Raw genomic sequence first — 124,694 nt, 5'->3', positions numbered from 1 at the left:
ACATATGTCAGAGTCAAGGCCCGCGGGCCACATCCGCCCGCAAGAAGGTTTTTTACGGCCCCTGGGATGATCTTGATTTATTATTAGAACCGGCCCGCAGCAAGCCGGCAGCCCGCAGATCTTTTACACGCACCAATACTACATTTCCCACAATGCAAAGGTGACGCACCGAGCAGTAGGCTGCTTCATTTCAATATTTATTGGCACAGCAGTCGTCAGCATCACAGTAAAATTAACTTTCAGATACCCATCAAAAATGGCAAAACGGAAGGTGGATACTGAGAACCGGGGTTTCAAACAAGGTGGGAGTCGGAGTATATGTTCACGAAGGTAGCTGGAAAACCTGTGTGTCTTCTGTGTGGAGAAAGTGTGGCGGTACTGAAAGAGTATAATCTGAGACGACATTATGAAACGAAACACGCGGACAAAAACAAGAATATGGACATGGAACAAAGGCTACAAAAGGCAGAGGAATTAAAACGAGGCCTCAAATCTCGACAGGCTCTGTTCAAAAAAGCCAAATCACAAGGCCAGGCTGCTGTCAAGGCCAGTTTTATTTTGGCAGAAGAGATCGCTAAATCAGCCCGGCCATTTACGGAGGGGGATTTCATCAAAAACTGCATGATTAAAGTTTGTGACGAAGTTTGCCCAGAAAAAGGCAACTCTTTTTAAATGTGAGTCTGAGCAGAAACACCATTGCCGAGAGAGTAGACCAGTTGTCCATCAATCTAAAAGAGCAGCTTGTGAAAAAGGGAAAAGATTTTATTGCATATTCCTTGGCTGTGGATGAGAGCACCGACATTTCTGACATTGCCCAGTTGTCAATTTTCATCCGCGGAGTGGACTCCAACCTAAGCGTGACAGAGGAGTTTTTGGCTTTACGTCCTATGCATGGCACAACTACGGGCATGATTTGTATGAAGAGGTGTCAAGATGTGTAAATGAGATGGAGCTGCCTTGGGAAAAACTCGTGGGTTTGACAACCGACGGAGCACCTGCGATGTGTGGACACAGGAGCGGACTGGTGGCGAAGATACGGGAAAAGATGCAAGAGGAAAACGCGACAGGTGAGCTGACAGCTTATCATTGTATCATACACCAGGAAGCGTTGTGCGGTAAAGCCTTGAAAATGGAGCATGTAATGAGCATCATCACGCGCACAGTTAACTTTATCAGAGCCAAAGGTTTGAATCACCGCCAGTTCAAGGCATTTCTGGCGGAGTTAGAAACGGAGCATGGTGATTTGCCTTATCACACAGAGGTGCGATGGCTAAGCCAGGGAAAGGTGCTTCAAAGATGTTTCGAGCTTCGTGAGGAGATTTGTCTGTTCTTGGACAGCAAAGGGAAAGACACAACACAACTCCGAGACGAAATGTTTCTGTGTGAAATGGCTTTTCTGTGTGACATTACGAGTCATCTGAATGCAATAAACTTGCAGCTGCAGGGTCGGGATCGTGTCATCTCTGATATGTACAGTACAGTGAAGGCATTTAAAACCAAACTGACTCTGTGGGAGACGCAGATGCGGAAAGAAAATTTGAGCCACTTTCCCAGCTGCCAGACCATGAAAGAGAAGCTCTCTACCAGTGCGTTCCCGAGCACACAGTTGGCTGATAAAATAGGTATGCTTGCCGCTGACTTTCGACGCCGATTTGCTGACTTTGAAGCACAAAAAAGCAGGTTGGAACTGCTCGGTAACCCATTTGCTGTTGACGTGGAAAGCTCACCACCAAACCTCCAAATGGAGTTGATTGACCTCCAATGCAATGATGCACTGAGGGCAAAATATGCGGCAGTGGGTGCTGCGGAGTTCGCCCGTTTCCTCCCGGCACAATGCCCCAGCTGCGCATCCAGGCTGCTCAAACGTTGTCTATGTTTGGCAGCACATACCTGTGTGAACAACTGTTTTCTTTGATGAACCTGAACAAAACATCACACAGAAGTCGACTTACTGCTGAACACCTCCACTCAATTCTGAGGATTTCTTCAGCTCAGAGCCTTACCCCGAACATTGATGAACTTGTGGAAAAGATGGGACACCACCAAGTATCACCCTCAACCTCAAACAAGTGAACATTACTGTGCAATCACATATTTAGAGTTTTTACTCAGTTCAAGTTTAAAAGTTAAAATTTAATATTTGTTTTCACTGCATGTTACTTCTCCTTAAACAAAGTGTTGTTTTTGATTAATAGATTTTTGCACTTTATTTTTTGTATTTCAATCCAATTATATTTTAAAAATATTTCAGTTGAGTGGATGATAGAAAATTGCTATTATTGTTTTTTCTTTGAAGTAAATTTAGCCCACTTTTGCTAAAATAGAAAATATAGTCTACTGATGGTGCCTTGAATACCGGTTTCTTTCATTTAATGTTCATGTTATGGGGATATTTATATAAAGGAAATTTGTCTTTTGTGTCTGTTGAAAATTAAAGATTACTGACAGAGCCATAAGAAAATATTGCTTTATTTATCTGATCATATTGTAATATATTTGTTAGGTTTTCAGTAGGTTCAATTAGGTTCACTAGACTATATGCGTCATTTAAAATTTTTTCAATGAACATTCGAACAGTCCGGCCCTCGTCTTGTAGCTGATTTTTTTATTTGGCCCTCCGTCCATTTGACTTTGACACCCCTGCTCTAAGGGATCAATATACAGCGGATCCAGAGTTTCCAGCTTTGAGAGTTTTCAAAAGAGTGGGAAGAAGTTTATGGATGGGAAAAAAAAGGCACTCTCCAAACCGGTGACAGACTGATTCATTTCCCATCCGGTCATTCGGAACGCATACTCTTCATCGGGGTTCTGCTAGGTCCTCATCCTCCACTTCTTAATGGCTGGCTGCCCAGTTTGATTGTATGCAGATGAGGGGACCTGATGAAGATATTACCGTGTGCACAGTCATAGCTGCAGGGTTTCAGCTCTGCCACTTATTAATGATCTGTGGGAATACTTACCTATTTATGCACTGAGCAATACTGAGCTTAATAGACTGCCTTTCTTTCAGAGGTAAAGTAATTGATGCAGGGAAGGAACGCAGGAACTGGTGGATAGACTAGAATCTATGTTGAGTTTCAAGGATGTTATCAGTGTTTTTTAATATTTTTAATGTTTTGAGTTTTTAGCAATGTAATACGTTGTTGTTCGTTAACGAGGTTACATCTGTAGATATGTAGCTTCTAATTAAGTTCCCGTTTGCACCTAATTAGCAGACTTTTACACAATGTCAAGGAAGGCCCTTAAACAATGTATACTAGGTACTCTCCGGGGCTAAATACAAATATGAATACCTCAAGTAACCCAGTGAGCAAAACAATAAGCAAGAGATGCCAAGTACACAGCCTGCTCATTGCACTACTGATTTTATTGAAAAAGTGCATTTGAAATTTAGGCTGACTTTCAAAAAACACGTGCCAAAACGTACCAAGACCTACGGTGTTGTTTTTTAAAATTTTACTTACATGGTAACACTAAATATTAAGGTGTACTTTATGAAGAGTTTATAAAATAACCTTCATTTAAAGTGTTATCATTTACATAAGTGATAGACAGACATTACAGGGATGATCCAAAGAAGTACACAATGTCACTTAAAGGGGAAAATGTTCTACTTCATGTTCATCATCTCCAGCACCACCCCAACATCAACATACGTGGGAATGGTTCGTTTCTATGTTTTGTAGTCAAAACAATAGAGGAAGATAAGGGTTTCCAATGACATCATCGGTGTGCATCGTGTGATTTTGACCAATTGTGAGTAGGCATTGCCTACTAATTGGTTGATGATGTCATTGGAAACACTTATCTTTCCCTATCTTTTTTACTACAAAACATAGAAACACACCATATGGTGATGTTGAGGTGGTGCTAGAGATGATGTCTATGAAGGAGAACATTTTTGTCATGTCAACTGTAAGATTAGAGACAAACAACCGCCGGCAACAAACGGACTACTGTGGTTCCTACAGAGAACTTCTGGATTTGCATATTAATGAATGCTTATGTTTTATTGTGTGGTAGCACTATGTTAACCGTCTTTGAAATGGATAGTTCCGGTGCTTTGTACCTCTGCCATTTGGCTGTTAATCATAGAGAATGACTTTGCGGTGACCAGAGTGACAGAAAAATAATGAAAAACACTCTCTCTCCAATGCAGAACTTCCCATTAATTCATTTGAACATGTCTCTCCCTCTGCTCCTTTGGAGTGTCACAGCTGATGGCAGCTGTGGAACACTATGTGGGTGCAACGCTCGTTAACTGGGAGGAATAAAATCCATTCACAGTTGAAAATATCCAATACAATTTACACAGAAGTAAAACTAGAATAGGCATATATTTTCTCTCTGCTCTTCTATTGTCAAAGGAACCATTATAACAATATTAGAGTGTTGAATCAGAGAAAATGTATTTAAGTGTGTGAGAACTGAGTTTCAGATTTATCACTGCTAAAAATCCCAGTTTGTAAAGTCTCGCAATTCAGATAACTTTAGATTTCAATTTTAAATTGTGCATCTAGATAACTTAATTTGTAGTCACAGGACAAAGCTGATCAACTGTCCAGACTGCAGCCTCAGTGCCTTCTCCTGTTGCTCAATGTATTCAGGAATGACTGCGGTTTGCCCTTGACCTCAATGAAATATTCAATGAAAGGCCACACACATTCAGCCATCCCTCTTTATTGAGGAGTACAGGCAGGTCTGGCTCTACTTTCGGACGGCAACCATCGAACACGTTCATCTCCCGCTGACAGTGCTGAAGTCACAGGGTCACCGTTGTCCGACTCTGAACTCTTCCAAGCTGCACACAGACAGCCCTGAATCATATGAATGGTCTCAATCGAACATTCTGTCTCAGAAACATTAGAGAAAAGGACTGAGATTTGCTCTGTCCCTGGACAGTGATATGTGTCTGGCTAGTGAGGTCATATTGCAGTGGTGTGTCCGCTGTCCAGGATCCAGTATCCAAGCTTGTGCCACTATGAGCAAACCACCTGTAACCTACACCAAATGCTTTTCCATTATGAAAGAACACAATCAACACTGCAGTGTGTATGGTCTTACAGTTCATTTAGATGCTAAAGCCCTCTGTTATGCAGCTTTCTCGAAATGCATATATTAGCCGTAGATATGTTCAGTTGTACTAATGCACTTACCAATTACAGTAGCAGCCCTGAAGAAAACACAGCCAACATATATGTTATAGGAGCAGTATCACAGGTATACAATACATACTTTGCATATGTCTCATTTCAATTTGATTCAGTCTGCAGAACTCACAGCACTGCTTGGGTACTTGGAGATGTGATCTGAAAACTGAAACCCTTGAGTCTGCAGAATAGTGACTGGCTCGATACGATTCAACGAAATGCATAACAACAAACTCATGTATTTTTTGTTTATATTTCTTACAAAAAAGTTTGATGTGATGTCATATCAAAGAAGAATCCTTGTAAGTAGCCTAGTTCAGTTCCATATGTCTGGGACGGAAACAGAGATCTGTGTCATCTTTGCTAAAGCACCTGGTAGGCTTTTCAGTCGACTGCCTCCATACGCTGTATTTTTCACACATGAGAGCCGCGGGCCTTAGACAGGACTGGAGCTACTCTCAGCGGGATTGGCTCCATGCTGCCTCCTCTGTCTCTGGGGCTCCACCATGCACATATGTGAGGCCTAATCCATTCAGAGCACTGGAAACTATTCTGCCTCACATACAGTACCACACACAGCCAAGAAGCATATTTTTTCAAATCATCATACAACTGGCAGTACAAGGCAAAGAATAGGTTGTCGTGTGTGCGTGTGTGTGTGCGTGTGTGTGCGCGTGTGTGTGTGTGTGTGTGTGTGTGTGTGTGTGTGTGTGTGTGTGTGCACATGTGTGTGTGTGTGTGTGTGTGTGTGTGTGTACATTGTGTGTGTGTGTGTGTGTACTGGACAGGGGCCAAGCTCTGTCTATGTCTCTCTTTCTATATCAGAGCACCCTATAGTGAAGCAGTAAGAAAACACTCTCTTAAAGGGGCAGACCCTATATACCTTTTCCTTGTAAGAGCTTTGTGCTTTTACTTCAGCATTCAAGTATTCATCATTCAGAATGGTAGATTAAGTCTCTCAGGAAAATTGGCATTTGCCACAGGCCATGAAATGAACAAAGCCAGCTGTGGAGAATAAGAGAGAGAGAGCGCAAGAAAAGAGGGAGATGGTATTTGAAAGACCCTTTAAAGTGGCATTTCACAATAGCTGCAGACAATGAGTTACAAGGAGCAGGCAAGAAGTGGTAAGGATTATCATCGATGGGAGATACATTAAGTGTCAGCTGTTTGGACTCCTGACCCCCCAATCCAACCTCCTTACTAGACAGTGGGCTGGGTTGTAAACATGGCAGCTGTGGATGTGTTAAAATATAGGCTAATCTCACTATGTTGACTTGTTGCGCTATTTTTTAAATGTATTTAACCCGAACAAATTCTTATTTACAATGACGGACTACCCCAGCGACGCTAGGCCGATTGCGCGCTGCCCTATGGGACTCCCAATCACAGCCAAACCAGGTACTGCAGTGACACCTCTTGCACTGGGATGCAGTGTCTTAGACCACTGCGCCACTCTGGAGTTATGTAAATGTTGTGTTCTAAGTCTCCATGGTGAATATCCATCATCATCATCACTCATCCTCAACATCATCATGAATACAATGCACTAAGATGTTCAGTTGGTTAAGTATTCACAAACATTTCCAAATGTCTTAACCTTTTGGGTTAAATCCGGGTCACAGTGGTTCTTGGTAGTCTTAAACAACTCTACTTTGAAACAAAAGTACCCACCTCACAACATGTCAGATATAGAGTTGAAATGTAAATACATTTTGAGTTTGCATCCCAATATTACACTTTATATGCATCACAGAAGACTGAAATATAACAACACTGTTTTCAACTGCTTTTTAAAAATAATGTTGATTAATTATAATATTATATATATTTTTAAATTGCATTTCACCCATGAGGCCACTAAATAATTTGACTGCAGGAAAAGGCCGCATATCGTTTATATGAAGCCCTGTCTTCTATGAGACCATACTTCTCCATTTAAATCACTCTCTGGTCATTTGCATGAGAACCAAAGGCATAGGATCGTTTTAAAATGCAAATTGCTAGACATAGGTGTGTCCCCAGATGTCATTTCAATAATCTGAACTGCTTTAAAATATATAGTATCGTGCTCTTTTAGCCTTCACTTGCTTGCTAATGCTAATCAGTGCCATTATCTCACAATGCAAATGTTTGTAGGAGGCCAGAGTGGAATTCATCCCTTAGATACCACACAAAGCCGATTTGTGTCAAAGCACCGGGGCGCATTACTTTGCAAATGAAATTCAGGAAAAGCACAGATTATAATCCAGTTCCCAGGAGAGAGGGGAACTACATCATAGTAACACAGCAGACACATACAACTGAACTAGTTGTCTCTAGCATTGAATGTTCTCTAGCATTGAATAGTTCTCTAGCGTTGAATAGTTCTTATGAAAAGAGTGGATTTAAATATGTTTCCTCAAGGCTAGTTAACAAGTTCAGCTGATGGCTCTGAGCCCACAGATACATGCATGTAATTCATGCAAATCTCTTCAGTGTCATTAATCTATTGCCTGCCTGCCTGCCCATAGGCACTCATACTAGTGGAGCTGGTAGATTGCTAGAAGCCAATCAATGGCTATATTTGGACATGTTCAAAAGCAGGACCTTTTTAGAAACAAGGTAAAAAGTTGAAAGTGAAGCGAAGATGTGGAATGTGAAGGAAGTCATATTCCATTTTTGAGTTTGTGGAGAATGCTCGAGTGAGATATTTCAAGATAAGGTTGTTATTTGTTGCAGATGTTGGGTACATCTTGGAACTTGTGATATTGTGATTTTAGGGCAATAGTTTCCCAACTCCACAATATACGTATGAAATGCGCTATAATCTAAAGATGTGGTTGGAGGCTCCGTATGGAGGGTGTGAGGCAATTGCTAAATGCAGAGGCCAAATCGAGCACCGTACCACATCGCTGTGCGCCTCCCAAATTTGCATTGACATGATTGATTGGTTGACGGTAGGTGGAGGCGGAAGGTCCTGTAGAAACACAAACTTCCTTCCCAACAGCTCTGTGCTTCTCCACGAAGCACAAGAAGTACTTCAGCAGAGGCCATATCATGGTAAAATGCAGACGTTGGATTGGCCATGCCTTTTACAGTAATGGGTGCATATGGCAGTGTCTTTTACAGTAATGGGTGCATATGTAATGTGTCTTTTACAGTAATGGGTGCATATGGCAGTGTCTTTTACAGTAATGGGTGCTTATGGCAGTGTCTTTTACAGTAATGGGTGCATATGGCACGTGTCTTTTACAGTAATGGGTGCATATGGCACGTGTCTTTTACAGTAATGGGTGCATATGGCACGTGTCTTTTACAGTAATGGGTGCATATGGCAGTGTTTTTTACAGTAATGGGTGCATATGGCACGTGTCTTTTACAGTAATGGGTGCATATGGCAGTGTTTTTTACAGTAATGGGTGCATATGGCACGTGTCTTTTACAGTAATGGGTGCATATGGCAGTGTTTTTTACAGTAATGGGTGCATATGGCTGTGTCTTTTACAGTAATGGGTGCATATGGCAGTGTATTTTACAGTAATGGGTGCATATGCCATGTGTCTTTAGAGTAATGGGTGCATATGGCAGTGTCTTTTACAGTAATGTCACGTGTGCCTGCGGCTCTATTTAGTCATTTTTCTTTATTACATTATTTGCTTTATTTTGAAAGTATTAACCTTGAAGTGCTTTAAATATTTACCCTATCAAGTGCTGTGTTTTGGTTTATTTCGTATTTACTAATTAAGTAACTTCCTTTACTTTGAATTGGTTAACCTCCTTGAGTGTTAGTCTCCTTGTGCAAATGAGTGTCTTAATAAGGGACCTGAGCCACGACCCTCACACCTGAGGAACTTTGGGGCTAACGAGCTGTACCTGCACAAAGGCAGCTCTCTGACATTGTTCAGCAGAGTCAAGCCAGCAACGGGAGAGGACAGGTGCCACAGGCTGTATTCAGCCACGGTGGTGTCTGGGGAGAGGGGACCGGATGAGTGTGACCCTGCTCGGGATGAAGAGCCAACCGGAATGACAATGCTCGGGATGAAGGGTGGAACGATGTGTGAGTGTGTACCAGTGGTTCCCAGTATATTGACGGTACTGATGAAGAGTGGAACGACGTGTGAGTGTGTACCAGTGGTTCCCAGTATGTTGACGGTACTGATGAAGAGTGGAACGACGTGTGAGTGTGTACCAGTGGTTCCCAGTATGTTGACGGTGCTGATGAAGAGTGGAACGACGTGTGAGTGTGTACCAGTGGTTCCCAGTATGTTGACGGTACTGATGAAGAGTGGAACGACGTGTGAGTGCGTACCAGTGGTTCCCAGTATATTGACGGTACTGATGAAGAGTGGAACGACGTGTGAGTGTGTACCAGTGGTTCCCATTATGTTGACGGTACTGATGAAGAGTGGAACGACGTGTGAGTGTGTACCAGTGGTTCCCAGTATGTTGACGGTACTGATGAAGAGTGGAACGACGTGTGAGTGTGTACCAGTGGTTCCCAGTATGTTGACGGTACTGATGAAGGGTGGAACGACGTGTGAGTGTGTACCAGTGGTTCCCAGTATGTTGACGGTACTGATGAAGCGTTCTCCACTCTCTCCAGACGTAGCCAGCTAGACTACCGCATCGGAACCCCATGATGCCAACTAAGATGCGACAAACCACCATGCTAAACAACAATGGACTAGTGTGTATGTGGAGTGAGTGTGCCCAGGCCCTGTCCTTGTGTTTTGTTCTGTGTTGCTTTTATCCTGTAGCCCCCTTTTTTTAAATACTAAGGAAAGAAAGATATTAAAGAACTGTAGACACTGACTGTCTGTTATTGAAAGAACTTTCTGGTCCCCTATGGGATTTGTACCCACAACCCTGGTGTTGCAAGCACCATACTCTACCAACTGAGACACACGGGCTAGACATGTGGCAACATATTGGAAGCTTTAGGCTAAGGACTACATGAGGAAGTCATTTTAGGACACATTAGCTTCACTATTGCAGCGAGCTAAAAGTGAAAAGAGATCTCCTGGAGCCTATTAACAGTCACTGGGAGTTCAGCCATCGTTGAATTTAGAACAGCTTAGATTCAATCTTTTGGGGAATATAAATTGTCAAATTTCCCTTCAGCCATAAAAGATGGCTGTCAACATGGCAGCAACATTTTGAATGAAAAGTCTGAGTCTTCATATTGAGGGGAACCCAGTGTGTACAGTTCATATTGACAGAGGGAATGTGCAGGGAACTCTATGACCACACATATGTAAAGAAACGTATCTAGTTCTACAACAAAGATGAGCCCATTAGTTGACAGATTAAAAGTAATGGGAGTCTTAGGAAATATTGGACATGGTGAGTTAAATTGTCATTCTCTTTTAGGGATGGGAATGATTTCTCCTAAACAGGAGATCATGAAAAGCATACTGTATATAAAGGCATTGATGCAGGCTTTAGTGAGGAAACGACAGACCAAGCCTGAAACTTAACTGGAGTGCTTCGTCAGCAGAACCCCTGGAAGCGGTGTCCCAGCCTACCTTGAAATGGATGAGGCTTGATACCGCTACCTTGAAATGGATGAGGCTTGATACCGCTACCTTGAAATGGATGAGGCTTGATACCGCTACCTTGAAATGGATGAGGCTTGATACCGCTACCTTGAAATGGATGAGGCTTGATACCGCTACCTTGAAATGGATGAGGCTTGATACCGCTACCTTGAAATGGATGAGGCTTGATACCGCCACAAACTGCAGGCAGGAGTGACGGTTGGATTTTTAATCATTCTTAAAGTAATAAAATTTCTGAAACTTTGAACACAAATTGACTGTCAAAGTTGACATGCTGGACTCTTTCACTCTGTTTTGCGCACTGTATATGGTAAAGTGCACAGTATAAAGTACATCTTAAGCATGCAAATCTTTACATAATTGAGAATGTAAACATTTTACTAACATGCTATTTTAACCCCTGACCATTTAGTTTTGGTTACTACATATTCATCAATATTTTTTTTATGGCCGTGACTCAGAATGCTCTACTATGAATATATACGGTTATGTCATGACACATTCACTACAGTCCAATCACTCTGCCCTTTGAAAGCTTTGTTGTAAATATTGCATTTAACTGGGTAGTATTTTCAGTACGGTTCAGCACACTAAAATGTATTTCTGGGTCATGCCTTACTAAAACATTTTGGTTTAAAGTCCTGTCTTAATGTCGATCTTAAATCTGCTCGTCAAATTAATAATTTTGCATTGACTTTCAGCATGTTTTTATTTACGTTGCATAATATCCATTGCTAACATCCTTGTTTATTAACGTATACCAAATTAATTTCTAACATATTCTAGCGCAGATGGTGTGAAGAAACACAGAGGTCTCAGAAGTATTGTAATGGAAAGAGAAAACAGTAAGTCTCAGAAGTGTTGTAGAGAGAACAGTAAGTCTCAGAAGTGTTGTAGAGAGAACAGTAAGTCTCAGAAGTATTGTAAAGAAAATAGAGAACAGTAAGTCTCCGAAGTATTGTAATGGAAAGAGAAAACAGTAAGTCTCAGAAGTGTTGTAGAGAGAACAGTAAGTCTCAGAAGTATTGTAATGAAAAGAGAAAACAGTAAGTTGTGGTAAGAAAAGTTGATTCCAACTGTAGACACATGACCTAATGTTGTCTGCCACATTCTACACTGACACATAGCTCCCTCAGGCTTGAGCAGCTGTGAAGCTATTAATATCATATGATTTCACAGCAGGTAGCTTAAAAACATTGTTTCTATGTCAAATCATCAGTGAGTTTCCTTATCCATCAGGAACATCACCACTAGACTGTAAGATAGAGCTTTTGCACAACCGTTTTACTCTGATCCAAAAGCAAACGACCCTTGAAAGCACATCAACAGACTGCAGAAGATAGGATCAATGCAATTTAGAGATTTAATATCACGCTTCATTTTGACATGGCACATGAATACAAAACGCCAGGAGGAGCCCAGGAATTTTTTACCTGCATGAGGCATCACCTATTAAAGCTGTGTATACGGGAACACAGCGGTTTGAAGATGTGTTAAGTTGTGAAGGACTGAGGTGGGAAATAGCTCATGCATCCTTGAGAGACCTCTGCTGAGAATGCGAAAAGGAAGCATTCATGTCACTTCACATCTCTCTTAGATATCAAGCCTCAGACAGATTCTCATTGATACAACTGGAATTTCAATTTCAGATGGGAATGGAAGTGTGTGTGGTGGTTTTGAGTTGGAGTGTTAGTCAGCGTGGCTCTGGATGAAATGCAAAGACTCTCTGGCGGTGAAGGAGGGAGATGATGAGAGTTCAGTTCAGGGGAGGAGAGGCCATTGCACTGACTGCTGTCTGTCCTGAGGACCATGTACCAGGACAGGAGGATTTCACAGCTCAGATCTGATGTGAGGGACTATCTTCCTATCCTGAGAAGCTTAAAGGGACTCTTCGGGATTTTGGGAATTGGAAGTAGCATATTGTTAGCAGAGCGGAATTGCTGGAATTCTCAAGGAACTACTGGCCAGCTCCTCTCAAAAGCAGGGAAATAGACTTTCTAACTAGTAAAAAGCTGGGCGGTTGGTCATTTATAATCTTACAAAGTTATACATAGTAATCAATATTTAATATATGTGTTAATTTTACTGATAATCGTAAGAAACAAGATTCTATCCACTTCTTCATATTCGGTCAAGTTGTTACATAAAGATATAGAGATCGCACCATTATATCTGTCTCAGTGACGCTGCCCATACACATCAAACACATGGTTTCCATGTGGTTGATACCATTCCATTGACTCCATTCCGGACATTATTATGAGCCATCCTCCCCCCAGCAGCCTCCACTGGTCTCTATACCTCTTTATGCGACAATGGGACAGAATATGAGGAAGTGGTTAGAATCTTGTTCCTTATGATTATCAGTCAAATCAACACATGTATTAAATATCAATTACTATGTATAGCTTTGTTAGACTATAAGATCTATTTCCCCACTTTTGAGAGGAGCTGGCTAGTAGTTCATGGAGAGTTCCAGCAATTGGGCTAAGCTAATGATATGCTACCTTCAACTTCCTTAAAACTGCACTCAGAGACATATGACTGGTATCCATGAGTTCGTCTGACTCTGGGTAAGTAGGAAAAAGAATTCCCCAAATCCCAAAGTATCCTTTTAAGGCACATTCATAACGTCTATGTGCTAACAGTCAAGTGCAGACATTTCAATTCACTTTTCTACAGATCTAAAAATGGCTCAAGGTTATTTTTGTCTTGATTTAAAGGAAAGTGTTAAACTAGAGAGCAATCTTCTTCGAGTGTGTCAGTCTACCCTCGAGCATCTGTTACATAGAAGAAACCCAGACAGAAATTGAAACTCCATTTCAAATCCAATGGTAAGGCTTGTCAATTACAAGGAATTATAGAAAATTAAACCAACAGTTTATAAATGGGTATATTAAATATAACAATTGTGTTTTAGTACCCTCATTATGTAACAGAAAGCACAGTCCATTCATTTTAATACACTTTAGTCAGATATTTTGCTCCCAACAACTCACCCGAGCAGCAAATTGTGACAAAAAGTAATTATTACAGCTTAGACTGAACAGCTTTGAAATATTAACATTTCAAACTGGAATTTTTAAATGAAGGAAGAATGTAATTATTCTGAAAAGTTACAGCCCAACAGGACTTCATAAATGAATTCATGTCTTAATGAACAGTGATTATCAAGTCAAGCTAATGCTCATGCGGAATTTAGAGATTGTGGTTAATGGACACATCCAATCCTGATTAAACTTTCAGCACAGTTGGATCACCTTTTAGAGGATTATCAAACCACAACAAGAAGGGTTTGTGTGTGAGTGTGTGTGTGACTGTGTGCGTGCATGTGTGTGTGTGTGTGTGTGTGTGTAACTTGTGCATTAATCCACTTTGAACCTGTCTTAGCTGCAGAGAAGTAAGTGCTCCCAGGGCATAGGGTCAGAGATCTTTTCCTCCACAGGCAAGAAAGGCCTTTCAACTAAGTTGATTGAGAATCTTCCTTTACCAACAACATATAGGCATTTATTAGAAAACTACATATCACTTTTGCGATCCTAAAGTCGTGGGAGTATACGAGTGACCCTTGGATATTCAACAACATTGCTTCCAACTTCCAGAGAGACGTTGTGCAAAAACATTAAAAAGTAGTTGAGAAAATGAGTCAGGTATTTTTCAAAACCACCACCCCCTCCCTATCATCATGCGGCACGCAATCTAAATGTTTTCTTCTTCTCTCCCCTGCTTCGTGAGCTGGGAATCACTTGGCCGACAAAAGCGTAGGAGGATGTCCCTTTTGTTTGTGCGCTGAGCGTCTGCGTGGGAGGCCTGCTGGGCTGGGCTCTCTCATGGAAGGGCCACACATTCCCCGGCTGCTGCTTCTGCTGCTTCTCACAGACGGATGCATACTGGTGGACGCCCCGATGGGAACTAACCGCCTGCAGTCAGAGACAGACAGAACCACAGTCCATGCCAATGTAGAGTGATGTAAAGAAGCCCTGGAAATGGATATAAATATGCATGTGGATCTTTCTAACTCAAGCTTTGCTTGCCTTTTGTCCCCTGACCCCTAGTAGTAGCTAACGGTATACGCTTCAGGTCTGGTATTTGTCTACAACGTCTGTGGGAGTAGAAGAATTACATGAGATGAGAGAGAGTGCACATTAATGTTTCATCTTAAAAAGCCCCTTGAATGAGTAGACTGCACTGTATCGCTAGATAGATTCCTTTGCAGTGGGTGTTCGCAGTGCACAATGAGTCTAACAGTACTTGTACAGCATTTTACTGAAGAGAACATCAATGTGGACCCTGATTTATGGTAAGTAAAATCCCAATATCATAACAAGGTGCGTCATGGTGATGTAAGAGAACATGTTTGGAGATCTTTGGTAAGTGTTCACAGTATCACAGTTGAAGCATTCACTATAATGTATATCTATAATGACATTTCCTAGGCCTAAATAATGAATCCAGGTTCTTTAACTCTCTTGGGCATGAATGAGGTGCCAGTCAGTATGTGTGCAGACAGGTGAGAGGATTGTGGACTGCATTAATGACTGCACTGGCAGGGAGTCAGAAGGTCCCATGGTTTCACGGGCCTCAGCCAAGCTAGCCAATTAATGACTTGCTTCTTTCTAGGCGTATACCACGTTTAAATGCAGCCTGCTGGTTTCAGATTTCTATGATCTAAACCCCCAACATGTGAAGGCTCAGTTTTCCTTCTTGATCAGTGTATACAACATCATTAACCTCTTTCAACGACACAGTCAGGGGAATGATCTGAAACACTTCCTGATACACTGCCTCAACGTTCTTGGGTACTGTATTTCACACTTGTCTTTGGAGATTTTACACCTTTACAAGGGTGTCAATTCATGTAAAAGAACCTGCACTGGCAAGCATTTCCCCCCTCAATTGTTACCTTTCACAAAATCCTTCTGCCAGCTATACATTCCGTTTAACCCCTTCCTCCCAGAGACTTGTACGTCTCTGTCAAATAGAGTACATCGCAAGACAGGACGAGTCAAATATAGACCCTGTAAATCTCTGAACCATGCAGGATAGGAAATTCTCAGCTGAGTTATCAGGGGGATGCGTGATATTTAGCCATAGCATACGCCATATTTTCCCTCCTTTGCTCCACGGCGAATGGAGAGAGGGAACAACGGGAAGGTAAAAATGACCAAGGCAGTGCGCCCAGGCACTTAGCCAATTTTAATTATGTATGGTCTGCATCCACTGTCAAAGTAACTATTCTGCTTGTTCCTTATAAGTGTATCAATCTGAGGCTGGCACTATTTCCAGACATGAAGCACTGCCCCCACCGGGAGCCTAGCCCCAGGTCCTGCTCCCCGCTGCAGCCCAGAGGAGCTCCAGACCCAGACAGCTGAAAGCACAGACGTCAGGCCGTTTCTGACTGTTTTCCCCTCTCCATTTAAGCCACAAATAAACCTTGTTCATTCCAGAGTCATGGGGCTAGAGGCAGCATGTCACAGCTGTTTGAAAAGCCATGTGTCTTTTGCAAGGCTTCTAGTGTAGGTGGTGTGTTTATCCCAACGGCCAGGCCGAGGGAGCCACCATGGGGCCCCACTGTTCCTTACTGAGTGAAGACTGACTGAGTTAGCCCACGCTCAGCTCTCCACTTCTCTCCTCTGAGCCTGTCGACTCATGCTGTGCTGAAGCCTTCAAAAGCCTTTACTGTAAATTTAGAGGGAAAAAAATAATTTGCACTAAATAATAGAGTGAGTTTGACCCCCCCGCTGATTCACTCAGGGTTGATGAAAGATGATGAAAAAAAAATGGACACCTCCACTGTTTGATGCTTAGCATAGAGATAAGTCATTTAAATACATGTAAAGTACAATCCAGGAAGCTGCTAAGGACAATGCACTGTAGAAGGAAAGTCTCTGGAACGCTTTTGACTCTGCTGTATCTTCTATATCAATGGTGGATTGTATTGGCTACATGTTAAACAGTAGGGATAAACCCATTGTGTGATTGTATCTGATTTTGTGTTGTCTTCTTGGGTTTGCATTTTGCATGACAGGTTTTCCTTGAAACAGAACCATGTAGCATTTCTTTGTTTTGTTTTGTTTTTGTGTTTTAGTAGGTGAATGGATGCTGGATATTCTCCTCAGTGAATAAATTCCTTGACTCATTTAATTTAGAAACTTTTATAAACTTTAAGAGAGAGTGAAATGTGAGGGTGAATCTGAACAGGGATACTGTTGTTCATAGAGTCTATCGCTTCAGACAGCCTATTTAAATGAATTCAAATGGAACTCCCACGAAATAAACTGCTTTGGCTCTGTGTTTGAACCCAGCCCCACTCATTGTAATACATAGTGTTTATGTAAATAATTCCTTGCACCTCATCTAACTACCCCAGAGTTAGTTGGCTCATTTCAATTCTTTGGTAAAAGTTCCATGGTAAAAGTTCCATTAGTTGCTGCATAAATCTTTCAGTCAGAGATTCCTTCTTCTGTCTGTTTCTCGTTACTGTTTCATTGTGCACTCTGTAGATGAAGTCCAGAACGTTCAATGAAGGCACTTCAATTAACTCTGGTTGTCTCACTTTTTACTTGTAGCTTTTAGAGTACTACCTATGTTAGCATGTCTCACACATCTATGTATCTCATTAATAATTCTTTAGAGGCCTCCCGAGTGGTGCAGCGGTCTAAGGCACTGCATCGTAGTGCTAGATGCGTCACTGCAGATCTGGGTTGGATCCTGGGCTGTATCACAACCGGCCGTGATTGGTAGTCCCATAGGGCGGCGCACAATTGGCCCAGAGTCATCCAGGTTAAGGGAGGGTTTGGCCAAGGGAGGGACTTCACTTGGCTCATCGCACTCTAACGACTCCTTGTGGCGGGCCGGGCACCTGCAGGCTGACCTCAGTTGTTAGTTGACCAGCTGGGTTTTTCTTTATTTTTACTATTTTCTACATTGTAGAATAACAGGGGGACATCAAAACTATGAAATAACACATATGGAATCAAGTTGTAACCAAAAAAGTGTTACTCAAATATAAAATCTATTTTGATTTGTTTATCTTCAAATAGCCACCCTTTGCCTTGATGACAGCTTTGCATATTCTTGGCATTCTTTCAACCAGCTTCACCTGGAATGCTTTTCCAACAGTCATGAAGGATTTCCCACATATGCTGAGCACTTGTTGGCTGCTTTTCCTTCACTCTGCGGTCTGACTCATCCCAAACCATCTCAATTTTGTTGAGGTCGGGGGATTGTGGAGGCCAGGTCATCTGATGCAGCACTCCATCATTCTAGTTCTTGGTCAAATAGCCTGGACGTGTGTTGGGTCATTGTTCTTTTGAAAAACAAATGATAATCCCACTAAGCGCAAACCAGATGGGATGGCGTATCGCTGCAGAATTCTGTGGTAGCCATGCTGGTTAAGTGTGCCTTGAAATCTAAGTAAATCACAGACCCTAAATAAAGCAAAGCTTTAAAGCAAAGCTCCTCCTCCATGCTTTACGGTGGGAAATACACACGTGGAGATCATCCGTTCACCCACACCGAGTCTCACAAAGGCACAGCGGTTGGAACCAAAAATCTAAAATTTGGACTCCAGAGCAAAGGACAAATTCCCACTGGTCTATTGTCCATTGCTCGTGTTTTTTTTGGCCCAGGCAAGTCTCTTCTTCTTATTGGTGTCCTTAAGTTGTGGTTTCTTTGCAGCAATTCGACCATGAAGGCCTGATTCACACAGTCTCCTCTGAACAGTTGATGTTGAGATGTGTCTGTTACTTGGACTCTGTGAAGCATTTATTTGGGTGCAATTTCTGAGACTGGTAACTCTGTAGCAGAGGTAACTTTGGGTCTTCCATTCCTGTGGCAGTTCTCATGAGAGACAGTTTCATCATAGTGCTTGATGGCTTTTGCGACTGCACTTGAAGAAACATTCAAAGTTTTTGAAATTTTCCGTATTGACTGACCTTCATGTCTTAAAGTAAAGATGGACTGTCGTTTCTCATTGCTTATCTGAGCTGTTCTTACCATAATATGGACCTGGTCTTTTACCAAATAGGGCAATCTTCTGTATACCACCCCTATCTTGTCGCAACAAAACTGATTGGCTCAAATGCATTAAGAAGGAAATACATTCCACAAATGTACTTTTAACAAGGCACACCTGTTATTTGAAATGATTTCCAGGTAACTTCCTCATGAAGCTGGTTGAGAGAATGCCAAGACTGTGCAAAGCTGTCATCAAGGCAAAGGGTGGCTACTTTGAAGAATCTCAAATATGAAATGTATTTTGATTTAACACTTTTTTGGTTACTACATGATTCCATGTGTTATTTCAAAGTTTTTATGTATTCACTATTATTCTACAATGTAGAAAATAGTAAAAATCAAGAAAAACCCTTGAATGACTAGGTGTGTCCAAACTTTTGACTGATACCTCTAAGTGAATTTGTCCCAATACTTTTGATCTCCTAAAATGGGGGACTATGTACAAAAAGTGTTGTAATTTCTAAACGGTTCACCCGATATGGTTGAAAATACACTTAAATTAAAGCTGTCGCACTTTAACCTCAGAGTATCATATTGAGTGATAGTTGATTTCACGAAAATGGGAATGTTTGGGGAATGTTCTGTGGTGGTTTGTTACAGATGTTGTGCACAACGTTTCAGTGGATGTTAGGAGAACATTGGAATTTTTTCCTAACATCCACTGAAACGTTGTGCACAACGTCTGTAACAAACCACCACAGAACATTCCCCAAACGTTATCGTTAGGTTTCCAGGTAAAGAACAGACAAAATGTGTTCTGAAAACACATCAGACAAACGTTTTATACAAATATTCTATAATCATCAACACAACTGGACAGTTTTTGTGTAAGGAGAGAACATTTGCCGCAACCTGACGAAGGTTTTGGGAACTAACACAGACTGTTAGATATTTTTGAGACATGATTTCCATTGCACTCGTTAGATGGTCTGGAGTCTGCAATGTTATTTTCACGTTAGAGTACACATTCATGTTCTATTAAAAGCCCTGTCAGTGTCAAACAAAGATATGCTTTGGTTATATTATTTCTTTACGTATCTGGATTAATAGCTTTATCTAGCTTGATCTACACTTCCATTCGTATTTACATATTAACAAAGACAAACATTATTTTACGCTTATGAATACTGTCGTACTAGGCCAGTGCATAATTCATGTGATTTTCATAAGAAGAAGAAGGGAACGTCAGGACAGCAGAGCAATACGTTATCCTCACTGACTTTACTGAGCAATACTGATTTAGGTTTGGATCAACTGGATTACTTGGGTTGGTCCTTTAAGTGAAATACAAGTTTGAAAAATGTCAATGGTTATGCCCCTTTGTATAGAAAGACCCTCCTTTAATCTGTTCAATTTTTTTTATCCGGTGAGATTTCCATTCCTAAAAAGAGGCCTTTTGGTCACAGGGCTCAAACCCTCTAATCCTCTAAACATGGATTTAGTCAATCCAGTTTAGACAATACGCAATACCGTGGGGCAATGAAATCAAATATCACTCATTTAACATTTAGAAAAGGGCAAATACCGTTTTTGGTTGCTCCCATGCTTTTACGACGAGACAATCCCATCCACTTCAAAAACCCGAATCAATACATTCTCCACTGGGCTATATCAAAGGCGTCGTAGTACTTCATCTGTTACACCGGATTAATGCTTTAACGCGGAGACAATGACAACCATGTTACAGGGGGTGTTTAAACAAACATTTCAAACAACCTCCGAGTTGATGGGATCTCATTTACCTTGACGCAACACCATCAATAGGAGAGCTGCTGCAGTAGGCGTCTGTTCGTCTGTCCCACCGCCCAGATGTTAAGATGGATCTGGAGCATTCAGTGTCAGCAGATGCTCCATTATACCAACTGCGACTCACCATGTCCTGCCCTGAATTATAACTAGCCCTGTCGTCTCTTCTCCTCAGCCCCAAACAGGCTTAGCCAGTAAATGGAGGATTTGAATAAATAACACCCTACATTCCCACCTATTGGCCTGCTTCGTCTTTTTTCCCCAAAACTTCATTTACTGACATTAAAATATTCTCTTTTGCATTGAAAGATACTTAAAATATTTAATGTTGGCTTTACATTTATTTATTTTTTATTTATCCGTTATTTTACCAGGTAAGTTGACTGAGAACACATTCTCATTTACAGCAACCACCTGGGGAATAGTTACAGGGGAGAGGAGGGGGATGAATGAGCCAATTGTAAACTGGGGATTATTAGTAGACCGTGATGGCTTGAGGGCCAGATTGGGAATTTAGCCAGGACACCGGGGTTAACACCCCTACTCTTACGATAAGTGCCATGGGATCATTAATGACCTCAGAGAGTCAGGACACGCGTTTAATGTCCCATCCGAAAGACAGCACCCTACACAGGGCAGTGTCCCCAATCACTGCCCTGGGGCATTGGGATATTTTTTTTTAGACCAGAGGAAAGAGTGCTCCTACTGGCCCTCCAACACCACTTCCAGCAGCGTCTGGTCTCCCATCCAGGAACTAACCAGGACCAACCCTGTTTAGCTTCAGAAGCAAGCCAGCAGTGGTATGCAGGGTGGTATGCTGCTGGCAGGTATGCATAACAAGCAGTTATTCCTAGAACCTGTACTGTATTCCCCAGTGCATCTTGGTGTCAATGTCTAGGAACAGACAAACATATCAAAGAACTGTGGACGACATGCCGTGGTATTGTCATTTTCCCCTTTACTTCACTGCTTCACTGCCTTGGAAATCAATCCCATTTGTTCCGTCACAGAATAAAACAGAACCAGTATAGAAAAAAACAGGAACAGAAAGTTCCTGTTCATATGATGTATCATTTGAAACTGTTCAGATCCAGATACACTAGCATTGACATCTACTTCTTCATTCATCTGATGTTAGTGCCATGTTTACTGTTAGCTGCCCTGTAGACTTTGGTTGACAGTCCATTCACTTTGGTTATGATCAAAGGCATTTTTTTGTGGGAAATAAATTAACATTGAAAAGATAAAGCACAGCTCCTGTACTGTAGGTTTTGATGGACTGTGCAGTGATAACAAACAGAATTGGGTATGTTGTTTGTGGTTGTTTGTGATTAGTGTGTGTGTGGGGGGGGGGGGGGGGGGGCAGAAGTCATCCCAAGTTCAACCTAGGCAGGTTACAACCTAAATTAATTAGTGCTGCCTCTAGAAACAGAATAAATAGTTTTTACTGGAGGCCAAGGGAGGATGGAGGAATAACCCAAATGTCTCAGAGAGAGAGAGAGCTGTAGCCCCTGATGCCTGACTGAGGAGTGGGGCGTGTGGAGCTGCTGCACCAGGCCCAAAGACATCCAGGCAGCTAGGCAGCACTGCAACAGCCAGGGCCAGGGAAACCCAGCACAGCACAGCAGCAGGCCTCCCCCAGTATCATAAAGATATTAGTGAGAGTGACACTGTGCTCCTGCCAACCCCAGTGCTGCAGCAGCAGAACCATGCTGCCCGGCCGTCCGCCTGCCTACAGTATGTCCAGAGCCTGAGTGCTGCAATGAGACAGGGGCAATGCAGCCTCCTGCGCCAGCTCCTCACAAGCCCACTCCCTCACTCTGACAGACAAGCATCTGCAGCCTGGCCAGCCAGCCACACCGGTCATCCCCCATCCAGCCTACGTCACCATAGAGGACATCAGGCTGCACTCTCTATAAATCAAATGTAAGAGCTCTCATGGGCATCAACGGCTGCCAATATCCAGCTTCAGGAATTGAACGACCTGTGGTTGTTATGGCATGGCCCAAGTAATACTGGGTGGTCTTAATGTACAGTTCATTTCAACGTCTTTATATCAATTTCAATACATTTGTGTTTATATTTTGGAAAGCTATACCAGCTTATCTTTCTGCCAAGTTGACAAAATTAAGAAAAAATATGATGTAATTGATTTATAAAAAATATATACTAATTGCAAAACAGTGTCCCTTTAAGTATTTAGTCAAATAATGTGCCTCCGTTTGAATAAGTGGCATGTTTGCATACAAGTGAACCATGCCTATCAACATTATCTTGATGAAGTTCCACCATAGAACAAATATTTTTCTACATGAACATGTTGTGAGGACAGGTTAAATATGTAGGCCCTATGATATATATGGCTGATCTATACTATATTTAGAGGTGCAGTGGCACACTTCAACAAAAGGATTTACAATTACCCTTCAGACTGTGTTGAACTCCACCATTTATAGACTTGCGGTGACAAACAATCTTATTATGAGATTTATCTTCACCCCAACTGGGTTTGAGGATCAACATGCTTCTTCTCCTGTCTCATAGTTCTCCACTGAGCTTCCCAACTGAAATAATAACCCGCCGATTATGGTTAAAACGTGGTGTCAGCCCCGATATGATTGAAAAAATGAGCCCTGTCGCGGCATAATGGAAACTCCCGACTCCTGTTCGGAATACATAAAGGCAAGGAGTGAAAGAGATTTCGATCAGGGCTCTCTGGCTTGAATTAATCACTCACTGTTTAATGGATCTTTGAGGCTTGTGCTTGACGCAGTGAGGAGCTGCATTTCTTGTATTCCGAGACCAACAGGACCCTGGATTTTTCATCAGAAACCTGCTGCCTCCTTGAAAATGTCTTGGGGTTCATGGTGACATAGGGTTCCAGTTTTTGATCGGGAAAGGCTAGAGGGATTCTGCTCCGCTGTTGTAAGCAGGTACGCGCTTAAATGTTTCTGGTTAGTGGGGGAATGCTGTACTCTAATACGCTTCAATGCCGCAGTAGACACAATACGACTTAATTCTCTAACATATTCAACGTACACGTTGTAGTCGTGTCTTTAAATATCGGCACAGTACATTGAAAGTCAACGATGTAAAAGTGATTGCGTGTTATTAGCGAGAATAGTTTTCACACATGAGCCATATTCCAATGGCGACGTGTGTTAGCAACACATTGTAGCATATCACTTATCATTGAGTTAGCTGTAGAAAATGTAGACCTGGTTTGAAGTTGCATATGCATGCATAAAACTTAAACACATTTTGCACATGCCTTTATGATGACATGCATAGTTTAAGTGGTTTGGAATGTGTTTATTTTATCAGTGAACGAACAAATATAGGTATTTAAACTGTAGCACGTTAAAAATAATATTCACGTAGAGTGGTTTCTAAGTTATTTGATATAGCTAGGTTTATAATAATCTGTCCCATATAGAGAAATACACAACCATATTGACTAAATAGAAAATCAGGGTTGCCATCCTCCAAACATCTTTATCTGTTTATCTGTAAATGATCTCATTTAATGTTCATTGTATGTAATATGCAATTGGAATGCAAAAGTAAAAGGGACGCCAACATTGAAGTAGCCACTATTGTCTGAAATGCATTACAGCACCATGGACAGCGAACGGACCCTCTTTGCCGCTAGAGTTCGCCTTGAACCATAGAAGATATTTCTCTCATGGCTTCGCTTCATGGGGTTTCTGAGAATTATATGACAACTATGTTACTTTCCTATTTAATTAAATTATGAACAATTTGCTAAATGTACACTAGTGCGCAGATCCTTGCTGACGTCAAGGCGACACCTTATCGGATAATTTCTCAGAGGTCTTAAACGTTCAGAATTTGAGTTTGCGTGCAGGATTGTAGGTTACAGAATAAGCAACATACGGTATGACATCCAGAGTACAGCCCGGTGTGCTAGGCGCGCCAGGTCCGTGAGGACACGAGGAACTGACCCAGTCAACAGGGCTAATCTGTACTGGTGAGTCTACATGACATACCCTACAGTACACATAAATACTTAGCCTACTGTAACATATTGCTGCACCATGTGCAGTTAAACATCGCGGGTATAATTAATCGGTGACTATGTAGACTCTTAGTTGCATGCCTCTGAGCATGGTAATACATTTTGTAATTCATGTGAAATAAGGGTTTGTGACGTATATAAACACCCAGGCAGGCTAAGTTAGGGTATGGATTTATCCCTATAAAAGTGACATTAGATGATTGAATTATCTCAGAGATTCTGGATTGCAGTTGATTTTATTCAACGACTAAATATTTGTTTTTATCCTGTGATTCATATCCGTCGTCACATAATTCATACGGTTGAAGTCAGACCTATTCAAACAACAATATGACCCTCTATGGATATAGGCAGAGCTAGTGTATGGGGCAGGGGGTGCAGCCTTCATCTACTTGGTTGAATATAAGGCGTCTTTGCTATTCATCTTGTATGCAAATGTATATTGTATAGCCTAGGTAAATATTGTTTACAAATATTGTTGCAATATCTTTCTTACGCGTCTTTTTTTGTGCAAATCTTCTTTTTTTATTTTTCTTTTTTTTTCTATTTTTTTTACCAATATGCAAATATTGTATATTGCATTATTTTTGTGGATCAACTGCACCATTTGATGAATGTGTGGCATTGATAATGAAATTCTAAATTGATTCACGATATTGAGTAGGCCTTATTTGCATGAGTGCTGAGAAAGTGTGGTTCGCTTACAAAGGTTGCCATGACAAGAGCCTAATGCTCAGCTGATACTCAGCCAAACATATTACGACAACAGCTTGAGCTGTTGCGTATAGTGGCGCGTAAACCCTCGGCTTACACAGTTGACAAGTAAAATAAAAGGTATACTCATATGTTACGCGCTCACCTGGCACATGGCACATGTGCATTGTATCAATATGTTGAACGAAACATGTATACATAAAGACAGTAGGCTACGAAGACAATAATTAAAACCAATCTATGTTTTTTTCTTCCTATTGTTTTACCCCTCATTTCCATGACACCATTTACTTTCCACGTCTTTGTAAATAGTGGTGGGATGAGCAACCTAACTTGATGTTTGCAGCTAAACCGAGAGAGTTTTGACGATTTTAAAACATCCTCACAGTTTCATAGCTACTGTCGCTGGAGCTTTGCCTCACATTAGCATCCCGCATCTCCTTCTCCTGTCCCTGTCTTTCTTATCTTGATTATGCAGCTTGAAGATTGAGTCAGCTATTTTGTATGCAAGTTGCCTTAGCTTGGTTATTTGTGGAAGAGAGTGAGATCGTGCTGCGGATACTGAAAAGAATTACAGCTTCTCATGACCGCAAGGAGTGGAGGAGACGAAGCTGTCCTGATCGATATTGCCATTGGAAAAATACATACAGTACCTTCAGAAAGTATTCACACCCCTTGACGTTATTCCACATGTTGTGTTACAGCCTGAATTTAAAATGGATTACATTTTGATTTTGTGTCACAGGTCTACACACAATATCCCATCATGTCAAAGTGGAATTAGGTTTTTTGAAATGTTTACTAAGTAACGAAAATGAAAAGCTTGAGTCAATAAGTATTCAACCCCTTTGTTATGGCAAGGCTAAATACGTTCAGGAGTGAACATTTGCAATAATAGTGTTTAACATGATTTTGCACCCCACACATACAATTATCTGTAAAGTCCCTGAATCTGTGTTTGTGAATTTCAAACACCGATTCAACCACACAGACCAGGGAGGTTTTCCAATGGCTTGCAAAGAAGGGCACCTATTGGTAGAATAAAAGCAGACATTGAATATCCCTTTGATCATGATGAAATGATTAATTACACTTTGGATGGTGTATCAATACACCCAGTCACTACAAAGATACAGGCGTCCATCCTAACTCAGTTGCCGGAGAGGAAGGAAACCGCTCAGGGATTTCACCATGAGGCCAATGGTGATTTTAAAACAGTTACAGAGTTTAATGGCTGTGATAGGACAAAACTGAGGATGGATCAACAACAATGTAGTTAGTTCACAACACTAACCTAAATGACAGAGTTAAAAGAAGGAAGCCTGTACAGGATAAAATATTACAAAACATGCATTGTGTTTGCAACAAGGCACAAGTCGCAGTTGTAAATGAGAACTTGTTCTCATCTGGCCTACCTGGTTAAATAAAGGTGAAATAAATACATAAAACAAAACAAAAAACTCAAGTAAAACTGCAACAAAATGTGGCAAACAAATCAACTTTTTTTAATCCTCAATACAAAGCGTTATATTTGGGGCAAATCTAACACAAGAAATTCACTGGGTACCACTCTTCATATTTTCCAGCATGGTGGTGGCTGCATCATGTTATGGGTATGCTTGTGATCGCCAGGGTCTAAGGAGTTTTTTAGGATAAAAATAAACCGAATACAGCTATAAGCACAGGCAAAATCCTAGAGGAAAATCTGGTTCAGTCTGCTTTCCAACAGACACTGGGAGACAAATATACCTTTCAGCAGGACAATAACCTAAAATACCAGGCCAAATCTACACTGGAGTTGCTTACCAACACAACATCGAATATTCCTGAGTGGCCTAGTTACAGTTTTGACTTAAATCGGCATTAAAATCTATGGCTTGACTTGAAAATGTCTGTTCAGCCGAAATCAACACTCAACTTGACAGAGCTTGAAGAATTTAAAGAATAATAATGGGAAAACATTTTACAATCCAGGTGTGCAACGCACTTAGAGACTTACCCAGAAAGACTTACAGCTGTAATCGCCACCAATGGTGCTTCTACAAGGTATTGACTTAGGGGTGTGAATACTTATGTAAAGATAAAATATATATTTCATCCATTTTGAATTCAGGCTGAAACACAACAAAATGTGAAATAAGTCAGGGGGTATGAATACTTTCTGAAGACACTGTAAGTAGTGATGCTTATGATTATGATGATGAGGAGGAGGAGGATGATGATGAGTCTACTGGTGGTGATAGGTTGTCAATGTAGTTGTCGAACTAAAGTAAACTCGTGCATAACTTTGCGAAGACATAGTACCTTTAATCCGGCATGGTAACTGGTGATTTCCTGGACAAAGCAACAAAGCATTATTCTCTTGTTGGAAAAAAAGTGATAAAAAGTACTACACAATAAGGAATCATACTGAAGATGAACGAAAATATGAGGAGGCCTCTTGTAGGAGGCATCCATGCTTTGTTTCAGAATTGTTTGCAGTAGATGCACTGCATGTTGTAGATAAATTACCTAAGCATGACATACTGGCGTGCTCAAACCCAGATGCTCTGGGTAAATGGTTAACAATGTGTAAAGTGTAATCAAAGAGACCAGTCATGCTTTGTGGACAGAGCTAAGAAACATATGGTACAACAGCATGCCAAAATCTGCAGTTACAATACCACAATACTGTAGCAGCCCCAGCATCCATACGACATCAGTATCCTCCTCAATAGGGCCTCTTAGTGGAATGTCTTAAGCTTCTACAAACTCTACGCAGACGCAAGATTCGGTATTGCAATGTTGTTTTTCGTCACAAAAGGGGAAGCTCCTTGTAATACCTGAATATTGAGAGTGAGACATGCCTTATTTGACATGGAGAGGGGGGAAGCTAAAAAGGCTAGCTAGCCTGCTATGTTTTTATCCAGGCTAAAGTCATCTAGCCAGACCGCCAACTAAACTCGACAAAAAAAGAAACAGAACAGCATCCTCTCACTTTCAACTGTGTTTATCTTCAGCAAACTTAACATGTGTAAATATTTGTATGAACATAACAAGATTCAACAACTGAGGCATAAACTGCACAAGTTCCACAGATATGTCACCAACAGAAATTGAATACTGTGTCCCTGAACAAAGGGGGGGTCAAAATCAAAAGTAACTGTCAGTATCTGGTGTGGCCACCAGCTGCATGCAGTGCATCTCCTCCTCATGGACTGCACCAGATTTGGCCATTCTTGCTGTGAGATGTTACCCCACTGTTCCACCAAGGCACCTGCAAGTTCTCAGACATTTCTGGGGGAATGGCCCTAGCCCTCACCCTCCGATCCAACAGGTCCCAGACGGGCTCAATGGGATTGAGACCCGGGCTCTTCGCTGGCCATGGCAGAACACTGACATTCCTGTCTTGCAGGAAATCACGCACAAAATGAGCAGTCTGGCTGATGGCATTGTCATTCTGGATGGTCATGTCAGTATGAGCCTGCAGGAAGGGTACCACATGAGGGAGGAGGATGTCTTCCCTGTAATGCACAGCGTTGAGATTTCCTGCGATGATAACAATCTCAGTCCAATGATGCTGTGACACACCGCCCCAGACCATGTTCAAACCCTCCACCTCCAAATTGATCCCTCTCCAGAGTACCATCACCCCTGGTGAGACAAAACCGCGACTCGTCAGTGAAGAGCACTTTTTGCCTGTCCTGTCTGGTCCAGCGACGGTGGGTTTGTGTCCATAGGCAACGTTGTTGCCGGTGATGTCTTTTGAGGACCTGCCTTACAACAGGCCTACAATCCCTCAGTCCAGCCTCTCTCAGCCAATTGTGGACAGTCTGAGCACTGATGGTGGGATTGTGCATTCCTGGTGTAACTTGGGCCCTTGTTGTTTCCATTCTGTATCTGTCCCGCAGGTGTGATGTTCGGATGTACCAATCCTGTGCAGGTGTTGTTACACGTGGTCTGCCACTTCGAGGACGATCATCTGTCCCTCCTGTCTCCCTGTAGCGCTGTTTTATGCGTCTCACAGTACGGACATTGCAATTTATTGCGGACCTGGCCACATCTGCAGTCCTCATGCCTCCTTGCAGCTGCCTAAGGCACATTTATGCATATGAGCAGGGACCCCCATGTTCATGAATTGTTTGGTATGTATGGTGTATGGTTCATTGAACAAGCATGGGAAACAGTGTTTAAACCCTTTACAATGAAGATCTGTGAAGTTAATTGGATTTTTATGAATTATCTTTGAAAGACAGGGTCCTGAAAAAGGGACGTTTCTTTTTTTGTAGTAACCTTTTGGTGTTGGATTGGCAGCTGCGAGGACATGGAGTCCCATTTGGTCTAACCCAGAAGTGGGTTGGTGCTGCTGCGAGAGCATCAGTACGGGGCCTTGGCCTGAGGGACCATCATGCAGAGAAGCATAGGACCTGCAGCGATCACAGCCTCAATACAACACCAACGATCTTGTGAAGAGGTTAAGACCTGTTGGTATTAACCTCTTCATTTTTTTTCCATATTAATGTAGGGGGCATAATACCTTATGTGCTTTGCTTCATGTTTCATCTCATCTCATACAGATGAGGAATAGGATTAGGCCTGCTATGGAAAATAGATATCTGAGATGCTATCATGTCAAACATGTTACATGGCAGGATTATGAGAAGTTGTGTGCAATTGTGAAATGATCATCTTTCAAATTCAGACAAGATCATTAAATGGCACATGTGAGGGAAGTGTCTGTGGTGCTAATAAGATATCAGCTTGAAGTAGCACATGTGCTGCAATTCCTCCCTCTCCTTTGGGATAACAAGTATCCCACTGGGCACACTATGTCATTTCAACGTGGGTAATTGGGCCATATTTGGTTGAGATGTCGATCAATGAAATTACAACCTATATTCACCCATTCAAAAAGACAGCCAAAAGATAGTTGAATTTCCTATGTGTATTCACTCTGTGTATTCACTCTGTGTATTCACTTTGTGTATTCACTCTTCTTTCAACCATCTAAAAGCCCAACCAAATTCAAATGGAAAACAATGTCGGATTTGTGGTTTAGCTGTCACCCAAATGTCTATCCCTGTGCTTTCAACCATTATTTAAACCAATCATTACATTTGAAATCAACCAGAGCTTGAAACCCTAGGCCTATTGTATTGTCTATTTCTGGTTGAATTCTGGGTTGAAATGAAACGATTGCTGTTGATGACTTTTGCAAATGCTATATAGGCCTAAATAGCATCATTGATGATATACTGTAAGTGATCAAATATGCTCATGTTTCATTTGCTCTGTTAAAACCTACCTTATGGAATGACTTTGACAGCAACAGTGAATCTATTTAGTTTTAGATGTTAGAGCTCTCAACAATTATTCTCACAATAGCACATTGGCAATGGTCAGTGACACATATCTTAGGTTAACAGGGCTGGGCTTGGTTAACAACCTGGATGGGCTTGGTTAACAACCTGGATGGGCTTGGTTAACAACCTGGATGGGCTTGGTTAACAACCTGGATGGGCTTGGTTAACAACCTGGATGGGCTTGGTTAACAGGGCTGGGCTTGGTTAACAACCTGGATGGGCTTGGTTAACAACCTGGATGGGCTTGGTTAACAACCTGGATGGGCTTGGTTAACAGGGCTGGGCTTGGTTAACAACCTGGATGGGCTTGGTTAACAACCTGGATGGGCTTGGTTAACAGGGCTGGGCTTGGTTAACAACCTGGATGGGCTTGGTTAACAACCTGGATGGGCTTTGTTAACATCCTGGACGGGCTTGGTTAACAACCTGGATGGGCTTGGTTAACAACCTGGATGGGCTTGGTTAACAACCTGGATGGGCTTGGTTAACAACCTGGATGGGCTTGGTTAACAGGGCTGGGCTTGGTTAACAACCTGGATGGGCTTGGTTAACAACCTGGATGGGCTTGGTTAACATCCTGGACGGGCTTGGTTAACAACCTGGATGGGCTTGGTTAACAACCTGGATGGGCTTGGTTAACATCCTGGATGGGCTTGGTTAACAACCTGGATGGGCTTGGTTAACAACCTGGATGGGCTTGGTTAACAACCTGGCTGGGCTTGGTTAACAACCTGGATGGGCTTGGTTAACAACCTGGATGGGCTTGGTTAACAACCTGGATGGGCTAGGTTAACAACCTGGATGGGCTTGGTTAACAACCTGGCTGGGCTTGGTTAACAACCTGGATGGGCTTGGTTAACAACCTGGCTGGGCTTGGTTAACAACCTGGATGGGCTTGGTTAACAACCTGGATGGGCTTGGTTAACAACCTGGATGGGCTTGGTTAACAACCTGGATGGGCTTGGTTAACAACCTGGATGGGCTTGGTTAACAACCTGGATGGGAGAGCAAAGGGTCACTGAAGATATATCAATTCTCTTGTAGGACTTATTTATTTTCTGATAGTGGATATAGTGCTGAAGATATAACCTGTGTTCTAAAGGTGAACATGACATATATTTGAAAGGTGAACATTAAATATATTTTATGAAAGGTTTGCCCACGCTGATATTTGGTTACCATGATGACATAAACACCCTCAAAACAAGTTTCACCCTCAAAACAACCGCTTTGATGACTTTTCCAAATCCCATGTATTTTCCACGCAGATTCCATGTCACAATACGTTGACACATTCCATTGAAACAATTTTGATTCAACCAGTTTGTACCCAGTGGGATGTGCCTTTTGATAAATGTATCTCATTAACATAAATGATTGGTGACTGAAATTGTAAATGTTGACAGTGTTTAAAACCCCTCCATTATAGTCAACATCACACCCTGCCTCTTGTCATTTAAAGACAATGAACACTGTGACACAGGCATTGTACCACACTGTGGTGGCATATGCTAGACTGAGCCACAGTTCTGTAGTCAAACTGCATCCGTTTAAATTAAAGGTGAGATTCCAGTTTGCAAATCCCAACTGAAGAAACTGCGTAGTTCTATACTGTAAAACACAAGTTCAACATTTAATTGAAACATGGAGGGTCTATAAATGCCTCCGATTTGAAGGACATGTTTGTCATAAAGACATTGTCTGAATTGTATCTCGGGACAATTGATATCCAAAATAAAGTCTATTGACAGTCCCTGAGCATTCAGTGGCAAGAAACAATATGACTGAAGGTTGAGGACTTTCTGTATCTAATGGAGCCTGGAAATTGCAGATAAGCTGGAAATACAAAGCTGATGTCCTAAAGCTGGATGGTTGCCCTTGGGTCCTGTTGTATTTCAATTCTGCAAAGCAAAGATGGCACAATTGCCGAGATAGTATCTTTTAGAAAGCATACAAAATGGCATTCGCAAGCTTCACCTTGAATCAGCAGCTTGTTTGACTCATTAACTGTGTATGGCGTTTACTGAGCTGTGACTTGGACCCGTCTCAAGAAGAAATGTGTTGGCGTTTACTTAGGAGACTTTATTGAAGGTGGCAGAGATGGCCATTTAGATCCCGGATACATCTAGAAACTAATGGGACCAGATGATGCAAAGCATATTTTGTACTTGAGAAAAGTTTGCTTCCAGTGTCAGTTTCAGAGTGTTGTTGGGTTGACGATTAAGTGCTGTCTCCAGTTCACAAAGGTCGAATTTCCTCAAGATCACTGTTGTTTAAAAGCAGTCGAGCCCCTGATCATGCCGTACCACCCTGCTGAAGAAGAGTGTCCATGTGAAAAGGAGACAGATACATTATAATAGGAGTCTAATTGTTGAGAAGTTTTCCTACGCAGGGGTTGGCTCGGTTGGTTATTTTAATCAGTCACAACTCATATACGAGTGCACAAAGATGAAAATCGTTCTGGTGTGCCAGGCATGTAGTTCCTCAGCCTCATGCTGACTGATTTATGACGGAAGAAAACCTTTAGCAAACAAGCATCACACAAGTGGCACGGCAGCGAGGCATATTGAACGTCCCTCTCCCCCTCCCCCGTCCCCCTCTCCCTTGCCATCTTCTCTGCAAAGTAATTACAGGGCAGGGCTACAAAATACCACGGGGGCTGTATACCTGCAGGCTGCAGCACCGCACGGGTTGATGAATATCCTGCGCATGAGAACCCATTAAAACGGGCGATACATAACGGGTTTGTCAATGTGCTCACTTCAGAGGCTTTCTTATTGATCTGGCTTTATTGAGTGAGTGTACGAGAAACAGTATTTCCTTCACTGAATTACATACTCTTGGATGGCGGAATATGCATACGAGGCACACTGCAGAAATTCAGGGTGAAAGGTCAACCGCATAATACAGAGGAAAGATAAAGCAATGTATGTACATGCCAAGAAACTGTCAGAAATAGTAACAATAATAGCAAATGTATTCTATTAAAAACATATCCAATCAGGCATAACAACACAACATCATCTTTTTTGTTTACTTGTTTTAAAAACCTGTCAAAAACATTTTTTCTTCAATACGTTATACAGTTGTCCTACCAATACATTTACAAATGACATGAACATTGCCGTTTTGAAACAGCACACTGTCTGTGAAGTCTCTGGCCGAATACATTGTTTGTGTCCATGTGTTATGCATATCAGATGATAGGAAAAGCTAAAGAAGTTGAAGCCAAATATATTGATGTTGTTCATATTGTTTAGTTGTATAGCAAAATATGTGTTCCACTAGGTATGATGCTTGAGTCTATCATTCATGCTTAAGTGATTAGACTGGTTGCAAGGGGACTGGACACTACTGCAAAACGTGAGGTGAGATCAACGCACACACACACACACACACACACACACACACACACACACACACACACACACACACACACACACACACACACACACACACACACACACACACACACACACACACACACACACACACACACACACACACACACACACACACACTCATCAGCAACATCCTGATCAATGAAAAGGCTGGATACCAGTCACTTGAATTAGAACCTCTGTGAAATACAAAACCTCAGGAGTAAGACCCGCAAAGTCCAAATAATTCCGGTTCCTCTGTAGCTAAGAAATAAATTGTATGAATGTATTAAAGCTGCAATATGTGACTTTTTGACGTATAGAAATATGTGTCATAGATCTGTCATTCTCATTGAAAGCAAGTCTACGAAGCGGTAGATCTGTTCTATGTGCGCTATTTCGTTTTTGCGTCTTTTACTTTAGATCTTGTACACAAGCTTCGAACAGCTGAAAATATTATATTTTTGGTTGTGAAAAATCACAACGGTTTAGATGGTACAATGATTCTCTATACTATACTTGCTTGTTTTGTCACAAACTGAATTTAAGCAAATTTTAGCAACCACAAAAAAAGGTAAACTATCAGTAAGTCTTAAAAAAATGTACATTTAGAAATGCAGTGAATTTGCTATGTCTTACTTCAGGTAAATATATATATGTATATAAGTTTAAAACCCTTTAGATGAGATTGGATTCATAATAGTTTGATAATTACAATTGCATGTATGGTATGATGGTGTGCGAATCAGTAAACTGTAAATATATTATTTAATATAGTCTATTGTCTTTACAAAACAGCAGTCTCTCAGCAAGATCATGTAATAGATCATTAAGATAAACACTTGCCTACCCAGAGGGAGTTTCCATACAGAGTTCCATCACAGTGCAGGTGGGTGATTCACTTTGCAGTAATGACTGAGGTTCCGGCAGAGAGGTGAGTGTGCACTGCCCAACCCTGTGCTGCATGTTTTAACTATAGCCGCTTCAAGCCGTGGAAGTGCCAAACCCTCCTCACCATAATCAATATTTATCTCTCTCTCTCTTTGAATGTCAAGTGATCACATTGCCTCAGATCTGCCCCTGTGCATGCTAATGCTGTGGATAGATGCTTGTCTTTGCCTGAGAGAGATTCTATGATTGACAGTGCTTTCAGTATTTATGTGAATTATTAAGAGATCAAATGCAATATGAAATCCATGCAATAGCACATGTCTTTGTGGTGTTCAGTATGGATCTATATGTGTGGGCTTTTGATGATACACACCCTGTAAAACAATTGGTAGTTGTTTTTTATGATGCAGAGCATTACTCCCATTGGTATGTACAGCCAAACAGCTGAGACAACAGGTATGTTTTAAAAAGTGAAGAAGTGAAGTCAATGGAACAGGTGGGATTTGATGGAGACAGCCACACTGCCATCTGCAATGAAATACTTCCTGCCTCTTGGAATGGATTGTCTAATGCCCTGCTTATCTAATTAATAACGTGCTTGTCTGCTAAACAGACATGGAAAAGTTGACAAAACATGAACGTTACACACTGTAATTCTGTCAATTCTACCGTGGGAAATCAAGAGAGCGAAGGAGAAACCGAATTGAAAGGAACTCATTGCCTTAGAGAAATAGTCCAAATTGGCGCTGCCGCAGCACGGCAGCAGACAGGCGCAGCACTATTCCCCCCCTTTTGATATCACGTAGCTGCACTCCCACCTATATGTAAGGCTGATTTACACACGTTGAGTATGGCTTGTTTATCAGGACAAATTATGCTTCCGCCCCATCTGACAAATCCCAACGGGTTATTCTTGCAACCTCCGTTTTGCATCTTTGCACGGCCACATCGCTGATGGGTAATCTGGCGCCTGTGGCTATGAAGAAAACACTCTCCCTTTGATTTCAGAAGATTTCTTATCTCCCCCGTCGTCAGGGAATGACAGGTAATGCTTTACCCATGAGGGGTCGTAGACAGAAGATTGACTTAGTTCGTTGCCCTGCACGTTGAAGTGCCAACAGAGGAATTCAAGGATAACTCCGGGACATTAAAAGTCAGGAGGTTTCAAAGATGTTGATTCCTTGGGGACAAAACAACGTTATTTTACCCTTCCTCCATGAAGCTGTGCCACATCAAGGTCTCTGACATCTTAATATGAATCGTGTGATTTGCTATATTTAAAGAGTTGCAGTTGATCCTAGATGGAACACATCCCTTTTGTATCATAGTGTTTTATTATCAGTTAAGCATTTCACTGGATTCGTGTGATGCGTTTTCCTAATGAAGAGTAATGCTACACAGGTGGCTGTTGGTGATGAACCATTTCATCCAATGGCAAATGCTTGATACCTCCAAAAGGCCACCGTGCGGCTGTCGAGGCAGAGTGCTTTAATCTGGCAAAAAAAAAGAGAATAAATCATCAACATCTGCTGTGCGAGGGTTAAGCCCAGCATCTGTTAAATTACTGGGAGCCCTCTGGTGTAGAAGGTCTAAGTGGGTTTCCCTCTCTCTTAAAAATGGATCCCCAAACAAAACAAAACTATGATTCGTGAATATTAATTTGGAGCACCATCAATAGTGTCTGTCCCGGGGTCCAGTGAGGTGTTTGGATGGGCGTGTGGCTAGATGAGCACCCCTCTGATGGATGAGGTGAGGTAGGAGACATGGCAGTGAACAGTGGTGACAGTGCCACTAGAGCCAAGCCATCATCAGTCATAGGTAATGTGAGCAGGGTTAGTGAAGCATGTTGAGCCTCTAAGAGCAACCTTTGACCTCAGACATAGCATCAGTAACCACAGTGTCACACCAGACGAGAGAACGGGGATGACACTTGACATCAATGCCTACGTCATTTGAAGAAAGATGATTGATAGCTTACAAAGCCATGGACAGGGAGCTACTTTTTCATGTGCGACATCCATGTTCTCAATTCAGCCCCATTTTTAGGGGCACCATTTAGGACCCAAAGTCCCTTTTTAAGGTAGTGAGGTAATTAAGCCAAATGTATTTTAAATTCTATTGACTGCAGACTGTGAAGCAGCTGTAGCTTTAATGCAGCTCTTTTAAGGGTCTCTAAGCACTTCTGTCAAGATGCACCATAAATCAACATTTTGGCCTGCTGAGGCTTCGCAATTACCTAAGCTCAAGTATTGATTCATAATTAAAGACTTATTAGAGATTTAAAATCATTCATGCAATGTCCGCATTAGGAGTTAAGATAATCCCTGTTCCCCTCCTCCTCCCACTGCACACCCAGACCCCACCCCCTCTTTATGGACATTTCTATATACATTTATTGGTAGTATTATCCATGTTTTTACTATATTTTTTATTTTGTTATTTCAATGCATTGTTGGAGTTTGGCGCTCAAGAATGACATCTGTCACTCTATACATGTGACTATTAAACTAATCTAATCGAATCTAAACTCAGGATTTCCATCAGTATTACTGGAGGAATCTAATGGATTGTCAACAAGAGAGTGAAGAGATGGCATTGTTACCATAGGAACTGCCTCTAAACATACTAGCATCTACTTATTAAAATGTGCCAGTATTCACACCGTTTGCCAGCCACAGTGTATGATAACAATTATGTTGGCGAGCATGCTTTACTTACTGGTCCTCCCTGTTCCTTAGACTGTATGTATGGAAAACATGTCATTACATTATAAGGTAGTGGTCTTTCAACTGCTTTTACTATTGGTAGCGCATATGAAATAAAACATGATTTGCATATTGATTTGTTTGTAGAACAGTAGTGCTGTCCTGACTTTCAGTACTGTCAAGTATTGTGTGTGTTGAAATCCTTGAATTAAAAAATAAATCATCTAACTTAGTTTTGGAATAACGTAATCCTTTTTTGTCCCAATTTAGAAACAGTTTCTGTTGTCACTATTGTTTTGTCTGAGATCTTTAAGAGCATGTTGACCACAGCCTAGTCATTTCCAAAGAAGTGGCGCCCAGATGATGATCGATTGCAGAGTAATGAAGGTGGACACAGCATTGGGCTTTCAGGGCAACAGCTTCACACAGCAACACCAAATGAATTAAATACATTTAGCTCATTATATGTTGTGTGCCCTGAGCAATGAAGTCGATCCCTTGTCGTGCCAAGTTTGGAGAGTGGCGTTGCACGGAGCCATGCATCATGATTCAGATCAGACTCTAGATTCCTCTGAGAAGTTGCAGTGCCTAGTGAAAGCCTACCCATCCCTTGCACAGTCTTCACATTTTGCTGACGTACAATTTTACGTTTACCGATGTACACAACCTACTCCACAAGTGAAACAACTATTATAGAAAATTGTCCAAATGAATACAAATAAAAAACAACATGTATTGATGACTTATATATTAGTACTTGGTGAAAATACATTTTACAGTCATTACAGCTGTGATTCATTTTGATTAAGATCCTACCAACCTTGCACAACTCTTAGGGAAACATATAACCATTGTTTTTGTCAAAATTGCTCAAGCTCAGTACATTTGGTTGGGAATCATTGATGGACAGCAATATTCAAACCTTGTCTCTGATTTTCAAGTCAGGACTGGGACTGGACCATTCGGGAACACTGAGCACCTCTTTATCATTACAATCTGTATAGTCGTCCGGTTGTAACTGTACAACTCTATCCCAGGGTTAGGTTTTCAGAAGACTAGGGCGGGCTTTCCTCTTTTTGCCTGGGCTTTGCTACTTTCATATTTATTTTGATTCTGACAAACTTCCCAGTCCCTGCCGGTGACGGGCATACTGTCCGTATAACATAATGCTGCCAAACTTCCCAGTCCCTGCCGGTGACGGGCATACTGTACGTATAACATAATGCTGCCAAACTTCCCAGTCCAAACTTGTCCCCGGTGACGGGCATACTGTCCGTATAACATAATGCTGCCAAACTTCCCAGTCCCTGCCGGTGACGGGCATACTGTCCGTATAACATAATGCTGCCAAACTTCCCAGTCCCTGCCGGTGACGGGCATACTGTCCGTATAACATAATGCTGCCAAACTTCCCAGTCCCTGCCGGTGACGGGCATACTGTACGTATAACATAATGCTGCCAAACTTCCCAGTCCCTGCCGGTGACGGGCATACTGTCCGTATAACATAATGCTGCCAAACTTCCCAGTCCCTGCCGGTGACGGGCATACTGTCCGTATAACATAATGCTGCCAAACTTCCCAGTCCCTGCCGGTGACGGGCATACTGTACGTATAACATAATGCTGCCAAACTTCCCAGGCCCTGCCGGTGACGGGCATACTGTCCGTATAACATAATGCTGCCAAACTTCCCAGTCCCTGCCGGTGACTGGCATACTGTCCGTATAACATAATGCTGCCAAACTTCCCAGTCCCTGCCGGTGACGGGCATACTGTCCGTATAACATAATGCTGCCAAACTTCCCAGTCCCTGCCGGTGACGGGCATACTGTCCGTATAACATAATGCTGCCAAACTTCCCAGTCCCTGCCGGTGACGGGCATACTGTCCGTATAACATAATGCTGCCAAACTTCCCAGTCCCTGCCGGTGACGGGCATACTGTACGTATAACATAATGCTGCCAAACTTCCCAGGCCCTGCCGTCTTTGGGCATACTGTCCGTATAACATAATGCTGCCAAACTTCCCAGTCCCTGCCGGTGACGGGCATACTGTACGTATAACATAATGCTGCCAAACTTCCCAGTCCCTGCCGGTGACGGGCATACTGTCCGTATAACATAATGCTGCCAAACTTCCCAGTCCCTGCCGGTGACGGGCATACTGTCCGTATAACATAATGCTGCCAAACTTCCCAGTCCCTGCCGGTGACGGGCATACTGTCCGTATAACATAATGCTGCCAAACTTCCCAGTCCCTGCCGGTGACGGGCATACTGTCCGTATAACATAATGCTGCCAAACTTCCCAGTCCCTGCCGGTGACGGGCATACTGTCCGTATAACATAATGCTGCCAAACTTCCCAGTCCCTGCCGGTGACGGGCATACTGTCCGTATAACATAATGCTGCCAAACTTCCCACACGGGCATACTGTCCGTATAACATAATGCTGCCAAACTTCCCAGCCAAACTTCCGTATAACAGTCCCTCCCAGTCCCCGGTGACGGGCATACTGTCCGTATAACATAATGCTGCCAAACTTCCCAGTCCCTGCCGGTGACGGGCATACTGTCCGTATAACATAATGCTGCCAAACTTCCCAGCCAAACTTCCCAGTCCCTGCCGGTGACGGGCATACTGTCCGTATAACATAATGCTGCCAAACTTCCCAGTCCCTGCCGGTGACGGGCATACTGTCCGTATAACATAACGCTGCCAAACTTCCCAGTCCCTGCCGGTGACGGGCATACTGTACGTATAACATAATAACGCTGCCAAAACGCGGGCAACTTCGTATAACAGCTGACAAACTTCCCAGGCCCTGCCGGTGACGGGCATACTGTCCGTATAACATAATGCTGACAAACTTCCCAGTCCCTGCCGGTGACGGGCATACTGTACGTATAACATAATGCTGCCAAACTTCCCAGTCCCTGCCGGTGACGGGCAAACTGTACGTATAACATAATGCTGCCAAACTTCCCAGTCCCTGCCGGTGACGGGCAAACTGTACGTATAACATAATGCTGCCAAACTTCCCAGTCCCTGCCGGTGACGGGCAAACTGTACGTATAACATAATGCTGCCACCACAATACTTGAAAATACAGAGTATCAACCACATAGCATTCACTCCACATTCACTCCACATTACTGGCCTCTATGACAACGTCAAAATAATGAATCCACTCCAAATCATCTGTTCTGTTTGCAACAAGGCCATTAAGTAATACTGCAAGACAATTTGGCAAATAAATAAATGTTGGGGCCTAAATTAAAAACTACAGGTGTGGGACAAATCCAATACAACACAACACAGAGTGAAAGTATTGTGGTGGAAGCATCATGTCAGTGGCAGGACTGGGGAGTTTTTCAGGGTTTTTCAGAAATATGATAGCAGCAAATCCAAGGTAAAGAAAGTTAGAGAAAAACCTGCCTTAGTCTTCTGAAAACATAACACTGAGATAAAAATTCAACATTTCAGCGGGACAATTACCCAAATGTTAATGCCAAAGACACACCAGATTGGCTTTCGAAGAGGTGTTGAGTGGTCCTGAGTGCTCCAGCCTCAGTCCTGACTTAAATTAGATTGAAAATCAGAGACAAGGTTTGAATATTGCTGTCCATCAATGATTCCTAATCAAATTTACTGAGCTTGAGTTATCTTAGCAAAAACAATAGACATACAGTTGAAGTCGGAAGTTTGCGTAAACCTTAGCCAAATACATTTAAACTCAGCTTTTCACAATTCCTGACATTTAATCCTAGTAAAAATGCCCTGTCTTGGGTCAGTTAGGATCACCACTTTATTATAAGAATGTGAAATGTCAGAATAATAGTAGAAATAATTATTTATTTCAGCTTTTATTTATTTCATCACATTCCCAGTGGGTCAGAAGTTTACATACACTCGATTAGTATTTGGTAGCATTGTCTTTAAATTGTTTAACTTGGATCAAACGTTTCACGTAGCCTTCCACAAGCTTCTCACAATAAGTGAATTTTGGCTCATTCCTCCTGACAGAACTGGTGTAACTGAGTCAGAACGGGTGTAACTGAGTTGTAAGGCCTCCTTGCTCACACACACTTTTTCACTTCTGCCAACCAATTTTCTGTAGGGTTGAGGTCAGGGCTTTGTGATGGTCACTCCAATACCTTGACTTTGTTGTCCATTTTGCCACAACTTTAGAAGTATGCTTGGGGTCATTGTCCATTTGGAAGACCCATTTGCGACCAAGCTTTAATTTCCTGACTGATGTCTTCAGATGTTGCTTCAATATATCCACATAATTTTCCCACCTCATGATGCCATCTATTTTGTGATGTGCACCAGTTCCTCCTGCTCAAAGCACCCCCACAACATGATGCTGCCACCTCCGTGCTTCAGAGTTGGGATGGTGTTCTTCGGCTTGCAAGCCTCCCCCTTTTCCCTCCAAACGTAACAATGGTCATTATGGCCAAATAGTTCTATTTTGATTTCATCAGACCAGAGGACATTTCTCCAAAAAGTACGATCTTTGTCCCTATGTGCAGTTGCAAACTGTAGTCTGACTTTTTTATGGCGGTTTTGGAGCAGTGGCTTCGTCCTTGCTGAGCAGTCTTTCAGGTTATGTCGATATAGGACTCGTTTTAATGTGGATATAGATACTTTTGTACCTGTTTCCTCCAGCATCTTCAAGGTCCTTTGCTGTTGTTCTGGGATTGATTTTCACTTTTTGCACCAAAGTAAGTTAATCTCTAGGAGACAGAACGCGTCTCCTTCCTGAGCGGTATGACGGCTGCATGGTCCCATGGTGATTATACTTGCGTACTATTGTTTGTACAGATTAATTTGGTACCTTCAGGCATTTGGAAATTGCTCCCAAGGATGAACCAGACTTGTGGAGGTCTACATTTTTTTCTGATGTCTTGGCTGATTTCTTTTGATTTTCCCATGATGTCAAGCAAAGTTTGAAGGATGGCCTTGAAATACATCAACAGGTACACCTCCAATTGACCTAAATGATGTCAATTAGCCTATCAGAAGCTTCTAAAGCCATGACATCATTTTCTGGAATTTTCCAAGCTGTTTAAAGGCACAGTCAACTTAGTGTATGTAAACTTCTGACCCACTGGAATTGTGATACAGTGAATTATAAGTGAAATAATCTGTCTGTAAACAATTGTTGGAAAAATTACTTGTGTCATGCGCAAAGTAGATGTCCTAAACGACTTGCCAAAACAATAGTTTGTAAACAAGAAACGTATGGAAATGTATGGAAATGTGGTTGAAAACTATTTTTAATAACTCCAACCTAAGTGTATGTAAACTTATGTAAAGTTTCCCTAAGTGTGCAAAGTTGTTAGAATCTCATTCAAAATGATTCACAGCTGTAATAGCTGCCAAAGGTGCTTCGACCAGGGGGAGGGAGACATATACAATCAAGACATCTTCGTTTTTGTGTTATTGATTTTGTAATAAAATATAAACAAATCTTTCACTTTGAAATTGTGGAGTAGGTTATGTAGATCTTTAGAGAAAACATCTAAATCTAATTCCTTTTTAGATCAAATTTTAAGGCAGCAAAAGAAGAGTGTGCAAGCGGGGTGTAGACTTTCACTGTAACTGAGTTATGTTCTGTAGACAGGAGCCACACACATTTCAATATTTACACGATGCAACCGCCATGAGCGAAGCCATGCAGTGTCACTTAAACCAAAGGAAGGAACAACATCTCTATGTCTATAACTTATTTTCCTTCCCGCCCATGTGATGTAGGAATAGACAAACATCTTGGCAGCATGCTAGGTTCTTTGCAAAGATCCCTTTTTTAATGATTATTATTCAGGCCGACAGCTGGCAAGAATAGTGGTGCTTCCACAGCTGCGGCGCATCAATCTGACGGTCCACCTGTTGTCTCCTCACTCACACGCCCTGCGCTGCTCGTTAAACAGTGCTGCCTTTCAGGCCGCATCAGCTCAGCCTGGTGATCACCCACTGTGAGACCAGAGCACTGAGAGAGAGGGAGAGGAGAGGGAGAAAGGAGAGAGAGAGGGATTTGGAGTGCCACATTGCTGAGCCTGTGAGGTGTTATCCCTGAGATAAATGTGAGGTGTTATCCCTGAGATAAATGTGAGGTGTTATCCCTGAGATAAATGTGAGGTGTTATCACTGAGATAAATGTGAGGTGTTATCCCTGAGATAAATGTGAGGTGTTATCCCTGAGATAAATGTGAGGTGTTATCCCTGAGATAAATGTGGAGATCTGTGTAAATCCTGCATGTCCTGCATGTCAATTATGCCATCCTACCTTTTTAGCAAGACCATGTGATTCTTTGTGCCGAGCCAGTGTGAGATGGGGAAGAGAAATATAGAATGTCCAGATCAAGGGGACACGGAGATAGTTTTCTAAACTATTTTGCCTTGCAAAAAATATTAGAATTCACTCACAAACTCTCAGCTAAGAACTTCAAATGATATTCTTAATTCATGTGCACCAGTCTGGTTTTAGGCCTGGACATAGCACCATTGAAGCAGCTATGCAAGTCTTAGATTCTGAGTTAAATTGCTTATTTCATAGGAATCACTATGCTGCCACATTTATAGACCTATCTAAGGCCTTTGATACTGTCGACCACCACTCATACAACGGTTGTCTGAAATGGGCCTCGACCAATGCGTTTTGCAAGTGGTTTGGGAACTATCTGTCAGACAGTACACAATGTGTGCTTTCTGATGGTGTCAAGTTACCTGGATAGTAATACAGGTGTCCTGCAGGGGATGATTTTGGGACCTGTCCTCTACTGTATATAAATAATATTGGTCCTTCTGCAAAAACCTGTAATATTCATCTGTATGCAGATGACACTGTTATGTACGCTGTTGCCCCTACTGCTGACCAGGCTATGTTAGACCTGCATTCTGATTTTGTTGCCTGGCAGAAAGACCTTGCTGATTTAAAATTGGCACTTAATGCGGGGGAAAACTGAATGTATGATTTTTTCCTACTCTCATAGAAATATTTCAGATGGTTTACACATTTATGCCTGTAAATATCAAGGCATTTTGATTTATAGAAATAGATCACGCCTCTCCTTAAACAGCCACTACTCTAAAACCCTTGGATACAGTGTACCATAGAGTGCTTATCACAGGTGACAGGTTTAATACTCATCGCTGCATCCTTTATCAAAAGGTCAGCTGGACCTCTCTAAATTCCTGTAGATCACTTAATTTCTCCCATTTGGTTAACAAAGCTCTGCTGCACAAGCTTCTAAAAGATCTCACGTCTCTGTTAAAGTAGAATAATACGAGGCACGAAACCCGCTCACGGGGTTGGTTAACTCTTGAGGTCCCTCGTGTCTCTACCAACCTGGGCAAATCAGCCTTTCGTTTTACCGCACCCCATGTTTGGAAAGATGATCATCCTCATTACATCTTGAATCCCTGGTGCCAATAGTGTCGTTTCGAACGAGGAATGAATCCACTGAGGTATGCGAGCGTTTTGGTTGATTGGAATCGTTTGTTTGTTGTTGTTGTTGTTGTTGTTGAAATGTAGTGTATCTGTTGAATTCTTTTCCTGTTTTATTGACATTTTCACATCGACTTGTTTGTTCTCAGGGCACCATTGAGAATGAGAATGCGAGTTCAAAGTTACATTTATGAAAGCAAATCCATTTGGAATCCACATCGGTGCTAGAATCTTAAATGAAACTGCACCCCCTGCAGTCTTCTGTTTCCTTATTAGTATTATTGCAGTGACTGGCCTGAACCTTTACTCTTTGTACCCACAGGCAGTAACCCAATGGCCATGTTGTAGGTTAACAACCGCACACCATAATCACATTCCTGGATCATAATTAACCATGTCTGATTGCATTTTCTCATTTGTTTCACTTAAATATGACCAGATTAAAGGATGTTTGATCTTTGAATTAATCATCAACTAGTATTATTTATTTATCCACTACCAGTATCAATTACGTAATGTGATTTATGCATTCCATTACTTCTTTCCAGTAATAAGAGTGTGAACACATCCCTAGAAACACAGAAGTAAATAAGGGCATCTAAAGTGGTCTGTGATGCATAAATGAAGTTGCCACATTAATCACACCATAGAAGAAGGCTGAGAATCCAATTAATTCTCTTTGATTCTCCTATAAGATCTGGAGCTGATTATCAACTATAATCCCTTCTGAACACCATGGAAAGCCACATTAACCACACCCCAAACACAGGAAACGGTTTCATCCTGGAGGGGCAGAAGAAAGTAAACCACGGGCCGATGCTCGTCTTTGGCCCCTGTTATTTCTGAGATTTAAACTCAACAACTGTATCCTTACATACGGTCTAATCTGATGTTCACGGCTAAATGCTTATCCTGGGTGTTACATGCCCATGTCGGTTTACTTTTAATTAGGCCGGTTTTGGGCTTTCGCTTCTCATTACCCTGGCTGTTTAGTGAGCTCCAGCATTATCAGCTGTGCTGAGACAGGGCTGGGTCTACCAGGGAGAGATAGCAATGCCTCAGTATTTCTAGTATACTGCTGGTCTCAGCTTGCTAAGAGCATATCTGAAGCCTGAAGGCATGCCGAATAGTGAACCGCATGACCAATGGAGGAGCAACTATGGTGGTTAAATATGCAACAGGCTCTGCTCTCCGACTCGTTTCCACAGGATCAGGAACCTATAGGCCTTCACCTGCAGTCCCTCTACTGCGAGGAGACATACTGTAGACACACATCGCTTTGAGGACACCTCCCTTTCCACTTCGATGACTCCTCACGTCAACTCGGTTGGCCGTGAACCTGTCCAACAGAAATGAGCCAAGGCGCGTCACGTGACACATTCATCTTTTATTTAATGACTGTTAAAGAGGGATGGCACGGTGCTTTTCCCCACACACGGTGTGAGGTGTGCGGAACGTGCCACTGCTTCTCTTTCATTCAAAATGACACATGAGTGTGTCAGTCTTTTTACTCAGGCAGAAGAACAGTGGGACTTGAAAGCTTTTCATGCGTGTGTGTGCGTCATGGTCTCTCCAGGTAGAAGTGGCAAAGTCAGTGGGTTTAAGTGTGTGTGGACTTACACTTTTAGAAAAAAGGGTTCCAAAAGGGTTCTCAGCCGAAGAACCCTCTTTGGTTCTAGACAGCATCTTTTTTTCTAAGAGTGTAGGTGAGACGTCCAGGCTGTGAGCCCTGGGGCTGTAATGGAACTACAGTTATGGGGTCCGCTGTCTGTTTCTTTGTTATTTCTCTACCTAGAAGACCGTTTGCGTTCATACCATGCACAACATCCTTGTTTTTGTTTGTCTGGTTGCAGGTGACACTATCCTAGGTTTGTACATGACAATGGTTTGTGTCATTCTATGTTCACCTGTGTTTATCTCATGATGTTTTGCCAAGTAAGAGTTTGAAAATATTCCTTTGAAAGATGTGAATGAATCCACTCTCTTTGGATACACAGGAAGAGGGTGTGAAATGTGTTACTCTCGCTGCACATTCACAAACAGAGATATTCATGTCCTTAAAACTGCATGGGGTAGTCCATAGAGATCCTATCTAATTCCTAATTCTGTGGGGTCGTCTTCCGATCTCATATGAGGACGAGATCGAAAGGATGAGATCGATTTTTTGCTGGGGAGACAAAGATGTGCTGCATGATGCGCCAACATACATATTTTATTTTCATGATCAAGCAGATATTTTTCTTGCGTGTCAAAATGCTTACTTTTCCAAATCTCCTGGGTGTTTTATGTACTTCCTGAGATGTTTCATTTACTGTCTGACAGCGTCTGAATCTCAGCCTTTTGAGGCGACATTCTTTTCTTTTTTGTGTATATTTCCTTTTTGAATACCTGTGTGTTTAGAACAAAGACAAACCATGAAGCGTTTTTTCCCCTAGGCGTTGAACAATGTACGTCCTTGAGTATTTTGTGGTTTAACTTCCAAATATGTAGCACTTGTCTGTATATTGCTCTACCTGTGATGTGAATGTTAAAATCCGAACACTCTTGGCTTCACCCGGCTTCTCAAACACATTAACAAAACGTTGGTCTCTGGCCTGATGTTTTTTTTTTATGCAGGCATTTTGGGCGAATTGGCAACACAGGTACATAGGACTGGACTGAAAAGCAATAGCCACGTATCAGAGAAAGAGGCTCTTGTGGAATTACATAACAGTGCCTCTCTCACAACCCTGGAGCAGTGCCAGTGACAGCCGTGATACACCAGCTAGGCTGGGCCTCTTTTCTCTCTCGAATGCCCTCAGGATATACTCCGGCAACAACCTCCCCTAGTAACCCGTCCTCCATTTTCCTCCATTCGTTTTGGCCCCTATTTAGAGATGTGCTCATTCCAAACGGTTAAGCTGTTAGTGTACAATTCTGGCCTTGATTCTGTAAACTGTGTTATTTGCACTGGTTTAATACAGCTGGCGTAGTATATGATTCTACACACCGTGAGTGTAACAATTATACTGTCCTTAGGAGCAACTAAGGAGTTCTCGGGCCTATTGTCAGTAGGCAGCATGATAGACGCTACAGTGACAGTCACAACATTATGTTGGAACATTTGGAAGGCAGCTGAGAACCCTGCAGAGCTTTGGCAGAGTCAATTGTTATATACCCTTCGAACTTAACTCTGGACACCGACGCCAGTTCCACTGTGTTTTTTTCATTGTTCCCCTCTAATCAGAGACTGATTTAGACCTGGGACACCAGGTATGTGTAATTAATTATCAGGTAGAACAAAAAAACAGCAAGCTCTGGACCTCATAGGGAAAGAGTTGAATACTCCTGTGAGAGACAAGCGACTTCCTGTGAATGTTCAGAGTTTAGTGGTGGAGATATTATTCTCCCATATTGTTACTACCCTTATCATCCACTCATGTGATTATTATATATTACATAATGCTACCCATTGTGGTCTATAATAGAGGAGCAAAGTGCTCCTGAATGAATTGCCGTGGCTGAACCTGAATGAGTGCGAGGGGGGGGCTCTACGTCCACGAATGCTCTGCTGAGGCCAGCTGCACACTGTAAACTCTCCCATGCACTCGTCTGAATTACCTGTCGGCATCGATTAGAGGGTGTCAGCATGGACGGTATCTTGGATTTTCTTGCCTTCGGAATTAAGATAATCTCCCGCCGCGCTGTTTGTGATGCCCCTTGTTGACCCTCCTGGAGAATGTGATGTGAGGTCTGTTAGCTCTGCTGTTGGTCCCCCAGCGCTAATATCCTGCAGCCACACACAGCCAATCTCTCCACCGCACACACTCTCATCTGTTCCTGTCTCCACTCTGCCCCCAATCCTCATCCCCTCTCACCTTATCTTTCACTTCTTATTTTCAGTTATTCTTATCTCTCCTCCCCTCTTTTACCTCACTTGTCACTTTTCATTCGTCCTCACCTTTACTCTCCACACCTCTCATTCTCTCTCCCGCTCTCTCCCTCTCTCTCCCTCCCTCCCTCCCCCTCCCCCTCCCTCCCTCCCTCCCTCCCTCCCTCCCTCCCTCCCCCTTTCAATTAAATTCAGGGGCTTTATTGGCATGGGAAACATGTGTTAACATTGCCAAAGCAAGTGAGGTAGATATATACAAAAGTGAAATAAACAATAAAAATTAACAGTAAACATTGCACATACAGAAGTTTCAAAACAATAAAGACATTACAAATGTCATATTATATATATATATATATATATATATATATATATAATATGACACATACAGTGTTGTAACAATGTACAAATGGTTAAAGTACACAAGGGAAAATAAATAAGCATAAATATGGGTTGTATTTACAATGGTGTTTGTTCTTCACTGGTTGCCCTTTTTTTTGTGGCAACAGGTCACAAATCTTGCAGCTGTGATGGCACACTGTGGAATTTCACCCAGTAGATATGGGAGTTTATCAAAATTGGATTTGTTTTCGATTCTTTGTGGATTTGTGTAATCTGATGGAAATATGTCTCTCTAATATGGTCATACATTGGGCAGGAGGTTAGTGCAGCTCAGTTTCCACCTCATTTCGTGGGCAGTGAGCACATAGCCTGTCTTCTCTGGAAAGCCATGCCATGCCTTTCTCAATAGCAAGGCTATGCTCACTGAGTCTGTACATAGTCAAAGCTTTCCTTAAGTTTAGGTCAGTCACAGTGGTCAGGTATTCTGCCACTGTGTACTCTCTGTTTAGGGCCAAATAGCATTCTAGTTTGCTCTGTTTTTTTGTTAATTCTTTCCAATGTGTCAAGTAATTATCTTTTTGTTTTCTCATGATTTGGTTGGGTCTAATTGTGCTGCTGTCCTGGGGCTCTGTGGGGTGTGTTTGTGAACAGAGCCCTAGGACCAGCTTGCTTAGGGGACTCTTCTCCAGGTTCATCTCTCTGTAGGTGATGGCTTTGTTATGGAAGGTTTGGGAATCGCTTCCTTTTAGGTGGTTGTAGAATTTAACGGCTCTTTTCTGGATTTTGATCATTAGTGGGTATCGGCCGATTTCTGCTCTGCATGCATTATTTGGTGTTCTATGTTGTACACGGAGGATATTTTTGCAGAATTCTGCATGCAGAGTCTCAATTTGGTGTTTGTCACATTTTGTAAAGTCTTGGTTGGTGAGCGGACCCCAGACCTCACAACCATAAAGGGCAATGGGCTCTATGACTGATTCAAGTATTTTTAGCCAGATCCTAATTGGTATGTTGAATTTTATGTTCCTTTTGATGGCATAGAATGCCCTTCTTGCCTTGCCTCTCAAATCGTTCACAGCTTTGTGGAAGTTACCTGTGTCGCTTCTCTCTCTCTCTCTCTCTCTCTCTCAAATACGATATGTCGGCAGGGAATTCTAGTGTGCCTTTTTACCATGCAGAGGCAGAACGTCTAGCTCGTTCAGTACATGATATTGGTTTGAAGAGGGTCAAATAGCGCAATTGAAAATGGTCAATTACCATTAGAGTGCATAGTCCAAATGTGTTTAGCCTGTAGCAAAATATCACAGTTCAAGGTACAGGAAACAGTCCTTTTAGCTCTATATGATACACTAGTCTTGTATCTAACCTGAAATGAGTGTCAAGTTAAAATGGTGGGCAAAGGTTGATTCGATGTTACATCATTATTCCTATCCTGCTGTCTTCTCCTTTCAAATCAGCAGACTCCAGTGGCCTCTTGCTTTGCCACGACTTCTTGTCTGTCTGTCTGTCTGTCTGTCTGTCTGTCTGTCTGTCTGTCTGTCTGTCTGTCTGTCTGTCTGTCTGTCTGTCTGTCTGTCTGGGAGTGACTCAGCCCCTTAACATTCTGCAGACGGACTCTTAGAGCCTTTATCAGCTGGATTCAAACACAGCACAGTTGAACGATAGTGTCCTCGTCAAGCCATTTTGTTATTGTGTTTATCATTCCTAATCCCCCAGGTAATCCCATCGACTGACTCCATTATGCCCACACGGCCTATACCTTCCAGGTCTCTCTCTCTCTCTCTCTCTCTCTCTCTCTCTCTCTCTCTCTCTCTCTCTCTCTCTCTCTCATATATATATGAGTTCATTAGCACTGGATGGTGATGGTCAACAACTTTTCATTGTCTTTCCCTGGGTGACAAACTGTCCCCAAATGAATAACTCTGTAGATTCATGAGGTCTGAGAATAACACTCCCTTAATTGGATTCATTTACAGATGATCATCGTCCTCATTAACACTATTTCTGCACAATGGTGGAGACTCATCCTTTTATTGCCTCTCCTCCCTCCGGAAATATACAATTATCTTTTTTAAATTGATTTCTGCCACATGCAGAGTTGTAACAACTCACACATGCCCACATAAAACTGCTCTGGACAGAACACGCACACGCACACTAGGTTTATCTCCCCTTTGCATGCACATATATCTAGGTCAGAAGGAGGTTCAAAACATATGTCTCTTTTCATGTTTGTCTGACTCTAATCCACACTAATCCATTATTTGTCATGCTTAGAGTGCGCTGTAAGTATTAGAGTTCAGTAGGAAAAGGAGATCATGGTGGGACTGGAGAACAGGACTTGGGGCCCTCTCTACTGCTAGCTGACATGATCACAGTCTACAGTGCCTTGAGCAGATCCCTCCCCCCAGTACTGTCCATCGATCTTAGATTTCCCAAGATCCCTCTGAGGGCTGGTGCCTCAACCAACTGTCCAGGAATTTAGGGAGCAGCACACAGACGTAATGTTATGCAGGACACCTTTCCCTCAAACAGCTCCTGCCCTGCGTCAAACCTTCACCTTGGCTCCTTGAAGTGGTCAAGAGGCTGCTAATGCCTCTCCATTTCCTACAGAGCGTTGGAAATTAGATTCTCAGCATGTTGTGTTGGCACAGAGTTGGATTAAGTGCAAGACTGTTCAAACCAAGTGAGCAGAATTCAAATCACACTGGGATTGCTTTCAATGGTATTTCTCTCCTCTCCATTCTTTTCCTGGAAATTGTCAGGTAATCCAATATGTATATATATATATATATATGTACGTATATATATGTGGACTGTTCTACTAAATTATATTGTATTTTATATTTGAATGTTCAATATATACACATTTGCATGGTTCCTTTAACTATTTTAGTTGTTAACTTGGGGTCTCCATACAACATTAGGGCACAAACACAACATGCCTTTCCCACAGCCCTCGGAGATTCTTCACAGTATATTAGAATGAAAATGGTAATCTGCTCTGCTCAAATGCATGTTAAACATTTTCATATCCTGTAGCTTCGCTACGACATTTCGTCTCACCTTTACCCGGATCACTTCCTTTTAACACCAATTTTCAGCCATACTGCTTGAGAATTCAAGATCTGAATTCCTGTTACATGAATTCGTGAATTCAGTCAGCCAGATGAAGACATCTAGGCGTAGTCGTGTCACTAGCAGCACCTCAACAGTGAGGTGCAAACTGACTAGCTTTTCATGTTCAGGAATCGGACTCATTTGTGAGAGACTCATGGTTATCAGTCAAACAATATGACATTCTCATCTGGGGATAATGTGTTAAGCAGATCCCTCTACCCCGAGGCCTAGAGAAAACGTATTCTCATACTGAAAGGTACATTTGTCACGCTGAGAATTTGATCGGATTTGTAAGTTCCAGAGGTGAAACTCTGACCTGCGTAGAGAGATAACAAGATATTTGTACTGGTTTGGGGCAACTTTCGATCCACAGTGTATTTTGCACAGAGGAAGAGCTAAGGCAGAGTAAGAAAGAGAGGGCGTGGGAGGGAGAGAGAGAGAGAGAGAGAGAGAGAACAAAAACAAACTCTACTGCTCTACTGACAGACTCTTACAGTACTTTTCCAAAAGAAGGCTCAGTCAATCCTAATTCAAGGCAGAGGGGGAGAGAGGACGACGTCCATCTCTGGGCTCTCTTTCTCCGCGGTGCTCCTTTAACACATTAGAGTGATGGACGTGTGTCAGCCAGCGTGGATCAGGGAGGTGACGTACGGGGATAATTTGCTGTCTTACATCTCAGCTGCTTAATGGAACCCAGTGGCAGGAGAGCTGAAGGGGAGGCACGGAGGGTGTGGAGATACAGTTCACCAGGACAAGCTGTGCTACTCACCTCTTCCTAAAGCTTACTCACCTGTATGTACAAGCAAAGGTTCAGTTAAAACACCATATACAAGGTCTATTTACAGTAAAACATTTCCACATGACTTTAGAGATGTGTAAAAACATTTCAATCAAAAACAAATAACTGGTACATGTATATGACTATGGCATTCAATACTATTTTGCCTGCGATTAAATTGTATCATGGAATAACTCTGAATAAGAATAACACATTAGAAAAGTAATACCAGCTTGAGTAGTGAGGATGTATTTCTCTCTAGACAGAAAAGAAAGATCTGCTTTGTAGTGGTTTGTGAAACCAAAAGGCTGTCCTCTTCCCTCAACAATTTGCTCAGACATGCCTTTCCCACATTGCGTCTCACGTTGTGTCCCTTTTCCCTCGTGTAAATTGTCTTTATGGGCTGCGTCATAATACAGATCAATGGCACGCGTCAGAACATCAAGGGAGAGTATTAAAAGTGTTGTGACTGGACCCTGTTTACAGAGAGATTATACAAGCGCAAGTGGAAGCTCATTCTCTGTCTATTGTTAATTAGCTGTGCTGTGAGATAGCTGAAATATGAAGAATCTCATCAGGCCTTAATTGTTCCAGCTTGGTAAAAGGTCAAACATTCCATTCCCTGAAGTTTACTCTCGGGGGCTCGGAGCTAAAGCAAACAACCAATAAATATATCTTCAATGGGGATATTTAGTTCACATTAATATCTGGGTTGGGTACATTTCAGGCTTACTTACTGATTCAAGGCATGGGAGAAATAATTCAATGAAAGACACCAAATGGGCAGTCATTAGGGAAGCAAGCCATTTGTGGGCCTGTGGATCGTGCATTCTGCTGGCTCCTACAGGACAGAGCATCCTCATGGAATCCTTGTTCTAATGAGGTTGGCACTATGTTTCCCCGTGCCAGCACAGTGACAAATCACTGTCAAGCTTCCACTAAATGAGGCATTTTCAAGACAAACAGTCAAATGCCTCACATTACAGATGGATGTGTGTGTCAGGGAAAGGTGCACTCTTGTTTTCTGTCTGGCGGAAAGGGAAGTAGACATCTCTTCTCGAACGGGACTTTTCTAATCCATTAAAGGTTACCCCCCTTGGGTCAACATAGCTCCCTTGTTATTTGAGCTTTATCAAAGTATTCACGTTGCATCAACATATTGAGAGCTTGGGACTGTGAGGCTCTAAAAAAAGAGTTTTCTTAGATAATTGGCTTTAACATTTTTGATCCCTCATTGGTTTGAAAGGTGTCATCAATTTTGGTCTAGTATTCTTTTGAACTTGACATGAATTGGGGGTACAGTATTTACAGTACTATATACAGTTGAAGTCGGAAGTTTACATACACCTTAGCCAAGTACATTTAAACTCAGTTGTTCACAAGTCCTGACATTTAATCCTAGTAAAAATTCCCTCTCTTAGGTCAGGTAGGATCACCACTTTATTTTAAGAATGTGAAATGTCAGAATAATAGTAGAGAGAATGATTTATTTCAGCTTTTATTTCTTTCATCACATTCCCAGTGGGTCAGAGGTTTACATACACTCAATTAGTATTTGGTAGCATTGCCTTTAAATTGTTTAACTTGGATCAAACATTTCCGGTAGCCTTCCACAAGCTTCCCACAATGAGTTGGGTGAATTGTGGCCCATTCCTCCTGACAGAACTGGTGTAACTGAGTCAGGTTTGTAGGCCTCCTTGCTCGTACATGCTTTTTCAGTTATGCCAACAAATTCTCTTTGGGATTGAGGTCAGGGCTTTGTGATGGCTACTCCAATACCTTGACTTGTTGACTTGTTGTCCTTAAGCCATTTTGCCACAACTTTGGAAGAATGCTTGGAGTCATTGTCCATTTGGAAGACCCATTTGCGACCAAGCTTTAACTTCCTGACTGATGTCTTTAGATTTTGCTTCAATATATCCACATAATTTACACTCCACATGATGCCATCTATTTTGTGAAGTGCACCAGTCGCTCTTGCAGCAAAGCACCCCCACAACATGATGCTGCCACCCCCGTGCTTCACGGTTGGGATGGTATTCTTCAGCTTGCAAGCATCCCCCTTTTTCCTCCAAAAATAATGATGGTCATTATGGCCAAACAGATCTATTTTTGTTTCATCAGACCAGAGGATATTTCTCCAAAAGTACGATCTTGGTCACCATGTGCAGTTGCAAACTGTAGTCTGGCTTTTTTATGGCGGTTTTGGAGCAGTGGCTTCTTACTTGCTGAGCGGCCTTTCAGGTTGTTGATATAGGACTTATTTTACTGTGGATATAGATACTTTTGTACCTGTTTCCTCCAGCATCTTTACAAGGTCCTTTGCTGATGTTCTGGAATTGATTTTCACTTTTCGCACCAAAGTACGTTCATCTCTAGGAGACAGAACACATCTTCAGACTTGTGGAGGTCTACCATTTTTTCTGAGGTCTTGGCTGATTTCTTTTGATTTCCACATGATGTCAAGCAAAGAGGCATTGAGTTTGAAGGTAGGCCTTGAAGTACATCCACAGGTACACCTCCAATTGACTCAAATGATGTCAATTAGCATGATGTCAATCAGAAGCTTCTATAGCCATGACATCATTTTCTGGAATTTTCCAAGCTGTTTAAAGGCACAGTCAACTTAGTGTATGTAAACTTCTGACCCACTGGAATTGTGATACAGTGAATTATAAGTGACATAATCTGTCTGTAAACAATTGTTGGAAAAACTACTTGTGTCATGTACAAAGTAGATGTCCTAACTGACTTGCCAAAACATTTACATTTACATTTAAGTCATTTAGCAGACGCTCTTATCCAGAGCGACTATAGTTTGTTTAACAACAAATTTGTGAGGTGGTTGAAAAAACAAGTTTTAATGACTCCAAGTGTATGTAAACTTCCGACTTCAACTGTACATGTACAGTGCTGCTAGTGTAACATTACATTTGTTTTGCCCCAATGGCAGTATGGTTCATAAGCCTTATCTATATTCACATTAGCAGAGCCACACCTCCACTGACACATAAATGGCAGACCCGGGATTTGAACTGCAAACCCTCCGGCTGTTGGCTTGCCTCTCTAACCGCTAGGCTACTTGCCGTTACAGTGATCCATAATGAACACGGTGCCACCATGGTCCTCTAGGGTGTGTCCCTGGAAGCTACGGTAGGCCTCTATTGCACACAGTCGTTTTCAGAGAGGAAAGTCATCCTTGTGTAGCAACATACCAATGTCTCATCAGTCCCCTGATTGTTGTCTAGGTAATGGTGTTGGAGGCAAATCTCTCACCTCCCATCCTCATTGGAAGTGTAATGCATTGTAAGCACAGTGGTTCTCTATGTGCCTGGTTCCCAGCCAGGCACAGCGCAGTACGGTTGGGGAGAAAGCGTGAACATTGCTACAGTATATTCTACACATTACTCTCTCGGGTGCACACAATCTCTGCCATGACTTTCAAAGGTCCCATGAATAATGCAATTGTTTCAAAGGAAAACATTTAAATTACCCAAGAGCAAAGACAAATACCTTTTAAGTTCCATTTCATATGACTTACTATGGTAAATTATTCATTTTCTGACGTAGGCTCGCGTGATAACCATGCGAACTGTGAATCTGAGTCTACTTTATACTCAGGCACTTTTTAGATTTCGATGAATCCACCTCTCGGTTCAGAAGGTATGGTACCTTTATGGCATAGAAAGGTGTGGTCAAGACTTCCCTAGAGAAGGTGGGCGTGTCCTTACAATCTAGAACCTTAAAACCTCAGATAAATACTGAGGGAAATGGCATTATGTCGAGTGTGTGCGATTGCCTTAGGCAGCACATCTTGGTTCTTTAATATAACCCATGGCTTTTGAATGGTGGTGAGGAGATATGGTTTGTTAATGGGGTGTTAATGGACTGCTCTTTTGGTTATCAGGATAGAAAGAGTATTACTACTACTAAGTGCTTATATACACCATATTAAGCACCATGTCACTCAGGCACATACTGTTATGTTTAACTGGTACAGTACTATACACTAGTGCTAATAGTGTTTCCAATCCATTAGCACTGGAATAATAGAAAAAGAAAGATATATACAGTACCAGTCAAAGGGTTTTTCTTTATTTGTACTATTTTCTACATTGTAGAATAATAGTGAAGACATCAAAACTATGGAATAACACATATGGAATCATGTAGTAACCAAAAAAAGTGTTAAACAAATCAAAATATATATTTTATTTGAGATTCTTCAAAGAAGCCACCCTTTGCCTTAATTACAGATTTGCATACTCTTGGCATTCTCACAACCAGCTTCATGAGGAATGCTTTTCCAACAGTCTTAAATGAGTTCACACATATGCTGAGCACATGTTGGCTACTTTTCCTTCACTCTGCGGTCCAACTTATCCCACACCACCTCAATTGGGTTGAGATTGGGTGATTGTGGAGGCCAGGTCATCTGATGTAGCACTCCATCACTCTCATTCTTGGTCAAATAACCCTGATACAGCCTGGAGGTCTGTTTTGGGCCATTGTCCTGTTGAAAAATAGTAGCCCCACTAAGCGCAAGCAAGATGGGATGGCGTATCGTTGCAGAATGCTGTGGTAGCCAAGCTGGTTAAGTGTGCCTTGAATTCTAAACAAATCACAGACAGTGTCACCAGCTAAGCACACACCATCCCATCTCCTCCTCCATGCTTCACGGTGGGAACCACACATGCAGAGATCATCCGTTCAACTACTCTGTGTCTCACAAAGACACAGCGGTTGGAACCAAAAAAGACAGATTTCCACTAGTCTAATGTCCATTGCTCGTGTTTTTTGGCCCAAGCAAGTCTCTTCTTCTTAATGGCGTCCTTTAGTAGAGGTTTCTTTGCAGAAATTCGACCATGAAGGCCTGATTCATGCAGTCTCCTCTGAAAAGTTGATGTTGAGATGTGTCTGTTACTTGAACCCTGTGAAGCATTTATTTGGGCTGCAATCTGAGGTGCAGTTAACTCTAATTAACTTATCCTATGCAGCAGAGGTAACTCTGTGTCTTCCATTCCTGTGGCGGTCCTCATGAGAGCCATTGTCATCATAGTACTTGATTGTTTTTTGCAACTGCACTTGAAGAAACTTTGAAAGTTCTTGAAATTTTCCATATTGAATGATCTTCATGTCTTAAAGTAATGATGGACTGTGTTACGATTGTCGTCGGGAGAAGGAGAGGAGGACCAAAGTGCAGCGTGGTACGTATCCATAATGATTTTAATAAAGATGAATACTGGAACAAAAACAACAAACCGACAAATGAACAGTTCTGCAAGGTGCAACAACAACACTAAACAGAAAATAACTACCCACAAATCATAGTGGGAAAACAGGCTACCTAAGTATGGTTGTCAATCAGAGACAACGATCGACAGCTGCCTCTGATTGGGAACCATACCAGGCCAAACACAGAAATACAAAACCTAGAACAAAAACATAGAATGCCCACCACCAACTCACGCCCTGACCAAACTAAAACAGAGACATAAAAAAGGAACTAAGGTCAGGACGTGATAGACTGTCGTTTCTTTTTGATTATTTGAGCTGTTCTTGCCATAATGTGGACTTGGCATTTTACCAAATAGGGCTATCTTCTGTATACCACCCCTACTATACCTTGTCACAACACAACTGATTGGCTCAAATGCATTAAGAAGGAAAGAAATTCCACAAATTAACTTTTAACAAGATTCCAGGTGACTACCTCGTGAAGCTGGTTGAGAGAATGCCAAGACTGTGCAAAGCTGTCATCAAGGCAAAGGGTGGCTCCTTTGAAGAATCTCAAATATAAAATATATATTTTGATTTGTTTAACACCTTTTTGGTTACTACATGATTCCATATGTGTTATTTCATAGTTTTGTCTTCAATATTATTCTACAATGTAAAAAAATGTAAAAACAAAGCAAAATCCTGGAATGAGTAGGTGTCCAAACTTTTGACTGCTACTGTATATCGAGTAGAGAGCAGTTTTCATGCAGTAGGTGTGATTTAAAATAAATACTGAGGCAGTAACACTGCTGTACTGTACACCAGAGGCAGTAATGCTACTGTCCACCAGAGGCAGTATCGCTACTGTACACCAGAGGCAGTTTCACTACTGTACACCAGAGGCAGTTTCACTACTGTACTGTACACCAGAGGCAGTAACGCTACTGTCCACCAGAGGCAGTTTCACTACTGTACACCAGAGGCAGTTTCACTACTGTACACCAGATTCAGGAACACTACTGTACTGTACACCAGAGGCAGTATGCTACTGTACACCAGAGGCAGTAATGCTACTGTACACCAGATTCAGTAACACTACTGTACTGTACATCAGAGGCAGTATCGCTACTGTACATCAGAGGTAGTATCGCTACTGTACACCAGAGGCAGTATTGCTACTGTATACCAGAGGCAGTAATGCTACTGTACACCAGATTCAGTAACACTACTGTACTGTACACCATATTCAGTAGCACTACTGTGCTGTACATCAGAAGGCAGTAACACTACTGTACACCAGAGGCAGTAACACTACTGTACTGTGCACCAGAGGCAGTAACACTACTGTACTGTACACCAGATTCAGTGACACTACTGTACTGTACACCAGATTCAGTGACACTACTGTACTCTACACCCGATTCAGTAACACTACTGTACTGTACACCAGATTCAGTGACACTACTGTACTGTACACCAGATTCAGTGACACTACTGTACTCTACACCCGATTCAGTAACACTACTGTACTGTACACCAGATTCAGTGACACTACTGTACTCTACACCCAATTCAGTAACACTACTGTACTGTACACCAGATTCAGTGACACTACTGTACTGTACACCAGATTCAGTGACACTACTGTACTGTACACCAGATTCAGTGACACACTGTACTCTACACCCGATTTAGTAACACTACTGTACTGTACACCAGATTCAGTAATGCTACTGTACTGTACACTAGATTCAGTGATACTACTGTACTGTACACCAGATTCAGTAACACTACTGTGCTGTACACCAGAGGCAGCTAAAGTAATGGTAGTGGTGCATAGGAAACAAAGCATTTGGGCTTGGGGGTTTAGCTTCACCTCTTGTAAATTGTAGTCGTTTACTTGTCTATAGTAATTAGTCGAAACCTTTCCATTACTGCGGGCTAACAAACAGCAGTCCACTGAAAATGAAGGATGCTGGAGATGCTGGTACAGATTACAGCTTGTGGACATCTTTTTGCCAATTACTCCAATCTGTAGCTACTCCTTGTCTGCGCTCCAGGTGCTATACATGTTGCACCGTTGAAAGGCGAGCTCATCAATCTATTTTGGGGCATTGACTGGTCTTCCTTTGCTTTGAGATTGTAAACGGCTCTGTCCCCTTGTGCTGCTGTTTGATTGACATGGCAGGAGTCCCAGTCTGGGCTAAGCCTCAGCAGGCTCTCAGAGTGTCTCTCTAATGAAGGCCTCACGCTTCAGGCACACGGACACAATACAACACAGATCCCTGGAGCAGGCAGGGGGGCTGGGAGGAGTTGTGACTACAAGCAAACAATGAATTGTGTGAATTTGCCGAGTCGCAAGTCACTTGTGGAGTGTCTTGCAGCAGTGTTAGAAAGGCAGTGTTAAATCAAGACTGGATCGCTGGGCTCAGGCATTTCCTCCTAGAAAGAGAATAATAATAATCATTGAATGCATAATGTTTTCTTTTGTAAGCACTTCTGTGCAAGTTCAATCATGCTTCAGAATCATTCTAGATACATGACATTGACCCAAAAGATATATGAGGATTGTCTCGTGTCCCGTTTTGTGTCCTCTGAAATAGCTGAGAATGTGCAATTTACATTAATTTGGCATAACTTTAATTTCAAATAAATGTAAGAAAATGAATTTCTGCATCTTAATAGTTGACTTTGTATCAAAGCAACATTAAATTGGCTAGGGTTATTAAGGATGGATAACATGTCAAGAAACCATTTAAAGAGGTCTAAAAAAATGTGATATATTTGGATATATTCTAGTTATTGTATCAAACCTGTATGGTGTGAGCTATAGAATACTAGACCACAGCTGTGTTTGGAACATGTGTTGCTCTGGATTCTAAGCTACAGTAGACGTCAACACTGTGGCTTTATCAGACCCAAAGGCACATTACCAGCTCTCTCAGGCCCTTTAATGAATCAACTGTGGCAACAGTCATTAATATGAAGACGTCGTGTAATGCTTAGAGTGCAAACACTTAGCTACTGAATCTTTCCACTATTGAGCACTCTTGAAGTACACTGAAAAAAATCAGCTGCGGGAAGATGTTATTACAATTGGTCAGTTTCTTGATTTATGTATCCATTTGTGTTTGATCACTTAGAGAATCCAAGAGGCTCATCGTTTTAGAGAACCCAGGGTGTGATTTTCTGCAAAAATGAATGCTCTCAAGGCTAATATAGTGTCAGGATTTGGTTCAGCAATATGTGCAAGGCTATTGACATTGGTGTCTGTATTCAGAAGGGCCACCCAGCTCTTGTGAAAGATCCAGGTTATTGTGTGGTGATTTATTGAGCTCATATTGCAGCCAGAACAAAGTGTCCTAACCTGGCAAGTAGGATCTCGTGGTGGTGAGTGATTTCCAGAGGCTTCAGTGGGCCACATTGCAGCAGAAGCCCAGTGTGCTCTGAATGATAACATGTTCATAACGGAATTAGCAGCAAATTGATTTTCCACTTTTTGTTTTATCAATGTTGAATATTTGAATGGGCATACATTAACAGTGTGGGAGGGCTTGGCCGGATGGCCGGATGGCCGGATGGCCGGATGGCTAGATGACAGTTCACTTTCACTGATTGCTTTGGAGGATTGGACAAGGATGTGTTCAAAGTACAGGGCACTTCTCTCCGTTCCGTAAAGCAACTAGGAGATGGTGTCTCGTAACAGAAGCTTGTTAAACAAACTCCTGAAGCAGGAGCAGAACGCCTGGCCGGCTACCGTCCCTCCTGTAGAGAGTGCTGTACGTGTGCATTGGGCTTGTTCAACACAGCCCTAATGATTGGTGCAGCTCCTACTGTCAGCCACCCTCAACATTGCACGTCCTTACCTTCAACTCGATACTTTAAAGGAGTTAGGTGAAGTAAGGGGAAAGACAGCTTGGGTCATTTCTTCATTGTGGATTGTCCACGAGGAATGTACAAACCTCTTGCATTTTTCACTGCAATACAATTCAGTCAAGCCACAGAGTTAACGCCCGCCAAGTCATTTGCAAAATGCAATTGTTTTGTTTATGCATTTGGAGAGGACAATGTTATTTGTTCCAGCGTCATGCCTCAGGACATCAACGTGCAGCACAGGGTGCAGGGACTTACACCTCACAGTGCTTTGCTTCCATCAATTAGAGTGCAACTGGCCTTAATGGGGGGCTCACTATACAATATCCTCATGGAATATCAATCCTGTTGACCCTTTACAGGCCAGATCCTTCATTAAGATCCACATGCAGAACTTCATTCCACACATAAGGGAGGCATTTATTATACATGTGTAAATGAGAAGATATTTGTTTCCATGGTGCTGAAGCTCATGATTCTGTGGCGCTGCGCGGTCTGACACAATACATCTGCAGTCCACTGTCACCAGGAGTTCATTTTGGATTCGCTAGTTGTTCTCCAAGTCTAGAATAGTACATTTTGAATATGTCCAACTTACTCTGATTAATATTCTTCTCAGACAGAGAGAGGAACTTTATGACTCAGCACTGTGATGCTCTGCAGTGCTCCAGTGATCCTGCTCAATGTCCCCAGAAAACCACTAATGGCACCGATGACAATAGTTATCTCCTCTTTCTGGCAGGGAGAGTTGTTGAGAGACCAGGAGGTACTGCAGGCCTTCTCACTCTAATTTCAAGCTTGGGGCATATCAGGAGATGATCTTACTGTTTTGATGTTTTGCTGAAATTCTCTGGATGAGATCTTCTTCTTGGACGTAGTTCTGTTGTGCCTCCAGAGTTTTGTTACCAAATTTGTTCCCACCTGACTTCCTTATAACATTAACTTGAATATACCTTTCAGTGAGAAGTGTCGGTTATCAACGTTCTTGGTTGTGATCCAGGTAGCAGGCTTAGCTGTATCCCTCAACGAAAGTGTACCCCACGAGGCCTGTTGATTAGCCTCACTTTTGTTTTGTGTTCCCTGATTAGCCCGCTACAGTACTCCAGCCCTGTAGCAGGGGTTACAAAGGAAATGAATCTTCCACATGAAAACAGATACATAAATATGATGTGTTGCTTGATATGTTTCATTAATAACTGAATACCAAGAGCTGGTTAAAAATAGATGTTCTTCAGGCTGCTATATTGTGATAGCAGCCTGATAGCAACCTGATAGCAACCTTATTGTGAAAAATGCATCAGGCACCGGGGAGCAGGCTACTCGTTTCATGGTGTTGTGTTCTAGTTTCAATGGATTATCTAATAATTATTTCAACTCGACTTGAAAAAGACTTCACACCAGGAGATCAGTTGTTTGTGTCAGCATGTTGACTTGAGGTGTTTCAGAGGTTTACAGATGGAGTCATGGGTTAAGAGATGTAATGACAACTGTTCTAAAGCTCATCTCATCACTGATCTCTTCTGTTAATTATAGCGGGTCACACTTATAACACACTATTACCATCAACAAAATATCCGTTGATAAGCAACTGCATGCGAAGGTTACATTTACGTTTAGGGTTAGGTTGAGAATCAGGGTTAGGATACGGATTATGGTTAGTGTTAGGGTAAGGGTTAAGTTTAGGGTTAGGATACGGGTTAAGGTCATGGTTATGGTTAGAACTAGGATCAGGGTTAGTGGATACAGTTGAAGTCGGAAGTTTACATACACTTAGATTGGAGTCATTAAAACTCGTTTTTCAACCACTCCACAAATTTCATGTTAACAAACTATAGTTTTGGCAAGTCAGTTAGGACATCTACTTTGTGCATGACCCAAGTAATTTTTCCTACAATTTTTACCAGACAGTTTGTTTCATAATTCACTGTATCACAATTCCAGTGGGTCAGTAGTTTACATACACTAAGTTGACTGTGCCTTTAAACAGCTTGGAAAATTCCAGAAAATGATGTCATGGCATTAGAAGCTTCTGATAAGCTAATTGACATAATTTGAGTCAATTAGAGGTGTACCTAGAGGTGTACCTGTGGATGTATTTTAAGGCCATCCTTCAAACTCAGTGCCTCTTTGTTTGACATCATGGGAAAATCAAAAGAAATCAGCCAAGACCTCGGAAAATAAATTGTAGACCTCCACAAATCTGGTTCATCCTTGGGAGCAATGTCAAAATGCCAGAAGGTAGCATGTTCATCTGTACAAATAATAGTACACAAGTATAAACATCATGGGACCACGCAGCCATTATACCGCTCAAGAAGGAGACGCGTTCTGTCTCCTAGAGATTAACGTACTTTGGTGCGAAAAGTGAAAATCAATCCCAGAACAACAGCAAAGGACCTTGAAGATGCTGGAGGAAACAGGTACAAAAGTATCTATATCCACAGTAAAACGAGTCCTAAATCGACATAACCTGAAAGGCTGCTCAGCAAGGAAGAACCACTGCTCCAAAACCGCCATAAAAAGCCAGACTACGGTTTGCAACTGCACATGGGGACAAAGATCGTACTTTTTGGAGAAATGTCCTCTGGTCTGCAGAAACAGAAATAGAACTGTTTGGCCATAATGACCATCGTTATATTTGGAGGGAAAAGGGGGATGCTTGCAAGCTGAAGAACACCATCCCAACTGTGAAGCACGGGGGTGGCAGCATCATGTTGTGAGGTTACTTTGCTGCAAGAGCTACTGGTGCACATCACAAAATAGATGGCATCATGAGGTGGGAAAATTATGTGGATATATTGAAGCAACATCTCAAGACATCAGTCAGGAAGTTAAAGATTGGTCGCAAATGGGTCTTCCAAATGGACAATGACCCCAAGCATACTTACAATGTTGTGGCAAAATGGCTTAAGGACAACAAAGTCAAGGTATTGGAGTGGCCATCACAAAGCCCTGACCTCAATCCTATAGACATTTGTTGGCAGAACTGAAAAAATGTGTGCGAGCAAGGAGGCCTACAAACCTGACTCAATTACACCAGCTCTGTCAGGAGGAATGGGCCAAAATTCACCCAACTTAATGTGGGCAGCTTGTGGAAGGCTACCCGAAACGTTTGACCCAAGTTAAACATTTTAAAGGCATTGCTACCAAATACTAATTGAGTGTATGTAAACTTTTTCTGACATTTCACATTCTTAAAATAAAGTGGTGATCCTAACTGACCTAAGACAGGGAATTTTTACTAGGATGAAATGTTATGAATTGTGAAAAACTGAGTTTAAATGCATTTGGCTAAAGTGTATGTAAACTTCCGACATCGACTGTAGTTAGCTGAAATGTTACTGATCTATCCAAATAAAGTGTTACCTTATAGTGTGCCATGCATGTTCGAAAAATACCCAATCCATCAATCACTTGGTGTCTTCATGTAGCTTTGTCTTTGTTGTATTGAAAGCACACAATGTTGGAAGAATCCTTTCTATTCCTGAAAAGAACCTCTATCCATTAGTATCTTAAGGGTTCCCACACTTTCCTTTTTGTGCCTCAGAGCAATCCTAGATACCATCATACACTGGATTTCCATGCAACTCTAGCTTTTGAGGCCCCGGAGAAAATCTGCTCGAAGCAATAATAGCCCCAGAGTAAAAAACACATGCAGTGAGCCTGTCATACTGTCATGCTAATCTTTCCACCCTACATATCCAGTATAATAACACATTATTGCCTGTGTCACTTAAGAGATCCTTCTTTGATGAAGTACAAAAGTCATTATGGCCTTTTAGAAATCTCTATGAAGATGCTCTTGGTGAATGATTCTTGAGAGCAACAACAGGCAAGGGAGTACATTAATCTCTTTGTCACATCTGTGTGCATGAGGCCATTCTCAGGAGCACATTACTATTCGTACACAGAGCCTTCCCAAAGAGGTAAAAATCAGCTACTAAATGAATAATTCCCCGGCGAAGTACACAGAAACCCCCTGAGGGCATGTCATTTAATAGCTTCTCCTAGCATTCCTCAGCGTACCATTCAGTCCTTTTTTATGTTAGAGCCGAACAGCCATGTTCACAACCACCAGTCCCTATACTCCATTAAAGTCGATATAAGAAAAGATGTTGAAATTCAGCCTTGCACAGATCTGCATAGTCCTCTTTTACAGGGCAAGAGTTAAGTGTACAGCTTTTAGGTGTTATAACATTGAGCGCGACATTTGTTACATGGACAGGTGGAAGCATTAACTCTCCATAATGGAACAGTGAGCAGACATCATATTTGGACATGACAAGCTTCTAATAGGACAGTGGGGGGGGGGGTCCATACAGTCATGACAATGTCATCTTGATGTATTCATGACGTGATGACATTTTTAGATGGCTCATGAATGTTATATGAACGTTAGCATTTCGACTGACAGGTCGTAAAAGGTGAAAGCCATCAAGTAATGATGGGATGTTATTGTATCACAGCGTACTTGAAGAGTTTCACTCTTTTGGTAGTTGTAGCGTTTGTCAGAGCATTAACATTAGCAAACGTGTATGGGGTTACAAAATATGGCTATATACAGTACAGTACACATTACACAAATGCACCACTTAACCTCCAGAGTCCAATTAAGACATAGTGTGCATGATGCCAACGTTCGCTGCTGCTATCAAGTCATGCAACCCTTTCTAGGCTAGTCAGTCAACCTCACTATTACAGCTGGTCATGAGTATTAAGCTGAAAAATTAGTTAGTCAAGCTGACAAAAATTTCTGACAAAAAAAAAAAAAAACGAATAAAAAACTTTGAACTGTGCTCCACTCTTGTGTCCTGAGGTCCTTCCTTTAACTAAGGTAGTGCGTTATTAAGCATGTTGTTATGATTCATTTTTAGCTGACTAGCATTTTGGTGGTTGGTTCAATGAGATCGCCTGAAGATTCCAGTTCCCCATGGACTAAAGACATGTATCTCACACGTGTTGTGTTGGTCTCACACTTCTTTCAGTATAACAACTCATCTTAACATTCCAAGTACACATGCTTGTACAATAATGCCATATATCTTCAATATTGAACCAGTAAACTTGTAGTAAAGGTATCTGGGAACCCATTTTGTTTGAAATGTGTTTGGAAGAGACAGAGAATATTTACATTGCCTGATGGTAGACAATGATACTGTATAATCTATTTTTGGCATGTTCATTTCAAGGATTTCAGTGTGTTTTGTTTTCCAAGTTTCTTACTGTTTGCAGGTCCATCAGAAAAGTCCAGTCTCTCAGTCTCCCTTGGGGGAACCAACAGTGTGGCTCCTCGCCTCCATGCCTCCAGGTCTAACGGAGAGACTGACTCACTCAGATGTGAAATCAAGTTCACAAAAACAGGGTCTGTTTTCCTACTGGATCTTGAGCATAGTGAGAATTCAAAGTGAGAATTCAACAAATACGAAACAAATAGTTGCCTCGGAAAATGATCCTTTAGGTCTTCCTGGAATCAGTCTCTTCCACCCAAACATAATTTATTAGCCTGAATCCATTGTTTTTACATTAGCTTGGCTGTACTGCATTTAGAAAGGTTGGTTGCATTGCACCACCAGAGAATATAGTCACTTTTCAATCCAACTGATGATTAATTCTGTGGTCTAAATATTTCCATTTTAGAGACCAGTATAATGATGATTTAAATGGTTTGACTATGCAGCTCTGTTTACACATGATTGATATCCAGATACAATGGATCCCTCCGGAGGTAGTCAGGAAAAATTGATCACAATCAGATCACAATGAGTCTTATAATCTACGCCTCTCTAAATATGTGTGCACAATCAGAATGTCGACAAGATCAGGACAGTCCATGACAGCAGGTGTAAACGGGGCTTCTGTTTCCATCATGTGGAGGCTGTTCTTTGTCATAGGGCGTCCCCGCGGTGATTGTCTAAGCATAATCCCAGTGTGTGCATCTCAGCCCATCATAGAGAAGAATTATAGGGATACTCATGAATGCACGACTACATACCTCTCCTCTTACAGTGGCCTCCAAGACGGCCAGCCACTAGAGGCAAAGCCCTCAGTCCTCTCTTATGGCCGTCTTTCTTTTAAGACACCTCAAATCAAATCAAACTTTATTGGTGGCGTACACAGTTTAGCAGGTGTTATAGCAGGTGCAGCGAAATACTGATGTGACTAGGTCCTACAAATGCAGTTAAATCTTACATAATTCTTATGGTTTCACTGTCTGTTACTGTGCTATGTAGTGCTGCATCTGTCTCCAACTCCGCCTTTTGGGAATATTCCATTGGAATTATGCTCTTGTACAAAAAGCCAACGCACATAGAAATGCACTTTCTTCTTCTACAAATCTTTTGTGAGCCTATGGCATTTTTACATACCTGGAAGATTATTTGAGTTTTTATCTCATTTTTGTATTTGTATTTTCTGCAGATTAAATATAGGATCTTTTCAGAGCAAAGATACACATACTAACCCGTATTTTCTTTCTGTTCAAAATTATCTTTAAATGAATTGGCCAGGGGTTCTTTCATTATTCATTGAACATTTGGGGATTGCCAGTGCTCTTTTTGTTTTCAGATGAATCCATCCATTCCATCCTGAAATCTCTCATCCCGTCTCTGTTGTCTCAGTCGTTAAAGTCTCAGCTTTAACCAACCAAGCACATTGAGGTCCCTCAGAGAAGGGTTGCAATGCAATACTAACTTAACAATGTAATTACCATCCCTATTTTGTGCTGCACTGCTTTGAAGTATTAATCATAGAGGGGAATAAACAACAAAGTTTGTAATTGGGAAATGTTGGATTTCCACATTAACGGCCCTAGTTTCATCTTCTAGTGTTCAGCCTTGTCATGTTCTTCTTTAGTACAATATTAATTGTATTTTCTTGTCGACAGACCGAGGGAGTGGAATGGACAGATGGTTATCTCACAACTAACTGGCAACATCTTTCTACTACACATCTTCAACAGTGAATCCAGTACAAGACCAACCGAGCCAGACAAAACAATGTATTGGGAATCCATATTGTTGACATCCCATCCAAGACATCTAATCGGTGTGATGCGTGTAATCTGTGTGTCTTGAAACCCGGGCCTTAACTTAATTCCACTACCACGGATAACCAATGCCACGACATTACCGTTACTTCCTGTGGTTAACTTTATAATATGTGTGATATTCGACATTGAACAGATTGTGATGCAATCTGTGTATCTTGGCAGACAGAATGTTCTACGTGCAGTATCTTCAGAGCAATAATTTATTAATGGTCTAGGAAATTCAACCCCATACTCATGGGGAACATCATTAACTTGAGACAGTAATACCTAAGGACTTCACTAATCGCTTGTAGCGATGTCCTGTAATATTGCTATCATTATCACGGATTGAAACAAGGTATCCAGGGTGTCCTCAATAATGAATACATACAAAGGGAATGCATTTCCAGTGCAACAAAGCTCATTTTATGGAATGCTATCTTGGAGGAGAGTGCATGCCAGTGATTTGTGAGCAATTGCTTCAAACTGAAGTGGACCACAGCAGGGCTATTTTGGTCCACATACCCCTGTGTGCCCCTCTGCACTTGTCAGCAGCTGAGCAGAGTCAGTCAGTCAGATCGGACTGAGTTGATGCCCAGCCTTCCAGTGCTCAGGGTCAGTGTGCCGGTGATGTGCCATAAACTCATGGTCTCTCTCTCTCCAAGGCCATATGGGGCCTTCACCTCCTCCTGGGCTCCAGCTCCCCCCTGCGGCCCGCTCCCCCCCACCCCCCGCCCCACCTCAGAAAACACTTACATCACAAATAGGTCAGAATCCTGTCAAAACTACACGTACTGTATGAGTAGAGAAGAGCATCAGCCTCTGAGATAACATGGGGGGAGGGGATAATTGGGCTATAATAGGAGATGTGATGTGTTTCCTGTTTACTTGCTATTTTGTTTCCTTCATTTAGTTACTTCATTGATTTTTTACAAATATGTGCAGGAAACACCATTTACTTACATTTATAATCCCCCTGGGGTTTTGCGCTTCTCGTCCGTTTATATTTTTTTCTCTGTTTACATTTTTTTTTCCTCTGGAAAATAATGTATTGAGTTACGGTTGTGTTTAGTAACAGTGAAAACCCATGTAGACTGTGTTGTTTTTCATGTCAATATTTGAGAGACCCTTGTATTCCCCCAGGGTTCTGAGTCGAGGGAAGGGTTTTGCAGTTTTGCAGTGTAGGCTAGATGGGGCAGCTAGCTGGGGCAGCTGCAGGATCAACCCTGCCAAGGACACAGGGCTTCCCAGGCCTGTTCAATGCCATAAAATGGGCCATTGAACAGCTAAATGGAGTCATTATGATGAGTAATTAAAAGAATAGCGCCCAAGACTCCCCAAACTCTTCTTTTGGTTCTTGTTTCCGCCGTTTTTGGGGGGTTTTCATAGGCCTGCCTGCGCTATATGGCAGCTGCCTCGTGGCACTCAAACTATCACCTCTTTCAACAGAATGCAAATTGCATCCTTACCAGCTAATTGAATGGTGTTATCTATCATCCTCGGATTTATTGAAATTCTAGCAGTGTTTCAAATTTCCATTAGCTACTGTTCTACATTGAATTTCTGTCTGTGTTTTTCCCAAGATACTGCATGTCACGCAAACAGTGGATCACAGGAGAGGGGAATAGAGAATCATTTCATTTCGACAAGAGTACTGATATGAATACTGATAGCGCACTCATCTGAAGCTTGAGTTAATATGTATGTAGGTGTCTCTATATAGGAACTTTTCATTAGTGCAGTGTTGCATAGAGACTTCATAAACAAGAGCCTACCAACATGAGTAAAGGCAACAGCAGGGCTATACATCATATTCTATTTAGCGAACAAATGACATATACTGGGTACAAAGTATCCGTTTCTCATCATTGTCTTGCCTTTCCGTAATATGAACAGAGAGAGCACCCATGTTCCCCCTGGGCAGTGAGTATGGAAAATAGTCATTGGGTTTATACGGGAAGCCATTTAGAGGGAGGAAAGCAAATTGAGTTTTGTTTAATTAGTATGAGCAGTTTGCTGATCACAGGAAATTGCATGGCCAGAATATGGTATACAGGATTTCATTAGCGTGTTCCTGTTAATTGAGGTTTATAGAGTGAATCAAATCACTCCTTTGAAAAAATTGTTGTGCTGTTGGACGTGCTCATGAATTATATTATATTGCAGAGAGCCCCGGCAATGATAGGTCATTATAGGTAATAAGGGTCACCCACCTAAGATGAATTCCCCTAATCAATCCTTTATGACAGTGGCTCCCAACTCCGGTGCTGGAGTACATCCAACAGTATACATTTCTGTTGTGGCCCAGGACAAGCACACTTGATTCTACTTATCAACTAATCATCAACCCCTTAACGAGTTGAATGAGGTGTGTTTGTCTGGGGCTTCAACAGAAATGTATACTGTTGGATGTACTCCAGCACCGGAGTTGGGAACTACTCCTTTATGAGCACTACTAAAACCAATGACCCTGTTCTGAACCGAAACAGCAGTGTGAGCTGGCTAGATACTAAAATATGGATTTCTACGTGGATTTCTATCTTTGTTTGGACAGAAATGTTTTAAAACCACTCAAACGTTATTAAGAGATTCATTCACACTTTGCACTCTGCCATATGTTTTCCTGTGTGTAGAGCAAAAAGGAGCAGTTTGATTTACCCTTCGATTATCTGTGTGTTTCCCCAGAGGACCAGAAGAAGGATCCATAAGGACTGGACTGATGCTACTGGAGGATCCCAGAGATGCTTTTACTTATCGGAGACATTAACCCAGATAGCAGAGGTAAGTCCAGTGACTGGCATGGATTCAACCTTAGCATGACTCCCTCCAGGTGATACGCTGCCCTGTAATGTGTGTCCCTAAGAGGATCCCGGGGAATCTATCTCTAATCTACCGGTCACAATACGCATGGATATCTACATGAGACAAGACAAGCCCTCACAGGACATGGTATTCTCCAACAAAAGAAAATGAATTTGAAGGGTCAGTTCTAAATTCACTCGGTGGGGGTCATAAAAATAAGCACCCCCCTCCCCAACGTTACAAATATTTTCACCTGACCCTCACTTTGAACTTTAAAAATAAAAATGCACACCCTCATAGAATTGATCAAAAATGATGCTTATGTCCACAAATAACAGGAAGTCTAGTGACCCTGCGTTTATAAACGTGGATAAACATCCGCTTTGCCACTCTGGCATGTTTTTGTAACATAGTCGTTGACATGCAGGGCTACAGGCCAGAAGGTTGAGGGTCCGCCGACCACCACGGACAAGCTTGCCCTGCTTGTTTCACTAGGCCTACACTACGACCAGAGCCAGCTGCAGACCATGATAAGCTAGGGGGAAATCAGATTTTCTACATTTTGATGCCATATTTATAGTTATGTAAAATATATGCAACACATTTTCCATTAACAGGTTTCTGTGCCAATGCACCATACAACCAATTAACAAAGCATAGCTCTTAGTCGTGGTAAATTGGCCATATACCACACCCCCTCGTGCCTTATTGCTTAATTGTTCTTACTAGGTAGACTTATATTTAAAACAGTTAATATTACTCTCTGGCTCTGGTATTTTTCTGGTGGACAGCTCTAACAAATAACAAATAGTTGGATAGGTACCTGGGAGCTACATCTGTGAACTTGGACCAGACCAAGTTGAATTAATACTACAATTTCTTTTCCACAGATAGCCAGCCTAGCTGCTTAAAATGATTGACCACCAGATGAGTATGAGAGGGTAGTTCAAGCACAATTCTTACAAGCTTGTTTTGGCTGGTCTGTAGCTTATTCTTTAGATGTTTGGGGCTGCTTTTGAACCTTGATGTGCAGGCATCATCAAAGTGACTCTAGATTAGAGCACTTGCCAGAGTCTTTATGGTGTTTATAGCTAGGTTTCAATCCAATTGCGAAAGATTTTCATGCAAATGTTCAAACATTTGCAGAAAAACTATATTTTCCCCATCCAACACAATCTCACACTCAATTCGTGCAAATATGTAGAAATAGTATTTAAGCAGATTTCGTGCATTTTTGTGTGGCAAACTACAGAAAACAATGTTTTGAAAGTTATTAGAGCAATGCATGATGGGCAATGGTGTTCTACACTCCTTTTTTTGTTTACCACTTTTATTTATATATATACAATGCCTTCTGAATGTATTCAGTCCCCTTGACTTTTTCCACATTTCATTATGTTACAGCCTTACTCTAAAATGGAAAAAAAATACTCAGCAATCTGCACAGAATACCCATAATGACAAAGCGAAAACAGGTTTTTAGAAATGTTTGCAAATGTATTAAAAAATAAAACAAATACCTTCTTCACATAAGTATTCAGTCCCTTTGCTATGAGACTCAATCATCGTGAGACTTGCTTGAGCTCAGGTTCATCCTGTTTCCATGGATTACCCTTGAGATGTTTCTACAACAGTCCACCTTTGGTAAATTCAATTGATTGGACATAAAGGCACACACCTGTCTATATAAGATCCAACAGTTGACAGTGCATGTCAGAGCAAAAACCAAGCTATGAGGTCGAAGGAATTGTCCATAGAGCTCCAAGACAGGATTGTGTCGCGGCACAGATCTGGGGAAGGGTACCAAAACATTTCTACAGAATTGAAGGTCCCCAAGAACACAGTGGCCTCCATCACCACCAAGATCCTTCCTAGAGCTGGCCGCCCAGCCAAACTGAGCAATCGGGGGAGAAAGGCCTTGGTCAGGGAGGAGAACAAGAACCTGATGGTCACTCTGACAGAGCTCTAGAGTTCCTCTGTGGAGATGGGAGTACCTTCTAGAATGACAACCAACTTCACCAATCAGGCATTTATGGTAGAGTTGACAGACGGAAGCCAATCCTCAGTAAAAGGCAGATGACAGCATGCTTGTACTTTGCCAAAAGACACCTAAAGACTGTCAGACCATGAGAAACAAGATTCTCTGGTCTGATGAAACTAAGATTGAACTCTTTGGCCTAAATGTCAAGCGTCACATCTGGAAGAAACCTGGCACCATCCCTACGGTGAAGCATGGTAGTGGTAACATCATGCAGTGGGAATGTTTTTAAGCGGCAGGGACTGAGAGACTTTGATCGAGGCAAAGATGAAGGGAACAAAGTACAGAGAGATGATGAAAACCTGCTCCAGAGCGCTCAAGACCTCAGACTGGGGTGAAGGTTCACCTTCCAACAGGACAACGACCCTAAGCACACAGCCAAGACAATGCAGGAGTGGCTCCGGGACAAGTCTCTGAATGTCCTTGAGTGTCCCGGCCCGGACTTGAACCCGATCAAAAATCTCTGGAGAGACCTGAAAATAGCTGTGAAGCAACGCTCCCCATCCAACCTGCCATAGCTTGAGAGGATCTGCAGAGAAGAATGTGATAAACTACCCAAATACAGGTGTGCCAAGCTTGTAGCGTCATACCCAAGAACACTCGAGGCTGTAATCTCTGCAAAAGGTGCTTCAACAAAGTACTGAGTAAAGGGTCTGAATATTTATGTAAATGTGATATTTCAGGGTTTTTAAAAATAAATTTGAGCTTCTACTTCTAAAAATTCACCTTTCCAGAAACGAGTGTCTCACCGTTGCCGCTTGCTATAGACCCCCCTCTGCCTCCAGCTGTGCCCTGGACACCATTTGTGAATTGATTGCCTCCCATCTATCTTCTGAGCTCGTGCTGCTAGGTGACCTAAACTGTGACATGCTTAACAACTCAGCCGTCCTACAATCTAAGCTTGATGCCCTCAATCTCACACAAATTATCAATGAACCTACCAGGTACAACCCCAAATCCGTAAACACGGGCACCCTCATAGATATCATCCTAACTAACTCGCCCTCCAAATACACCTCTACTGTTTTCAATCAAGATCTCAGCGATCACTGCCTCATTGTCTCCATCCGTAATGGGTCTGCGGTCAAACGACCACCTCTCATCACTGTCAAACGCTGTCAAACGCTCCCTAAAACACTTCAGCGAACAGGCCTTTCTAATCGACCTGGCCGGGGTATCCTGGCATGACATTGACCTCATCCCGTCAGTAGAGGATGCCTGGTTATTCTTTAAAAATGCCTTCCTCACCATCTTAAATAAGCATGCTCCATTCAAAAAATGTAGAACTAGGAATAGATATAGCCCTTGGTTCACTCCAGACCTGTCTGCCCTTGACCAGCACAAAAACATCCTGTGGCGTTCTGCATTAGCATCGAATAGCCCCCGTGATATGCACATTTTCAGGGAAGTTAGGAACCAATATACACAGGCAGTTAGGAAAGCTAAGGCTAGCTTTATCAAATAGAAATTTGCATCCTGTAGTACAAACTCAAAAAGGTTCTGGGACACTGTAAAGTCCATGGAGAATAAGAGCACCTCCTCCCAGCTGCCCACTGCACTGAGGCTAGGAAACACTATCACTACTGATAAATCGACAAATATTGAGAATTTCAATAAGCTTTTTTCTACGGCTGGCCATTCTTTCCACCTGGCTACTCCTACCCCGGTCAACAGCCCTGCGCTCCCCACAGCAACTCGCCCAAACCTCCCCCACTTCTCCTTCACCCAAATCCAGATAGCTGATGTTCTGAAAGAGCTCCAAAATCTGGACCCCTACAAATCAGCTGGGCTAGACAATCTGGACCCTCTCTTTCTAAAATTACCTGCCGAAATCATTGCAACCCCTATTACTAGCCTGTTCAACCTCTCTTTCGTATCATCTGAGATTCCAATAGATTGGAAAGCTGCCACGGTCATCCCCCTCTTCCAAGGGGGAGACACTCTTGACACAAACTGCTACAGACCTAAATCTATTCTACCCTGCCTTTCTAGGGTCTTTGAAAGCCAAGTTAACAAACAGATTACCGACCATTTCGAATCTCACCGTACCTTCTTCGCTATGCAATCTGGTTTCAGAGCTGGTCATGGGTGCACCTCAGCCATGCTCAAGGTCCTAAACGATATCATAACCGCCATCGATAAGAGACATTACTGTGCAGCCGTATTCATCGACCTGGCTAAGGCTTTCGACTCTGTCAATCACAACATTCTTATTGGCAGACTCAACAGCCTTGGTTACTCAAATGATTGCCTGGCTTGGGTCACCAACTACTTCTCCGATAGAGTTCAGTATGTCAAATCGGGGGGCCTGTTGACCGGACCTCTGGCAGTCTCTATGGGGGTGCCACAGGGTTCAATTCTCGGGCCGACTCTCTTCTCTGTATACATCAATGATGTCGCTCTCGCTGCTGGTGAACTCTCCTTCTGTGGCCTCCAACTGCTCTTCAATGCGAGTAAAACTAAATGCATGCTTTTCAACCGATCACTGCCTGCACGTCTAGCATCACTACTATGGACGGTTCTGACTTAGAATATGTGGACAACTACAAATACCTAGGTGTCTGGTTAGACTGTAAACTCTCCTTCCAGACTCACATTAAACATCTCCAATCCAAAATTAAATCTAGAATCAGCTTCCTATTTTGCAAGAAAGCATCCTTCACTCATGCTGCCAAACATACCCTAGTAAAACTGACCATCCTACCGATCCTCGACTTTGTCGATGTAATTTACAAAATAGCCTCCAACACTCTACTCAACAAATTGGATGCAGTCTATCACAGTGCCATCCGTTTTGTCGCCAAAGCCCCATATACTACCCACTCCTGTGACCTGTATGCTCTCGTTGGCTGGCCCTCGCTTCATACTCGTCTCCAAACCCACTGGCTCCAGGTCATCTACAAGTCTCTGCTAGGTAAAGCCCCGCCTTATCTCAGCTCACTGGTCACCAGAGCAGCACCCACCCGTAGTACGCGCTCCAGCAGGTATATCTCACTGGTCACCCCCAAAGCCAATTCTTCCTTTGGCCGCATCTCCTTCCAGTTCTCTACTGCCAATGACTGGAACGAACTGCAAAAATCTCTGAAGCTGGAGACTCTTACCTCCCTCACTAAGCACCAGCTTGCTCCTTTGCACCCCAGTATCTCAACTTGCACATTCATCTCCTGCACATCCTACCATTCCAGTGTTTAATTGCTATTTGTAATTAATTTGCCACCATAGCCTATTTATTACCTTACCTCTCTTATCCTACCTTATTTGCACATGCTGTATATATTGATTGTATGTTTGTTTATTCCATGTGTAACTCTGTGTTGTTGTATGTGTCAAATTGCTTTGCTTTATCTTGGCCAGGTCACAGTTGCAAATGAGAACTTGTTCTCAACTAGCCTACCTAGTTAAATATAGGTAAAATAAAATGTAAATAATAAATTATAGTGTGTATATTTATTAAGAAAAATAACCATTTATTTCATTTTAGAATATGGCTGTAACGTAACAAAATGTGTAAAAAGTCAAGGGGTCTGAATACATTCCGAATGCACCTAATGTCGAATTTTATGAGGGTTCCCAGATTGGAGAAAAAATACAGATTTTTCTTCTTTTTTTGTGGTATCGATGAAGATATTTGTTGGGGAATGTGGATACAATTTCAGGTTGGGAAATTATATAATACACACCATTATACACTTACACTTACACACACATATGTACACACACTCACTTTGTTTTTACTGATGTTATAGCCAACTCTTGACTTTTGTATTCATAATTTTTTATACAAATGTTGTATCTGTCATGTATTCCTAATCTTTAACTGGTTAAATGTTTGCAGTTGCATGTTTCAGTAATGATTAACATGGTTAAATAGCCCTAAATCTTTACCTGATTTAGCTTTTGGAATATTTTGCATTTTTATACATATTCTGTATTTCCACTGAAGAAAGAAATAATTAATCAACACTCTACTGTAAATAAATGGACCCTACCTGTTATAAAATGGAAATTGCTCTCCATAAATAAATGGACCCTACCTATTATAAAATGGAAATTGCTCTCCATAAATAAATGAAGACATTCGGCAATTGGTTTCACAGCTCTAAAATAATGATACAAGTTGAATCAGCTTAAAAAAGTTGTATTTACAACCTATGGGGTATAAGAAGTTTGGAAATGTGGTATAGGAGAGTCTGAAATTAATTGAATAACCTAACCCTAGGTTCTGTCAGCAGCAATTTCCAGTGAGAAATGCTCAGTCTGAGCCATTCAGCTATGGGTTTCACAGCTCTAATAATAATCATACAAGTTATATCACCTTATAAAAGGGTTCATTTACAACCTATGGGGTATAACATGTTGGGCAAAGTGGTATAGGAGAGTCTGACATATAGCCCATAATTAGAGTTCAGTCTTTGCCAATGAGAACCAAGAGAGGCCTAGCTTCATCCTTCATGACTGGGAAAGGCCTTGATTCTAGGCCGTAGAAAATCCTACATCCGCCTCATTAGATCAGAACAGGATGGATCAACAGTGATTCATATTATTGGTTTGCATCCTAAATAACGGATAGTTGTGTTTTGCTGCAGAGCACACTTACATTATTTGTCTACCATATGATGTGGATCATTGTCAGGTTATTAGATGTATAAGCGTTAACAAAAGAACATCATGTATGTAATAACACTTTAAACAGGTACTTTGTAAAGGTGTAGAACGTGTTTGTTTTGGGTCCACTAATTTATGCAAATTAGACATACAGAGGATTTTCTTCTGAATAACGGGTCTGGGTATGGCACTTTCCATTCAGCTTCAGGCAACTTTTTTTAAATTAAAATTTAATTTAAAATTTTACCTCCCTTTTACTCCAACTGTTAGTAGTTACTATCTTGTCTCATCGCTACAACTCCCGTATGTATCCTCCGAAACAATACCCAATCTTAACACAGCGCGCATCCAACCCGGAAGCCAGCCACACCAATGCGTCGGAGGAAACACCGTGCACCTGGCGACCTGGTTAGCCACAGGAGTCGCTAGTGCGCGATGAGACAAGGATATCCCTACTGGCCAAACCCTCCCTAACCCGGACGACGCTAGGCCAATTGTGCGTCGCCCCGGTCGCAGCCGGCTGTGACAGAGCCTGGGCTCAAACCCAGAGTCTCTGGTGGCACAGCTAGCACTGCGATGCAGTGCCTTAGACCACTGCACCACCCGGGAGGCCCAGCTTCAGGCAACTTTGATGTAAGGATTGATAATACCTGTAGTGACTACTTCTATCCGTCATGCCCATTGTTGCTTATCCATTGTTCACTAAATATATCAATGTAATTACACCCAACACAATGTTGAAGAACAGAATGCTTCCCACCACTAGATCACATAACTAGGTGTGAGCTGAACGTGATCCCAGCGCTGCCATCAATGTAGCGGAAGAAAGGGAAAGCTGCAACGAGGACTCTAACCAGGGCTCATACGTGGCAAAGTGTGCTCTAACGGCCGTTGCCATGAATTCCTAGTAGGCCTCTGGGCAGAGGCAGTAGGCCTACACCATGCTGGAAAAAGCCTTGTCACAATAGCTTAAGTATATAACATGATTGACACGACCATAACAATCATCATGAAACGGCCTTGGAAGTTCCATAAGTGTAAGTCAACATAATTTATTATTTTACATGAACCTGTTTATTAACTGCATTGAAATGGCATAATTGATCATAGTACAGACTCGTTATAGTTGCAAATGCCATGCAGTTGCACCAGAGGAATTTAAACCAAACAGATTTTTTTTACAGGTCTTCCGTTTCCCCACACTTATTGGTTATTTAATTCCCATCATGATAATGTATCCCCATTCCCCAATCAAACACCTTCATTGATACCACAGAAAATAAACAGAAAAAACGGACAAATACAACTTTTTACTCCAATTTGGAAGTAAAGTATTAAGCGAAAACAAGCATAGAAACAAGCATAGAAGCATAGAAAACAATATCGGAATTAATAAAAAATATTTTTAACCTAAGGCTACTATTATATTGTAAGTATTGTGGTCACTACCTGGTTGATATTTGTCATTTGTATTTTTTTTAATTATTTCACCTTTATTTAATTAGGCAAGTCAGTTAAAAACAAATTCTTATTTGCAATGACGGCCTACCGGGGAAAAGTGGATTAACTCCCTTGTTCAGGGGCAGAACAACAGATTTTTACCTTGTCAGCTCGGGGATTCAATCCAGCAACCTTTCTGTTACTAGCCCAACGCTCTAACCACTAGGCTACCTGCCGCCCATGATTAACAATATTGGGTTGTAACACTTGTTTTTTTATATAAATACATTTGTGATACAAAAAGGCAGTGTAGAACGCCATTGCCCAAAATGCATTGCTCCAATATCTTTCAACAGCCCCCCCAAAATGGAGTTTCCTACAAATTAAGCCAAATACCTTTTCTACATATTTGCGCGAACTGAGTGTGAGATTGTGTTATCCCATCAGAGTTGTGTTTCCATCTAATTTAATTTGTTGCGGATAAAATTATGTGCATAAATACGTAGTGCACATCAAAATAACTTTTGTGGTTCAATTATCATGTACCGTATAAATAAAATACAAGTTAAATGGATTTCCATTGCATTTTCAACTCTAGGTCTACTGGTTTTGTCACCAAAAATGTTGTGTAGGTATAGTGAATGTGTCCACTCTGGTATTGGCATGTGTGCTCTAGACAACAGCTCACAGACACTGTGTGTGTGTAGGCTACATGATCAGATTATTATGGACAAAAGTGCAAAATTATTTTTATTTGTCAAACTGCAGCTAAGCATCGATCCTTTTGACACATTAGAACAAGACCCTCGATATTTATTGAAAGGCGCATCAAGCTCATCACTGTGCACTTTCACCACCCTGTGAAGTTCATCATTATTTCACCTGTAACGTAATAAATGGTACGCTTTTCCATGATATCCTGACATTTTTCATACGACATGTACTTTCCTCGCATAAAAAGGTTGGATGGAAACCTGGTTAATGTCAAGCCATTTTGAGGATGCTGAAATTATATTTTGGATGAACGTGAGCATGCCTACAAGTGAATTTCGAACCAAACATTGTGATTGGTTGTGTTTCTGCCACATATAAAAAAGTAATACATAGTTAAATTACACATACAGTATTTAGGCTCGGGTTGGAGAGGAGGCAGAGCATGTGTTAAGCTTTCCTGAATAACTGGGACTGCCAGGAGCGTATGTGGCCACACTATTATAGGACGACTTGGGAGAATGATGATCTGCAACAGACAGCGCAGCTTAGTAAAATAGAAAATAAGACAGAAGTCAAAATACACCCAGACGGGCTTGCTACTGTTCCTTTCTAGACCTTATAAACTGTAGAGAGAAGACCCACCCACTGATCCACCGATCCCATAGGGCGGAGCAGAACTGGCCCAGCGTCGTCAGTGGTTTGGCCGGGGTAGACCGTCATTGTAAATACAAATTTGTTCTTAATTAACTGACTTGCCTAGTTAAATAAAGGTTAAATAAAAATAAAAATAAAATACAAATTGAATGAAACATTCAAATTACAGGGCTTTCCCACTGCTTTTCAAATGACATTTTCACTGCAACCTAGAGTATAATAATGCAATTGTTAATTGTAATTGCGGTGTTGTAGACTACTATAGGTAGGATAATTGTAATGTCCCTAAACTAGATCAATAGGAAAGGTTTTTGAGCTGCATGTCTCATGTCTTCACTGTCCTTTCATGCGCAATTATGCACCTGGTTTCTCCGCTGCCTATCAGCTGTACCTATTTGTTCTTGTGGATTCATATGGAAAATTGATGCAGCTTTGAATGCTTTTATGTGTGGTATGATTGCTAGTTAGCCAAATGCAGATCTGGACAAACAATCCACCTACCACTATTGTCACTATGAATGGTGGGTAGAGTACAGGATAGACAGTTAGTCTGGTAGACTTTATACAACGGATGGGTCAAATCCTGAATTCTGATTGGTTAAAAGAGCATTCCAGCCAGTGTCTATTCCACCAGCTAAATCTATGACACGAAAATGACTATTTACTCTGTTCCATCTTACTGTGCATTCCAGTGTCTCATCAGCCCAACCAGGCAATTTATACACTTGATTTCCACTTTAAAAAGCATCTAGACATTATCTTACATTTCTTTTAGACCAACATTTAGTTTTCAACAGCGAAGATTTGTATAAACCTTGCTGTCTCTCTAACATTTGCAACATTGTTTCCATATTCAATTTCGATCTCCAGCTGTCCCATAGTAAAGAAGGTGTAGGGGTCGGTAGTCGAGATGAGACAGACAGGCAGACAGCGATTCTCAGACAGTCAAAATCATGAATCAGCTGGCATCATTTTTATTGATATATACAAAGAAATGTCAATTGAAGAAAGGTAAAACAAAACTAAGTGCAGGTAGTTTGCAATCTTTCCAGCTTCAGTTTGAAGTGAAATTGTTAGCTGTGTTGTTGGCTAGCTCCTCTGAACAACAGTGTCCTGACGAGAGAGCACATTTTCTATGCCAGGTGAAATTGTGCCTCATTAGCTCATTGTTATGGATATATCCAAATAAATGTCACGAGAAAACAGCTTAAACAAATGTAAATGCAGCTACTGTTGTTATTCTGGCTGCACTGTTTGACATGACAGTAAATTTGCTGTAGTTGGCTAGCTAGCAAGCAAGGGATAAGAGCGTTGCCAGCCAGTATGGCAACACAGAACAAAAAGACTGAATGACAGGGTCAAGTCTCTGGCAATCGAACCGATATATGAACGACCATCCGGCTTGGGTAGCAACCCTAGATTTGTGTCGGGACTATATCTTGTTGAAGGAATGATTGGATAGAATGATTAAGTTCATTAAAATATTTTTTTCATGAAAATATAATTTCAATCAGTTACTAATCCGTTGTATAAAAGTGGCTAATGTCCTTAATGCCGGTGTTTGGAGGATACATTGGCACGATTTGCCAGCCCTCCACTTCGTCTCGAGCCTAACAACACCCGTGCCAATGTATCCTCCAAACACTTGCTTTGAGGGCATTATGACTTAAATATTTACCTGTCATATAGTTAGTGTATGGAAAATAGTGCATAAGTGCAGTACCAAGCAGATGAGGAAATGTGTATAGGATGGCAGAAATGATATGGTAAAACCTGCAAAACAGTGAATGTAAACCAGGGAAGAAACACACTACCCTCCCTATGCTTGAGTGCCAGCAATCTAGAGACTGAATGGTAAAGTGATTCAGACGGGTCAATCGGAACTTGTAGTCAGTACCTGAACTATCATGTTTTTTACATTGTGGAGAATCCGAGGGCAGTGGAGAATAAACAGCATGGGAACAGGAAGCAGGAACCAAGGTTAACTGCTAGAAAGCCTCAAACTCTCCTCGTTAAACCCTATAGGGATGGAATCTGTTAGTAGAACCACAGATAGCCGTGTTGTCTGCTGCTAAGGTAAAGGCTCAAATCTATGTCATTTTTTAAAGACAATACAACACTATCAGAACTCAGGATAAGACCCAGATGCAGACAGCTAGAGTCGCAGATGTTTATTGACCCAAACAGGGGGCAGGCAAAAGACAATAAAAGGCAGGCAGAGGTCTGTAATCCAGGGCAGAGACAATAAGGTACAGAACAGCAGACAGGCTCTGGGTCAGGGCAGGCAGGCAGAATGGTCAGAACCATGGAAACTAGGAAACATAACTTGAGAACGCAGCGAGACAGGAAAAGACACTGGTAAGACATGACAAGAGAAGACGAACTGGCAACAGACAAACAGAGAACACAGGTATAAATATACTGGGGATAACGAGGAAGATGGGCGACACCTGGAGGGGGGTGGAGACAAGCATAAAGACAGGTGAAACAGATCAGGGTGTGTCGAACACATTGTGGTATGCTGCTCTCTGTCAATCTTCGAAGAAGGCATCTAAGAACTTACACAATTGTGTATGGACTGAATTGTAGATACTATGAAGAGCAATCTTTCCTGAGTCCATAATGTCAAACCATCTATAGTTATAATATGCTCACCAATGCAAGGGTCACTAAAATATGATATTTATTATGCACATCAGGAGCAGGATTAGAACTCTTTAATCTATTAGCCTTTCATGTTTTAATGATTTTTACCTGTTACAATTTTTGATTATAATTTCAAACTGGAGCTAATATTGACACTGTTTCCCTTTGATTTCAAACAATGTCAGTGTCCATGGCAACTAGATTTCAATGTGAGGCAAATCGCCTTTTGATGTGTCTTTGTCAATCACTAGCGAGAGTGGCACATTTGGAAGGACTTCAAAATGTTATCACAGTTGAACACATCAATGTGAACGCCTGGATAGCTAGATCAATTGACTGGCGTTGATTTAATCTCTCCAGTATCAACAGTGGTGATGTACTGCCCTCGGGAGCCCTACTTTAGTAAAAAAGCAACATGTTGACTTCTCATCTGAGGATGACCCAAAGGGGTCAACTTCAAGTCCGTGCACTCATTCTATTTAGTTCCTCTAACTGAGCCTTGAAACTGAGGAGACAATACAGACTGTGAGTATGGTTTTTAATGACCACTTTGAACCTGTGATTGACGCTTTGCTTTGACGGATGTTTAGGACGTCTGGAAGTTAAACAGTTGAAAAGAGGTGAGGGCCCTCTGTGCCAAGCTGCTTTCTTTGACACGTGTCACAAGGGACAGAGCCTGTCCAGAAAGAATGCCGTGGAAAAACTATGGAACATCGCCTATTATTCCCATGGTACTGTAGAGGCAATTGAGATCAAGATTCACTGTGGCATTACGTGCAATAGGACACAAAATGGAGAATAGTAAGAAACCAGCGTGGCAGTGTTTAAAACCTTTACCCTCTAAGTTATAGAGACAGGGGAGGTTTTATTTGTTTTGATTTATTCTGTACATCCAGGCCTTATCATTAAAGCCCCAGTGGGGACAGTAAATCTTCCCCTAATAGTGAGACTAGAGGACTGAGAACCCCCCCTGGAAGACATGCTCATGACATCAGAGAACGTTGACTGACATCGACTCGGAATAGATTCCCACTGCTAACCTTCATGCTCCCTTCACCTCTGGCCTTGAATCACATACAGGCTTCCTATTTATTGTTTGTCTCATATGGTTGTGCTGTCAATATACTATCCCTCACACACATACTGTGCAGTAAGGTCATTCTTCCTCAAAATTGCATTTATCTGAAAAAAATCAATAAATACGTATTATAAGAACATCATACTCTGTGAAGGCTACTGTATTGGTGAAGTTATTGCAAAATACCTCAAACTTAAATGATGAGATCCGTCGCTGTCCTATAGGGCTGTTATTTTTCAAGCCACATGCAGTACGTCTCACACAACAAAATACTGTTTGATGTAAATATGTTTCCACTATGTCATGAATGCTGTTCTGCAGCAAAAAAATCTGCACAATTGCATATGCCAAATGTCACAATTTCCATCATCAAGGGGATCCCTGGTGCTTTTCCCTGCCATGGCCATTAACTCCCCTGCACAATCATTTTATCTGTATGAGTCACTTAAAAGGAGTAGAGTAGGTCGTTGCAGCATCAGCTTTAAACTGCTTCTCATCTCTACTGACTGACATTTAGCACCGTAGAGCCACTGCACTGTGAGAATATGAAGAAACGCCAATCACACCTCTGATAAGGTGCAGTTTGTGAAATATTATCTCTATGTTAGTGAGTTGGTGAGAGGAACAAGAACTATCAGGGGCAGAACGACAGATTTGTGCTTTGTCAGCTCGGGGATTTGAACTTGTAACCTTTCAGCTATTAGTCCAACGCTCTAACCACTAGGCTACCTGCCGCCCCACTAGGCTACCTTCCGCCCCAGGATTAAATGTCAGGAATTGTGAAAAACTGAGTTTAAATGTATTTGACTAAGGTGTATGTAAACTTCCGACTTCAACTGTATATACAGTATATGTGGGTACAGTATATGTGGGTATATGTTTGTATGTATATATATATATACCACAAAATATATATGGGGGATTGGAAATTATGCAGACAATTACATTGATGGATGCAACAATCTATACGCAGTTTTAAGCTTTGAAAAGAGGAAATGGAGTGTATTTGATTTACATACAGAATAATACAAAATGCTCTGAGACCAGGTCGGAACTATCAGATACCAGTCTTCTGATTCGTTTAGTGACCTTTTGATGTCTTTGAGGTGCTTTTATCACTTGCAGTGAAGCACACACATGTACCATTTCCCCAGTGCAATCCTATCCACCTGACAGAGCCTGGATTGAGAGAACGACATTTTAATCAACAAACAGGCTTGATGATGCATTCTGCCAATGTTTTTTTCCTGCAGCCTGCTAAATATGATGCATTGCGATTCATATAACTACAGCCCGAACTCGAGGAAAAACACAGTTATGAGAATTCAAATGAAAACATCCACAAACACCTGTGAAAAGGCCAGGGCCCAGTGGTGCTCAATCAACACAATTGATTTTCCATGTTCTATATTTAGTCTACGGGAAACAGCCTTCAAATATCCTTGAACTTAACAGCTGGAGTTGAATGTAAAGCAGCAATGGACCTACAACACCATATACAACACCATACCCATTACAAGCCACTAGAGATGGTGGTCAAGACAGCTCCGGTCCTAATGACTATACAAAACATTAAGGACACCTGCTCTTTCCATGACATAAACTGACCAGGTGAATCCAGGTGTAAGCTATGATCCCTTATTGATGTCACTTGTTAAATCCACTTCAATCAGTGTAGATGAAGGGGAGGTTAAAGAAGGATTTTTAAGCCTTCAGACAATTGAAACATTGATTGTGTGTCTTTGCCAATCAGAGGATGAATGGGCAAGACAAAAGATTTAAGTGCCTTTGAACGGAGTATGGTGGTAGGTGCCAGGCACACCGAAGAACTGCAACACATCTGGGCTTTTCACACTCAACAGTTTATTGTGTGTATCAAGAATGTCCCCTCCTGTACTCCCTGTACTCCCATGACTGCATGGCCAATACCATCATTACGTTTGCCGACAACAATACAGTGGTAGGCCTGATCAATGACAAATATGAGACAGCCTTTATGTTAGAGAGGAGGTCAGAGACCTGGCCGTGTGGTGCCAGGATAACAACCTCTCCCTCAACGTGATCAAGACAAAGGAGATGATTGTGGACTACAGGAAAAGGAGGACCGAGCACGCCCCCATTCTCATCGATAGGGCTGTAGTGGAGCAGGTTGAGAGCTTCAAGTTCCTTGGTGTCCATATCACCAACAAACTATCATGGTCCAAACACACCAAGGCAGTCGTGAAGAGGGTAAGAAAAAGCACATTCCCCCTCAGGAGACTGAAAAGATTTGGTATGGGTTCTCAGATCCTCATGTTCTACAGCTGCACCATCGAGAGCATCCTGACTGGTTGCATCACAGCCTGGTATGGCAACTGCTCGGCCTCCGACCACAAGGCACTACAGAGGGTAGTGCATACGGCCCAGTACATCACTTGGGCAAAGCTTCCTGCCATCAAGGATCTCTATACCAGACGGTGTCAGAAGAAGGCCCCCCCTCTTTTACGCTGCTGCCACTGTTTATTATCTATGCACAATAACTTTAACTCTACCTACATGTACAGGTGAAGTCAGAAGTTTACATACACCTTAGCCAAATACATTTAAACCCAGTTTTTCACAATTCCTGATATTTAATCCTGGTAAAAATGCCCTGTCTTAGGTCAGTTAGGATCACCACTTAATTTTAAGAACGTGAAATGTCAGAATAATAGTAGAGAGAATTACTTCTTTCAGTTTTTATTTATTTCATCTCAATCCCAGTGGGTCAGAAGTTTAGATACACTCAATTAGTAGTTTGTGGCATTGCCTTTAAATTGTTCAACTTGAGTCAAATGTTTTTGGTAGCCTTCCACAAGCTTCCCACAACAAGTGAATTTTGGTCCATTGCCCCTGACAGAGCTGATGTAACTGAGTCAGGTTTGTAGGCCTCCTTGCTCGCACACACTTTTTCAGTTCTGCCCATACATTTTCTATGGGACTGAGGTCAGGGCTTTGTGATGGCCACTCCAATACCTTGACTTTGTTGTCCTTAAGCCATTTTGCCACAACTTTGTAAGTATGCTTGGGGTCATTGTCCATTTGGAAGACCCATTTGCGACCAAGCTTTAACTTTCCTGACTGATGTCTTGAGATGTTGCTTCAATATATCCACATAATTTTCCTACCTCATAATGCCATCTATTTTGTGATGTGCACCAGTCCCTCCTGCAGCAAAGCACCCCCACAACATGAAGCTGCCACCCCCGTACTTTTGGGATGGTTGGGATGGTGCTCTTCGACTTGCAAGCCTCCTCCTTCTTCCTCCAAACATAACGATGGTCATTATGGCCAAACAATTCCATTTCTGTTTCATCAGACCAGAGGACATTTCTCCAAAAAGCACGGTCTAAGTCCACATGTGCAGTTGCAAACCATAGTTTCGCTTTTTTTATGGCGGTTTTGGAGCAGTGGCTTTTTCCTCGCTGAGCAGCGTTTCAGGTTATATCGATATAGGACTCGTTTTACTGTGGATATAGATACTTTTGTACCTGTTTCCTCCAGCATCTTCACACGGTCCTTTTCTGTTGTTCTGGGATTGATTTCACACCAAAGTCATTTCACCTCTAGGAGACAGAATGTGTCTCCTTCCTGAGCGGTATGATGACTGTGTGGTCACATGGTGTTTATACTTGCGTACTATTGTTTGTACAGATGAACGTGGTACCTTCAGGCGTTTGTAAATTACTCCCAAGGATGAAGCAGACTTCTGGAGGTCTACAATTTTCTTTCTGAGGTCTTGGCTGTCTATGACTTTGAGAGTGGTTACATTTCTTCAGGCCCTCCCTCAGCTTTGTACCAAAACACAGGCGGGGTGACACTTTGTTATTGCTTCAATTAAGGGTTCTAGCTTTAAGTGCCCGGTTCTAGTCCACCTGGGACAGTAATTAATTGAAGTGAAGAGTCATTTGAATGGATTACCACAGACCATCTATGATTAGCCCATGAAATATGGAGTTCTAGAGGGAACATAGGTGGACACATAAAGTGATCATAAAACAACATTATAGAGTCAGCCATTGATGCTTCTCAAACTCAGCAGAGAGGGAATTTAACCCTTTCTTTCCCGTTCTTCAAAGGAATGCTGTCATGCAAGCTGCTGTTGTGACTTGCAAACTGAAACATATATATAGGCCTTGTTCCTGTGGTGATTTTTCCATCCCTGCGTTCCAGTAATGCGAAGATAGAAATGATCAGTGCTCTCAAGGGCGAAACGAAACAGAATGGCTGTTTATGCCTCAGTCATTCTATTTCATTCAGCCCTGAGAGCAGTGATCAGACCTGCTTATGTTCTCCGCAGGCACTATTAATGATTACGTTAGCGCCATATCACCATGGTAATGTCTTAAATGCAGTGTGACATCATAAAACCAAAGTGGGGTATCGTTGCTTACTATTTTACTGTGACCTTGCCACAAGAAGGATGAAGCATGCCCTATTCCTCACAAGGGGATCGTCCATATTGAAAAGGGTAAATGGTTGGTTTGCACTTCATGATTAATAATGAGTGCGATTAGTGTCGCGGCGCAAACTAGCCTGTTAATAGAGGCTGGCGCAGCCTGCTCCGCAGCGAATTAGCATTGAGAGAGGCAATCATGGGGAAAATAAATGTAAGTTAAAACAGGGAAATGGATGCCGTGTTGAGAGACAGCTGTCACCCATTTATTACAGACACCCCTGACGATTCTCTCCTCACTGCTGACAGTAAGCTGTGACGAGGTTGCCCTGCGTGAAACTTTATTTGTGCTCTCTGTTCCGTCGCATCCCATTCACGTTGAAGCCAGCTAGCCACCCCAGTTGACCTTCAAGTCATGTCAAGCTCTCGGATAGAGATTGAACGGTTGGTTGGGTTGGGGGGGGGTGCTTTGTAATATTGTGACAATTGGAAATCCATTTAACACGTGAATATCTGATGCTCTGATTCACATAACGAGTGACGGATTGCACAAGGAATGTTTAATTTACTCGCATAGTACATGAGATTGAAGAACTGCCTTCACTTCACTTTGTAGAGTACTCATTTGAGGAAAGGAACGGTACAGGCTTTGGTTTATCTTTCACAGCTCACAACAAAAGCTTAGACCTGAGGCCACTCACCTTTAAAGTAGGATATTTGACCATCTGTTTTTATGCCTCCCCTCCCCCACACTCATCAAGAGGTGCATTTCCTTTTTAAATGATATATTTATTTATTTATTGAACCTTTATTTAACTAGGCGAGTCAGTTAAGAACAAATTCTTATTTACAATGACGGCCTGTTAACTGCCTTGTTCAAGGGCAGAACGGCAGATTTTGACCTTGTCAGCTCGGAGATTCAACCTAGCAACCTTTCTGTTACCGGCCCAACGCTCTAACCACCACCTGCCGTCCCTTTCAAGACATTTGCTATTCAATCTTGTGTTGTAAGAACAACTGAGAATCGTTCTGCTGAAGTCGTTTGGCAGTTTCGTAAATGCTGAGACTGTGTGTGAAAACACATTGAAGGAACAATTGGGCATACCTGTACTTAAAACAATTCATAATATTTGGTGAGACCCTATTGGTCATAGCTGCTGTTTGGTGACTTGTTACTATTGTCCCAGACATAAACCACTGTTCTGTAAGTAATGTATGGCAACACTGAACATGACTCAGAATGCACAGTTCTCTGAATGAGAACATTATTCTCCTTAACTGCCTGAGAACAGTCTATTGACCAGACAGAGAGATGTGTGTTGGTGTTTTCTAATGTAATGTGATCTTGCGTTGAGAATTTCCTTGAAATAGCTTGAAAGGTTTTAAAAAAAAAAAAAACATTTTGGAAACTGTTTGTGCCGAATGTACAGTACTTGAAGAAAGAACATATCATAGACTGTCCTCTCCCTTTTACAGGCTTCATTTTACATGTCTAAGCTGCCGTAGTAATGCTTTTGAGATGTGTGCAGTGATCTCAGTGATAACCGGATTGTGGGAGGTGAGATAGGAGACCGTGTGAAGTGGGAAAAGTGCCATCTACTGGCAGAAAAATCCTTTTAAGTTTGAATACTGGTTATCCTAATCCATTTTTCCTCACTCCAGGGCTTAGTCAACCCTTGGCTCTAACAATAGTTTACTATTTTGGTAAACACTTCAATGTAATCTGCCTTTTCAGAGTTCAAATTGGTATGAAAGACTACATTTCTACTGTCCAATCTTTACACCCTGTAGTTAGCTCATCAATGTAATATGAACGGATGAGTACAGTCATTCCGTGTCTAAATTCAGTTCAGCCTAAATCCCACCACATACTGTGCTGTATTGCAGATGCTTACCCCCAAGGGAGACTCTTATTTGGAATAATACTAACGATCAATGGAAGAAAGCTACAGTTCAGGCTTCTCATTTCCCTGCAGGTATCGAACCTGCATCTTCAATGGGTCCTGGATTATTTTGATGAGGATGACTCAGTTCACAGGCCTTTCTTTTAGAAGTAGCCTAAAGGCACCAGTCTCTGTATCCCATCCAATCCGTTTTGGATGAGGCTCCATTTAGCGTGACTAATTGAAACCTTAATTCATTTGGGCGAGTGCCCCGTCTGCTCAAAGGATTGGGTCTGGGACAAAGTTCAGAGGAGAGTTAAGAGGACCTTAGAGAGGACTCCCATATTGCTCTATAAGGGTAATTGTGTCAAAAGTAATTAGAGAATGGCATCCAATCTAGTCTTGATCTTTACATCTATACCTGAGCCTCTCCTTCAGAATAGATTCGATTATAGTTGCTGACTATAAGCCAGCATTCTCCCCGCTGGAGCCTCCCTACAACACATTCTGCACTGTAAGCTGGTTTATACTTCATCAGACATGCACTACAGATACATGTCATGACTATCAACTCGAATCGGATCATCACATCAAACGACAAAATAAACTGCTGTCAGACCGTCCAGGAGTGTGTCGACATACATGTGGATTTTTTTTATTTAAGTGGCCCCCGCTATGGAGCCATCAATCCTAGCATTCTGTGATTATTACAGTGAGTGTGGAGGGAGTATTTAAGAAAAGAACCTGTCTTTTCTATTCGGCTGTCTCTTTCTGTATCTGCACCTTCTTGTCTCTCAACTATTTATGTAACAGGCAAAGACTTTGAATGTGTCTCTGTGTGAACAAAACAGCTATGGGACCTGATTGTGCAACATGTCTCTGCAGTGAACCGTGTCATAACTCGGTTCAAGGGAACCCAACAAAGATACTCGATAGCTAATTAAATTCAGAACGTTATGAATCGAGGGATCATTACACCACACGCGCCCTTTGTACACTTCCTACAGGATTCATATTTTACAATGGACACAGCTCCAGGATACACTTTATTATTAATGTTGTTGAGGCAATTATTCAAGAGTAAGTCTCAAAATGACAGAACAAGCGTTTGTTTGAAGTCTTTTGTGAAGTTGGTTTAGATATATTTCGGTATTATGGAGTCTCTTTGTTTTGCTTTACATAACTCAAAATATTCCATTGTACTCTATTGCACAAAAGTAGCCCTCCTAACTTCATATTTTGATGTGAAGTAAGTCCAGTAAGTGCATAAACATGTTAGAAAAATGAATACATGGCACTTATACTGTAATGTATATTTGCTGGTGTGAGTAGCTGCGAAGCTGTCAGGCCAGGAAGGCACCAGTCACTGGGAATAAAAAATGACATGACACCTGCCAGAGGAACACCTGATGTTGGTTGGTTGGGCATCCCTGTTTGTGAGGGAACCTGTGGATCACTGTGGGTGGGCGGATGGAGGGTGCAGCTTCCCACAGCCAGGCTGCTGCTGTGGAAGGAGACATTCTGCCAGGGAAGGGAACTGCTGTATATCGAACCAGAAGGGTGCCGGCATAGCTGTGACATTACTTGGGAGGGCTGTAACTTAAGCACTTGATTCTTTCATTTCACAGGGAATGTAGCATCGCATTTGATGTCTGTTCTGCCTTTTACGTGAGGTAGCATCTGCTCATACGCAGCCTCGCAAAATGCTCATCCCATTATCAATGAGTTTTTGGGAGAACATTCAAATGGACAATAGCAATAAAAATGCAAATGCTGACAAGTTTTATCAGAACATTTTGTGACAGATCAATTCTACCAGCAGTCAGCATTTAAATGCTTTTTAAACTGTTGCATCACTCCCACCTTAACTGAGATAATATCCTTGCTATCTGCATGTTCTTGCCTACCTCCCCTTCTCAGAGTATAACTTTACTATTCATTTTTTGTGATACTGTATGCCAGACATCCTACCCTGTCAGTTCAGTATAGCTTAACCTTAACTAAAAAAAATACCTTCCATATTGTCCTCTCTGGAATATATACCATGTCAAATTCTTTCATTTCAAAAGACAAAAACAATTTTATTCCCCAACATAGCCATCTCACTAGACAGCTTTCAATGTCTCCATTTTGCCTCCAACCTTCCTATTTCCATCGCTTTCTCCAGCCAAGAGTCTGAGGCTTTCTGTATAGATCAAATGTGGCCAGTGGAATAGTCTGACAAGCCCAATGTCCTTGCTGCCACTGTGCCTCTCAATGATTGATTCCATTCCTTACTATCTCATCCAATCCTGAAGCTTTCCTTCATTCCGTTGCTGGCTGCTATCATCTGCTACTCATATCTTCTATGTTTGGGAATGGAGGTTAGAGATATTGTACAGTATCTCCATAGTGACAAGGAGATGTAGCCTATCATGCACAGTCACAAACATAGATTATTCTGAACATGCTTCTTGTACTGAAATGACTACAGTACCGTAGCACAATGACTAAGTAGATTGTATTTCCTTATCTGTTGCTAAGTCGGAGTATACAGTATATTCAGTAACCACTACTGGTATTTCCATCTTCAACTCTACTGAATCTGCATCGCCAAGTATTGAGGAGTCCTATTACAAGCTGAAAGGAAATGCTCAGATAATTATTTAAGAGAAGTTGAAATATACACAAAGTAGAAAATACGAGCACTGCAGAATACTGTATGAAACTAAAGCAAAACAAAGAAATACACATAAAGGCTCACTACCCATAGTCTTATGCTAATGCTTATATGTTCCACGTCTTTAACGCCCCAACCAACTTTTAATAAAGATGCACTGCACATCATGGTGGCGGCTGCAGGACCATATGGGTTTATGATACAGCTACCACAGCACTATTATCAGGCAGGCTGGGTTTCTTTATGGGGGATGTATTGGAGAGGAACGGTGACCTCTGAGGGCTGCCAAGGTCAGAGTGAATCAGATGAGCCATGTCTATTGTTGGCATAGTTCCTTGTCACCACAGACTGGGAGAGCATTGGGGGTTGATATGTGTAATGCAGGTCTCTGGTTCGCTGGAGCTTGTAAAGCTGAATAGTGATTTGCAACAATTAGCCTACGAGTCCAGAATGCAGTTCCATTATTGAAGTACATATAAAACGTAAACAACCACACAAAGCCATTATCATAAGACGTGCAGCATGAAATATTCTGTCAGGGAATTGTGATTAGTATTTAAAAAGATAAAGAAGAGCAATTTGCTGGTGTATTCATATAAAAAAAATGTTTATATTTTTTCACAAACCAACAGTGCTTTTGCCTTGAACATTATGTATTGTTTTTTTTTAACATGTGTACAAATCCTTAACGATAGATTGCCAAAGTACCTTCCTTATCTCCCAACATTCCATGTATTAATCAATAGCTAAAATATCACAACTTAATATGTACATTATATACAGTAACTCCACTGAGTGCTGATCATGTAAAATGATTGGCACAGGGACTACAGACTGTGTGCGTAAGAATCTGGCAGAGGAATGATTCAAGGAAACAACAAATACAGCTCTGAAATAAGCCCTACGTGTTGGCTGTGAGATAGCTTCTCCTCACATTCTGCAATGTTATGTTGATGTAGGTACTTGGTCCTTGGGCAGGTGAGTCACAGTGTCACAGACGTACAGTGCACTCTGCTGTAGTGGTTCCAGGTGCTGTTGGGATTTCAACAAGTGAGAATCTCTTCGCTAGGCTAAAGGTCCTGAACAGTCATTCTGAAAAGTTCTGAAAAGTACTCATGGCTAACTACCAGGAAGTTTGAAAAGACAGGCTGAGTGGGCGGAGGGCTTATATTCATGAGCTCACCTTGACTGACAGCTCTTTGAAACTCCTATGTCAAGAAACTTGGATGCAGTGAGCAGTGTTGCAGTGAGATCATCTCAAGCTAATTTGGTGATACACAAAGCAACTCAAACAACATTGAAATTGCATCAATGATATATATATGTAGATTTTTATTCATCTCCCATTTGGCACGTTTCTTTTGAAGCCGTTCATAGCAACACTGACAGACGTGTTGACTTGACAACTGCGTCTGAGTTTTGAACGACAACCCCCACTCTTTTCTGTTCCATGTTGGCTGAAGACCTAGTTAGCCAGTAACTAGCTAACACCTGATACAGATGACAGGTGAAACATAGAAGTATCTTTGCCGTAGATGAATAGGGGTAAACTCTGAGTTATATTTGCTGACACCTTAGTCGAGCTATTTAAACCACGCCCCTCTGCAAACACACCGATGTTGGTTACAAGCCGGTACATATTTCAATGAGGTAAGAGAATATCACGTTACCATTGGTGTATTAAAATGAGAGTTAAGGTGATGTCACCTTGTCCCCTTAATAATGATTCAAAGTTTTGGACATGGGGGAGGGGGTCAGTAACTTTAAGATCAAACTTTGTCAATGTAGAAGCAACAGTCATTTTTCATACGTTGGTCATCATATTTTGATCTCGTTTCCCTCAAATATCATCCAATTTCATGAAAAACATGATTTTGACTGTTCATGACCTTTAAGCTCAGGCCCCCAGGTGTTCTCTGTCTCCCACCAATCTGTTTTTGGCCACTCTGACATTTGTTTTTGGCCGAGCTGGATATCACACAGTGTCAGTGTTCTGTCCCTAAACACGCCATGTAACCTCACAGGTTCCTGGACGGATAAAAAAAAAAAAGGTTAATGTGTAATTTGATGGACTTGAGTGGAGAAAAAGGAGGAGACAGTGAATCATTCTGCTCATATCCTCTTAATGAGAGTGCTGAGGCAGGGTTCGCTGTCACTCAGAACCCTGGTTCTCTCCCACGGCATAATTTGATTGAGGAACTCCACTCGGTTTCAGAAGGTTAATTGGTGGGGTAGAAAGCTGCTTTGGCAAGAGCAAAGTAATTGACAAGAAGAGGGAATTAGTGCCGTTGTTCCTGTACACGCATAGTTAGCAGACGTTTAACTTTATGCCCTGATTTGACCTCACAGACAGCCCCTATATACAGTATGTACTGACAACAGCAGCAGGACTGTGCTGCAGGCAAATGGAACATGATACAAACACTCAGGCTTTACAATATGTGCTCCGTCTAGCGTCACACTTAAAGGGATAGTTCACTTAAAATACAAAATGACACGTTGGTTTTCTTACCCTGTAAGCAGTCTATGGACAAGGTATGACAGTAATCCATGCTTTGGTTTTATTTCCCTTGTACCATTTTTAAATGCTAACCTTTTAGCATTTTTGGCTCAAAACCCATTCAAGTTATGGTACCGATATTAGCATTTTCCACGCATCATGTCCGAATCACCCGAAAGTACCGAAATTGACTGTGAAGCTCAACAAAGTCACATAGATTATTAGAATACAATGTGCAAAAAAAATGCTAATATCAGTACCATGACTTGAATGGGATTTGTGCCACAAATGCTAAAACGTTGGAAAGAGTGCCAGGTAAACTAAACCAAAGCATGGGTTGCTGCCAAACCTTGTCCAAAGACTGCTTACAGCGCAAGGAAACCAATGTGTCATTTCCTAATTTGGGTGAACTATCCAGGTAAGACTGTACAGTAGATTCCAGTTTAGTCTGCCATGTCTTGAGTCAGCAGCAGAAGAGGTGTCGGCACACATCCTCCTGCCCACCGGCAGCTGGTGAGCTCAAAGACCAGAGACGTGAGAGCTGAGTTGATGGTCTGGAAAATTGCAATAAAACCTGCAGGTATTATCCCAAGTTGTATCTTATTCTTACATGAACGGAATTCAATTAAACTGTAAGTGTTGGTTGTGCTCTCCTTGTTCTTATGACAAATACAGGCTGTCTACAACCTAATTGTTTTCTCATTGGATTCGTTCTACTGCTGTTGGTTAAGACAATTCTGACAATACCTCAGTTGGTTTGTCAGTTTGTAATAGGCCTTAGTATAATGAATTGTCTACAAGTTTACTCAATACAAGTCTGTGGCATAATGCACAATTATTGTTGGGACAAATCCATAACTTCTTTGTTTGTTTATGTAGCAAATCAATGAATGTTGTTAAAGGAAGGTTTTACATATTAGATCTACAGTTTCAGACCATGATATTTTCTTTTTTTGCTCATAGTACCAACTGAGCAAACTGTCTGAAGTGCGTTCATACCGCAGTTCCCAATAACTCCACTTTGGATATGACTTTAGCTCTAAAAGCTCTCTCCATTAAGGCTACTGTTTCCATCAGTGCACACTGTAATTCCAAGCCATTCTCCATGGCGTATCATATTTTTTTAAAGGGCCATCCGGAATGGAGTTTGTGCTTTGTAATGAGATTTCTTGCTCCCCGGAAAGGTGAGAATCGTACTAGGTCATCAGCCTGTTGAAGGACTCGATCCACTGAAGAACAATTGAGTGTGGTATTGGGAATTTACAAGAGATGCCAGAGCAGTAAGTCATTTCAAGTTTTACAAAGCATCACACTGTCAGGAATACCAAATAGTCTGTTGTAGAATAGAACATTTGTGTCAAATTCTAATTCTCGAGGTCTGGACTTACATAGTTGGCCTCAACCCTTGGCCCTCAAAGCTCTTAATTAGCCCAATCATTCACTATTTAAGCAAAATGACCAAATACACTACACTTAAGCTAGATTTATGACGGAGGTGGATGTATGAAATGCTAATATATGTGGCTAATTGGCTATTTCGAGTAATTAGCTGGGGGAGATGGAAACAGGCATGCAAAAGGGTGAGCACAGTTTCACCCTCATTTGGGTGGGCAAGTGGAGCTGTTTTCAGCAACTTAAAAAGTGCTCTCCCAGTAGATATGCATTGGAAATAGATTCCGCACAAATGGTCAACATTGACATATATTACAGTTCATCCTGACGAAAGGATAAATGTTGCTCTTTAGGATTCCCCCTGTGGGTGAAGAGTTGTGTAAGGCTGTGTTTACACATCCAGCACAATTAGGATCTTTTTCTACTAATTGGTCTTTTGACCAATCAGATCAGCTCTTTGCCAACAATTGGGCAAAAAAAATCAGCATTGGGCTGCCTGTGTAAGCGCAGCCTTACTTCCTTCTTCCAGCACTTCATACAGATGCAAGATCTTAATTTGATCACCCAGTTGCAGGAGAAGGTTCCTGCAATGCAGAAAATGTCAAACGTGTCGTATATTTGAGGTTTAAAAAGGCTTCTGAAGATTGTAATTGCCACTTTGAAATTTCAGACTTGATTTTTCCCTTACGGAAAATGTATCAACCCCTACAAAAATATAGATGAATTATAATCCACATAATAATCCACATTTCCTGTTACTGCAGGATTATGTTCCTGCTGTAGAAAACGGACTCAAATGAAGATCCTACGTCTTTATGCATTGGTTGACCTTTTTTTCCCTTGCTGCTGTCCATCGTGCTGAAGTTGTTGGCTGGTTTGTAGTGCACTGTCCATACATAGTGCAAGCGTGTCATTCCACCACAACCACCATCCCCCAACACCACCACAGGATATACCGTATGTGACAACACTGAAAAGCAATCTAGCAAAACATTAAGAAAACTGGTATAGCTTTTGCTACACATCCTTTTCTGCCTCTGCTGTAGAAGGCCATGAGTGCTGCATTTCGAGTGGTTTCAAAGAACGTCTGAAGAGCACATTGAGAGCACGAACCTGGAAATTGTGTGCATCTCCACATTCACAACTTTATCATTACGTATTTCCTTTATTCGTTTTCGTCACGTTTTTGATCACTGCGGTGACATTCATTCTCCTCCATTGAGATAAATACCATTGTGAAAGCTTTTCCTGGCTGAATTTATATGAGGCGATTCCAATTATCATGGGGAAAGAAAAGGGCTTTGTCTGAAAAACAATTCAAATCACAGAGATGCGGCACAATACCCCTCACTTATCAGGGAAGTAAAGTTAGATATAAACTCATTAGTGTGCAGTGCCTTGCAGCTGTTTGTGCTCCTGTACGAAGCCCTTTTTCTGAAGAGGCCTGGCATGTCCACAAAGTATGCCATTGATGCCACAAAGGAAGCAAGCACATTTCCAAGCAAACAGGATTGGGGGCTAGGGAGAACATTCCATTCAATTCCAGGCAATATTCCTTTTAGTAATTAATGCATGACTTTAATATCCTTGGATATAGCTGAAGTATGCATCCACCTCCTCCCTTTCTCTCCAAAGCAATTCAGTACCTCAGTGAGCACAATGTTTTTCTCCCCCAAGAGAAGCAGTTCCATTTCAGCTCAATTGATTCTCCACTTCTGGTCGCCCATCTTTACCTTTTTCATTCTTTCCCAGCAAGATGTGCATGCATTTTCAATGACATCAAATAAAGGGCAGTCATTGGGAGGGATGAGGACGGTCTCAGGGGACTGAGGCACCGTCACCATCCGAAAGAGAAAGACGGAGCAAGATATAAAGACGAACAGCAGAGGCGGGGGGGTGAGGCCTTGGACACATAGACATGAGAGGGAGATAACATGACTATATATAGCAGTACAGATATGACCAGATTAAACTGAGAATCCAGTCTCGCTGTGCCCTTCTGACCAATACAGGCTGTCTAATACAATTTGCAAATGTGTGTTTTCTTCCGAGAGAGCAAGAGAGAAGGAGAGACAGAGACAGAGACAGAGACAGAGACAGAGACAGACAGAGACAGAGAGAGAGAGAGAGAGGATACAGTATGACAGCTTTACATACAATATACCTCATTGGGAGACAGTTGCACTTGTTACTGTATCAGTTTCATCCACAAGGCTTATGGGAGATTCTGTCATGTCTTTGCCTTGAAGCCCAGGCTCGCCGCTGCGGAGGAGTGAACCCCAGAGGCTCGGCATATGAGAATAGAAGCCTGTCTCACAATCACAGACTTGAATTCAGTGCATTGAAAGACTTCCCCTTCAAGGTAACATGAGCTCTCAGCTTCCGAAGCACCCTTGTCTGCCCCCTAACATCAAACAGTAACGCTAGTTGGCCTCACAGTTACACGGTGTTATGTCAGTTGTCATATGGTAAACATTGGGTCTATGTATTGCCCCAATATGTTAATTGTAGGTACTTTGAAGGCAACTACTTACAACAAAGATCAAATAGCATCTACACTCTGAGTTTAACATAATTTGAAAGAAGTATCTTTCCTCAACGCTGACTGCTAATGGAGAATACAGTATCTCTCTCAAATAAAATCCATCAGTAACATATTCAACGCAAAAAAGTGTGGCTAGGTAAGTGTATGAAAGTGCCCTGAGCAAGCAAAACAGTGGGAATTTACAACAACTTAATGTAGGACCATTGAATCAGGGCGTCATTAGTTGTTCATAGGGGATGACAAGAAAATCCATCATTAATCTGTATGCAGCAGACTGGGGAATGGCTGCCTGGGCTGCCTGGGTGTCCACTGGGAGAGGAGCTTGGCTCTGATGCCCTGGGTGTTCTGGCCTACTGCCCTCGGGGCTACACTACCACTGGACCATAGAGATTGCTGCCAATGGGGAAAGATTCCAGGGCTGCAAATAGACCAATAGGCTGTTCTGAGGATGAACATGCCATGCTGCCCTAACTGCCTTAAGCTCATTGTTAGTATGTGACACGTTTTACAAGCATTTCGCTACACCCGCAATAACATCTGCTAAACACGTGTATGTGACAACTAATAACATTTGATTTGATTTAGGTGAAACTAATGCATACACATGGATTCCAATGTTGGTTGTTCTTTTCCCACCATCTCCAAGCTCTTTTTATTAGTGAGCACTGCAGTATTTGTTGGTTAAGCATACAGGCACCAGGGTGGCATTAAAGCACTCGGAGACACTAAACCTGAATGTATGATGAGAGGTTTGTTTATGCAAAAGGTAGTTGACTAAATCACTAACATTCATATGCAACAGCGGGTGACTCTAACGAGGCGAACTAGCAGGGTTGTAATTTATGCTGTGGACCGCAGTAGCGGTGGTGGAATTGATGCGGAGCCCACTGGAGTGAGTCACAGTGGACAAACAAACCCCTCTATGCATTATTAATGAGAGGAAGTCTTTTCAGGTTTAACGTCAACTTCCATGTAACACCTAAAGGGGTCCCGCAACAACACCCTGCTAAGAGAGAGCTGAGGACGGGTCAGAACGGCTCTCAGACACTGCCAGCCGGTATTTACGATAAAGGTCAGAGAATGGAGGGGACAATGATAGGAGACAATTTTCTCTTTAAAAAGTTTAGCCTCGCCAGATATTTCCCAGAGCCATACTTTTCATATTCATTTCATGGAACATTTGGTTTGGGTTTCCAAACGGGAACCTTCTTTATTTCAGAGGGTTTAAAAGTAATTATATTTGAATGCCCCTTGGTAAATGCACTTTTGTGGTAGGTGGTTTTTGTAGTGGTAGCCTTTTGGCATTTCCTTGCAGAGCGTTCCACACAGTGCATGGAGGTGCACAATGTACTTCCTGGTTCTATGTCTATGTTAGCAGCTGACAGAGTGACTCCACCCACTTTACCATGCCCATGATATAGTGGGAAATAGGTATACTAAACTAAATGTCACTTAAATACTTTGGACAGATGCCATCCACGTACTCAAAAAATGTTGTCTTAATGTGCTTTTGATTCAAATCTGGGCCACATGCATTTTTCAGCCTCCAGTTTCAACGGACAGACATTAAAAGAGAGCTCCACATAAAGTGTGGCCATCAGTGGAGCCTGGTGGGAGGAGCTATAGGAGAATGTTCCATTGAATTGAGTCAATGGAACGGTTTCCACATGTTTATTGTGTTTGATACAGTTCCACTACTGTATATAGATAGCCTCGCTGCTGTTATTTTTCATTGTCTTTTTACTGTTGTTTTTATTTCTTTACTTATCTATTGTTCACCTAATACGCACTGTTGGTTAGGGCCTGTAAGTAAGCATTTCACTGTACAACTATACCTTTCGTATTCGGCGCACATGACAAATACACTTTGATTTGATTTATTCCATTCCAGTCTTTACAATAAGCCCATCCTCCTATAGCTCCTCCTACCAGCCTCCTCTGGTGACCATGTCATAACAGCAGTGGAACACAGGGATGTGAGTGGGCCGGCACGGCCCCAGCCTTATAGAAACCTGTCAAACCCGAACCTCCACCTGATAATTTTATGTTGAGCAGCTCACAGCATATTACTGCCTCAAGCCATCCCCAAGCTCAATGGAAACAAAGTCAATTTATTATAACACTGCTTCGAAGTCCCCCACAAAACGCATACCCAAAATGGGGGATCTTTGGTATGTATGGGGACAGACTGTGTATGGGAACGGTGAGGGTGCAGAAATATGAGAAGGGGAGACAACCCAGTTTGCTACTGTGCTGTATTACAGTGTTCTTCCTTATTTAGTATTCAAATGTATCGGGTTAACGATTCCCACATAACACAGGCACGAGTAGACAAAGCTGGGCTTTAGATTTGTGTGTAATCTCTCCCTCGGGGCTCATACAAATCCAAGCAAAACAAACAGTCCCTCAGTAGGTTACTTCAGCACTGCTCCCTCCGATCCAATGGTAAACATTTACTGTCAGAACTCATCCATAGCCACAGTATGCTCCCCCCCCCACACACACACACACACAAGGCAGCGCTACGAATGGCTCCACTCTTTTGTTTCAGTTAGGCTTAAACATCTCAATCAAAATGGAAAATGCATAGCTTGACTCAGTTACAGCAGTGATTTGAATGAAAGGTGCTAAGCGTCTAATTAATCATTTTGCACGGATATAATAAATGTTCTTTTCAAGGTAGAACATATTGAGAAGATGAAAACACTGGAAGGTTTCCACTGACTGATGACTGTGTCAGTACTACATAGTGATGAATCTTAGCCTCGACAACCCTGTTTCTGTCCCAATCAGCACTTATGTGCAAACACGCTGACCAGTGTAGTCCTGAATAGGTTTATGTTGAACAATGGACATGCTTCCTCTATTATCAGTGATTCCCATTAGAATCAAGCCAGCATCATGTACACTGTGTGGTAAGAGGATACTAAACAATGGAAATTGTATTCATATTGTCCGTTAGTTCGTGGATTGCGGACAGTTTTGTTTTTGAATATGAACAGTTCCGCATTGTGCCCTAGAGAACATGGTATGGCTGTTTGTTATTTTTGACTTCCTGAAAACATATGCTCACATCCTCATTTATGATAGCAATGCTAGATGGCAACACAACATTTGTTTAGGCCTAATTGGAGCGCGGTGGGCAGACCACACGAAAGGTCAACAGACTGCTGGAATGACCTTACGTCCACGGTTCCAATTTGAGGTGTATTCCCTCTGCACTAAACTGTCACAATTATCCTGTTGTAGCAACATGATTATCCCCTTTATGTAAAGGCCCGTGTCCTCTACCACCTAGGGACACCTTTCTTCTCACCCTCTGTGGCCTCCCACAAGGCAACACATCCACTTCCTGGCCTGTGTCAGCAGCTGCATCAGAGGGCTAAGAGAGGCCAGTGATGAGGGCGCACACCACATACCTCTGGGTTTAAAGTATTCAACTGCTGTCCTCTATGATTAACCTATCCATCACTTGAGTTTCCAGCCCACTTTCATGGTCAGTCACTCCCACACCATTCCCAATGAATTAATGACTGTAATAACACAGTCACCGGATCTAGAAGAGTTGAACATTTGACGTTACTTAAGGGAAGTCCACAAGTACCATTTCTTGAACAGTGACTTGCATTTCTAATATATTGTATTCGATTGGATAAAAATTTGATTTGCTTTCTTTAAAAAATAAAAAAAACGTTATCTACAGTAGGAATCCTTCCAGGTCTTAATATGAATAATGTGTATAATATGAAAAAGAAATTACTTCTCCTCATAAACATGATTTTCATAATTGAAACATCTCTCATTGGCTTTGTTAAATTATGAATATACACCACAAATCCCTCTCTGTCTTTGCAGGTTGGAGGTTGCTTGTCTTCTTGATTCTCATTGTTCTTAGACATATTCAAGTGTGACAGCAGTACGCATGGCAGACGAGGTACCGGGTGTTGTTCTGTACAGTAGCCTACACATCTCTGTGAGGTCTAAACAAATATCTCCCTCTGAGATGTCTGGGCTGCTTTAAGTGGACCGGAGAAGAGAACCCGTAATTCATCGCTCTGAGCCGAGACCCCTGCCTTGGTGGTGAGCGTTTCTTCCGTGGCTATGTTTGCCATCATATTGAATTTTAACAATGAAAAATGAATATCTGACTGAGTCCAATCTGATTTGAAAGCTAGTTAAGTGGCTCAGGTTTGGATAAAAAGCAATACTAGGTGCCACTGACAATGAAGTATACTGTAGCCCTTGGGTCAGCAAGATGTATTGACTACACATTAGTGAATGCAGATGAAATGTTTCCCCTTTCACTCAGAAATGTCTGGCATGCAGTAAATCCTTTTCATTCCTCCATAAGCATTTTGCAGCCTCAGTTCTTATTCTCAAAAAGCAGAACAAATACTTTTATATTTGGCATGCAGTCATAACATATAAATCAATATCGTAATTGGCACGTGCAGTAGCCTATCCCATCATTTAAAAAAAAAAAAATCAGCACAATGAAATCCGTTAAGAAATGGAAAAAACAATCAGGATTTAGTATGGTGGGAATATCAAAGTTATATGGTAGTTCTTTGAATGGAACTAGTGTATGCAATTCATAGTCCAAACACAAAAGTATTGTTCCAGGAAGACGAAGTGTCTCCGTGTTCCTCGCTGAAGACGTGTTCCTCGCTGGCCACTGCTGCTGATTATGACCACGGCTGTGCTGGTCGACTGTGGTGCAAGTTAATACCTAAGACTATTACGAGAATGACTCATATACTTAAACATTTGACTTTCCTTCCTCTCAGCACCTCCCATGCTGAGGTCACCTGCTGTTTATGACTAATAATTCATGAATACCTCTCCATAAAAACAGGATCTATAGGCTCCAAGGTTTCCTCCTGCAGCTATCAACTTTGTTCGGAAACCTTGGGCTGTTTGGATTGTCTGTGTGCTGTGTCTTTTTTTGATCAAATTGATTGGGTCAAATGATTTAACCAGACCCAATGGAACACTGCAATTTCCCAGGGGAGCTGTCTGACAGGGTTAAATTGACAATGAACTGTAACAGTTTTCTTGAGTTGAAGGAGAGGCGGACCAAAACGCAGCGTGGTTATTATTCATGGTTCTTTAATAAAGAAACTATACATGAATAGACTAACAAAAAAAGAAATGTGAAAAACCAAAACAGCCCTATCTGGTGCAAACACAGAGACAGGAACAATCACCCACAAAACCCCAACATCAAACAGGCTACCTAAATATGGTTCCCAATCAGAGACCATGACTAACACCTGCCTCTGATTGAGAACCATATCAGGCCAAACACAGAAACAGACAAACTAGACACACAACATAGAATGCCCACTCAGATCACACCCTGACCAAACAAAACATAGAAACATACAAAGCAAACTATGGTCAGGGTGTGACATGAACAGTTTGCTATTTTTGGTTCACGGTTTGTATCCGCAGTAGTTACCGTAAGATGTTTAAGAGATACATCCATGACACTGAAAGACATTAAGTTCTATTTCTGTAAGGTTCTATAAGGTTCTCGAGTTCTCGGTTCTATAAGATTCTCGAGAAGACCGTTTCAAAGGAACATTTCAGTATGGTGCAGAGTAATTAATGAATTCCATGCTGCATCTAAACATTAGTTGGACTCAGTTGTGTTTGACAGTCCACAGGTTAATGATGTGAGAATAGGGACCCTGCTTTCCCCGACCTGTCAAGTGGTAATTGGCCAAAGGTTTCCTTTAATAGCAATATGCCACAGGGAACGCAAAGCACCTCTGAAATTGTGTACGAAATAATTGGATGGCGATGAAAGAGGAAGCATACACATGAATCCTATTTTGCCTTTAAAATGATATTTGCTATTTTTACTTAACGTGCAAAACGAAAATGTGTCTTGATTATTTTGATCCGTAATGTTATTTTTCACTGTCTTTTTACTGTTGTTTTTATTTCTTTACCTACCTATTGTTCACCTAATACCTTTTTTGCACTATTGGTTAGAGCCTGTAAGTAAACATCTCACTGTAAGGTTTACTACACCTGTTGTATTCGGCGCACGTGACAAATAAACTTTGATTTGATTTGATATGTGCAGTATACATGACAGATTAACAGGATGTAGAATATAAAATACAGATTGGGTACCATGTAGTTTGACTGCTACACATGGTCTATAGAGGATAAATATAATTCTACTTGTGCAGCATGTCATGTATTCTGAATATTTCTGTCCAGAAGAATATATACTGTTTACGTTTTGTGGTGTAAATGTGGTTATATTCAAATTGAAAACCTCACATTCAAGTAGTTATTGATTCCTCTAACGTGCGCCTGCTTCTCTTTTCTTCACAGGGAGTTCCTCTGAGCCCATGAATGTGACACAGCAAGAAAGACAGAGGAAGAAACAATAGGATGAGACCGATCAACGATGTTATCCCTGGGGAAATAAGCACAAGACAATCTGAGGTGGTGAAATACTGAATCTCAGCGAACCATCTCTAGAACTTCATTCCAGGCTAAAGTCATTGGATGGATGCTGGTCTAAATGCACATGCCCAACACCTTTTTGTAAATGGCTGGAACATTGGGACCGAATGATCCTTCCCTGGACACAAGGCCAATATATTGATTGTCCTCGCGGAGGAGAACACTTGAAAGTCCAGCTAGATTACAAAGAGTTCAGTTCAGCATCTTTAGAAACGACAGTGGTGTTCCCGTCTTAGAGCTTTTGGGCACTGCCCATGACATCAAGAGGAGCACCAATGGCCTGCGGTGGAGCTATGGTAATGAGTGCCTTTTTCTGGTCTGTGGCCATAGTATATTTGACCCATATAGGCAGAGTCAATGGAGACTGCTGGCTCATCGAAGGCGAGAAGGGTTTTGTGTGGCTGGCCATCTGCAGCCAAAACCAGCCTCCATACGAGGCAATCCCCACGCATATCAACAGCACCATTGTGGACCTTCGGCTCAATGAAAACAAGATCAAAAGTATCCATTTCTCTGCCCTCAGCCGCTTCGCCAACCTGACCTACCTAAACCTGACCAAGAATGAGATCAACTACATAGATGACGGGGCCTTTTCTGCCCAGTTCAACTTACAGGTCCTTCAGTTAGGCTTCAACAAACTCCGTAACCTTACTGAGGGCATCCTCAGGGGTTTGGGCAAGCTGCAGTACCTCTACCTCCAGGCCAATCTGATTGAGACTGTGACACCCAATGCCTTTTTGGAGTGCTATAGCCTGGAAAACATTGACCTCTCCATGAACCGTATCCAGCAACTAGATGGGACCACGTTTACCAGCCTGACTAAACTGACTACCTGTGAGCTTTACACCAACCCTTTCAACTGTTCCTGTGAACTACTTGGCTTTGTGAAGTGGCTCTCTGCATTCCCCAACAGGACAAATGAACGGATGGTCTGTGACTCCCCATCAGGTGTCTCTGGCTACAGTCTGCTCAGCCAGAACCCTAACAACCCGACTTTTCGGAATGCCCTCCATATGCTCTCCACTGTGTGTACAGACGACTATGTGACGCCATACATACCTGTGCCTCCTGAGACCACCACACTCCCACCAGACTACACTCCCTGTGGGCTGGAGGACTGTCCCTCCGGAACTGAGCCAGATGAGAGTATGAGTATCAACCCAACAGTGATTAATGTGGATGTAAAACCCAGTATGAAGCTCAAGCAAGTCTCTAAAACAAGCGCCACCATCACTGTTCAGATCCCCCATCCCTTCAAGAAGATGTACAGCCTGGTTCTCTACAATAACAGTTTTTTCACTGATATTCAAAACCTCAAAATTCAGAATGAGGACATTGAACTTAAAAACCTGAAACCCCATACTGAATACACATACTGTGTCGCTTCTATAAAGAATAATCTTAGATTCAATCATACTTGTCTGGCAGTCTCCACAGGACCCTGGAATGGGAAAGAGAGATCACAAAACCATGCAACAGCTACCCACTACATTATGACCATCCTAGGTTGTCTCTTTAGTATGGTGATTGTCCTAGGGGTGGTCTACTATTGCTTGCGTAAAAAACGTCAGCAAGATGAAAAGCACAAAAAGGCAGGCAGCCTAAAGAAAAGTATAATTGAACTAAAATATGGACAAGAGCTCGAAGGGGGAACCATTTCCAGGATGTCACAGAAGCAAATGACGGGTGGGGAGAGTATGTCCCGCATGCCATACCTACCATCTGGTAGTGAAATGGAGCAGTACAAACTGCAGGAGATAAGAGATGATATGCCTAAAATGGCCAAGGGAAGTTACATAGAGGTGCGAGGAACCGGGGACCACCATGAACGCAGAGAGTGTGAGATGTCCATGCCTGGGATGTCCATACCTGGGAACAGCCAAGGGTCAGTGGCTGAGATTTCAACCATTGCAAAAGAGGTGGATAAGGTCAATCAGATCATTAACAACTGCATCGATGCTCTGAAGTCAGAATCCACATCTTTTCAAGGGGTGAAATCAGGAGCTGTGTCCACCCAGGAGCCCCAGCTGGTCCTAATATCAGAGCAGCCGCAGAGCAAGTCTAGCTTCCTGTCCCCGGTGTATAAGGACAGCTACCACCACTCGTTACAGAGGCACCACACCTCGGATGTCCCGCCAAAGCGGCCCAGCACTGCCACTGGAGGTCCAATGCGGAGCCCAAGGCCTTACCGCTCAGAGTCCAAGTACATAGAGAAGACCTCGCCAACGGGTGAGACCATCCTCACTGTAACGCCAGCCGCTGCCATCCTTAGGGCAGAGGCAGAGAAGATCAGGCAGTACAATGAGCACCGGCACTCCTATCCCGACAGCCACCAGCTGCAGATCGAGGAGCTGGAAGGGCCCGGAAGCCACAAGCCCTCCATCCTGGAGCCCCTAACTCGGCCCCGTCCCAGAGACATGGCGTACTCTCCGCTCTCACCTCAGTACCATAACCTCAGCTACTCCTCCAGTCCTGAGTACTACTGCAAACCACATCACACTATCTGGGAGCGCTTCAAACTCCGCGGCAAACGGCACAAAGACGAGGACGAGTACATGGCTGCAGGGCATGCGCTACGTAAAAAAGTGCAGTTTGCCAAGGATGAGGACCTGCATGACATTTTAGACTACTGGAAAGGTGTATCTGCTCAACAGAAATCTTAATCTCTCCAAGTATTTTCTACTGGACCACAACTTTTAGAAATGACACAGAAACCTTATATGTGAAACTCACTATTGATTGGATGGATACTTCCATATTGCGATCAACTACTTAAACGTATATATAGCAACATATTTTGACTGTGAGTAAAATAGGAAAATAACCTTGGGAATGACCTTCTTGGAAATGACCATCTTAAATTTGTCACATTGTGTATGGAATTTATGGGAATAAACTGTAATCTAACGTTTCAAGAAGAAAACATATTGCAAATTAAGAATATACATATTATATGTTGCAATGGATTATAGGTATTTGGGTATCGCATGGCCAAGTCCTGTGACAGTGGATTTGCTGTTGTGTACTTTGAGAAAATACTGTAACAAATATTGAAAAACATGTCTACTGAAACCTCAATATTTTTTCTTCAAGAACTACTGAACAATCATACGAAAAATAACATTTTTTCTCCTCACATATATTTAATTCTACAATGGAACTATGTACTGATACCGTTTCTATATCTGCAATGTTTTCTGTTAATAAGATTTTAAAAAATGATGTTTGATTCAGGTTTAGCCCATGGATTTCAAAGACAGCTCATTATTTGTTTTCTAATGATTTCCGTGTCCTAACTGATAAACATTACACTGGTCAGTTAATTGGTATTATATTACCCAGAACACTTAACTTTCCCTTCCCCTATTTGCAGCACTTTCACATAATACATTTTAGAGGCCACTAAACAAACTGCACAATATTAAAAGGCTGGAGTTTTCTAAATGTAATATTCTACATAAAACAGTTCATTGTATTATTCTGATGCTGATGGTCTGTCTTAGGCATCGGCATCGTAAGCCATTAGTCATATCTTTAGAACCAAAGTAGAAAAAGCTGAAGTGTTTACATTTTCTTTCTGCATGGTCTAAGAAAGTGTTTCCCAACTCCGGTCCTCAAGTACCCCCAACAGCACACATTTGAGTTGTAGCCCAAGCACAAAAACCCCTGATTCAACTTGGTCAAGGGCTTGACGATTAGTTGATAAGTAGAATCAGTTGTGGTTGTCTGGGGCTACAACAAAAATATGTACAGTTGGGGGTTGGGAAACACTGGTCTTAGATATGTGTGAACATAGTAAATCAGGTTCCATATGCATTTAATTTGAATATGTTCTACTGTGTTTCAAAGAGCCAAAACATTTTAAGAGTTACTTTTGTTGAAAGTGTAATTGACCATTCACCTTTATATTACCAATATTTTCCACAGAAGGCAACTTTAGTTTCCCACCTGTTGTTTAGGCAGAATGCTGCGAATGCAGTTCACGTTCTCTACTGGAATATCTGTCATTATAGCCCGATGGATGAATGTACAATATAGATGATGACATCTGTATGTGGCAGCTTTTTAATTTGATTTCGGAGCAATTTTTTGCTATTTACAACCATAATCTTGAGTTTCCTTTGTCTCTACTTGGTTTTTCAATTAATATATTTCCCATAACTTATCATATTTTATATTTGTCTCGGCCAACAAAGTAAAAAAACAGCAAAGTTGTTGGTTTCACTGAAAGCTCTTGTTGAAGGATATTTTCCTATACTGTGTGGCTGTTATGGCACTTTTGTAAATTAGAAGTCACCTATCAGAGGTATATCGACATGCCTAGGTTAACTATGAAATAATATCCCATGAATGCCTGAACTAAACTTCTGCCGCTGGATTTGTACATTATCTATACACTATTTTTGAGTGGATACAAGAGGTAACTTGGCTGTCTGAGTTCTTATTTCAACCGCCTTAAATTTCTGGGATATGTGTGCGACTGTAATTTTCTTTATTTTTCTTTCAGTGTTGATATTGTTGACAAGTCCTTATTTGATGTAATTTTTCTAAATGCATTTCAATAGATTCCAAGAGCTGTCAGATTTATAGATAAATTAGCAAGTAAGCTACATGTTTTTATATTGCATATTGTAGCACTTCTGTGGCTCATAAAAGTTAGAATTGTTGGGAAACCGGTGGAAAAAAACAGTGAAAAGCTGTTGTTTAAGTACACCAGAAACAAACAAGAGCACAATAAAGTGTTTTTATTTCATTTCTTAATACTATGTTACCTGCTTTCAGACAAAGTACTGTGAAATAAAGGGAAGGGTGCACCCATCAGTATCTTCATGATGTTCTTTTGCTGCTTTTGAATTCTGAATCAAGGTATGAATCCTGAATGTATGGAATCCTGAATGTATGGAATCCTGAATGTATGGAATCCTGAATGTATGGAATCCTGAATGTATGGAATCCTGAATGTATGGAATCCTGAATGTATGAGAAGACTTGCTTATTTGTGTCACACACATCATTATCATGTTTGTATGACAGGTTAGTGGTTCTACCAAACTATGAAATGTCCATAATATACTGCAGTCCAGGAAATTCAGCAACTGCACCACTCTTCATGTATAGCTAAATATTCTAATGTAAGATACCCTGTAATACAACACCTTTTCCATCGGGGTATTGGCAGTGTTTCCAATGCTCTGCTGAACATATCCAAGCAAGTGCTTATGAAGAAGTGACTGCATGCATTTATCTTGGGAGCTGAAGATATTTATTACGTTCACAAAATGCTGAGGGCTAGATTCAGTATGCAGCGCTGAAGATCTGCGCTGAAGAGCGATATACATTTCATTTAATGTTCCTGCGTTCACGGAGACTGCATTCACGATAAACGCTACATGTCGTCTCAATCGGAAATGACCTTTACATTTCAATCGCACTACAGCGCTTATCTTCAGCTGTATGGATTGAATCGAGCCCTAGGACTGCCTATACTTTGAAAAACAAACATCAATTTTCTTGTCCCCAAAGGTTGTCAGATATCTTAACCTTAAAAGTGCCAACTGTGGAACACTGAACTTCAAAACCTGAAACCCCATATTGACTGCACATACTGTGTCGCTTCTATAAGCAATGCTCTTAGAGTCAATCACGCTTGTCTGACAATCTACACAGGACTGTGGAATGAGTAAGGAAACCAATATGCTTCCAAAACATTCAAAGCAAAAGCAGGTTGACATTTATTGTCATGAATCTTGCCCTGAAGAAAGTACTGAGCAATTTTTCACTATATGGGCAAGCTGCTAAGTCAAAATTGGTTATATCATAAAAATTAATGAAAACAAAATATAAGGTTAGACATTAGGGTTAGCAGTGTGGTTAAGGTTAGGGTTAGGTTTAAAATCAGATTTTATGACTTTGTCGCTGTGCTAGTGACCATTCTGCAGAGCTGCCTCCAGGGCAAGATTCCTGACAATAAATGCCAACCTGCAAAGCAAAATCCAAAGCATGTATTGCTGTTATACTTTGTCCATAGACTGCTGACAGGGAAAGGAAACCAATATGTCATTTCTAATTTGGGTGAACTATCACTTAAAGTGTATTTGGCTTAGAAAGTTATATTTTAATATTTTAGTTATTGCTTTTCTTGAAAAATCACTATCATTCACAAAATGTAAGGGTCACCTAATACATATATGTATTCTATTTGTTCTGTAGGTTAAAACAGCACCTAAAAAAAAACAATTGTGAGGAATGATGGGAAATAACACAGGTATTTGTTATGAAAGTGTATCTTCATATCTCAGATAAGATTTCAGCAACTGAAAGTGACTGGAAAGCGTTCAATAGATAAGGAGTCAGGAGATTGTTAGCAATTGTGGTACCATTTGAAAAAAAAGCTATTTCCTTTTCTCTCAGACATGACGTAACTGTCTCCAGAGAATCTCAGGTGTTCAGATTACAGTGCAGACCACTTGACCTTTTCCACATTTTGTTACGTTACAGCCTTATTCTAAAATGGATTAAATAACTAAAAAATATCAGGAATCTACGCACAATGCCCATAATGACAAAGTTCGTAGACATTTTTGCGTATGTATTCAAAATACATGTTTTTTTTGAAGTATTCAGACCCTTTGCTATGTGACTCGAAAGTGTGCATCCTGTTTCCATTGATCATCCTTGAGATGTTTCTACAACTTGATTGGAGTCCACCTGTGGTAAATTTAATTGATTGGAAATTATTTGGAAAGGCACATATTTGTCTACAGTGCCACATTTGTCTACTTTTTCCACATTTTGTTACGTTACAGCCTTATTCTACAATTTATTAAATAAATGTTTTTCCTCAGCAATCTATAGACAATACACCACCAAACAGCTTTTTAGAAGAAAAAAAATAGCATTCAGACATGGACTTCCAATCACGGCCGGATGTGATGCAGCCTGGATTCAAACCAGGGACTGCAGTGACCCCTCTTGCACTGCAGTGCCTTGGACTGCTGTGCCACTCGAGAGCCCAGATGGTCACTCTGACAAAGCTCTAGAGTTCCTCTGTGGAAATGGGAGAAACTTCCAGAAGGACAACCATCTCTGAAGCGCTCCAGCAATCTGGCCTTTACGGTAGAGTGGCCAGACGGAAGCCACTCCTCAGTAAAAGGTACATGACAGCCCGCTTGGATTTTGCCAAAAGGCACCTAAAGACTTTCAGACCATGAGAAATATTATCTGGCCTGATGAAAACAATGTTGAACTCTTTGGCCTGAATGTCAAGTGTCACGTCTGGCGGAAACCTGGCACTCTCCCTACGATGAAGCATGGTGGTGGCAGCCTTATGCTGTGGGGATGTTTTTTTAGTGGCAGGGACTGGGAGACTAGTCAGAATCGAGGCAAAGATGAACGGAGTATAGTATAGGGAGATCCTTGATGAAAACCTACTCCAGAGTTCTCAGGACCTCACATAGCTGTTCAGCAATGCTCTCCATCCAACCTGATAGAGCTTGAGAGGATCTGCAGAGAAGAATGGGAGAAACTCTCCAAATACAGGTGTGCCAAGCTTGTAGAGTCACACCCAAGAAGACCCAAGAAGTGCTTCAACCAGGTTCTGAATACTTATCTAAATGTGATATTTCAGTTTTTTATTTTAATACATTTGCAAAAACTTCTAAACCTGTTTTTGCTTTGTCATTATGTGGTATTGTGTGTAAATTGATGAGGGGGAAAATGATTTAATACATTTTAGAATAAAGTTGTAATGTAAGAAAATGTGAAAAAAGTAAAGGGGTCTGAATACTTTCTGAATGCACTGTATATAACACACTGACTTCTGCATGTGATATCATGTTCTCTATTTCAGAAATTAAAACTGAAATACTAGCCCTTGCACGCTTCAGCAGCTATACCGATAATACCATATGCAAAAGGCAAGCTAATATCCTTGAATAATTGAACTGTAATACACACCTTCCATCTCCTGTTACTAATTGTGATGGAGTGAAAGAGGCCTCTTATAAGTGTTGAAATGAAACTCGGTGTAAACCAGACAACAATGTATCTTAGGTAAGACTAAAAACACATGTACATTTGCACATTTGTGTTAATTAAAACAGTAAGTAATGTATACTCTGTTCAAATTCAACTCCATATGCTCATTGAAACTGTTAAATAAATCTATTAGCCTATAAAATATTCAGATTCGACTTAGTATTTATATTTATATTAGTATTAGTAATAGTAATAGTATTTATGTTACCCTGCATATAGTACCTTCAGGAAGTATTCACACCTGCTAACTTGCTTCCCATTTTGTTGTGTAACAGCCTGCATTTAGACTTTTTTGGCAGTGGCCTACACACAATAATTCATCACGTCAAAGTGGAATTATGTTTTAAGAAAATGTTATCAATTTAAAATGAAAAGCTGAACTGCCTTGATTCAATAAATATTCAACCCCTTTGTTATGGCAAGTAAACATGTGGTCAGAAGTAAACATGTGGTCAGAAGTAAACATGTGGTCAGAAGTAAACATGTGGTCAGAAGTAAACATGTGGTCAGAAGTAAACATGTGGTCAGAAGTAAACATGTGCTTAACAAGTCACATAAGAAATTGCATGGACTCACTCTGTGTGCCATAATAGCGTTTAGCACTATTTTTGAATGACTACCTCATCTCTCTATCCTACACATACAATGATCTATAATGTCCCTCAGTCGAGCAGTGCATTTCAACCACAGAGTCATTCACAAAGACCAGGGATCTTTTCCAATGCTTCGCAAAGAAGGGCACCTATTAGTAAATGGGTAAAAAAAAAGCAGACATTGAATATCCCTTTGAGCATGGTGAAGTTATTAATTACACTTTGGATGGTGTATCAATACACCCAGTCACTACCAAGATACAGGCGTCCTACCTAACTCAGTTGCCAGAAAGGAAGGTAACCCTCTGGGATTTCACCATGAGGCCAATGGTGACTTTAAAACAGGATGGAACAATATTGCAGTTACTCCACAATACGAACCTAATTGAAAAGAATGAAGCCTGTACAGAATAAAATATTCCAAAACATTCATCGTGTTTGCAACAAAAGCAATTTACTGTCTGTCCTGAATACAAAGTGTTGTGTTTGGGACAAATCCAATAAAACACATTACTGAATATCACTCTCCATATTTTCAAGCATAGTGGTGGATTCCTTCTCCCCCCCCCCCTTAAAAGACCTAGATGCACTATTGTAAAGTGGCTGTTCCACTGGATGTCATAAGGTGAAAGCACCAATTTGTAAGTCGCTCTGGATAAGAGCGTCTGCTAAATGACTTAAATGTAAATGTAAATGTAAATGGATGTATCATGTTATGGGTATGCTTGTAATCGTTAAGGACTGGGGAGTTATTCAGGATAAAAAGGAAATGGAATAGAGCTAAGCACAGGCCAAATACTAGAGGAAAACCTGGTTCAGCCTGCTTTCCACCAGACACTGGGAGATGAATTCACCTTCCAGCAGGACAATAACCAAAAACACAGGCCAAATCTACACTGAAGTTGCTTACCAAGAAGACAGTGAATGTTCATGCGTGGCCGAGTTACAGTTTTGACTTAAATCTACTTGAAATCTATGGCAAGACCTGAAAATGTTTGTCTTAATGATCAACAACCAATTTGACAGGGCTTGAAGAATGTTTTAAATAACAAAAGGCAGATGTTGCACAATTCAGGTGCGGAAAGCTCTTAGAGACATACCTACAAAGAGTCACAGCTGTAATCACTGCCTAAGGTGGTTCTACAAAGCATTGACTCGGGTGTGAATACTTATGTAAATGAGATATTTCTGTATTTAATTTTCAATGAATGTGCAAAAAATGTTTTCACTTTGTCATTATGGGATATTGTGTATAGATGGGTTACAAAAAGAATGAATGTAATCCATGTTGAATTCAGGCTGTAACACAACAAAATATGGAATAAGTCAAGGGGTATGAATTCCTTCTGAAGGCACTGTAAATGTTTTTCGAAGAAGGTAATTATTGGAAGTATCATTCCGGGGCTTCGACCTGCTCCTAATTGTTGCGATTAGCCAATGTTATTAGAGGCAATTTGTATCAGAAATCTGAGTCTAACATGAAGGTCTTCTTTGATTGCTTAGTCAAGGGCTAATTATATTGACTTGATAAGCATTTTGCTGTTGGAGGAATTGAATGAATTTGACAAATAACCCTTATGAGTAGTTAACATATTTCCTCAGTGTGATACTGTTAATGAACTCCCGTGTACTCCTCTGTAAATCCCCTGTCAATATCAATCGTCATCCAAATCATCTAAAACTAGGGACTCATATCTCCAGGAAGGTATGGTACTTTTGACAGCCGAAATAATGGGATGGGTAGTGTCATCGGAGATTATTCTGGAAAGAACTGATAAGTATGGAACCATTGCTTTAGGGCTTTATGGAAAATAAGATAAACCAGGCCCTCTTTGAAAGCATCCAAGCATCAGCTTCACCCTGCCTTTAATCTAGCCAGGCTCCAGTTTTTTAAAGGAATATCTGATTTGAAAGTGCACTGTCAGGGAGAGAGCACATTCCCAACCTTAGGGTTCGCCCAAATTAATTCAGTAAATAAGTATTTTTTTGCAGTAATTTACAGTATGAAATGTACCTTGCCAGTAGTAGTATATGTACAGATATTTAACAAGGAAGTCTAAATAAATAGTTTGGTCTAAGATGTTCCTATATGGCCAATTCAGATTTCTATTCATTGTGTTTTACTGCTTTTAACCTTATGCTATATGAATCATTGATAAAGTGAAACTTCACACAGTTCAGTAATTAGTCAGCATATGCCTTTCTTCCACCACACCACATCCAGGGAAATGAATGAGGTTTTTACTGGCAAAACTTTCCAAAGGTCGTTTAAATTATGTGGCCCATGTCTCTAAGCACTAAATGTCTTATTAATTAACTACTATTACGCGTCGACAGCTAGTTGTGTGAGGAGAAGCACTGTGTGTGCACTACTGTACACTGTCAAACTTGTTTCAAAATCTCTTAAGCACTTACAACCCTCACATTATCCATTGTCAAATAGTAAAGAGCTGGTTGGTGCAGAGCTGAGTCACTTCTTTTGAATTGTGAGTCTCAAAGTGGGGATATGCCAACTAGGCTGTACAATGGCTGTACATCATAGGCCGGTCTGATCATCATTCATTTGAATTCACAAGGTTATTTTAATGGGAAAAAAACGAATTGGAATATATAAGTTGCATTAAGGCTGCAATGGGCTAAAACAAACGTTCATTTTGTCTCGTCAAATCCTTCCCCACAAGGGAAGATATGGTTATTTTCTCCCAGCCAGCCTCTCCGTCATCCCCCACCAAAGTTAAGAGATGGAAGCCAAACGAGTTTCCCCTGGACATGGTGGAGAGCGCATTAATCAGCTGTAGACAGAGCGTGACTAAGGCTCAGAGAGGAGAAGTTATGAAAAGTGGAAAAAGAGAGAAAACACCAAAAGTTCCTCTCCACTCTTCAGAGATGTAGCTCATGTTTAATAGGATATGGGTGATCAAGTACAGAGTATACAGGATCTACAGTGCACTTCCAAATGAGATCTCCACTGGCAAAGCTCAAAGCTCAAATGGATGGTATAATTACTAGGTCGTGTCCATATAAAGCTCTTAAGAGAAGAATAAAAGCTAACAGATGAAGGATGTGATGATATTCAGAAGATTACCAACAGTATAGCTAGCTATACAGCCTCACTTAAAAAGCTTTTCTAAAATATCAAATTCCACTGTGTGATATGATATTTGCACTTCATAGATTTGCTTATAGCTAATTTGATTGGATGTGCTTGAGTCAAGATCAGGTCTAAATGAATTGGAAAATCCCTTTCACTTCATATGAAGCAAAAAACACAACCGTCCTAAAGTAAATCAGTCAATCTCGATGCATTTGCTGCCTTATGCAAAGGTATCTATCCACGAGCAAGTCTATTAGGTTATTATTATCAAAGGGGCGTCTTGGCCTGTGATGTACAAGTGTCTCGATCTTGTTGGGTTGAATCCCTCCACTCTAGTTAAAGAAGATGGATGTTGCAAAAGGAGCCAGGACCTGCTCATTAATACAAGGCACTGCAACCAGAGTGAAGCCCCAATGACAAGCAGGGAGAGCGAGTGAGCCAACCATCAAATGAGCACTGTGCAAAGGCAGGTCACAGGGACCGCCAGTCAACACAAGTGGCAGGTAGAAAGAAGGGGAATCGCTGAGCGCGCCATATGTTGGAGCAGGATTAAACCATATTGCTCATTAAGATATAAAAGAGTGAGCAAATCAAAGAGCCTTCACACCGCAGACAGGAGAACATAAGAAGAGTAACCCACACAGGTCACATGACTTTTTGTTCCAGGAACTTTTGCTTCTGGTGATAATGAGCACGCCGGTCTCCTCTCCACATCTCGGTCCTCATTTATTTTATTCTCGAAACAAAGACGCTTCTGATCATAGATGAGTACAAAGGAGAGGAAACTGAGGGGGAAATCAATGGCTCCATTCTTGAGGAAGATAAACAGCTTTTAGGCTTTAATTATGTCCCCCTTGTAGCTTTATTAATTTGCTTACAACTCAATTCAGAGGTGAGGGCTCCCCTGCAAATACTTACGATAGAGGAAATGCTTTTCCTTTCAAAAAAGACATTAAACAATACAGTATATTAGGGATAACTCAGGTCAGTACAGTCATGTTCTAACAACGTTGCCTGCAGATATGCACAGATCATGTACTGTAAGCTACTACACAAAAACAAAACACTGAGCATTACACTTCTCTTTAGGAAATCGGGAAATTAATTACATTGTATAATATCTGACCCACTTACAACGATAGCAATTACAGTAAATGCAAGTGTTCACAGTTAAAGTTCTATGAATGTAAAGGACTGTCCCCAGGAAAAAAAAATGCAATGGCTGACACGTTGGTAAACATAGCAAGGAAACTATTCAATCTACTGTCTAGCAGGCAGGTTGAAAACACTTCCTCAATGCAGAATATCTCCACGATCAAGACAACCTCTCTATCGACTCTCAATCGATACACCTGCAATTATGAGTCTGAGATGGTGCTTAATGCCATAAACAGAAACATTGTCAAAATATAAAAACCGAAGGCAAATGTTCTCATTCTCTGTTGTTATAATCATAATTGTATGGTTGGCTTAAACCAATGGGTTGTTGAGCACCCTCCTGAAAGGAGACCTTTTATTGTTGTGGTGTGTAAGTGATAATATATCAAACACTGCAATCATAGACTTGATTTGGACCCTACAGGAGTTCATTTGTGATTTCTGAGGCACTTGTTCTTTCCTTCCTGGGCTGAAGCCTCTCTGATGCAAATGCCAAAATCTACTCTTCAAATCGGTCCAACAATCAGACACACCGACTGGGTGTCCAGAAGCTGTCACTGATTGCAACGCAGACAGTGTGGTGATTGGAAGAAATGATACCTTTTTGAGGAGGATCACGATAACTATTAATTCACTCTAAATGTATGTTGGATATACCAGCCTGGCCTCAGAGCCATACGAAACATACTATACGTATGTCTGAGCACCTCCAAGACATATGATACCTACTAATGGTGTAGTTACTTTAGAAAGAAACGAAAGTAGGGAGATTGGTCGGGGAGGATGGGTGGGCGTAATCCGCGACCATCTAACAATCCAAAGGTTGTGTGTTAGAGTCTCGTCGGGGACAAGTGTAACCTTTTATTTAACCCTTATTCTAAACTTAACCCAATTCACCTAATCTGCTAAGTCAATTCCCCTAACCTCTGTCGTTTTAGTTCCCCTAACTTTCCACGTAAATTATCCTAACCTTTGTCGTTAGTTCACCTAACCATCAAAGTAAATTCTCGCTGTAATTGTCCTTCGTTGTCCTTCGTTGTTAAAATGGTTACATCATCCAATTCGTATGCTATTGTATGACCAGGTAAGAGGCATGATACTATACGTCCTCTAATATGTATGATATTGTATAACTGCTATTCCGTTCATAATGTATGTAATGAAACTTATCCAACAAATGGAGTGTCACAGATTTCCATACAGAACAATGTGAATTGCCGTGAGACCAGTAGTCAAAATTGAACTAGTTTGAGTGTTACTGTTTGGGACTAGGAAATCACACATTACATAGCTATCATTACTACGTATGCATTCAGCAATGCTAGCAACGTCATTGTCTTGGCAATTCCCCATCTTCATTGTTGGTCACGATATTTTCTTCCTTATGCGAGGGAAAATGGAGGATGACTTTGACATCTTAGAACAGACAGATCTTTGGTTTGTATGGCAGCTAGCTATCTCTGAAGCATCCTGCAGATCAGAAAGGGCTTCCTATTGAATAATATACTGTATTTGTGCAATGAGGAATGCAATTCACTGTGACTCGGGGTAGGTATCCAACTGAGATATCTATGGTACTGTATAGAACGAAAGCACGAATTAACATATCAAACCAAATTTGAATACATTTTGTTGCTATTTACATAGTAAATACACTTTTTGTGGTTCGAATAAGATTCAAGCAAAGAGGAAGACACTCTGGGGTTTGAGTTGATTGCAATCCATGCTGAAATTGCAACACACAATAAAGACTAATGACTGCCTGGGCCATCTCCAGGATCTTATGTACAGTTGAGGGACATCTCAAAATTTCCCTCTTTAGTCTACAGTGCCTACTTTACGTCAACCCTGATTCTCTATTCTCTCTATTTGCTACGGAAATCTGCTCACACCATCATCATATAATAAGAAGCAAAATGGAGAGAGCTTGTCAACAAAGACAGCAGTTTGAGTCACTCAGGAAATGAGAATACTGTGCATTTCACTGCTTAAAACTCTCATCTTTGAAACGGTTGTATCCTCTTAAGTGACACAGCTCCCTCTGTGCAAATAAATGCTACCATAAAGCTGCCTCTCCATAGCGATAAGTACCGTTCCTCTTCCTCTCAGTTCTCCCCTTCATTTTTATATGGAAATCCGACATCAGAGTCTGGCAATAGAACTGCTGTGGGGTAGGAATGATATGGAGGATCGGAGGGACATCAATAGAACATTTGCCTGCAGTATATTAATTGTCACAATACTAGTGTAGTTTTATTTGTCACTGGACAGAGTAGTTTGAAAGAGATAGTTCTCCAAAATGACAATGTTACTCACTTGTTTCCTTACATGTGTGACACTACCGGTCAAAAGTTTTAGAACAACTTCTCATTCAAGGGTTTTTCTTAATTTTTTAAACTATTTTCTACATTGTAGAATAATAGTGAAGACATCAAAACTATGAAATAACACACATGGAATCACATAGTAACCATAAAAAAAGTGTTTATATTTGAGGTTATTCAAATAGCCACCCTTTGCCTGGATGATAGCTTTACACACTCTTGGCATTCTCTCAACCAGCTTCATGGTTAGTTTGGTGATATTGTCTTCGCCCTCGATTCCACTTGGAATGCATTTCAATTAACAGGTGTGTCTTCTTAAAAGTACATTTGTGAAATGTATTTCCTTCTTAATGCGTTTGAATGCGTTTGAGCCAATCAGTTGTGTTGTGACAAGGTATGGGGGTATAAAGAAGACAGCCCTATTTGGTAAAAGATCAAGTCCATATTATGGCGAGAACAGCTAGAATAAGCAAAGAGAAATGACAGTCCATTATTACTTTAAGACATGAAGGTCAGTCAATACGGAACTTTTAAAGTTTCTTCAAGTGCAGTCGCAAAAACCATCAAGCGCTATGATGAAACTGGCTCTCATGAGGCCCGCCACTAGAATGGAAGACCCAGAGTTACCTCTGCTGCAGAGGATAAGTTCATTAGAGTTACCAGCCTCAGAAATTTCAGCCCAAATAAATGCTTCACAGAGTCCAAGTAACAGACGCATCTCAACATCAACTGTTCAGAGTAGACTGGGTGAATTAGTCCTTCATGGTCGAATTTCTGCAAAGAAACCACTACTAAAGGACACCAATAAGAAGAATAGACATGTTTGGGCCAAGAAACACAAGCAATGGACATTAGACCGGTGGAAATTTGTCCTTTGGTCTGGAGTCCAAATTTGAGATTTTTGGTTTCAACCCACCGTGTCTTTGTGAGACGCGGTGTGGATGAACGGAAGATCTCTGCATGTGTATTTCCCACTGTAAAGCATGGAGGAGGAGGTGTTATGGTGTAGTGGTGCTTTGCTGGTGACACTGTCTGTGATTTATTTAGAATTCAAAGCACACTTAACCAGCATGGCTACCACAGCATTCTGCAGCAATACGCCATCCCATCTGGTTTGCGCTTAGTGGGACTATCATTTGTTTTTCAACAGGAAAATGACCAAACAAACCTCCAAGCTGGCTATTTTACCAAGAAGAAGAGTGATGGAGTGCTGCATCAGATGACCTGGCCTCCACAATCCCCCGACCTCAACCAAATTGAGATGGTTTGAGTCGGACCACAGAGTGAAGGAAAAGCAGCTAACAAATGCTCAGCATATGCGGGAACTCCTTCAAGACTGTTGGAAAAGCATTCAAGGTGAAGCTGGTTGAGAGAATGCCAAGAGTGTGCAAAGCTGTCATCAAGGCAAAGGGTGGCTATTTGAAGAATCTCAAATATAAAATATATTTTGATTTGTTCAACACTTTTTTGGTTTCATAGTTTTGATGTCTTCACTATTATTCTACAATGTAGAAAATAGTACAAATGAAGAAAACCCCTTGAATGAGTAGGTGTAGACTCATTTAAGCCTGATGCACCTCCCTATCGGAGTGCAGGGTTTGCCTTGTAAAATACCAGTGTTTCTCTGTGGCCATCTGCTGCAGCAAATTCCTTATACCCATGAAGGTTGACTGAAATAAAGCACTCTAATATCACCTAGTATACACTGTGCAAGAAAATGGGATGAATACAAAGGATGAAACAGCTCTTTGGGATTTCCCTCACGTCTTCGTAGGATGCTGTATTGTAGAATGTCATGCTGCCTTTCTTTTCCCTGAATAAGAAGGTAGATACTCACATATTGTCTGTGGTTAAAAGGAACAAGAGTTTCCCCACTTTAGGGAGACAACATACAGGAATCAAATAGATTTCTGATTATACTAGGCAACCAGTTCCAACACCTACATAATAATAGTTTTTTCCCACTGCTCATTGATGTTATTTTGTGTTTGCTATTTTACTCAGTTACCTTAGAGACAGACACAACTCACTTTTGGTGGCCAGTCATTTTGGGGTCATTCATAGTTCAAAATACAGGGATGTGGCTCTTGGGGCAAATCTGATCTGTCTAGGGAATAACAAGTTAAGTGCTTCAAAGTGTTGATGGAGCAATCATTACTTCTTGGCTATTAAACATTTGTCATAGCTAACCTCTACCACTGAATGTTTGGGCCAGCCGCTCTACCCTCTGCCTCATCACATACCACTGTGCTCCTGGGCAATTGTGAGAACAGATCCGACCCATGTAGATATTAATGCACTGTCAGACTACTTCACAGTGGCTGCACTCAGGACAGAGGATCATCAGTCTTACACCAGGCTTTGCAAATTCTTCAATGACCTCTTTCGGCTTGCGGCATTTCAAGAGTTTTCCCCAGTAGCTAAT

At 41.5% G+C, this 124,694-nt stretch overlaps 1 protein-coding gene across 1 annotated transcript; it reads left to right on the top strand.

The window, feature by feature from the left end:
• The first annotated feature begins 23,036 nt into the window (after positions 1–23,036).
• LOC115110315 (protein ELFN1-like) lies at positions 23,037–111,878 on the top strand. Its single transcript, XM_029635857.2, has 3 exons — positions 23,037–23,385; positions 71,893–71,988; positions 106,929–111,878. The coding sequence occupies exon 3, from the start codon at positions 107,318–107,320 to the stop codon at positions 109,724–109,726; it is 2,409 nt and encodes an 802-aa protein (XP_029491717.2). The 5' UTR covers positions 23,037–23,385; positions 71,893–71,988; positions 106,929–107,317; the 3' UTR covers positions 109,727–111,878.
• The last annotated feature ends 12,816 nt before the right edge of the window (positions 111,879–124,694 follow it).

This window comes from Oncorhynchus nerka, unplaced genomic scaffold, assembly GCF_034236695.1.
Source record: "Oncorhynchus nerka isolate Pitt River unplaced genomic scaffold, Oner_Uvic_2.0 unplaced_scaffold_62___fragment_2___debris, whole genome shotgun sequence".
NCBI classification, from domain to species: Eukaryota; Metazoa; Chordata; class Actinopteri; order Salmoniformes; family Salmonidae; genus Oncorhynchus; species Oncorhynchus nerka.
Note: the sequence above shows the minus strand (reverse complement) of the source record. Positions and strands in the feature narration are given on the sequence as shown.

Coding starts and splice junctions, on each gene's coding strand:
- LOC115110315 (XM_029635857.2), top strand. CDS start 107,318: ATGACATCAAGAGGAGCACCAATGGCCTGCGGTGGAGCTATGGTAATG.